This window comes from Pinus tabuliformis, chromosome 2_1, assembly GCF_031772625.1.
Source record: "Pinus tabuliformis cultivar Carrire ecotype Pingquan chromosome 2_1, CPIR1, whole genome shotgun sequence".
In the NCBI taxonomy this organism is placed as follows: Eukaryota; Viridiplantae; Streptophyta; class Pinopsida; order Pinales; family Pinaceae; genus Pinus; species Pinus tabuliformis.
Window position 1 is genome coordinate 297175667 of NC_142299.1, and position 144179 is coordinate 297319845.

Genomic DNA, 144179 nt, shown 5'->3' on the forward strand with positions numbered 1-144179 from the left:
TTGATGTACACATTGTTTTTCAACAAAGGCCTTAAAGGCCAAGAACATGTTAAATACTTCACTCTTGATTTTTAAGAAGTATATCCGAGTGCGTATGGAGAAATCATCAATGAAAGTTAAGAAATACTTGTAGCCAGAGAATGAAGCAACTGGAAGTGGACCACATAAATCACTATGCACGAGCTATAAAGGGGCTGAGGTGTGCCAAGAGGCACGTTTTTCAAAACTGTCCCGATGATGTTTTCCGAGTACACATCCGGAACAAACACCATCTCTGCAAGATACCATTGGAAGACCTGTCACCATATTTTCTTTACATAGATTCTTAAGAGAGCGATAGTTTAAGTGACCAAATTGCTCATGCCAAAGTTTGCTCACTTCATCATTATGAGCAACAAATACTGAGGGAAGATTTGATGACCCAAAGTTGTGAAACTTATACAACCTTGTAGAATCATCAGAAATGCCAGTAGCTAAAATCTGTCTAGGATCTCTTAGGTCCTTAATTACAACATCTTGAGGTGAAAATTCAATGATTTTACCTTCACCTGAATGGGTTATCTGATATACAGATAGAAGGTTGCAGGATAAGGTTGGAACACATAATACATCATTAAAGTGACCATTGTCTATATGAGCAGTTCCAGTCCCTACAACACTAAGAGATCTATCATCACCAACATATATATTTTTGGTGTTGCAATCGTTTAAATAAGAAAACATGGCTTTGTTTTTGGCCATGTGATAAGAAGCTCCATAATCAATGAGCCACTCATGAGAATGAGAAGAAGAAGATACATTTAGTGCATAGCCAGACCAATATGCTTGACAACCACATGCAGAAAGTGCCATTCCTGAAGATGAAGTTGAAGTTGAAGATTGCTCCAAATGGATGTTATGCTTCTTCATTGCTGCTTCCAAGTCTTCCATCTTCTTAAAGCATTTGGATTCTAAGTGGCCATCTCGATTACAAAAGTTTCAATGTCTATCAGTCTTCTTCCATTTGTTTTTATTTGTCTTATCATTTTGTTGAAATGATTTTTCATTTTGAGGCGGAAATTGCTTAGGACCCTTGTTTGGTTTAGGACCATTCCTTTTAGGATACGACTTCTTAGGATTCTTTGAATTTGGTTGCTGCTGGGAAGCTAATGCTTTCTTAGAAGAGTTTCCAAGATGAAGAAGACCAAGGTGTAAGAGTTTTTCTTGTTCTCTTATTAAAGAATCACAAAAGGAATCAAAGGAAGGGGACTTGTAGGCTTGTCCTTGAGAAATGAAGGCTTCTCTTGTAGAATGGAAGGTGGAAACAAACACAGAATAGGCTGGTCCCAACTTAGTAAGAATGGAGTAGATAAGGCTACTATCTTCTTTCTTAACCTTAACACCTTCCAAGAGAAGTCTAAGGGTCTTAAACTTGGACAAAAAATCTTCAATGCAAGAAAAAATATTGGGGTCCAATGTAAGCAATTCATTTTCAAGTTGATGGGCTTTAAGTTCATTTTTAATTCCAAAGAATTTAGTAATTTGTTTCATTGCTTCATCAAGAGTATCAAGTTCTGCAATATGGAATCTAAGATCTGGAGAAATAGACATCCCTATCAACCCATGTGCTTGGTCTTGCCTATTTTCCCATTTAGTTGCCTTTTCTTCATCTTTTGGTTTGGTCTCTTGGCCTGTGGCTATTCTGTAAAGACCTTTACTTCTAAGTAAATCCACAATGTAGGACCACCATTGGAAGTAGTTGGTGCTGTCAAGAATAACTTGGCATGGACTTTCCATTTAAAAAAGAAACTGAGGCTATATATGTCGAAACTAAGTGTTTCAATGGAAAGATCTCGAAAAATTAGGCTATTTATAAAAAAATGGTTCTGAAAATGGCTTCCGGATGAAGAAGTTATGTCTTTTTGAAGAAAATTTGATGACACAAAACCCAACACGAACATACAAAAAAGAAAAACGAACCTTGCAGCTCGAAGTTAGCTTTAGCTGGAAACTAAATATTTTCAAAAAATGAACCTTGCAGCTTGAAGTTAGCTTTAGCTGGAAACTAAATATTTTCCTCAATGTTTTTGATTTTCCAAGATCACACTAAGGCGCAGTGGAAAAGAGCATACGCATGAGAAAAATCCTTCCTTTCTGTTTCTGATTTGCCCAGATCGTACAGAGTCGCAGGGCAAAGAGAATACGCAAAAATGAAAGGTATAGATCCGGTAATAAAAAAAGGTAAATAAACCGAAAATCGAAATAAATAGAGAGAAAATAACTGTAAACTGCAAATAAACACTGTATACCTCCAGATCTTAAAAATGACGCAGCTAGGGCTACCGGAAACCTTTTCGGGTGAAACGAAAGGGGTTCCTCACTAGAACAGATTCTCCCAACACAACAGAGCAATCCTCTCGACCTGAAAGCAGTCAGAAATAGTAGATCTAGGAAACGATAGTCAGATGTAGTTCTACCGGCTTCAGATTTGGATAACCAACGGACACGGCCCTCAAACAGATTTGATACAATGTAGGAATTTACAGGGTAAGTTCCTCAGACAGAAAACCAAAGGACACTGCTCACAAATAGATTGTAGATCAATACACCAGTACTTTTGATGTGGTTAAAACCCTCAAAGAGGGAAACAGTCCACGGCCTGAGCCAACGCGGCCACTTCAGGCAATTTATTAATAAAAGAATGAAAATTTACATAAGCTTCTCTCATGAACGGTTAACCTACAAATGACCCTCCATGCTCTTTAAATAGATATCATGGACTAATCGGGTGTTAAGCCACGGATCAAGTGTCGATAATACCGAGGAGAGAATGAACCGTCGGATCACTACATATCGTGACCATCGGATTGTAAGTTACAAAATGTACATAGTAAAGAAACAAACTTTACATAAGTCTATACCTAACTCTATACTAGACCAAGTTGTACTTAACTATTTCCTATGTGTCAGAATATCCTAACACTTTTCACGAGTTTTTTTAAATATGAAAACTTTTGTTTGGAGTGTACATTAATGTTTCTTGAAGTGTGCATGACACGCTCCTCTAGTTTGTAAAAGGGGATTTATATAAGGGAGATATAAGAAGTAAATATGTGGTTAGGTCCCACTTTTTGGGACATTTGGTTCTTATCCCGGATTGAAGTGGGACACATTGTGCTCTTTTGTGCATTTTTTCTGTATCACTCTCTCTTACTCTTCTCACAGTGACAAGCAATATTGTATTACCTAAACTTGTTGGCACAAATTATTTTTAATGGAGAAAATGTATGCAAACTATACACATCACTAAAGATTTATGGGAACTTGTAACTGATGGATACATTATGCCTTCTCCTGATGAATTCAAAACATTAAGCGATGATGAAAATAAATCTCTTAAGGAACTTATCAATAAAGATAATGAAGCACTTTCACTTCTAGGCAATGCTCTTGAAAAATCTATATTTCCAAGAATCAGTGGTGCAATATCATCTAAAGAAGAATGGGATATCTTAAAGAACACATATGAAGGTGTTTTTGTAGCTAAATTGCAAACATTAAGGAGGAATTTTGAAAATGCCCATATGCAAAGTAATGAATCTATTCATGATTACATCACAAAAATTCAAGATCTTGTTAATCAAATGAGGTCATTAGGTGAAGATGGTATAGAAAGAAGGCTAATTGATAATATTTTAAGAAGTATTCTACCTAAGTTTCAGATTGTCACTACCAATATTATGGCCTACGAAGATTTAAATACCATGAAAATTGATGAATTAAGTGGATTCTTGTTAAATATTGAAGAGAATCAACCATCTGAGCAAGTAGAACATGCCTTTTTTGCAAAGCATAGAGAAAGAGGAAGGAGTAGGGGTTAATATGATAATTAGAATGAAAACAAGAATCAACAAAGTTCACATGGAAAAGCATCACCTTCAAGAGGTAGAGGTAGGAATTGAAGTTAGTTTAGAGGAAGATACATAGATGGATCTCGTGAAAGAGGACAAGGAAGAGATGGAGGCAAAAATGGAGGAAGATGTGGAGGACCTTAATTTTATTAATGCTAAAAATCTGGCCATCTTGAAAGAGATTGTTATGCGAAAATGTGAGATATGGAGAGAAAAGGTGCTAATAAAGTTGTTGAAGAAACTAGGAATGAGAAGTTATTCGTCTCAAGGTTGATGGCACATAGTGAAGAAAGTGAAGCATGGTATATTGATTCATGATGTTCAACTCATATGACATCTCAAGAGGAGTTGTTTACAAAAATTAATGACAATTATTCTGGTAAAGTCATATTTGGCGATGATAGTGTTTCCAAGGTGAGAGGGAAAGGCCCATTTGCAATACTAGCATTACATGGAAGGAAGAAGTTAATTGAGGAAAATTTGTTGGCAATAGCATTGAAGAAGAACCTGTCTTCTGTAGGGAAGATGGTGGATAAAAACTAGAAGTTAATGTTTGATAATAAAGAATGCTTAATCATGGATAAGTTGAATAAAAAAGCATATGTAGCAAGAGGTGAAATGACTAAAGACGGAATTTTCAAGCTCTCCTTTGATTCAATTAATTCACAAAGTTTGAATACAACAAAAGAAGAAAATAGTAAGGTTTGGCATTATAGGATGGGACATCTATATTTTAAGAGTTTGGTGTTGTTAAGAAAGAAGAACATGGTGAATGGCCTTCGTTATGTCAAGTTGGATGACGATTTATGTGAAGGGTGTATTTTTGGGAAACAATAGAGAGAAAGTTTCTTAGATAGAACATGGAAGGCTAGAGAATGTCCAAGTTGGTGGATGCAAATTTGTGTGGTCCAATCGAGATTGTGTCTTTTGAAAAGGCACGCTATTTTCTCACTTTCATTAATGATTATTCTAGGAAGACGTGGGTGTATTTTCTAAAAGAGTAGTATGAAGTTCTTTATCATTTTCTTGAGTTTAAGGCTTTAGTTGAAAAGAAAAGTGGTCTACAAATTCTCACCCCAAGAACAAATAATGAGGGAGAATCCAAGTCAAATGAGCTTTTGAATTATTTTGTTCTCCTGAAAAAAATGGTGTTGTAGGGAGGAAGAATAGAACCATAGTTGAGATGGCTATAAGCATGTTAAAATGTAAGTCACTTGGAAATGAGTTTTGGGCTGAAGAATTACACATAATGATATACCCTCTTAACCAATGTCCTATAAAGGCAATGTTGAATTTGACTCCAGAAGAAGCATGGTCAGGATACAAACCAAGTGTTGCACAAATGAAAGTTTTTGGATGTACTGCATATGCACATGTTACTAAGGAAAATATGAAGAAATTGGATGCTAAGAGTGTGAAGTGTATCTTTATTGGATACAATACTGAAACCAGAATTCACAGTTTGTTTGATCAAGAGGAAAAGAAGTTGATAATAAGAAGAGATGTTGTGTTTGATGAGAAGGGAATCTATCATCCAGAACAGGTACAATTTGAATTGAAGAAAGATGTAGTAAATATTGGTGATGAATCTCATTTCAAGTTAGTAAAATAAGATGAAGTTATGAAGAATCCTAAGTGGCTTGAAAGGAGTCATTCAGAAAGCAGTACGTTGTATAGAAATTTTGAAAGAAGGGTTACCAAATCTCAAATTTCTCTAGTGAATTAGGCACTTATGGGATAGGTAATGAAAATGCATGAACCACAAGATTATGCAGATGCATCAAGAAAGAAAGAATGGAATGAAGCTATCGAAGAAAAAATGAATGCCTTGGTGAAAAATGATACATGGGACTTGGCCAAATTACTGAAGGGAAAATATGTAATTGGAACAAAGTGGGTTTATAAAACCAAGTATAAATTAGATGGCACATTTGATAAGTATAAGACTCATTTAGTTGCAATGGGATATGCACAAAAACAAGGAAATGATTATACTAAGACATTTTCCCCAGTGGAAAAGTTAGACACAATAAATATGATTCTTGCATTAGTTGCACAGTACAAGTGGCCAATTTTTCAAATGGATGTTAAATTAACTTTTATAAATGGTTATGTGGATGAAGAAATTTATGTGGAACAGCCTGAAGGTTTTGAACTTCCAGGAAAATAATATTATGTTTATAAGTTGAAGAAGGCATTGTATGGTCTTAAGCAAGCACCAAGGGCATGGTATTCAAGAATTGATAAGTATTTTGAGGACCATGGCTTAGTTAAAATTTTATTTGAGCCTAAATCTCTATGTATTTCATTCAGGACATGACATTCTGATAGTTGTCTTATATGTTAATGATTTGATCTAAACAGGGAGTTGTACAAAACTATTTCAAAGGTTTTGAGTCACATATGATTGTTGAGTTTGAGATGACGGACCTTGGTGAGTTGCATTATTTCTTGGGTATTGAAGTTTCATGAAAGGAGTATGGTATTTTCATGTCACAAGCCAAGTATACTTGGGATATTTTGAAGAAGTTCAGAATTTTGAGTTTCAAGCTACCGACAACTCCTTTGGAAGTTGGGTTGAAGTTATATGGACATGAAGACTCCAATTCACTTGATGTTACTTTGTATTGTCAATTGGCTAGAAGTTTGATCTACTTAACTACAACTCGACTAGATATTTCTTTTGCAGTCAGTATGGTATAAAGATTTATGGCTGAACCAAAGGAAATACATTAGAAAGAAGCAAAGTGGATTTTAAGATATCTCTGTGGAATAATTGGTTATGGTTTGGTATACACATCTACAAAATGATTTCAGGTTGATTGGTTATGTAGATTTAGATTGGGCTGGATGTATGGATGACAGGAAATCAACTTCAAGGTATTCATTCAGTATGGGTTCAGTGGAAGTTTCTTGGAGTACTAATAAGCAATTGACATTTTCTCTCTCAATAGTAGAAGCAAAGTATAAAGTGCCAGCAACAACAACATGTGAAGCAATTTGGTTAAGAAGAATTCTAGAGGATCTAGCAAAAAGACAAAACCCACTTAATTGATGTGTGATAATCAAAGTGCTACTCATATGACGAAGAATCCAATTTTCCATAAGAAGACCAAGCATATTGATATTTATCATTTTTTTAGGGATCTGGTTTAGCAAGGAGTGATCTAGATCATGTACTGCAGAACAAATGAATAGGTAGCTGATATATTCACGAAACTACTATCTAAGCAAAAGTTCTACAAATTCAGAGATGATCATGGAATATTTCCAAATGATCATTATGGAGGAGAAATGATGGAATAATGGATCATTTTTTCATATTAAATAATTAAATTTGTTGTTTTTAGTGAGAGATTTATGGAGAAATTAATGGAATGATAGGTGAGAGATTTATGGAATATTGTTGAGAGAATTATGAAGTGATTTGTGCAGTTATTGATTGATAAATTTGTGGAGTTGACAAAATCCCAATACCTCTCCTCATGTATAAATATATCTCTATTTTAATGAAATAACTTTAGCTGGTGTGTGAGAGCTGTGCATTATTGTTGAATGTTTTATGCTCTATAATTTATTTTTTATTGTGCTCTTCTATCTTTCACACTTGTGCAAACTAAGGATATAACATATAACATTACATCCATTACAGCTATATTAATTTTATATATATATATATATATATATATATATATATATATATATATATATATATATATATATATATATATATATATATATATATATATATATATATATATATATATATATCCACCTTTCCACCATAATCAAATTCACATTTTTGAGTTACACTTATTCATATAAAAAATTATAATATTTATTAAAATCAAATTGATAAATTTTCTTATGTTTAATCAATTTATTATTTAAATTATAACATTGAAAATTTAAATCATATTAAAAACTAATTTTTAAGTTACTAAATTATAAATATAAGAATATTACAATTTCAATTGCAAGTAGGATAGAATTATTTTTCAAATCTATACACCAAAACGTTAGAAATGTAATGAGAAATTAATCCACACCATTGTTACTTACCTATTCAAATGTAATTAATAATTAAATTTTGTTTTTTGTTTCATCTATCAAATAGTTACAATTTTAAAGTTTACATATAATTTATGATATTTACATAGCTAATTTTAAAATTTTGAGCTTTAATGCTCAATTGAGCCATGAAGCTCAATCAAGCCTTAAAGCTCGATTGAGCTCCTAACCTAGGGCTACGTAGGAGCTCGATCGAGGATTTTTTTAAACGCTCAATCGAGATATTTTTAAGTGCCTCAACAACTCAATTGAGCGCTTAAAATTGATCATTCGGGTGCTTAAATATTGCTCAATAGAGTGATTGAAATTACTCAATCGAGCATCCTTTTTCAATAGTGATATAATAGTTTCAATATCAAGCTTCAAAAATCAAGAAGAAAAATGTGTGAATTTTTAAAATTTTTACAAGTTTTGTTTAAAAAATAAATTTGAAGTAATTCAAAGGGAATAGTAAATCATGGATATCATTATTTGATTCCAGTATGCCTTGAAAAGAAAATGGATACTCCTAGTAGGCAACCAAAAAGATATACTATGACACATGAAAAAGAGGAAGAAATGCAACATGATATATCAAAATTATGAGACTAGGTTTAACAAATTTTTCTCTCACAAAGAATAACCAAAAATGAATTAGAAGCAATGATGAATGTTAAGATGGACGGTTTAGAATAAAAAATAAAAGTTGATATGGAAGGTTTGAAGGATGGTCTAAAAGAAGATATGGAAGGTTTGAAGGAAGCTTTGACAAAATTTCTATAAGAAATGCTTCTTAATGGCGAAAAGGTATTCCATGAAACTCATGATGAGAATGAAAGGAATGTTAGCCATGATTTTAGAGACTTTAACTTTGGATTGAAGACCAACCACATTCCAAAAACTAATACGGGGAAGTTTGATAGCAAGTATCCGGTAATATGGATACCACAAATGGAGTAATATTTTGATGTACATGATGTGAAATACACACAAAAGTTATGCATTGCATCTTTAGAACCCAATCAGTTTCTATGGTATCAATGGATTTTTTCTTGTAAATTGCTTTTCACTTGGTCAAATTTTAGGGAGGAAATGATAGCACATTATGAGGATACAAAGAGAAACACCTTCTTTAACCAATTGATAAATCTCATACAAAAGGATTCAATGGTGAATCACATTGAGGACTTCTAAAAATTGAATATAAAGGTAACTAATATTCTAGGCGCATAGGATTGATGCCTTCATGGGGAATTTACAGGATAAAATTCAACATGAGGTTTTCCTTTGGGAATCTAGTTCATTGCAGAAGGGATTCAGGGTGGCATGAAAAGTTGAAAACAAAATTATGGCAGCAAGGAAATCTACCACTCACAATTATAAAGATGGAAGTGTTGTTGCTCCTAGCCTTCCACAACCTACAAGGTTGACATCACAACAATTGGAGGAAAAAGAGGAAAAGGGATCTTTTACATTTGTGATAGAAAATACACCAAAGGTTATAAGTGTGTTGAGTATAAATTATTTTACATAGATTGTCAAAAGGAGGATCAAAAGGAATAAGAAACTTCAAAAGAAGATGATATAAACTAGGAACCAACCCAAAAGAAAGAATAAATGAATCCGACCATATATTTAATGCATTGGTGGGAATCACCACACCTTAAACTCTCAAAATAGAAGGATATATAAAGTATAAAAGGGTAATACTGCTGATTCATTCAGGTAGTATGCATAATTTTATTCATTTTAAGATAGTGAAGGAATTGAATTGCTTTCTATATACAGCACTAGAGTGTCAAGTGGTGTTTACAAATGGAGGAACTATAAATTTCTCTAGAAAGTGCCAGAATATTAAGCTAACCATGGGGAAATATGTATTGAATAGTCCAATTATTTCCATTCCAATGGTTAGTTCTGATGTTGTACTAGTAGTCCAATGGTTATAATCCTTGGGGATGATAACTTTAATTTTCAAGAACTCTTCTTGAATTTTTTGGGAAGGAAATGAAATTAAATTAAGGGATACTACAGGGGAACTAGGGAAGATAATTAGCTCTAATGAAATGCCAAAGAATTTGAAGAAAGAAAAATAGGGCATAATTGCACAATTATGCTCACTAGAGGTTCAAACATTGAAATTATCTATTTCTATAAATCTCCAAAAAGTCTTGGAAAATCATTCCAAGGTATTTGAGACTCTTGAAGGCCTCCCACATATTCGTTATTATGATATTTCTATTCACTTGATTCCAAGGTTTTTTTTCCAAACATTAGGACTTATAGATATCCCTATGCCCAAAAGAGTGAAATTGAACATATGGTTGCAAAAATTTGAGAGGCTAGTATAATTCAACCTAGTCAATGTTCTTTATCTACTCTAGTAGTATTGGTGCACAAGAAGGATGGATCATGGCACATGTGTCTGGATTATAGGGAGCTCAAAAATCTCATTATTAAAGACAAATTTCCCATTCTTGTAATTTATGAATTATTGGATGTATTACATGTTGAAATTTACTTCACCAAGCTAGATCTTCGTTTAGGATATCATCGAGTTAGAATGAATACTGAAAACATTCCAAAAACAACATTCAAAACTCATGAAGGTCATTATAAATTTTTGGTCATGGCTTTTTTCCTTACTAATGAACCTTCCAAGTTTCAAGGTTTGATGTATTCCATTTTGAAATCCTTCATTAGAAAATTTGTGTTAGTATTTTTTTTACGATATACTAATTTACAACAAGCCTTGGAAGGATCATGTTCAACATGTTGACACAGTGCTCAAACTATTGGAGGAGAAACAATTATATGCAGGGACCTGCAAATGTTTCTTTGGAGTACATGAGGTGGAATATTTGGGTCATATTGTATCTCATGAGGGTGTTAAGGTAGACCCTAACAAAATTAAATCCATTAAGGAATGGAAAATTCTGATAACCATAAAAAATATTCAAGGATTTCTCAAGTTTATAGTGTTTTATCGAAAGTTTATTAATGATTATGGGAGAATAACATAGCTTATAAGAACATTACTAAAGAAATATGCAGTTTCTTAGACTCGAGAAGCAACTGAGGCCTTTGAAATTTTTAAAGAGGTAATGTGCCAAGCACTAGTCTTAGCTACACCAAACTTCACAAAAACCTTTATTGTGGAATGTGATGCCTCAAAAAATTAAATTGGTGTTTTTTTAATGCAAGAAGGAAGACCCATTTCTTTTGAAAGTCATCGAATATTCAAGGGAAAGTATTTACAGAAACCTATTTATGAGAAGGAAATGTTGACAATACTACATGAACTAAAGAAATAGAGACATTACTTAATGAGAAGATGCTTCAAGGTAAAAACAGATCATCATAGTCTTAAATACGTTTTGGAAAAAATATTTTCTTTCTAGAAGAGAAAAAAAATGGGTTACAAATATGTTGGGTTATGACTTTGAAATCATATACAAAAAAAGGAAGCAAAATGTTGTAGCAGATGCACTCTCAAGAAAGGATGAGGATGTGGAATCATTTCTATGTGCCATTTATATTATCCATCGTAATTAGATAACGAAAGTAAGGGATGAACGGAAGAATGACAAAGAGGTGTGGATGCTCATTTAAAAGTTGCAAAAATATCCCAGTACATCTGATACATTTATTTGGAAAAATGATTCATTATGGTACAAAGATTGCTTATATCTATGTAAGAATTCCCAAATAAATAAATATTCTTCTGGAATTGCATACCTCCCCCTTAGGAGGTGCTTAGGAGTGCATTCAAATTTTTTTAAAAACTTACCAAAGGGTCAAGTAGGGATTTTTTTTCGATGGACTTAACTCTGATATTTAGAATTTTTTAGCAGAATGTTTGGTTTGCCAACAAAATAAAGCTGAGACAATTAAAATCTCGGGTCTGTTAAAACCTATAACCTTTCCAATTCAATGTTGGGAAGAAGAATCTATGGATTTTATCACAAGGTTACCCAATTCTGAAGGAAAAAGTGTCATCATGGTGGTAGTTTATAGACTTACCAAGTATGCACATTTTTATGCATTATATCATCCTTTTAAAGACAATACAATTTTTACTACATTTATGGAAACAATACAAAATCCACATGGAAACCTAAAGATTATTGTAAGTGACAGAGACCCAATTTTCCTTGGAAATTGTTAGACGGAATTATTTTCTTGTATTGGTACTCAATTAGCTCGTAGTTCATCTTAGCATCCTGAATCAGACAGGAAAAATGATATAGTGAATAAATTTTTGGAAGGATATCTTCCTTGCTTTGTATCTAATAAGAAAACACAATGGGTCAAGTGGTTTCCTTTGGTTGAATTGTTGTATAACACTTCCTTCCATACTATATCAAAAATGACCCCATTTATGGCACTTTATGGATATCATCCATCATCCATCACATCATATTTAAGAGAAAATTATAAGGTTCAAGCACTGGAATATCACATTGAGCATAAAAAAAAAGTTCTCCAACTCTTAAAGGATAACCTCACTTTGGCACAGAGTCAAATGAAATAATAGGCATAACAACATCATAATGAAAGATGTTTTGATGTAGGCGTATGGAAATTTTTACGGCTACAACCATACAAACAAATGTCCCTCAAGCAAGCTCAGAAGGATAATAAATTATCACCCAAGTACTATGGTCCTTATAAGGTGTTGCAAAAGATTGGTACTATAACAACAAATTGGAGTAATTTGCATCTTTCCGAGTGCACCGAGTTTTCCATGTTTCATGCTTAAAGAAAGTTATCTATGACAAGCTCCTAGTTCAAACAATATTGCTAGAAATTGTTAGAAGAAGGAAAAACCATATTAGCACCTGAAGCAGCTATGGAAACAAGAACCTGACAGCTATGAAATTGGGCAATTTCAGAGTATCTCATTAAATGGAAGAACTTAACGGATGAAGATTCCACATGGGAGGATGAAAATTTTATGCAAAAGAATCCATAACTTCTCAAGTGTTGATGACAACACCTTTTTTGAAGGAGAGGGGCATGTTAGGTCCCTATAATACTACTTTAGCCCCCTTATTATTATTGTTAGTTTATCCCCCTATTGTTAGTGTTGTGCCCATGTAGCCCCCATATTGTTATTGTTGTGCCCCATAGAAGCCCACTATTATTATTGTTCCCTTACATTATTATTGATATGTAGGCCGTAATTATATTGTGACATCTTAGACTCCTATATAAACCAAGGAGGTCTTGTCATTTCTATCATCCAAGAATTGTTCGTTTATGTGATGTAAAGAAGGTTACCACCTCGAAGAGGCTACTTTTCAAGTCGGTGATCTATCTATTCTTATGTTTTGTGATCTAGTTGCATAACACAAGACCTAATGAATAATGCAACTCACCAAGGTCTTTCATTTGAAACTCTTGTGAAAACTATCCTTTAACTTCATCAATTAACATAGAATAATTATGTATTATAATAATATCATTAACATATATGGAAATCATAATAACATATCCCATTCGATCTGACTTGATATACTGATTAGGGTAATTTTTTGTTTTTATAAAACCTTTCTAAAGAAAGAAAATCAATCTTCACATACCAATATATTGGTGTCTATTTTAATCCATATAAGGCTTTCTGTAACTTGCAAACAAGATGCTCCTAACCATTTTTAACAAATCCTTATGTTTGAACAATATTTACTTTTTTTAGTTCCCTGATCTGGATGTGAAACTTGAATATTTCTTAAAAATCTGCAAGTCTAATCATCAAAGTTTTAAACACTTATGTAAATTTCCTTAACATATTATCATGCTTTAAAACTCATATTTGTAGAAACTAAAGAATCCATCGATACCATAACAAGAAACACAAGGCAACAAATGATAAAGGAGTTCACCCCTCTCTTGGGCTACATCTACTCATCCAGCTTCCAATGTTGGGCCTCTTCCATTATGCTCAAAAACATGTGTTTACATCAATTTACTGTACTCCAAATGCTGAAACAATAGCTCCAATGGCTCCAAAACAGTCAAAAACCCCTGTTTTGATTCTTTCTACACCTCATTTTGTCAAAAAAAGAGAAAATTATGCTTCTTTGTCTCTTTTCCCAAGTTTTACAGCTAATCATCCTACAATTCAGCCTCAACCTAGCTCGAGTGCCCCAATTGTGGAACTAGCACAAAAACCTAGCATTATTCCCTCTTGCCAGGCAAAATTATAGGATAGCTAAGGGCTTCCACAGTCTTGAAAATTTCGATCATGTGGCAACCATATGACCACGTAGAGGCTAAGTTTTAGGGTTGTTATTTAGCCCCCTTCGCTAGTGTGCGCTTTTGGGAACGTGGTGGTCAATATGACCTTGGGATGACCCCCTCTAGCTAGCACACTTTTCTCCTGTGCTGGGCACATTATGGGTCGTGTGAACCGAGGCTGGCTCTCATGGGCTGACCCTCCAATATTGGTGCTCGGTTTTGTATATTTCTTGGGTCGTGATCTCAATTGTGGGTAGGGCTAGGCCCTTGCACTCACTCCCCCACCCATGGTCCTATGGTATAGGGGTGGCCAAGGGCTAGGACTTAACCCATCCCTCCCTCGAAAATGTGCCATAACTAAAGCTTTTATATAGTTTTATTTACATTGTATAACGAGTGACAATCGTGGCACACTGGTGCATGCTTTGTTTAGTTTGAATGAGGTCACAAGTTCAATCCCTAGGGGTTGTTTTCGGCTCTCACCCAAATTTTTCCACCTCAAGGAGGCCATATGGAAACCCCTGGTTTGCCCACGTGGCACTCGTACATTGGCCGCTTCACCAAACCACAAGCCAATTAAAAATGCCATGTTATCAACCAATCACACTACTACACCACATGTCAACCAACCATTGGGCAGCAGAGATCCAATCACCTACCCATTCATGGTCCAGTTAGAAATACGAGTTGTTGGTTGGGCATCCCTACAACTCAAATTCCAAATTTATTAGTTGTTTCCCAAAATGATCAAAACATTTTTCTGGGAGAATGTGATATTTTATTTGAGTGAAATGAGTTGCATTGGATTCAAATCACCAAGATCTATTCAACCGTATAGGTTTTGAGCTCTATCACACACTTCCAAGTTTGAGCATTATTTTGGTCCACCGGATCACTCCCCATTGGAAGCTTTTCAACCTCCAAAATCTCTTTATATATGGACAAATATATGAGGGTACAACTCCCTCACCCTTCCACTCTCAATCCATTGAAATTTTCTTGAATTTGACATTTTGAGCCTTTCTTGAAAATACATCATTTTCCCTAATTTTGGAGTCCTTTTCTTGCTTTCATATATGACATCTTGCTACAATTTCCCAGAATATGGAGAACAATAAGTTGATTTTAAAGAAATAAACACATTCCCTCCTCGATCTCCAATCAAATGAAACTTAAACAATCTCAAATTATTCTCAGCTTGAACATTGTCGCCATGATGATGTTTACCATGTCTAGCCTTGTACTTGGCTCGACTCTTGACCAAATGTGATTGCCATCACAATGCACCATTCCTTTTCAAAGACAACACATTCTGAAAACCACAAGAATAAGTTTTCGTACCAATTTCCTTTTTGTCAAATTGTTTTTTCATTTTCTCTTTGATTCTTCCACTCTCTAACATTGGCATCTTGCTTACACCAATGTTCAACAATGATGCATGCTGCTGCAAATTTACTTCATTTTCTTTACCACTTTTAGGAGGCAACATGTTGGACTCGTAAAACATCTTATCAATTGAATTAGCACTATATGTGAAATAAAATTTTACATTTTCTTCATATCGATGAAAGGTTTTACATTCATAAACATCTTCATGTTCAAAAATTAACAATGAAAAATTATCACTAGCATTAACAATTATTTTCATTTTTCTGGCATTTACAAGAGATGCATTCAACTTATTGCTATGTTCTCTAACAAAGTAATCAATCCTATTATTTAAGAAATGATATTTGTTTTCATGGTGATGAAAAATAGCTCTCCTATCATATAGATATGGACTTCCCAAAACAATACCACATATATCAATTGGAATTACATCAAGCTCTACATCATCTAGGAAGTTTGCAATGATTGCAAATTGAAGTATTCATTTCTTGGTCACCTACAATTTTTCATTCTCACATGCCAAACCTAAAGGATAGGGTTTAGGATGAGGAATGGTTTCTAGATTCAACTTATTGACAATGTATTCTGAGATAATATTTGCTTGTGAACCACTATCAGGTAGTGTATCTATCTTAGTATGTTTCGAAACAACTCTAATATGGAAAATCTCTATTCTTGTTTTTTCATCTTGAGTTTCATTGAGAAAATTTGAAGAAATAGTACTTGCAATGTCCTTACATTTCAAACCCATGTTTGTGATCTTTGTTTCATCTCCAATATCTGAACCTAAATCATGTTGTGTATTTTTAGCTCTCTTCTCCTTCTCCTTTTTCTTAAATTTTTTGGGTCTCATTTCTAGATGAAGTTTCCGACAATTATCTTAATCATGTCCATATTTGGAAAAATATTTACATGTGAGTTCTTCTTTCTCCATCTTCATGGCCACATTCTTCTTCCGCTTTCCTTTGTACTCACCTTTTCCTTTTTCTCTAGACTCAAAGGAACTCTCACTAGTTTCTTCAGAAACTTTTTTCCCTCTTACCTCTAAATGAGTTGTTTGAACACAAAATTCATCTGGTTTCGGGGGGTTAAACATGAGATTAGTATGTCTCAAATAACTATGCAATCCTCCAATATATTTGAGCAAATTATATTATGAGGAAAAATCTATACCCAAAATCAAAGCCTTTTTCTAAACTCTTGAGTATAATATTGCAAATGTTTCTCCTTAGCTTGCCTAAAGTTCTGCCAATCAATAATATATTTCTACATGTATGCTAATAGATAAAACTACCTTCTTATTGCAACAACAAAATTATTCCAAGAGGATAAAACTTACCATGTTTCTTCATTTCCTTGAGTGTTGGCTTCCCACCAAGTTAGTGCTGCACCTTCCAATCTAAGAGAAGCAAGTTGAATCGCGGATTCATCATCTTCAATTATTTGTATCCTGCAATACACTTCAATATGACGAATGCAATTGTCTAATGTTTCCACATTTACCTCTCCATTGTACATATGAAATTCAAACTTAATATCAAGCTTAAGAAAAGGATTTTTACCATGACCTCTTGGGGAACTTCGAGGTGTTTTTAAAAGGGTAGTATCAGTAGAAGAAGATGAGGCTAAAGATGGAGATGAGGGTGACGATGAAAGTGAAGGTGGTGGTTTGTCACCATTCCTTTCTTTTCCTTTTGGGGGCTTGTATCGTTTCTCCCATGAGATTTTTAGCTCTCTCCATACAATCTAGAATGGCTCTCCTCATACTTACCTTAACCATGTTGAGAAATGAAAGGGAAATTTAAAATATTTGATTTCTCTTAACTTTGATAACTTCTTGTGATTTTTTTTCCTTAGATTGTATTTATTGTTTACATGAATTATTATCATCAACCAGCTACCAAAATAAGAAGATCAAAATTGCACAAGTACTCAAGAGATTGGCACCATTCCAGGGAAAAACCTCACATAAACTTGAGAGGAAAAACCCTTTGAAATCTTTCTTATAGAATATTTACTGAGAAAATACATGAAACAATATAGCCTTCAACATCAGGATGACAAACACACTGAAATGTACCCAATCACTTAATATCCTTCTGTAACTTCGCACTAAAGAGTACATCTATACCAATGTGATGACAATCAGTAATATGATATTGAGAATAGATCCTTCTAACCTCCTTGATCCTTCACTTTCCAAGTATCCTATTCACACATAATATAACTTATTTATTTGAGCTTGATCCACCATATTAGATGCCAAAACAATGGCTATTCTAGGACAGCGAGATCATGATTGCCTTCTTCAGACTATGGGTACACATGTGAGGATAATTAGGGCTCTTCTAGCCCTTCCACCACTTCAATCTTCTAGAGAATATATCCTCCTTTTAGGTTGCAGCTAGATCTAACTTGAAACCCAATCAATAGAAAATATGTAAAGATGCCCTAGCTCGGACCAGACCTCCACATGTGTGAACATACCTGATGATAATCTCAGATGAGGGAATAGACTTCCTCAACTGCGGCTGTCATTCCTTCGTCTCTTCCTCTTCTTCCTTTATGCGTGAATGAGTGTGTGTGAATTTCCCCCTAAGGGAGTGCCATTGTTGCCTATATATATATACTTGTTTACCCATCTAAAACCTGAATTGATCACCTTCATTAAGCCAGCATCATGGAGTACTACATCAATGCATTCAATAATTTTTCAAAGTCTCTTATTATAAAATTTGTATCCTTTACTTCTATATGAATAACCAAGAAGAATTCCTTCATCTGCTCTGGGTTAAAACATACTAAGTTTTTCATCAGACTTTTTGATGAAACATTTTCTTCTAAAAACTCTAAATTTTTTTATAGTAGGAGGCTTACAATAACAAAGTTCATATGGAGTTTGATCACTATTTACCCAAACATTAGCTTTGTTGAGAATATTCACCACAGTATATGCACCTTCACCCTAGAAGGTGGAAGGAGTTCTAGATTCATCAAGAATAGCTCGAGCCATTTGTTGAACTATTATTTTCATTCTTTCCACAACGACATTTTTTTGAGGAGTTCTCACAACAGAGAACCATCTTTTTATTCCATGTTTTTCACAAAATTCAAAGAATTCAGCTCATATGAATTCTCCTCCTCGATCAAATATGAGAAATTTAATTTTTCGATCTGATTCATTTTCAACTAAAGCTTTGAATGCTTTAAAATTTTCAAATGCTTCATCTTTATGCTTTAGCAAACCAATTGAATGCATTCTAGGAAAATCATCAATGAATAAAATGAAGTATTCTTCTCCACAAGTTGACTTTTTCTTGGTTGGCCTACACAGACCAGTATGAATGAGTTTAAGAAGCCTACTTGCTGATCATTCTTTCTCATTGAAATGAACTCTGGTTTGCTTATCGAATTTACATAGTTTGCATATGGTATTTTCTGGGATGTTGATATCTGGAAGATCATGAACTGCCTTAAGTCTGCATGCTTTTCTTATTTGAGAAAATCTTAGATGCCCCAATCTTCTATGTCATAACCATTTCTCTTCTGTTTTTCTTAGATATCATTGGTCTTGACCTCCTTTTAGTATATATAGATTTCTTGGAGTTCTTGTACCTTTGATTATTATCTTTCCTGTATCAAGTTCATGAACCACACATCTATTTAATCAAAACACAACTTCATTTCCTTGATCACACATTTAACTAACGCTCAACAAGTTATGTTTTAAGCCATCAACATACATAACATTTCTTTCTTTAACCTTTTCTTTCAAATAAATAGAACCTCTACCATTAATGGCAGTTGGCGTGTCATTTCCAAAAGAGACATTCTTTTCCTTTTCTAGAGCATTATATGAAATGAGTTTATTTTTATCACCTGTCATGCGTTTAGAGCATCCACTATCAATGTACCATAGATTTTCTTGTCCTTCTGAAAACAGAGCTATGCCACATCCTTTTGATTGAAATTCCTTCTTTCTCCATACCTTGGAATTTGATGATGTTTGCTCCTTTTGAATTGTTGGCCAAAATTTTCTCCTGCATTCCTATTCTACATAACCAAAGTTATTGCAAAATTAAAATTCAATTTCTTCTTCAAGAGGAGAAAAGTTATTACAGGAAATTTTCTTGATTCCTGTCACGCTCCTTTGTTTTCGTGCTTCTCTAATCATGATAGTTTTGTACGCAACACATTGAGCATCCATATGACCAAAGTTATGGTATGAAAAACATTGTCCATTAAAGAAGTTCTTGTGATCATAAGATCTTTTGGTATTGTTTACCTTTTGGTTGATGCTTCTATTGATGTTCACCCTTGGAGTAAAATGAGCATGATTTACCTGAGGAGTACTTTTAGCCTTTTGTTGAAGATTGACGCACTATTCAATGGTATTTACTGCATCAACATAACTTATGGTGATGGCTGACAACTGTTTTGATTGGGATGCTTCTCCAGTATATCCAAGACTGGTCTTTATAAAAGGGGAACGCTAAACCTTGATGATTTCATTTAAATTTTCTGATCCTTTAGCAAATCTAAGATTAAGAGACTTTATCTTCTCAAGTTCTTTTCTTAGACCCACTACTTCACACTCAAATTTTTCATTGTGCTTTTCTTTTTCACTGAGTTGATGTGTCAAAGTGTCTATGACCATATTCTTTTCTTCCAAATAGATTTTAAGTTGAGTGATTTATTCAATAAAATATTACTCTTCTAAAGCATCCATAAAATCATCATTGTCATAAGCCATGAGTAGTTTAAAATCTTGTTCATCTTCATCTTCATCACTATTAGACATTCCACCACTAACTTCATGAGTATAATAACTTTTTTTATTGACAAACTGTTTTCTATGAACCTTTGCAGACTCCTTTCCCTTTTCATGACTATCTTTATGAGGACATTTTGCAGCATAATGGCCAACTCTACCACAAGGAAAGAATTTAAATGGAACCTTACCTCTGAATCTTCTGGAACGCCGTTGAAGCTTCTTGACATATTTTACCTCATATTATTTTGAAATATATCCTAATTCATTGAGATCTTCCTTTTCTTTTCCCTTTGCTAGAGATTTGAAAGTGGCTTCTCGAATATCTGATGGACCTCCTTCCCTCATTTCAAAGGCAGTTAAAACTCCATGAAGTTGAACAACAGTAATAGATTGAAGATCCTTCTTTTCTTCTATGGAAGTTACTTTTGACTCAAATTTAGAAGACAAAGATCTCAAAATTTTCTCTACTAAAGTAGCCTCCTTTATTTCTTCATCCAGATTCTTCATACAATTTAGAATCTCATCTACTAGTAAAGTGTAACTAGCAACACTTTCATCATTATGTATTTTGAGAGTTTCATACTCAATTATGAGAGTTTTGAGCTTAACACGTTTTATTTGGGAGTCTCCTTCATAGCTCTGAATGATTTTATCCCATATTTCTTTGGTTGTCTTGAGCTGCATGACTTTGACGAATTTTGATTATGATAGACTTGCCAATAACGTATTGACTACTTTGGAATTGGCTTTGTATAACTTCTTACCTCCTGTATCTGTAGGTATTTCTGTTAGAAATTGGTATCCTCCTTCCACAATTTCCCAAACATCAGCTCTAAGTGACTTGAGATAGCCTCTAGTTCTTATCTTCCAATATACTAAGTTGTTTCCATTGAATGTTGGTGTTCTGATAGATCCCATGCCTTCTTGATTGTTCATCTTGAGAGATCTCCCTTCAAGAGATCAAGCTTCTTCTCAAGGACTTTCTATGATACCAATTGTTGGAAATAATACTGAGAGGGGGAGTGGAGTCAATATTTACAATTCAATAAATTTTCATTTCACAATCAAATTTAAATACACTACTTCAGTGAAGTGAACTCCCATGTGCATGCAAATGTCATTAAGGAAACCAACTTACACCCAGAGAACTTATGATTCAATTAATTCATCATGTGTTCATCTTTAATCAATGAATCAGGACTTTATTAAACAATAATTATGTGCAATAATAACATAATAAACCATCACACATAAGCAACACACATGAACACCAAGATTTAAAGTGGAAACCCAATGCGGGAGAAAAACCACTTGTTGTTGTCATCTTTGTCTTCTTTTTAATATAATAAAATATGTTTATAATATTGTATTGGTGCAGACTCATAACAGTATGTAGGCACCCACCTACAAAAGGCTACTACCTTCTCTCATTCTCCAACTTCCACTGGAAGGGAGCTACAACCCCCTAGCTCTTGTACTAGCCAATATGTTTACTAGTACGTAGGTTCCAGCCTACAGAAGGCTATGACCTTCTCTCTTCCTCCAGGGATGACGTTTCATAAATTTTCAGACTGGATACTCCTGGTACATAGGCAAACAATTAATCACCACTACAATAACTACATCTACCAACAATCTTTCAATCTAAACAGTCAATTCACTATCACTGAAACACTATGTTGAACCTAGAAACCTGCATCATCAACTAGAACCAACTATAACTTCACAAATCACAAGCCAGAATATATATGCTACGCTAGTGAATCCAACCTAAGCGCATACACTACTTCCTTTAACTAAACCTGTGTATACCTCCAAAATTACTAAATCATAAAAACCTTTGAATCAAAATTGTATCAACTAGTAACATGCTGAAGATCTATTTTCAAATTACATAGATCTAAATAGACAGTAAAAAATATCACCCTTCTCACTTAATCAATCAATAAACCAAACTACATGTCCTTATGCATTTAGTTCTACTTTCAGATCTAATAATACATCATTGACAGGCAACAGTAAAACAGCAACACTAATCATATAGAGCAATCATCTCTGAAAATCAGGCTTTTCTTTTTCATACAGCAGTTGGAAGAGTCTAACCATTGTGTATACATGCCTTCACTAGGATGAACTAGCATATATATCTGCAAATACTAACTTACAACTTCGCTACTATTCCAGACATTAGACATACCCAGATCATGACATTTAAAGAATAAAATATGCATAAGAAATCAAATCTAGCCCAACCAATAACCTATCATACAATGATAAGTCATTTTAGGTCTCATGATCTTGATCCACCATTGTATCCAAGGTGCACATAATATTTTAGATCATATCATAATCATAGCCCCTACAACATAAAATATACCTCAAATAGAAGTATTCCTAAGCAACCCTTTCACTTACACACTTGGCCCTTTGATCTTCTCCTCCTTATATAGTTTGTGGCCTTTCTCAATACCCCAGACCAAAACAACACTTATAACTTGTGGTATTGTTGGACCAGATCAAATAACCATTACTTCTCTCAATATTGTGGGCTAATACCATGGTATTGACCATTGGTATTCTTTAATCTTAAATTTCCTTGATTTTCCAACCCATACACGCTTTTCCTCTTGTGAAAGTGTGTGCATACGTATACATCGTTTTTTTTCTGTGAACCTGGATGTATATATTTTTTTGACAAGGTGAACCTGCATATACAACTTAAACTAACTTAAAACATCATTTCTCTTCATCTTCTTGATTATGATCAGTAGTCCTTTGTTCCAACTTCCTTTTCTTATGTACCATTGCCCTGTTACCTCTGAATTGACTTATGTGAGTTTCCCTTTATCAAATCTGAACTTACTTGTGAGTGAGTTGCCATCAAGGAAAACACTTATATCATAATGCCAACAGTTTCCATTTATGTTTTGTAGCTAAAGAAATCATCACTATAATTGTATTTAACTTATGTATAGGTGAAAAGGTTTCTTCATAATAAGTTCCTTGTTTTTGTGGGTATCATTTTGCAACTAACCTAGCCTTTTATGTATCTGTACTTCCATCAACTTTAAAATTATATTTGAACAACCATTTGGATCCTATGGGTACTTTATTCTCAGGAAATTATATAATTCCTCGGTATCATTTTTCATTATATACTTATATTCTTCCTTCATTTCATCTATCCACTCTTTATGCTCATTATATTCTTTGAAGTCCAAAGTTTCTATATCTTCAAATCTTATTGGTGGTTGAGTTTCAAAAGATGACCTTCTTGGTACTTCATGTATTTAATATATTCTCCTTATTAGTGGTGAATCATCTCTTCCACTTGGTGTGTTGTGGTTGTTAGAGGTGTTCATGTCGTAGGATTTTTTCTCCTCTTCTGGTTCTTTCTTATCATTTTCTTCCTCTTCGACATCATCATACTAATATGGAATATGACACATATCATACTTGTCCTCTTTATGGTATTCATCTACAAGCTCATGAAATAATACATCTCTAATTGCAAGAAAATTATGTGTGTAGGGATCAAAAAATGTATAAGCTTTATGATCATAATAGTAACCAATGGAGATACACTTGATAGATTGTTCATTAAGTTTCCTCCTATATTCTTTCAGAACATGAGAGGATTATTTTCTACCGAAGTTTATTAGATGGCTAACTGATAATTTATAAACCTGAAGTGCTTGAAAAGGAGTCTTATGATCTAAACTTTTATTTGGACTTCTATTTTTGAAGTAAACAATAGTGTTAACAACTTCAACACAAAAATAATTAGTAATATTTGTAACTTTTAACATGCTATGTGCACATTCTACAAGGGTTTTTTATCTAATTTGGGGTTTAACAACTTGTTATGCTTACAAGAACCTCCCACTCAAAGCATGAAAAATAAATGATCTAGCTAATATATGACATTTGTGGAATTAAAAACTTGAAACATGTGTGTGTTTTCTTTTAACTGTTTAAGTGCTTTAAGTCCATTTGTTTCTGCTGATATTAAACACATATAACAGCCATATAATGCAGCAAATAAACAACCACACATAACAACAAATTTAATCTATGAGTTCACCCGAATATCATGGGCTACGTCTCCTTGAGATTTTGTCATCTTGACTTGGCTTTTTGGGATTATGGCAAAGTTTCTCTTACAAGTTCCATAGTTAACTCCAAATGTTACTGAACTAAACCAATGGCCTTAGAATACCATCTATATCCCTGTCATGGTTTTCATCACTCTGCAAACAGATCTAAGCTCCCTTAGACTTGATTCCTTCAATCAGTGCTCTGAGCTACCCTGAGCTTCTTGATGGCACTAACTCCTTCAGAATACTTTAATTGCCACTGAAACTTCATCCACTATCTCAACACATATTAGACACCAACAATAGATTGATCATTTGCTCATAATGAGCACTACATCCCCAAACTAGGCCTTCCTCCACCATTGGCACTCAGCTTCCTTAAACTTCCTTGTAGCATCTTGGCCTTTAGAAGTCTCCAAATGCTTCTATAAATCCCTGAATTAGATTCAGAAGGTTCATTACAGTCAGGAATGACTATTGGTTCGCTGAGAACGAGTACTGGTAGCTCCTACAGTTGCCTCCAACTCGTGGGGGACCTGAGCTCCAAAATCTCCCTAGATGAAAATCTCTATCAAGATGACTTCCTTAGCTTCTCTAGAATATTCCATTGGCTTCAGGAGGCTCCAATTATCCTAGCTAGCCTCTTGTTTCACTCTCCTATGTCTCTGTATAAAAACTGATCCTAGAGTACATTTAATCAATATCCCCAAGGGATACTCCACCAACTTTGGCAAACTGCACCTAACTTTAGTTAAACTTAGCATAACCCCTAAGTTTTGCCACTTTGCTAGGCTAACCATCGGAGGTAGCCATTAACATAATTGTAACTATTGGGCGCACATATGTGGCGGTATAAACCCCGACGGTTAGGTAGAATCCTCACCAGAAGCATTTCAAATAGCGGAATCTCCACTGTCTATCTATCCCACTTGATCCAACATATATCGCGTTTTCTGCTCACCAAATAACCTAGATGATCTCCACTGTTGATGTGACCCGTCAAATCAAATGGTTGTCGCAAAATCGCGCGTGAAATCGTGTTCGATCAATATCAGATCAAGAGTGCACGCGAAAAGAAGTTTTCCTGTGCTATGTGTCGCCCGCTAAGGGTAATCACATGAAATTTAGGAATACCGCTTATCATTTTTAGGGTGCGCGAGATACCAGTTTCCACTTTCCCAATACTACCCATGTGCTTAATTCACACTTTTAAGAAAGGTGCTTAAGGAAATTTTTAGCGCTTCAACCAAATTAATCGTGGTCAAATGTCCATAAATTGCAATTTACTGGACTTTTTCAAATTGCGATAACTTCTTCATACAGTGTCGGTTTTTCGAACCGTTCATGGAGTCAGAATTAGGAAAATGATATCTATCCCATAATGTAGGTTCGAAAATATTTCAAACACATTGAAAGTTAAGCTATCATTAAGGTCCTAGATCAATATCTGATCACTCCTCCCCATTAGGAATATTTTGGACCCCAAAAGACTAATATACTTATCTGTACAGTAAATGAGAGTACAAAACCCTCTTCTTTCAACCTCCATACACTTGCCTTACATGGTTAGTGCCCTTGAACCAAAACTCAAAAGTAGTCGACACTTTCCTTCCTGGATGCATTTGTCCTCCTGTTAAGAAATGTCTTCCTTGAACTCATTCATAATTTTTGTTGAGAAGTTTGCAGAAGGTAGCTGAGCATCGTTTCCTTGATCGTCGACCCAAGGTGGCTCAAAAAAACGTGAGATTACATCACAAATATATGTATACTTAACTGAAATTTTCATATGTACCAATGAAAGTATGTTTTACTGGGTCAAGAAGTCAAACCATTTCTTACCAAGCCACTTCTATGGCATCTTTTGCTGCTACAAATCTTCTTCTGACATCTTGGCAAAAACAACATAATGTAAAAAGAAAAAACTTTACGACATAAATTCACATCATGTGAAGCATCATCATGTTTCTTATATCTTGTGTATACATTATTGACTAAATCACAAGTTGACAAAAACATACCTTTTTCAAACAACTGACTCTCTAAGTCAAGCATGTACAAAGAACTTAACAATTCTTTTCAATGTAGAAAGAACTCCACCTCTTGTGAAACACTTCATCATTATCTCCGTTTTTCAATATTGGAGAAAAAATCAAGTTTTCCTATTCAATATGACATTGCATGCATGTTTAAACAAAGCAATCGACCATCAAGTCAATTACACACACATGTTCAAATACAAGGAAATCATCAACATTCCTTTGTTCATATATACCATTTTCATGCATGTATTCCATTCTTCAACTTTCTGTCAAGCACAATCATAAGTGCAAGATCCACAGTGAAAAATCCTCAATCATGTAAATGTACTTACAAAGTTGAAATGAATATAATTTTTCTGCAATAAAGCAAGTCTCACACTCAACTTTTCCATTCACCTTTTTGGTAAAACCCTGCAACTTGCATTCCATTCGCAAAGAAATATATCAAATCAAAAGACATGCAATTTTAATTGGATAAGAACTCTAACAATTTCTTGCCAATCCACATCAAAGGCACTTCCTTTAACTATATATTTACATCAACATGTGAATTATCCTGAAACACATAAATTATGGAAACTTCCTTTCCATTCTTGCCATTCTCATTTTCCACCTTTTTCAAATTTCATGGAAGCATTGTTGGATTCAAAATCTGACACTTTTCAGCAATATGTCCTTGCTTATGGCAATAAGTGCAACACATGTTTATCCTCTTTACAACACAATTTTCCTTGTCCAATGGACCTTTGGCTTCTTGCCTCCTTTTCTTCAAAAGTTTCCTATATGGGGCCATTTTCTTCCAACATCTAGAAACACTACGGTTAACCAAACCACAAAAGGAACATGCAATTTTTTTCCAATGCTTATTTGGAAATTTACCATGCTTTACATAATAAAAATAAATGTGATTGAAATCAGATTTATACCTTCGTCCTTCCCTTTTGTTGCCTTCATGAGAAGGTGAATTGAATGAAGAAGTGGCTCCCTTCAGAACACCATCAATCTCTTCAATGCTTTTAGAGCTTTCACAACTCTCTTGTTGAAGTGCATACTTATGAACACCTTCTTCTTGCAAGGTATGTTTCAAACTATTGCATTCCCCATGAACACAATCTTTACAAACATGAGGTAGAGAACCTACAATGAAACTCCTTCTACGAACTGTTTCAATTGCCTTCTTGGTTGTTTTGGAACTTTCTCCATAAGATTGTCCATAGCCAAGACCCAAATTCTTAGGCCTTTCCTCAACCATTATTGGCTCAACTATGACTTGTGCATGCTTTCCCAATCCTTTTCCTTCATAGTCCATTTTTGACATTAACTTGGACCCTATGCCTCCTGTATGTTTTTCAAAAGAACCAACATAAACATTCTTAGAGGAAATTGAAGACAAGCTAGGATTGTTTACCTCTTCTTCAAACTGATGCTTGGATAAGGTTTCTTTGGCAACAAGGAATTGTGTCTCCAACTCATGCATCCTCTCTAGGTTCATATTTACAATATCAAGTTGGCTCTCCATTTCCTGCAACTTGTCAAAAAGCAACTGCTTCTCTTGCTTCATGGAATTCAACTACTCTCGAAGTTTTGTGCTCTTCCTTTCATCTTCATACATTTGTTTCACCATATCCATCATGATAAGCAAGTCTCACTTCATATCTTCATCAAAGAATCTTGTGAAGGAGGATGATTTTGAGAACTCTCTTGTAGAAGCTGTCATTATATAAATGAACAAAAGAACTTCAATAAAATTCACAAAGATTTCAAAGAACTAATGGCTGTAGATTCAAACTCTTATTCAAGCAGCCTTTTGCAAAAAAACACTCTTGTGCTTCAAGGGTCTCCTTGAGGTCCTTTGGTTAAGGAGAATGCCTTCAGCCCTTCTTCCTTCTTGTCCTTTCCTAGACTTAAATATCAGTAGTTTTCCCTTCACCTTCACAAACTCAAGAAATAGTCAATTTACAAACAATCAAACAGTCAAATTCTTTATACTGTTTAAACACCTTTCAAGTAAAACAAGAAACCTATTTCTCTGTCATTCTAGTAACCTGCATTGATACCACCTGATCTGATTGGGGCTTTAACAACTTGTTATGATTACAAGAACCTCCCACTTAAATCTTGACAAATAAATGATCTAGCTTATATATGACATTTGCGAAATTAAATACTTGAAACAGGTGTGTGTTTTCTTTTAACTGTTTAAGTGCTTTAAGTCCTTTTGTTTCTGGTGATATTAAACATATATAACAACCATATAATGCGTCAAATAAACAACCACACACAACAGTGAATTTAATCTATGAGTTCACTCGAATATCGTGGGCTACATCTCCTTGAGCTTTTGTCATCTTGACTTGGCTCTTTGGGATTACGGAAAAGTTTATTTTACAAGTTCCACACTTAACTCCAAAGGTTACTGAACTGAACCAATGGTCTTAGAATACCATCTATATCCTTTTCATGGTTGTCATCACTCTTCAAACAGATCTAAGCTCCCTTAGACTTGATTCCTTCAATTAGTTCTTTGAGCTACCCTGAGCTTGCTCATGGCACTAACTCCTTTAGAATACTTTAACTATCACCAAAACTTCATCCACTATCTCCAACACATATCAGACACCTACAATAGACTGATCATTTGCTCAAAATGAGCACTGCATCCCCAAACTAGGCCTTCCTTCACGGTTGGCACTCGGTTGCCTTAAACTTCCCTGTAGCATATCTGCCTTTAGAAGTCTCCAAATTCTTTTGTAAATCCATACAATGGATTTAGAAGGCTCATTACAGTTAGGAGTGATTGTTGGTTCACTGAGAACAATTACTGGTAGCTCCTACAACTGTCTCCAACTCCTGTGGCCTTGAGCTCCAAAATCTCCCTGGATGAAAATCTCTATGAAGATGACTTCCTGAGATTCTTTAGACTATTCCATTGGCTTTAGAAGGCTCCAATTAGCCTAGCTAGCCTCTTGTTTCACTCTCTCTCTCTCTCTGTATGAAAACTACTCCTGGAGTGCATTTAATCAATATCCCCTGGGGATCCTCCGCCAACTTTGGTGAACTGCACCTAACTTTAGTTAAACTTAGCATAACCCTTAAATTTAGCCACTTTGCCAGGCTGACCATCAAAGGTAGCCATTAACATAATAGTAACTTTTGGGCATGCATATGTGGTGGTATAAACCCCGACAGTTAGGGAGAATACTCACTAGAAGCATTTCAAATAGCGGAATCCGCACCGTCAATCTATCCCGTTTGATCCAACGGATATCGTATCATCCGCTCATCAACTAACCCAGATGATCTCCACCATTTATATGACCTGTCCAATCTAACTTCTATCGTGCCATCTGATGTGAAATTTTTCTTGATCGATATCAGATCGAGAGCGCGTGAGAAAAGAAGTTTTCCCGTGATACGTGTTGCCTGCTAAGGGTAATCACGTGAAATTTAGGAATACCGCTTACCACTTTTAGGGAACATGACATACTAGTTCCCACTTTCTAAATACTACCCATGTGCTTAATTCACACTTTTAAAAAAGGTGCTTAAGGAAAGGTTTAGCGCTTAAACCAAATTAATCTTGGTCAAATGTCCATAAATTGCACTTTGCTGGACTTTTTCAAATTGCGATAACTTCTTCATACAATGTTAGTTTTTTGAATCTTTCACGACACTAGAATTAGGAAGATGAGATCTATCTGGTTGCTTAGTCTCAACACTCTTTCAAACACTTTGAAATTTGAGCTATCATTAAGGTCCTGGATCAATATCTGATTAGTTTTGTTCTTCCTTTCAATTACTTCATTCTGATATGGAGTATATGGTATTGTGTGTTGTATAATTCCATGGAATTTCTAATACTTGATGAATTTATTCAAAATTTGTTATCCCCTATGATATGACTGGAGGATTTTGATGTATTCTCATGTTTGTTTTTTAACTAGATTTTTGAATTCATTAGATTATTCAAATACATCACTCTTCTTTTTCATGAGTTATACCCATGTATATTTCATAGAATCTTCCATAATGATCAAGTATTATTATTCAACTAATGCTTTAGTCTCCATAGGACCACATACATCTGTATGCACAAGTTCTAGAACATCCCTTTTTCTCTTATCTTTATGAGTAGGTAATTATTCCCTATGGGTATTCCCTAATGCATTCCATTCACATGTATAATATTCATTTTTAAGTATTGGAATCCCTTCTACCATTCCTCAATTTTGTGGTAATATATCATGATAATTAATGTGACCATACCTTTGATTCGAAAGAGATTTTTTTGTCATGGTCATCGATGCCAATGCTTGATGGATTTTGGTTGGCACATTGAGATTATATAAACCTTAAATTCTAACTCCTAGTGAAATGATCTTGAAGTGGTCTTGGATATGTTTCAACACACAATGTGAACTTACAAATTCTACTTTAAAGCCATAATTTGTTATAGTAGAGAATGATATTAGATTCTTCTTATTACCGAGCACATACATAACATTGTGAATTAGTTTAACATGAAAATTACGTAATGTCACTGATACATCACCATTACGTTTAACTTTGTGTGAATAATCATCCCGAAGATACATATTCACACCATTTTTAGTTTCATGAAAGTTATCAAACCAGTTCCTATTATAGAACATATGGATGGAAGCTCATGATCAACAAGCCAAGTATTTCACTTTTTCTCCAGTCAACAAAATGAACAATGTGTCTCTTATTCTATGTTTGAAATCATGATATTTCCATTTTGTACAATATATAGAGTAGTGTCCAAACTTGCCACAATAATGACATTTAATATCAACCTTTGGAAATGTCATACCTAGGTATGGTTTCACAAATAGTGGCTTAGCAGATTATGGTTTTCCATGTGGTGTTTTTCCTCGTTTATTAACTTCCCAAGGCTTGCTTTTGAAATGTGGCTTCCCTTTTCCTATCAGTGCCAAATCAAAACTTTGAGGCCTAAGGTTTATTTTCCCTTATTCTTCATGCATGAACATACCCACCAAGTCATCAAAAGTGGGAGCCTCCTCCTTCACTACAAGAACTTTGATGAACATTTGATACTCATTTAACATTCTATTTAAGTTTATAGTTACTAGGACAATGCTAGATACTAATTCACCTATATCTCCAATTTTATCTTTAATATTCTTAATTCTTGAAATAAAATTACTAATGTTTTCATTTTCTTTCATTTTAACAAAAAGAAGATTACTCTTCAAGGACAGGATTCAATTTGTATTCTTTTACCCATACAAATCCTTGAGCGTTGTCTAGATCTCATTCGATGTCCTGAAATATGTTATATGCAATATAATGTTGTCTTTTATAGATACTATCAACAACACTTTCTCCATTGGTATCTTGCTTCTCCCAATATTGAATTGATGCAACTGTAGCTCCTACAACTGGCTCTAGATTCACTTCATCACCAATTTTTATCAACCATACATTATATCCTTCTATCAATGCTTTCATTTTAAACTTCCAATTCACATAATTAGTGCCATCCAATTTGATTTATTGGTTTAGATATGATTCATCTAGAGGATTATCCATTTAGAAACAAAATTTTCTCAAACTTTCAAATTAATCAAAAGTTCACAGTTATTTTCATGTAGAAAATAATAGTTAACTATATTCGACGATGCAAAGATAACTTCAAAAATGTTCAAAATAAATAACATATGTAATTCTCTAGGAGCTAATTTCATAGTAGCTCCTTGCTACTCCAATATCAATCTATAGACTACCAATGAAATATTTAATGTAACAACTCCCTAAAAGTTAAAAAATCATATGCCTTTTCACTAAGTGCCTAACAATTTTAGAAATGGAATTTCCACATAGCCACCTCTTCTCCTTTCACCTTACTACCAAACTCTAGTTTTTGCATTGACTTTATATTTGGACTTGACTCCTATATGAAAATAGTTCAAGCCACCAATGGCTTATATTTTTCTCTATGAATCTCTACATCCTTGGATCCTCTATGGTCTTTCATCTATGCAACTAAAAATTCTGACCAGTTACTCTAGTAGTCTTTTGCTTGTCCCAATCATTAACCCCATTAGAGGGTTGAACTCCAAAAGTCTCACAAATCTCACTCTCTTTTTAATTAGAACCTGTCAGTGACTCAAGATCCTCCTATGTCTTGACCCAATTTAGATATCCCAGTCATCATTTCATGACCACTCATCCCTATAAATAATCGATCACCTTTACTCGTGTGGTCAATTGGTTTGAGAGAATACAACAAAGCCCAAAGTTAGAATATGTAGGTGCATATAGTGATGAGTTCCATATATGCCATTCCAACTACATAGAAAATTCTTGTACCTAACCTTATGGTTGACATGGATTACTTCTCCACAATTTTTCTCTACATGTGATTCATGACTTGAGTATTTGATGGCTTCAATTTTGTTAGGTGTTTCCTCTTGCTATCCCCTTCTTTTTGTTTTCATGCCTCTCTTCTTAGAAGCGATATTTCCTAGCTCAAACTTCCCTAATGCCTTTCCTTGATTATTTCTCTCTTCCATGCTCCATAATAGAAAGAACTACTAGTGAATCCATAGTTCACAGTGCCCTTGGCTCATGTGGCAGGGAAAGTTACATGTTATTTTATAGTAATTCCTCCATACTTCTTGTATCCTAGAGCAGACTCTCCTATACTACATACAAAAATTCATGAATCACAAAATTTGATTTCTCCCCATGCCCAACCTCATGTACGGATCCAAACACAACTTCACAACACACTTTCATGCAAGCTCCTATAGGCCAACAATAAGTATATCACACCATGCTTGACCATCGCCCTAGAATCAACTCCCCAATCAATAACACACATCACTTGTAACACGCCTATGATTCTCACACCAACCTCATGACCCTCACCTCTCACAACCTAAGCTGTGATACCAACTTAGAAAATGAATAATGTTGTAGCTCATTGGAACCTCACTGGTGAGAAAATCACTCACTTAGGAGACTACGTCACATAACACACTTTCCTTCATCAAGAAAACAAACTATTACATACATAGGATTACATTATTGTTGAATAGATTCCTTGAATATAGGAACTTGACAACCAAAAAAGACTAATTAAGGAATCAACCCAAATAGATCTATAACAACACATAAGAAACATTATTATTAAGACAATCTTTTAGATTTCTTCATTATTATTCTAACACTTCATTTCTTGATGCTTCCTTAGAGGATTGACTACTAGATTTTTGTTGCATGTTTATTTTTATTTTTTTTCCAAATATGTTACACAACCTAATTATAAGATTCAAATTCATCATCAAGTAGAGATGACTCTAGCCATCTGTCTAGACATAAACAATATTTGTGTATTCAATTAGCATAATACAAGCTAGAACATCTTGAATTAGTTGAGATAACATTTTTTTCAAACAATGTATGCATGTTCATGTAGATTGGTTAAACAAAAAAGGGCAAGAGCTTCTTCATAGAGACATTATCATTCCAGGGGCACTTGCTAAGTAATATTCCATTCTAAATTTGATATATTTGGTATTTTTGTATTTTCATATTCTTTATAAGATATAAATATCTTTTTGACATGTGTGTATGTGTCCAATATATTAAAATAAGGTAACTTGTGTGTCTACACATTTATATTAATAATTAATATTTCCTTAGAATATGAAATCTCTCTATCTCTCTCTGTCTCTCTCTTTGTCTCTCTCTCTCTCTATCTATCTATCTATATATATATATATATATCTATATCTATATCTATATATATATATATATATATATATATATATATATATATATATATATAGATATATATATATATATATGTATATGTATATATATATATATATATATATATATATATGTATATATATATATATATATATATATATATATATATATATATATATATATATATATATGTATATATCTATATATATATATATATATATATATATATATATATATATATATATATCAATTAATAAATAGTAAATGTTGGAAGTATTTACATGCAGAGTGAAAGAAAACTAGCTTGAGCAGTGGTAGCTTATCTCTAAGAAGAGATGTGATGGCTACTCACCTTCTTGAACTATATTAAAATGGGGCCCAAAGGAATTTTTATCATGAAGAAACAATTAGAAACCTAAACAACCAAAATCCTAACCCTAGGAGATGAAGTGCCAAAGGCTTATGGGCATCAATGTGGTAAGTTGGAATGTCAACTTCTTGAGATTGGAACTTTGACATACGATATTCATTTGGTGCAAACAATATCCAGTTAGAAAGGTATATTTTAGGAGGATAAATTTTGATTGCAAATATAAACAAATGGATCATGTTTTCTCGTTTCCCCAAAAAACATTGTTTAGGGCCTCAAAATGACTTTGGAATTTCAGGACTTGAAAACTACCAAAATAGGAAAAAAACATTGTGAGTCAATGAAAAAAGTGGTTGGAAACCAATATCCACCTGGACTAGTCCTCCCCCCTTAGGAATCAATTGTATCCATTACATCGAGTTATTTTATGAACCTGGTCCCTGGTGAACCACTTGCCTTGGTGTAGGAGTTGGGCTATTTTAACAACTCGATATAGTTGGGTATTTTGTTGGCAGGTGTCCTTAATCTGTGTGTCCATGATCTGGTTAGCTGGGGCTTATTCATTGCAATCTAGTTTGAGCTATTTCAGTGTCAGTTACTTTACAATTTATGATGTGTCCAAAAATGGTGGAAAGTATCGTCGAAGGCAATCCACATTGAGCACTAGGTGAATTTCAAGGAATGGGGAGACAATGAGCTCAAAATAATTATCATCCACAACATTGGTAATGGTCTATGGTCCATAGTAGTGTGGCCAAAGCTTCCAATGGGCTCCTAAAAGGTGTTCCTTCTGTAACTAAACCTTGTCTCCCACTTGAAACTTGTGTGACACCCAATTCTAAACATGATGTTGTTTGTGCTTAGTATTGGTTTTATGTAAGATATCATGATCTTTGATGGGGATTTTTTTAATGTGTTCAACAAAATTGATGGCTTTATGAGCTTTATATTGAACATGTGAAGATTCTACCTGTGTAGTTGCAAGGTACATTCCAACATCAATGGGGGCACAATGGTTGAAGTCTCAGTTCCATCTAAAAGGGGTTGCGTCCAGTTGAGCTATGGAGAGTTGTGTTGTAGATGTTTTGAACATTAGGGATAATCTCATCCCATTTTCATTATCTCTTAGAGTTGTACATGTATAATATGTATACAATCATCCTATTAATGATCTTTGTCTCACCATCAGTTTGGGGGTGGAAGGCATCTCACTTGGTGAGCTTGGTGTCCAAAAATGACTAGAGGCTTGACCAAAATGTGCTTAGGAACCTAATATCCTGATTTCATATGATGGTCTATAGGTTCCCAAAATATAACCACACATGTTCAAACAAAGGCTTAGTAAGGGATTCTACCGTGATACTCTTCTTGTAGGAAGTTAATATGGCCATCTTAGAAAATATATCAATAACCACAAACACACAATTATTACCATTTTTTGTAGAAGGAAGGCTAGAAAATATTCCATGCAAATGGATTCCCAATGCTAGCTAGGAGTGGGAAGAGGGGTGCGAAGGCCTTACTTCTTCGTTTAGAAATGACACAAGAAGTGCAAGATCTATTATATTTGAAAACATCTTGTCAGAGTTTCGGCCAGTAAAAATACTTCTTAAATACCTCCATTGTCTTCTCAACACCATATTTCCCTATTATCCAATTGTAATGTTCCTCCCAAATCATATTGGCATGCTCGCTTGAAGGAACATAAAGGTGTTCTAGGTAGCAAAATAGTGCATCATGGAGGTGAAAGTCTAGAACTTGCTTACCTTCCATCATCATCTAGTTTGTGGTGGCAAATTTTTTATCATTGTTGTATGTTGTGCCAATCCAAAGATCTCATGACCACAAGAGTTGAGAATAATGATCAATGACACAACTAGGGGTTAACTAAGGTAATCTGCAATGTGATTGGTGCTACCCTTCTTGTATATAATGTTCAAATGGAATTTTTGAATATATGTGGACCATTTTACTATGGAGATATTTCTGTAACTTCCCCTTTGTCTTCATAAATTGAAGAGGTTGGTGACCTATGTGGATGATCATCTCCTTCCCTAGAAATTAATGCTTTCACTATGGATAGGTCTGCACAATGGAATACATCTCCTTATCATAGGTAGGTTATCTTTAATTAGTATTAGAGAGTGTCTCACTATGATAGGGCAAAATATGGCTTTGCTAAGTTAAGACTACACCAATAACATAGTTGGAGGCATCTATCTAAATCTCAAATTAATCTTGCAGATTTGGTAAGGTGAGGGCTGGTGCAAAGCAAAGAAAATGTTCCAGTTCAATGATTCCTTCTGTTGTGACTTAGACCAAAAAAACATTTCTTTTGCTCAACCCTTGGTAACTTGACTTAATGAACAAGTGAGATGAGGAAACCCCAAGATGAATCTTGAGTAGAAATTAGCAAGACCCAAGAAGCTACAAAGCTTTGAGATGCATTGGAGCCAACCAATCCAAATAACTTGCATCTTAGCTTGATCCATATGCACATATTTCTAATCAATAATGTAACCTAGATATTGGACCTTTTCCATGCCACAGGAGCATTTTTGCAAGTTATGACATAGCTTATGCTACCACAGAGTATGTAGGATGTGTCGAATATGTTGCAAGTTCTCTTCCCAACTCTTACTAAATATGAGGATATCATCAAGATAGAAAACCATGAATGAGTTGGTGATAGGTCGTAAGATGTCATCCATCAACCTCATGAAATTTGCAAGGGCATTCGTCAAACTAAAGGGAATGATCAGCCACTCAAAAAGACCCTCCTTTGTCTTGAAACAAATATTTCACACATTCGTGGGTACTATTAAAACTTGGTGATAGCCAAAATTCAAATCATTCTTGCTAAATTATTTGACCTCCTTGAGATAATGAAGAAGTTCATTAATTTTTGGAACCAAGTACATGTTCATGACTGCGATTTTTTTAGGGATTGATAACCAATGTAGAGTCTCTAGGTATCATCCTTCTTTTGTATGAGTACAATTGGGCTCCCACAAGGTGAGGAACTTGGTTAGATGTTCCCTTTTTGTAGCATGTCATAGATTTGTCACTTGATTTTCTCATTATCTAGAAGAGAGTGATGGTAAATTGGTCCATTCAGTAAAGGTGTGTTAGGGGTCATATGCTTGACCTAATAGTGAAAAGGTACCCCTATTGGTGAGGAGATGATATCCATGTACTCATACACAACCTTACTTGCATGTATTTATCACATAGAGGAGCCCTGAATGGAGGCCATGGTTGTGTCTACGATCTTCCCCTTACTTTGAGAGCAAATCGAGAGGAAGACAAATTTCCTAGTTTGGCAGATGATATTAATGCGTTTCTTAGCAGAGATAAAAGAAATGGAAGTATGAGGGGCTACCTCTAGTATCCTATATAGTTTTCTGCCCAAGGTAATAATAATAGTATGAGGTCTAGACCCATACACAACATGACACTTCCACAAACATGATTGGTCCAAAAAAAAGTCACAAACTTTACAGGGGGAACATCACACAATACATTATCCATGAAAGGTTTGATATTGTAGGGTAGGTGGCACTCTTGGTTGATGCAGAGATCTCACCCTCGGTGGAGCCACCTAATGGTGTATTGTTGTGGGTGTGGTGTTAATGACGGGCCCAACCTCTTAACAACCTCTATTGGGATGAGGTTCTTTTGATTACTGTTATCAATAACAAAACACAATGGAGCCACCTTCACCCACATTTGTGAGCGAAAGAGATGCTCACCTTATGTTGGATATTTAGGCTTACTTTGTTCGACCTTGGTGGTAGCAACAATGATGGAATGGGGTTCTACATCGATGATCTATTTCCCCTTGTTAGGGTCTTCTTCAGAGTTAGAATTTTCATCTGATTCTAAGTATTTCATCTCAGCCACAAGTGACTACTTTGCATGACGCATTTACGTTATGGGTGGGGTTCTTATGGAACTCACATCACTTTCTCGTGTATTTCTTCATCTTCCCATTACTATTCTTTGCTTACAACTTTGATGGGTTGTCTTGGGCTATCCCACCTTGGATCTGTCCTTTTTTCTACACTTTTAGGCTATCCTTTCCCTAGTTCAGATTCATAGATCCAATGTCTTGCTTCTTTTGTTTAATTTTTTTATCGATTCTAATAGCATATTGGTATGTTGTGTTAAGCAAAGAGATGTCTAGGAACTCCATTTATGTCTAGTTATATTTGTGTAGACTTCCATGAAACTTGAGCACCAAATGTCGATTATAGTCATTGACACCCATATTCGTGCATAAGGTATGAAATATTCATGAACTGTGGGACTACTTTGTCCCTTTCATGCCCAAGTGTAGTCCATTTTATATATTAAAGTCTTAGTGGTCTCCAACAGGGTAATATTTTTCCTTAACATCATCCCTGAACAAGTTCCAAGAGGATGCGACTAAAAATAATGCAAACTCCTTTGTGGTCATTTTACCATAGTACATTTCCCACCAATCCTTGATGTGGGGTTGGCTTTAAGTAGTGCAAAAGTAATATTTTCTCTATTGGAAAAATTATGGACCCGAAAATATCCTTCAAGTAGATTTAACTATTTATCTAGAGCATTTGCATCTATCTAACCTTTAGATTTAGGATTATCAAAATTAACTTGTACCTTAAAGGGGGAAATTCCTCCAAAGTGGTTTTTGGATGAAGATGTGTCACCTATTGGTATCCGCCAAAAGATCTGGGAAATTTTATCCATCATTTCATTCCTCTGTCACTTGAGGGCTTCTTCGAGCAACACTTTAATAATATCTTCTACTCCCTGGTATTTCTTTTCTTCTACCATGGTAAGTCGTCAGTTTTGGCGAGAATGGTCTTGCAAAGGTTCAAACAGTTTGAGTCCCAACTCATAATACCCCCACCTTGTTGGGGACATGCACAGACAAATAAAGAAAGATAATACGACTCTGATACCACTAATTTGAATATACGAAGGAATGACATAAGATATACAATCTAAAAAAAAACACAAAGATATAGTGAAACTGAACTTCAGTTAATAAATAGCAAACACTAGAACTATTTACATGCAGAATGAAAGAAAACTACCTTGACCAGTGGTAGCTTATCTCTAAGAAGAGATGTGACAGCTACTCACCTTTTTGAACTGTGTTTTAATGAGGCTTGAAGGCCTTTTATCATGAAGAAACTATGAGAAACCATAACCCTAGTAGATGAAGTGCCAAAGTCTTATGGGCATCAATGGGGTAAATTGGAATGTTAACTTCCTGGGGCCATATATTTGGAATACTATCTTCATTTAGCACACATGATAGCATTTTAGAAAGCTCTACTCGAAGAGAACGACTTTTGACTACAAACAATCTCACATTTGCTCGTTTCCCCCAAAAACACCTTTTAGGGCCTCAAAATGACACCAAAAGTTCATAATATAATAAATCCTAAAAGTAGAAAACTACCAAAATAGGAAAAAAATTGTTGTGAAATAGTGGAATAGGTGCATGGCCACCAATATCCAGCTATATCACTTTTTCCATACCCTTTTAGCAAACAATGTTGAGGAAAATACAATGACAAGGAAGGAGTAGCAATGGAATATAACACATTAAAAATTCAAAGCATAGAGAAGGCCTTCATCCAACATGAACATATCCCATGATGATTTTTTCCTTAATAATTTTACTAAAGGAGGGAGATTATAACCTATTATATACTAATGTCCCTCCCCTATCACATGTCACCCGAATAAGTTTGTTGAGCGTGGCCCAAATTATTACCTATTCTATCCTAATATCCCTCCCCCCTATCACATGTCATCTTAATAAGCTTGTTGACGAAGGAAGATTATTACCTATTCTATCCTAAAGTCCCTCCCCTTATCACATTTCTTTTTTTTCTTTTTTATTCAATAAACTACGAAAGAAATTTAAAGTCATCTCATCCCACCATCCTAATCACAACCTAATCACAATATTGGTTATACATGCATTATTTTAATACTTCCTTTCATTACAAATATTTCTTCATATGAGAAATTTCGATATCTACCCTATATCAAGAACTAAACTCTCCGATTCATGGTGCAAATGTTCTTTTAATCTAATAAAATCTACCCTCGCCTATTTTTGAATTACATAATGGTATGTGTACCTTTCATAAAAATAATAAAAAATAATTTAAATTACATTAATATTTTTATAAGTGTCCCACTACTCATAATGTTTAGTCATCCTTTAAATTCTCTATCTCTAAAAAAAATTATTCCCCACTCTCAATCCTTACATATTTAGAACCTCTAAGTTTTGTATTAACGTACATCCCCTACATTTTTTCTACTAATAATTCCCCATACTTTCATTATTAAATCCGTGTAAAATAAAATAAACTCTAGTAAACCATCCACCATTGAAAAAATAAAGAAACAATACATACATAATCGCCTCACATACACTAAAATGGCTCATAATAGGCAAGACTCTCTCTCTAAATCGTTACTAAATAATGTGATTAAATGAAATGACTAAGCTTAAATCTATTCAATCCGACATACAACATTTGAAGAGTAACTTATGCGTAGAGAACACTTTGTAGGTTTAATTATAGAGAATTAGAAGCAAGAGGGATTGTACTATAAGGATGGTATACTTATCCTCATTTGTTAAAATATTGGCTGAATTCATGGTTATACAACTCCAACTCCACTAAGTTCTAAGAGCCTATAACACCCACAAGAAGGTACTTCAATCCCTATGGAATTAATAATTAATTCCCAAGATGCGTGGTAACTATATTTTCAAATATAATTTTAATAATTTATTTTATTATTATTTCTAATAAAATATATTAAAAGTATAACATTGTACCTTCTATCCCCATGGAATTAATAGTTAATTTCCATGATGTGCGGTAACCATATTTTCAAATATAATTTTTATAATTTATTTTTTTATTATTTCTAAAAAAAATATATTAAAAGTATAAAATTGTTGTTGTGATGAGAGGTCTCTAATCAAGTAGAGAAGAGATTGTTGTAATGTACTCTTTGTGAATAAACTTAAATAAAAATAAATGATTTAAACTAAAATTATAATATTTTATAATTTATCATTATATTATTGTTAATATAATTTAATATTTATTATAATATATAATTTATACCTATAAATTAGGGTTAAACCATTATAAGTTTGTTTCAAAGTATAAATTTAGGTATAATAATATATTTCTTAATATATTAAGGGTTTTTTAAGACTAGTCTAATTTATATATGAAATAGATTTTTTGACGGGAAAAATAATTTCAGTCAAGAATGTGCATTTTATTATTTAAAATACATTTTCGAATACATAAATGTATTTACTACGTTGAAAATTCCCATAGGATACTCGAATTCTACAAATAAAACAATTTAAAATCAAATTTTTAAAAACATGTGCCGAATTTTGGCTTAAATTAACCAAAATTAAATACGGTGAAAAAACCTAAGCCGTTCTATTATAATTAAGTAGATATGGTAAACCATTTAGGAGTTTTCATTAGTGCGACTTTTTGGAAGTTTTTCTCGTGGGTTTTTCCCATTTAATTTTTCTTTGTTATTTAAAATACATTTTTGAATACATAAATATATTTACTACGTTGAAAATTCCCATAGGATACTCGAATTCTATAAATAAAACAATTTAAAATCAAATTTTTAAAAACATGTGCCAAATTTTGGCTTAAATTAACCAAAATTAAATACGGTGAAAAAACCTAAGCCATTCTATTATAATTAAGTAGATATAGTAAACCATTTAGGAGTTTTCCAAAATTAAATACGGTGAAAAAACCTAAGCCGTTCTATTATAATTAAGTAGATATGGTAAACCATTTAGGAGTTTTCATTAGTGCGACTTTTTGGAACATTTCGTGGTGGGTTTTTCCCATTTAATTTCTCTAAAATCTCACAGGAAATTATTGAAATCACAAGTTTGAGGGGTAACCCTGCACAACCAAAGTACCCTAGGGGTTTTTGAGGGTGCTCAATCCATATATACGCTCAAAAAACCAGTTTAAATAACAAAAATCAAGATTTCACCTTAGATTTATTTAATGATAAATAATAATAATTATAAATAGGTAGACAATGTGAACAATTTAAAGATTCATAGAACTGTGAAAAACGAGGAAACACGAGTCTCAAAGTCTTATTCACTACTTTTTCATGAATGTTTATATATTTTTAAATTGAGTAGTTTAATTGATAGGTAAAATGGTGATAAATGTCTTTGGGATTAATCATATTTTCAGCATTGGATCATAATAACTTTTCCAACCAACTAATGTGGTTCACCCTCCGGATAAGGTGGAAAAAATCATACAATCTTCATGAATAAATAGTAGGGATGCATCCTTATCTAGGGCTAAAACTAGCCGTTGAAAGCTATCCATTGAGGACTAGCCGTTAACAACTAGCTGTTGGAGATTAAGTAATCAGAAATCCTCGAAAGAAATTATTTAATATTTATTAGTTATAAACTTTATTTTATAGATATAGTTATAAAATTGGTTTTAGGAGTATCAATATTCATATTATAGTTAGGAAAATTAACAAGAGGAATAAGAATAAGATTTAAATAAAAATAATTGATAGAATATAATATTAAATCATAATAAATTATAAGAATTAATAATAAAAAAAAAAATGTTTTCTTTTTCCTAATTTTGCCAAAATTTGATATAGATTTTATGAATGGCAAGTTTATTTTATTTAATTTTTAAGTGTTTTTCTTAGTTTAGATTTTTTTCTTTTTCTTTTTTATAAGGAAAAAAAATAGTTTCTTTTGAGAGTGACAGTCAAGATAACAACTATTCTTTCCAACTACTACATATAACCTTAATTATCTTTTAAATATATTTCAAATGAGTAATTTAACTTATAGACAAAATAGTCTTTTGTAATGATCTGATTTTTCCTTGTTTGAAATACACTTTTGAATGCATAAATAGATTATCACCTTGAAAAAAGCTGGAAAACACTTAAATTAATGATCATGAATGACCATCTAACCAATAATACCCTATTCTACGGAAAAAGTCTATTCCTCTTTAATACTTTTTTATTATATATTTAAACAGTAAAATCACCCGAAAAAGTCCATTCCTCTTTAATATTTTTTTATTATATATTTAAACATAGATTTTACTGGTAAAATTAAGAACGTCATAAATGAATTCTTATCTAATATTTAAATAAGGTGTTTATTTAAATGCCCAAGTAAAATAGGAACGTTATCCCATTTAACCATCGTAAATCTTCGCCACTCACTCCGTGCTATAAAACAATCGATATAAATCAAAAGTCCATTCCGCTTTAATATTGTTTATCGTGTATTTAAATATAGATTTTACTTAAGATGTGGAGGTCAAAATAAGAACGTTAAAAATATGAACGTTGTAAATAAATTCTTATCCAATATTTAAATAGGGTTTTTGTTTAGATGCACAAAGTAAAATAGTAACGTTGTGGGATGTAACCGTCGTAAACCTTCGCCACTGCATATGTTATAAATCATTCCATGAACAAATATTTCTTGGGCAAAATCCTTATTTATCCGCGCAGGCTTCAGTTTCCAATTTAGGTTATTCAGGTTCCTGTTATCGTTCTAATGGCGACGAGAATGCAAATGCTGAAGGACTCTCGCGGATACTATTGGAGAGCAGTAGACACTCGTCCTTCCGAGATAAACACGCAGAGTCTTGAGAGTAATCAATCCACTTATGAGGAACCCATTTCACCAGGGACGCGAGACGTGCTCTCAAATCTGGACGAATATGAGTTGGCTCGTGATCGTGGACAATTAGAGAACTATTACCAGGACTACACTACCTGGAGAAACTCTATGCATGCACCAAATGTTGGTGTCTTTACTTCTGGCCGTGGGCAATTATCTGGACACAGGCGAGACAGGGAAGGCAATATTATTAACCCCTCATCAATAGCACCCCAGCATGTTGGTCCCCTGAACCCTAATCAGCCTGTTGGTCTTCTGAACCCTAATATGCCTGTTGGTCTCCTGAACCCTAATCAGCATGTTGGTCCCCTGAACCGTAATTTGAACCCAAATCAGAATGTTGGTGCCCTGAACCCTAATCAGAATGTTGTTCTCCTGAACCCTAATCAGCATGTTCGTCCCCTGTACCTTAATTTGAACCCTAGTCAGCATGTTCGTCCCCACAACCCTAATTTGAACCCTAGTCAGCATGCTCGTCCCCTGATCCATAATCGCTTTTATGGACAGGCTATTCCCACCAGTTTTGTTCCATCTCTGCCCACTGTCTCAACTTCAATTCCCATAGGCACTCATTTTCCTTCATCGTCACCACCTGAAATGCAAACTCTGATGGGGGAAGCACAGAGCTTTGCTAGTGTCAACAACCCTAACCAGACACAGTTAACATCGTTCGATATCATAATGAGACGCGGGACTGAAATATTAAACAAACTGAAAGCTGATGCTGCAGCGGGCGTCCCATATCAGCCATATCGGTTCGATGCCGCCGACGTTCTAAGAGGAAATACGGAGCTCCTGCGCCTTTTGAAAGAGGCGATCGAACCAACTCGCTCTCCAGAAAACCAATTGTCAGAGGCTCCTCGCTCTCCAGAAAACGAATTGTCAGAAGCTCCTCGCTCTCCAGAAAAAGATTTGTCAGAAGCTCCTCGCTCTCCAGAAAAAGATTTGTCAGAAGCTCCTCGCTCTCCAGAAAACGAATTGTCAGAAGCTCCTCGCTCTCCAGAAAAAGAATTGTCAGAAGCTCCTCGCTCTCCAGAAAACGAATTGTCAGAAGCTCCTCGCTCTCCAGAAAAAGATTTGTCAGAAGCTCCTCGCTCTCCAGAAAACGAATTGTCAGAAGCTCCTCGCTCTCCAGAAAACGAATTGTCAGAAGCTCCTCGCTCTCCAGAAAACAAATTTTCAGAAGCACCATAACAGCAATTTCATAGTCGGAAACCGCGAGCATAAGAAGGGCTGCAATGATCCGATATAACAATAGCAGGTTTTTGCCCATGACAATGACTATGATTTTGTTTATTTTGCAAACATGGTTAAATTGCGGATAGTAGTCTGTCTTCATTATATATTATTTTACTTATATTTTGTTTAGAAGATCATTATGGTGAAATTCACTTACATATCTGACTTTGCTCAGTTATGATAATTTTTCAAATTTTTTTTTCTCCCATATCTGTGTTACTATTTTGAATAGTTAAATTAATTATTATTCTTTATTTTTTAGTGTAAAATAGTTGGTTTGTTTGGGTTTTTCTCTTCCAATTTTTTATGTTTTAATTTCATATTGTTGAGAATGACAGTCACTCTAGGGGAATTCAATTATCCTACAAAAACATTTAAGCTTAATAAAACTTCCCACAATCCTAATTTCACATCCCTCTGTAGGTTGATAGTTTTTCTTTCCTCCAATAAATTGACTAGCCACTAGGTCTCCTCAACCATGCACAAACCAAAAAAATTGTTATCTTCAACGTAATTTTAGTTTTGACTTTTCAAACTTTAAATTCCGCATCATATTTGGGATTTATTTTTCCCATAATATTTGACACTGCAAATTCGATTTTTTATTCCAACTCGTGTTGTTGCGATGGTCTTTCAATGTGCAAACTGAAGGTCTTTATTCCAACTCATCTTATTGCGATGGTTTTTCAAAGTGCAAACTGAAGGTCTTTCTAACTCCAAACTCTAGCCACTTCTGTCGTTATGTCATTTTAGTGTGATTTATCTTCTGTCCTTACGGAGAGGACTGCGGTGTCCTTTTGGGGAGGACCGATTCTTCTGCAATAATGATCCAAACATTATCTGCACCACATTTGCCATAATATGGCGCTTCATGGTGAGAGATTTGAGTTTGAGGTATTCAAAATAGCATTAAGTGCAATACGAATTGAAGTAATGCCTACTGAAGTTAATTATGTTTTAAATAATGTTATCATGAGTACGTCGTTAGCATCAGTCCTTCCTAAAACGAAATGAAGTAAACCGCATTAGATTCTCCCAAAGATGGTTAGTGTTTGGTGTTTGAAAATTCGTCATAACGTATCGGCTTTAATAAAAAAATATATGTAGGAAAGAAAGGAGTTGATTCCAAGATTGTTGTGAATAAATGATATCATGATCGTCGATAAAGTAAATGTGATTTCGAAACTTTTATGTATGGTTTTAAGTGAAGGTTTCCTAGCAAAGGTAGATATTGTATGGGCTCTTATTGCGGCCTCAAATGCCGAAACATGGGATAACTACCTGGTCCGATAACCACCCGGTAAGAACTTTAACCACCGCGTAAGAATTTTAAGACAACTCCTTTTCAGTTTAAAGTGGTGGCTACCTGGTCCGATAACCACCCGGTAAGAACTTTAAGACAACTCCTTTTCAATTTAAAGTGGTGGCTTTTACTCGAAATAATGGGATGAGTTTCTGAGTATGGGTTTTAAGATGATAGTGGGTGGTTTATTAGTGTTTTGCAATAGAATAATGATAATCTAAGTGACCTATTCTACAATGCAATTTCTCTAACTAACTTATTCTAATATAAATCCGGGTGTTTGTGTGATATGCGATTTACAACGATATCTATTTAGCATGTGATAATAAAGATTGAACACAACTAAACAAAGATGATAATCTAAAAGATAATTCCTTTGACTAAATAGTTAGTCAAAGGAATTTATAAAATATATCGCATATATGATGAGTTATATATGCAAATCACAACCCTCATCCAAGCATCATACAAAAGTGCAATTAACACTTAACGGACATAATAAATCTCACATATAATCCATGAAAGTAAAGTTTTTCCACTAATTAAATGTAAACAGAATCAATCATACACGATAATAGTACCATATGTGTGAAGTCGTGCTCATTTGACAAATGACATAGACCAACTTCTTTCTTCAAATCAAATTGTCTCTCAAGAATACAAAAGTGCATCAACAAAGGAAAGTAGTCTAATATCTAAAAGAAACGATCATGTTCCATCATGTCACCAAAGTATTCACAAATATTCTTTGCAAATGTTTTTGATAAAAATTTTGACCCTTCTCTAAATGCATGAGAAGGGTATAAATACTACTCTAACTAAATGTGTAAAAATAGATTATACAAAATTTGAGGAGGTTTCAAACAACCTTCCTCCTAACAAGGTAACTAACTCCAAAAATAAATAGAGGGTAAATAATCAAAATTAAGAGGATGACTTCCTCTTTGCCAGCTTGTCCTTTAAATCGAAAATATCGGTCATTAGTTGAATTTGAGGAGGTGGCCCGAAATGAGTTGTGAAGATCGCATTGGTGAGCGGTGGCAACATCCTTTGAGTCATGTGAAGGGAACAATTGAGGGTCATAATATGGCTATGTGGCTTAACCAGATAGTGCCAATACGACTCCCAATTGGTTGTAGTCAGTTTCATGATTGCCTCTCTTTGACTCCCTGCCTTTTCTTGCTAATCTTTTTACAAGCATTTCTTTCATATTGGCTTCCTTGACGAGATTGGTGGCGAACAGGATGTGGTTCACTTCTTTAATGATGTTCTTTGATACTCTCGCTGCCCTTGTGATTGCTAGATTAACCTATTTAATTCTAGCATCCTAATCTATAAAGAGAATGTCTTTATGAGTTTCTTCAATCTCGTGTAGATTGGCCTTCTTTCCATCTTGTATTTCCCACCACTCAATGAACTCATAGATTATGGTGTTTAAATCATTAAGGTTTGTTCTCTAGTTGATTGCCTTTTGTGTCAGCTGGTCGCTAGTAGTCAAATAGGGAGTAATATGTGACATCTTTTGGTAGAAATACTCTTTCTATCTCACCAGAAGGGAATTTAATTCCAAGGCCTCTTTGATGAATTCCTCAGTAGTGTGAACGTCCTTTTATATTTCCATGGATTGCTACATTTCCTGGAGTTGCATGTTTTTAGCTGATATATCGGCCTCGTGGCTTATTCTAAGGACCTCCATGTCTTGCTGCAATTGCTTTAGTTGGTCTACCACCTGCTTGTTTGTGCTTGCTTCCTATGCCTCGAGCTCTTGTTCGAGTTGCACAATTCTCTCCTCTTTATCCCTTAGTAGAGTAGAGACCTCAGTAGCCTTGTCCATAGTGGTTGATGCATGTGCTCCCATGAGTTGTGATAGTCTAGTCAAGTTCTTGGTCAGATTGAAAGGAATGTCCTTCCAAAGAAGGTCTATGGGCTCGTTTCTGGGTGGGAATTCAGGTGCTTCTACCCTTTTCCTTTTCCTCTGCCTTCTAACTACACCCTTGTGGAGAGGGCTATAGAACACATCAAGTGGAGGTATTTCAGTCATTTTGAGCACAATCTTCAATGTGGGTAGAGCAGGGACAATTTTAGTATGTTGGGACATTGTTTCTTGTTCCTCCATAGGTCTAGATTGCTTGTTGGAAGACTTGGGCTCTGTATCTTTTTGAACATGTGGAGGAGTTTTGAATTCCTTTGTTTCTTCGGCATTTGAGGCTTTGGGAGTGCCTTGCAATTTTTTATTAAGTTGATCCCACTCCTCCTCCAAACTACCATCTTTGGTCTCTGAACCAATTTTTGTAGCAAGGTTGCTCATCACTTGCTTGTCAACTAACTTCCTTTGGGACATGTCTTGGGGACATGTCCTTTGTCACTTTCCTAAGATAAACAAGATATATCAGTGCAAACGATATCTAGTAATTAAGATTGAAAGCTTCTTTGAAATTTCTTTAGATACTAAGAAAGGTTTTAATGAGATACTCAATTATAACTATTCATAACCAGGAAAATGATTGTCCGAGCTCGGGCCGCTAAATATTAAATAATCTGTCAACTTGTTACTTTTAGCATTTAAAAAAGGAAAATTTTAACAGATGGGGTGGATCATTGGTTCTTTTGAGAGTTTTGGGCGATAATGATAGAGTTTTTAAGATGTTGATATGCAAAAAGTACTTACTAGGTTAAAGATTCTTTTCTTCACTGATAACAAAACCCTCATATTCTATAAAGATAAGAGTTTATTTTTAAAAGAAATGTTTTAAGCAAGGTCAAGTTTTTCCAAAGAAATCAAGTTTACTTTAGTACTCAAGTGCCTTAATTATTCCTTTTAACTCTTAGTTTCTTATAAAAGCAAAAATAAAGAAATGTTATCAAATATTTTATTCTGGAAAGCCAAAAGTAAATACTAGTTAACCATTATTTTCCTAGAAAGCAATATGTTACAAAATTGGAAGACGTTATCTCCTAGGAGAAGTATTTTTTCCAAATTTTCCCATTGAAGGGCAAAGAATCCTTCTTACCTCACAAGTCTTGTAAAAGGAATGTTGATTGTCCAATTTTTTCAATGGTCTGGAAAGGGCCAAGAAATAGTCTTTGGAATTTGATATGTCTACCCTTTTCCTCATGTGCTTTGTCCCATTTCAGAACCAAGTCATCTACTCCAATACTTTTATGACTGGCATAAGTTGTGTCAAAAGAAGCTTTGACTAATTGTTGATGATGGAAGTGGGTTGATTTAGCCTTTTATTTTTCTTCTTCAAGCTTGAGAATTTGAAATTGTCCAGCCTAGAGAGAAGATGAAGGGTTTTCATCAATAAATTGCACTAGGGTAAGAGATGGGATTGCTACATTTATGGGAAGAACAAATTATTTTCCATAAACTAAAGCAAAAGGAGAAGAACCAATAGAGGATTTCTGAGTAATCATGTCCGCCCATAGAACAAATGTTAATGCTTTGTGCCAATTCCTATGATTTTGATCAATAGTCCTTTTGATAATTCTAATGAGGTTCTTACTTGTTTATTATGCTAATCCATTACCTTGAGGATAATAATTGGCTGAATATTTCAATTTGAAACCTCCCTTAAGATCAAATTCTACCATTATATTTCCATAAAAGTAAGATGCATTGTCAAACATTAAAGCTAAGGCTAAGCCAAACTTGGTAATTATATATTGATCAATGAAGTCTGTACTATTTTCTGTATTAGCTATCTTTAATTGGAAATATTCTACCCACTTATTAAAGTAATCAGTAGCTATAAGGACGTAACTATGTTGTTTGGAAGAGTTAGGAACAATATCACCAATTATGTCTAATCCCCATTACTCGAATGGTTGTTGGATGTTAACTAGTTATAAAGTGAATGTTGGCCTTCTTTCTCTTCCGGCTATGGTTTGACAAGTTTTGCACTTCCTTGCATATTCATGCGCATCTTTAAATGCCATTGGCTAATAATACCTTACATGTAGGATTTTGTGAGCCATGGTATTTCCTCCAAAATGTCCTCCAGCTAGTCCATCATGTAATTCCCGCATGACGTTTTTGGTTTCAAGTTTCTCTAGGCATCTCAGTAATACTGAATCATAATTCTTCTTAAACAATCATCATTGACTGGCTCATACTGATTTGATTTCAATCTTAAAGTTCACCTTTTTTTATAATTAAGATGCATAGGAGCATATCTATTTTTTAGATAAAATTTCAAATTAACATATTGTGATTGGGTATCATTGAGGCTTACCTATGATATTTGTACTTCATTACCTTGATCTTCTTTTGATGATAACTGGGAAGCTCTTGTTAACATCATGCATAAACCTTGGCCCATGACAATTTTAGCTGGCCGGATTTCTACATCATATTCTTGGTGTGCAGTTACCCAATTAGCTCTTTTCTCCCCTACTTCTCTTTGGATCAATAGTTATGTTATGGCAGGGTAGGTTACAATTATCTTTGTATGGGTTTTAAGAAGAAAAGGTCTAAAATGTTTCAAAGTTTTAAAAACAAAAAATTCATGTTTCTCTACAGTTGAATAATTTAATTTAGCGCCTTGTATGTTAGAACCGAAAAAGGAGATAGGTGCCTCAACATTTTCATCATTCAGATGTGTCAAAACCATTGCATATGATGTATAAGATGAGAATGTATATAATACAAAAGGTTTGAGAAAGTCTGGGGTTGTTAGTGAGGGAGCATTAATAATAGCTTTTTTAATCAACTCGAATGAATCTCTTTCATCCTTGTTCCATCTGAAAACTACATTTTTTCTTATCATTGTTTGAAGGGGTAAAACAATTTGTGAAAAATTTGGGACAAATTAAAAAATTTATTTGGCCTAGGAATGATTGCATGGTTTTCTTGTTGTGTGGGAGGGGAATTTTTTCAATCTCTTGGACTCTATCAAGACCAATGTAAATTCCTTTCTTGGATACTATAAACCTAAGGAGTTTTCCTTCTGGTAAAAAAACATACGATTTTTTGGGATTTAAAAAAATGTCATATTTCTTGCATCTTTCGAAAATGTGTTTTAGGTCACTTAAATGATTGTTCCTATCCTTGGAATAGACTGTGATATCATCCAAGTAAATAACCACTGATTTATTGATTAGACCTCTGAAAGAGATGTCCATAGCACATTGAAACGTGGCATCCGCCTTAATGAGTCTAAAAGGCATCTTCTAATAGGAATATGTTCCCCACTTGGTCCTCAATGTTGTCTTTAATCTGTCATCTGGATGGACAAGTATTTGATTATATCCCAAGAATCCATCTAGAAAGGACATTAATTCAAAACCTGCAACTAGTTGTAATATCTATTCCATGGTGGGCAGGGGAAAATTATCTTTTTGGCAACCTTGATTCAGGTTTCTAAAATCGATACAACTTTTGATATCTCCGTTCTTTTTCCTTACGGGTACCATATTTCATACCTAGTTAGAATGTCTAACAAGGAAGATTATTTTGGCCTTCAAAAGCTTGTTCAACTCATATTTGATTTGACTTTCAAGGTTTGGGTGAATTTTGCGAAGCTTCTGTTGAATTTCACTTTCATTTGAAGTCATGGGTATGGTATGTTGAATTGCAGAGGCATCATAAGTTTTGAGATCTACATAATCCCAAGCAAAAATGCCTTTATATGTCTTCAACAACCTGATGAATGATATTCTTTCTTTAGATGATAGGCCTAGACCTAGGTTGGCATTTTGAGGTTTTTTGTTTGAGGAGAATTATTGATGAGATGGAAAATAGGGTGAAGGAAGAGGATTCCAAGGAAGAGATGGAGGAATGGCGAGACCTAATTCGGGACCCTAGAAACACGAGAGGCCGAATGGCTCAATACAAACAAACTCTCCATCTATATTGGCTCATGAAGAGGCTGATGTGCAAGGGAGTGGAGAAAGTTCCAAGGGGGACAGCGCTGATAATCAGAGATATGCCTTATTACGAATGGGACCTACAGACCATTCAATTCCATCTCTGTAACAAGACATGTGCTTAGACCGCATACAGAGACATTTCCCCTGTATCGTGGAAATGGCACCAGAAAATGAAGGCTCAGCGAAGGATCCAACATTCATTGAGCTAGACCAAGATGAACTGAAAGAATAGACTGAACATAGGATCTCAGGTCTCTGTTTTTTTAGAGGCTGGATTTTCTTTTTATGCACGTTTACAAAACTTTTTATGCATGGTTATGGGAACTGTAGATAAAAGCCGGTTTTTTAGTCTCTCTGTTTATATAGCTAGGGTAGAAAGACTTCTAACTTACCAATTTTGGATGGCATATAATATGCATAGGTGGCCAATAGACATGGTTTCCCACTAGGAAAGTTGAGGCCACCTATGGACAATATGTGTACTTAGTTTGATCTTATATAAATAGAAAAAGAACCTACCTAAGCTTACAAAAAAAAGACTTTATCCTCTTCTCTTTTGCATCATAACACACCATTGCAACAATATTAATGCAGAAAAATCAACAAGGTAATGAGCATCCAATATCCTTCTTTAGCAGAGGTTTGAGATATTCTTCTCTTGTGTACAATACTATGGATAAGCAGACTTATGCATTGGTTAACACCTTGAAATATTTTAGACTTTATGTGCTTCATTTGCATGTGATTTCTTATGTACCAAATGCTGTTGTAGAAAACATTATGACCTAGCCTAGTCTTGAATGTTAAAGAGGTAAATGGATAGCAATTATTCTTGAGTATGATGCGGAGATTAAGCCTACCAAGCTGTTAAAGGATCAATGATTGGAAAAATTGATTGTTGATTCAGACTTGAATGTATTGGACATAAATTTTATGTTTGGATTTTCAGATGAAAATAATTCAGAACCTTCTCAATAGGTATTTGAAAAATTTCTTTCCTCTCCATGGTATGTTGATATCGTTTCTATTTTACAACACTTACAGGCTCCTCTAGGAATGACAAAAAAAAGGAAATATTTCTAAAACTAAAGGCTATGAAATTCTGCATTTTGAATCAATTTTTGTATTGGAAATACTGAGGAGGTGTCTTTTTGAATTTTTTTCTAGACGATGAAGCACAAAAGGTTATGGAAGAATTTCACAAAGGGAATTGTGGAGGCCACCATTTTTGCAATGCCATAACTAAAACAAAATTAAGGGCTGGTTTTTACTAGCCAACCTTGTTTGTTGATGTTTATAAAAGTGTTTCGAGCTTCCATGAATGCCAATTTTTTGAAGGAAAGAGGAAGCTTTCATCTCTACCTCTAAAACTAATTGTGGTAGAAGCACCATTCCAAAAGTGGGGTCTATATTTCATTAGGGAAATCCATCCATCATCTTCAACCCAACAGAAATGGATTCTAACAACCACATACTACTTTACAAAATGGTTAGAAGTGATACCAATAAGGAAGGAAATAAAATCAGTCATCATTCAGTTTCTGGAAGGTAATATCCTCTCAATATTTGATTGTCCTCGTAGAATAATCATTGATAAAGATGCTTCTTCCAAGTCTAATAAAATGATTGAATTTTGTCACAAATATCATATTGTGCTCAGTCACTCTAATACATATTACCCACAGGGTAATGGTTTAGTTGAGTCTTCAAATAAGAGTTCGGTGAATATTATAAAGAAGATTTTGTAATAAAATCTGAAAAAATGGCATACGAAGTCGATCTATGCACTATTGGTTGATAGAGTGAACACTTAAAAGTCAATTGGTATGTCACCCTTCAACAGGTTTATGGAACAAATGTTTTTTTTTTCCTTTTTCCTTGAGAATTCTAGTAATGAATTTGTTGCACAAAGTAGATGGATAACCAAATGAATTGCAAAGAATAATAAATCAGATGATTCAATTGTAGAAAACAAGAGAGGAAGTATATAATAATACCCAAGTAGTCTAGGATAAAATTAAGAAAAAGAATTATCGAAGAAAAAAGGCTGAAGATTTTTAGGCTGGTGACCTGGTTCTAAAGTGGGATGCTTTGAATGAAGACAAAAGTAAACATGGAAAATTTGAAAATCTTTGGAAAGGAACATTCAATATTGTAACTGTCTATGGGAGTAATGCATATTTGCTACAGGATTTGACAGGAGAATTTCTTTGTGGAGGGCCTTTGAATTGCAGGTTTCTCAAGAATTATTTTATTTAAAATCAATTGGTTTTGATCACTCCATTGTATATAGCCATCCAAATTTTTAGTGTTACAGGTGTGGGAAGTTATCAACAAAATTTGAAGCCCGAGGAGAAGGCCCTAATATTTTGATGAGATCCTACCAATTTTTCAGAATGTAAGTCAGTCATGAGTCAGCTATGTGTTAGATCAAGAGTCACTAAAATCCATGTGATAGGCACATGGTCTATGGTGTTCTTATCACCTCACAGGGAGGATGCCATCCCTATTGAAGCCAATTTTAGTGTCCTATAATATAATAGTCAAAATAAAGCTCAGTCCTTTCTATTATTTGGTAAATTTGTAAAATATTTCCTATCATGTTATAAGGGTCAATTCTTAGTGTTATTTTGAGTGGAAAATAAAATCAATTTGTGAATAGTTTAAAAGGGGTCTAGGTTCGAATAAGTTTAGTGAAATATATAACCCAAATTCATAAGTAATCCAAAGTCACGGGTCATTACTTTCTCATTATTGAGACACAATAGTGGTTTCACTCGAGTTAGTTTTGTTTTCAAATCAAGATTGTGCTATGACATCACCTTTCAGTCAACAGATATGAGACATGTTGCACATCTTTCTTTTCTTCCCTTTCATCATTCAAGTTTCGAATTGCAATGATGATCCTTGAAGGTGGTTTACACCATGTAGAAAGTTTAACAACTTGTTTTAGCTTCCAAGGGACCGGTGATTAATTCCTTCTTCTACCGAAAGAATTTTGAATAGACAAAGGAAGTCATTGTGTTAAGTCTGCAAGGGAGTTGTTGCGATCAAGGATAATCGTTATATTTCTACAAGTTAAGAGGTTATCACCACTTCCAAGTTTCAAATCCTAATTTTCCTTAATGATTTATCTTATATGTTTTTTATTTTTCCCTTACATGTCGAGGAAAATGCCCAGATAACCTTGCAAATCCCAAATTCCTAGCTCACTAGATTCGTTGCATTTTTTGTCTTGTTTTTGTCAAAACATTAAATATTTTCTTTCCACCTATATTTAGGAGTCTGAAAATTCAATATAAGTGATCTAGAGTATGAGAACCTTGTTGTTGTTTCCCTAGAACATCAAGAAACGTATTCCCCTTATGTGTTGTGTTTCTTTGCTGCGCTTATGTATTTGAAATTTCACTTTAGATAAAAACAATAAAATTCTTTATTTGGATCTCAAATTTGATTTTTTTTGCCTGAATTTGTTAATGTATGTATTTTCATTCAAAAAAATTCATAACCATTCATCTAAAACCCTAATTCCATAACTTCTACACTATTGTTGCACTTTCCTACTTCACAAGTTGTGAAACACTGTAATTTGATTTTAAGACCCTATAATTTACCTTTTTTTAAGCCATGAAAACTCCAGATAGGAAGAAGCATAAAGAGGGATACATATTTAGATTTGAGCCTCAAGGTATTTTGACGATAAACTCAATTCTAACAATTAGGGTTTCTTTTGAAGAAACTAGTTGCATTAGGTTTTCCGAGAAGATACAGGGTTATGGTGTTTAGCTGACAAAAGAGTTTTAATTGAACTTCACTGGGGTAGATTTAAAAGTTGGAGAGTTGAGTTTTCCTGTGTTAGATTTCACCATTTCATCTACTACAAGGATTCCTCTACAAGGAGAATGGTGGTTCAAGGGCATGCCTCTAGACATAGTCAACTACAAGGATTTCTTAAAGCCAAAGTACAAAAATAAGTAATATGGATCCATTGTGCTAAGGGAGTATCTTCTAGAACCCTACAAAAAACTTCTTAAGGTCATCCAGAGATATTTCACTTGTGAAGGCATATTTGGGAGAGTTTATCAGTATCATTTCATGCTGTTGATGCATTTCACAGGAAAAATCCCTTTGAGTCTATCTTTCTACTTGTTCAGAAGCCTTGGTAAGATGCAAAATAAGGTTCAAGGAAAGAAAAGTCAGGTACAACCCAATCTCTTTAATTTATCTCTTACTAAACTATTACTATTGGAAGAATTGAGAAAGAAGAATCAAGAATGGAAAGCATTCTTGGATTCTTCCAAGTTGACAACTAAGTTTCCAAATAGCCCTTGGAGTAAAAAGGATACACCTTCACCTATGGAAAGGGAGGCTCAGCCAACAATGGAGAGCTTAGTAAAAAGGCCATCAACTTTAGTTGACATATCAAACAAGAAAAAGGGTAAGAAGCTTCATTTTTCTCCTGAGGTGGTCGAGGTTCCTAAGAAGCCACTCACAAGAGATGCTATAAAAAAATTTCCCATGGAGAAAACACTTGAATACTCAACTGAATTTCTAAATACCATACCAAAGGATGTTGTTTCAGATGAGAAGGGTAAGAAGATTGTAGAACTGTAGGAACAATTGGAAAAGGTTCACTTAGTGATTTCCCAACTACAACATGACAATAGGGAGTTGAAGAAGATTGTTTTGGAGAAGTGATATGTAATGCAAACTTGAAGGTGATGGGAAAATTTGCAAGATTTTTTTTATCTCTTTGAGGTAATGGATCACTTTGAAAAAGTACATAAAATTAATGGTTTTAAAACTTAGTTAACAACATAAAAGTAGAGACAAATATAACATATCAAAAACACAAGACAATAGAATGATAAAGGAGTTCACCCCTCTCTTGGGCTACATCTCCTAGTCTAGCTTCTAATTTTGGGCCTCTTTCCTTAAGTGCTTAAATTTGTGTTTACATGGATTGACAATACTCATAATGTAAAAATTATGTCTCCAATGGCTCCAAAATAGTAAAAAACCCCCAACTAGGCTCTTGTTGGGATCAATTTGGCTAAAACCTGAAGAAGTTATGCTCTAGAGAAGTTTCTTGCTAACTACTCTACAAACTAGATGGCTTTGCTAACTGTTCTATGAATTCCGTAATTCCAGGGTGCATCGAGTGCCAATTTTGCCCGACGTCAGTGAGATTCCCATCGGTTCACGTGCAATTTGTTGCCTCTTTTAAATGCCCAATAATACTATCAATGAAAAATTGTGGCCACATGGCGCCATGCACCTGGGGGAGGGGGCTAACCGCCCGCCCCCGTCGGCATAGCCCCCAGGCTCTCTACATACAGTTCTATGAATTCCATATAGCTCGAGGTTGTTCCCCATTCTCTGCACCCATCGTCAAAATCCTCGCCAAGCTCTCTGCTGTGACTACCACTTGTCATATGTTGCAAGGCTAGACCATGGTTAGGCTACCGCTAGCCTGCTTGACTATAGTACTCTAGTGTGCTAGTAAAACATTGTGGGTTCCAGAACCATGGGTTAGGCTACTGCTAGCCCCTTTGACTATAGTACTTTGGTCCAGTGGTAAAACATTGTGGGTTTTGGAACCTTGGGCCGAGGCTAAGATCGATCCCTTGGTTGCCATCTTCGTTCAGTCTCGTGCGTGGTAAGGTGACTGGGGGCTAAGGCTTAGCTCGGCCCCGTCCCCCAACATAACTACACATAAACTTTATATATCATTCCGTTCCTATGGTTATGAAGTTCCACCATTGGCATTGAAGTAGAGCATTGTGGTGCTAGTTATAAGGTCTTGTGTTCAAATCTCCCTGGTGGCAGTTTGACCTTAACGAAATTTTTTACAATACGAGGGTACCATGTGGCAGCCTATGATTAGACCACATAGCACCTAACCATTAGGCTACTTAAAATCTCCACCCACCAATGAAAAGTGCCTAAAAATCAACCAATCATATCAGGACATTTGGTAGCCTTCTATTAGACCATGAGGTATAGTCAGCCTACCCAGTCACCTTTCCCAATCATCGCATGGACTTCCCAATCAACACTCCTGCATCCAACCTGCAAATTTTTTAACTATTTGGAAAATGATAAGAACATGATATCGAAAGCATACAATATCAAGTTTGAGTTATTCAAGTTGCATTGGATTCAGTTCGTTGAGATCTACAATTTTCTATAGGTTTCAAGCACCTTTCAACATTTTGAGTTTTGATCACTTTACCGATCCCTTGGATCAATCATCCCCACTGGAAGCTTTTGGACCTCCAAAATACTATTTTCAGAAAACAAACATATGAGGGTACATTTACCTCGCCCTTCCAATTTCAATCCATTTGGATTTTCTTTGATTTGTACCTTTGAGCCCCATATAAAGGTGTTTCCCATTTCTTGTTCTTGAAGTTCTTATCTTTCTGTCAAGGATAAAATCTTGCTGCAATTTTTGAAGATATTCAGGAAAGAAAACTTCTATTGAAAGAATATGAAAATTATCTCCTGTGTCTTCAATCAAAGGAGTCTCATCCAATTTCAAGCTATTTTCACTTTGAAGTTTTTATTTGCTGATGCAAAGCCTTACTTCATCTCCAACCTGAAATATGTGGTCAACACAATGATTACATGTCTAGCCTTGTACTTGGCTTGACTGTTCATCAAATGTGATCGCCATCGCCATGCAGCATCCTTCATAAAAACCAAAACATTAGGAGACCCGCAAGAAGATGCATTAGAACTAATGTTCCCTTTTTCAAGTAGCTCTCGCACCTGCTTCTTAATTCCCGCGTTCTCTAACATTGACATCTTGTTCATACGAATGTTCAAAAGTGATGAATCCTGTTGCAATTGAACTTCATGTTGTTTTCCTCTTTTAGAAGGAAACATGTCAGATTCTTGAAACATCTTATCACATGGGTTAACAACCTCAGCTAAATCAGATTTGAATCTTGCATCACATCCTTGGGAGGCTTCATGTTCCTCAACATATTTATGTATAATCATTAACAATGAAAATTTCTGACTAGCATTTACAAACCTCTTCATTTGTCCACCATTCATAAGAGACAAATTCAATTTCTTGTGATGTGCTCTAACAATATACTCAATCCCATTTTTAAACAAATGATATGCCTTCTCATGGCGACGAAATATGGCTATCCTATCATATAAGTATGGGCTTCCCAAAATAATCCTGCACATGTCTAGTGGTACGACATCAAGTTCTACCTCATCAATAAAATTTTCACTCATGGCAAATTTAAGTATGCATTTTCTTGTCACTTGCAATTTGGCATTGTCACATACCCAAACCAAAGGATAGAGTTTAGGATGACAAATGATTTCCAAATTTAGTTTCTTGACATTATCTTTTGAAATATGGTTTGCTTGTGATCCAAAATCAAACAAATTATCTACTTTGTTATGTTTTGTGATGAATCTAATATGTAAAATATCTATTATTTCTCTTTCATTTTGAGTTTCAATGGGCTTGCTAGAAGAATTATTACTTTCAATATAATCCCTACCTTCCAATCCCAGGGCTATGATTTTTGTTTCATCTCCAGGAATCATATCCTAGATCTTGTGTGTAGATGCAGCAATACTTTCTTTCTCCTTGTTATTAAACCTTTTGGGTCTCATTTCAAGATGAAGTTTCCAGTAATGGTCTTCATCATGGCCTTCTTTTGAACAATGCTTACATGTGAGTTTTTTCCCCTCCTTGACTGAAGCATTCTTCTTCCCTTTTCCTTTGAATTTCCCCTTTCCTTTGTCTCCACCCTTGAATGGACTTTTTCTACCCTCTTGGGGAGAATTCTTCCCTCTTCCTTCTAAATGAGTTGCATGAACACAAAATTCTAGTTTTGTAGGGTTAAACATCAGAATTGTGTGTCTCAAATAACTATGCAAACCTACAATGTATTTGAGTAGAGTTTCTTGAGAGGATAAATCTATACCCAAAATCAAAACTCTTTTCCTAAATTCTTCAGTATAGCTTTGCACATTTTGACCCTTAGCTTTTTGCATCTATGCTAATGGACAAAATTGTCTTATTGCAACAAAAAAATTATTCCAATGGGATAAAACCTTACCACTTTTCTTCATGTGCTCTTGAGTTTTGGCTCCCCACCAAATGAGTGCTTCACTTTCCAACCCAAGATAAGCAAGATGAATTTTTGTATTATCATCATTGGTTCTTTATATCATGCAATACACTTCAATTTGATGAACACAATTATCTAATTTGTCAACATTTACCTCTCCATCAACCATAGGCAATTCAAACTTTATGTCAAGATTTAACAAAAGAGTTTTACCATGTCGTTTTGGAGAATTTTGAGGTTTTTTTGAAAAGGCAGAAGTAGAAGAATATGAATATGAGGACACAGATGAGTATGGAGGTGAAGGTGGTGGCTTGTCATTATCCTGTTGATGAGACTCATAAATGGGTAATTATACGGGCTCATTTCACCTCCTAACCTAGTCGAATCAAGCATTCTCTTAGCTTATTGTATTATTTTCTGATTATATTCATGCTTATAGGGTGAGTTGAGTTAGTTATTATGCCATGTGGCCTAACATGTATTTAATGCAGATTATTGATGGATTTTGAGGTCAAAGTCAAGGATCTAGTGGTTAAACTGCAACAATAACTCGAAGTAGGAAGAGGAGAGGACTTATAGGAGGGAATCCCCCTCATTTATTGCTCCTCACTTTGAATTCCCCTTCATTCAGCTCAAAATACAAGCAGCCGAATCATGCACTAGAAGGCAGCTGAACAAGTGGAAGATGATTGATAGTTATCTCGAGTTTTGGGATCCAAGCCTCCCTGATTTTAGGGAAGCTATTGCTAGCTTCAGATGTATAAGTAGAGAGGCCTAGGGCCTCCCTAGGGTCGACCTTTTTATTCTTGTGTAAACTCTGCTCAAATTTCAAGCTTACTATTTTATGATAGTTTTATGTAATCTTTCTTTTGATAATGAAGATGGAATCCTTTTTGAGCTAGCACTTAGTTACCTCAGAGGGCTGAAGCTCTTGGGTTAGGGCCCAATCCAAGTAGCCAAGCTTCTCTTTACTTGTATTTTTCTGCTTTACTTCAGTTTGTAGATTAGTTTGTTGTTAGATGATTTCTCTTATGGTTAAGAATAGGTTGCTTTTGATGATTTAGTAGTTTGCTTCCATTTCTGCTTTCTGTAGTAGGTTAAACAGTGATCAGAGAAGATTCAAAAGGCTTGCAACAGTGCCTTGGCCTCTCTTCCTCCCTCCAGGACCATGATTTGAGGCAAAGACTCTCTTGCTACCCCAAAAACATAGATTTTCCTCATTCCTAGGACTTCTAGTGTTTGCAGGTCTCTATTAGGTTGATATTCCATTTTTGCTTTGCTTGAGATCTTGTTTATCATGTTCACTTCCTGATTTGCAATATTCCTTTTGCATGCTTTCCTTTCTTACAACATTTCCCAGCATTCCCTTCTATACATCATAGTTTATGCCATTTTAATGCAAAACTCTATTTTTCCTAGGATGCACTCATTTCATTGGTTGCTTGATTTTATTGGTTGACTGTCAGTTTCTATGCAGAAAATCTCTTCCAGTAGTAGGCCATCTTACTAGCAATCACACCCTCCATCTAGTCCATGCCCTATTGGTCTCCCAAACCTCACCTCAATTCTACCCTAGTTTCCTTCATTTTTCATAGAACTTCTTCCTCTCTCCTTGAGCAAACCCAATCATCGTTCTGTCTCTTAGTGATTCATGGTAGACCTTAGGTACCCTAACACCTCATTCCAACCTTCATCCACCTTTTCCACCCACTCTCACATCCTCAAAACAACAAAAATTGCTCTCGGCCTCCTCCTGTAGGCCTCCTGTAGTTTCCCTATTTTCCTCCTGTGGTTTTCCTGTGTCCTCCTGTAGTTTTTCCTGTAGGCTTTCTATTGAAGGACGAGTGTGGGAAAAGCATCCAGAAGGCCACCTAAGGCCTCCTAGGACCCATCCACACCATCCTACATCCTCCCAAGCTCCAAAACCACCCTCTAATGATACCTGTTCACTGCCTCACTCAGACACAATAAATTAGATGCATGTTAAATTCACATAAAATCACATAAAAATCCAAAAATATGTTTTTTGCTTATTTACTTCTAGAAATAGAATGGTTAGATGTTGTTTACTTCCTTGAGTAGGTAATGACATTTATTTCATGATTTTCATAGTGTTTTTGGAAAAATTCTAGAATTAGCTTGTTAGTTAGGGTTTACTAGGTTTTGGTTTACATTGCAGTCTTTCTCCTTTCTACAGTTAGAATAGCATATGTAGAGTAATCTTTCTTTTCTTTCATCACACATGGAGCTTCTTTTGAAATCTATAGAAGTTGGCTTGACATCCTAGTGATCTCGCACCGGTTGACCAAGTGACAACCTGCAGTGAGAACTAGTACTTGTGCATATAGCATCGATGTTTCCAAGTTTGTCATGAACTACCGAGTTGATAAAAGTAAAGTAGGTAGCCCAGGAGTTGCAGTATTCTTGCTACAATACTGGAACCCACCACCTTTTGGCACCGTTTCTGGGAAGCGTCGAAGTATTCTATGATTACTTCTTTCTTCTATTTCGTATTGCAACATTCTGCTAATAGTTTATTTCGGCAAAAGTAGACTAGTCATTTCTTTTCTTTCAGTTCTGCATTTCCTTGCTTTCCTTGACAATTCTGCAAATTTCCATTCAGAAAGTTCATTTCAGCTAGTTGCAATTTGTTTTGTTCAATCACAATTTCAGTTTCTGAAGGTACTTTTAGTGTGGGGAAAAAGAAACAAAAAACCAACCAAAAATATTTCCTTTCATGCCTCGTAGGAGTAGAGATAACTTAGGAAAAATTTTGGCCAACACCCCCACTACTTCACACGGCCAACCTTCTCTCTTCTTCGGTGGGTGCAATCAAGAAGAACCCTTAGGTGAACATACATACATATTTGAAGAATCTATAGGGGAAGAGAAGAAGAAAACATTCCTTTGGAGCCAATAGGTGAAAACAGAAATGCTAAGGGAAATGGAGAGAGAATACCTTCCCTATTCGAGAGACTAATGGGGACACCAAAATTAAGAATATAAGTCCTTCATCCCTACCTCACTTCCATGGTCTGACTATAGAAGATCTTGACACCTTCTTATCTGTTTTTGTTGTCATCCATCGAACTTATGACTATGCAGAAGACGAGCAAAAGTTCAAATTGTTCCCTTCTACTCTCAAGGACGCAGCATTGTGTTGGTTCATGGGATTACCTAGAAATAACATCACAACTTGGGCTCAGATGTAGCATGCCTTTAACAACAAGTATCGAGAATATTTTAGGTCAAAAGATACTAAAGAAGAAATCTTCCAAATGACCATAGGAAGTGATGAGTCCCTGAAAGACTATGAAGAGAGGTTCCAGCTTAGTTACAAAAGGTCCAGGTGTACACTTGACCCTGAGTCTCTAAAGTTTGTCCTGCTCAGGGGAATTTGGGAACACCTTTTAGACACCCTCCATCTACTAGCCTGGGGAGACATCTACCAACTATCCTATGAGGACATAAAGACTGTTTTTAGAAACCATTCTAGAGAAGCGAAAAAGAAAGGTAGGGGGAGTCAACCCATAGCCAGTACCTCTTCTTCAAATTCATCCATTAAAGGTGAAATTGGAAACATGCTAGAATACTTCACGAGTGAGATGTTGTAGACTCTTGCCATGCAAATGGATACCTTACATATCAAAAGAAAACAAGAGGAAGCAGAGAGGGCTTTGGCCATTTTTTTCACTAGATGCACTAGGAGGCATCCTAGGAATGAATGCCCATCAAACTCTATAGAGGTTTGTTTAGTCTGTGAATAAGATCATTCTATAGATAAGTGCCCTTCCTTGCTCGAACTTAAAGTTGTATACCAAGGGGCTGAAGGAGTCACTGAATATATCTATTTCATAAACCAAAGGAGGTCGCATGGACCTAGACCATACCAGCACGGGATGCAAGGGACATCTTAGGCATACTACAACCCCAACCAAGTCACCTCCATACCTTCTTGGGGCCCCCCTACTCATCCTTCCTGGTCCATGCCTCCTCCTTGGTCCTTCACATCTCAATATCATGCCCAACCAGCCACCCATTCATTTCTTAGCCACAACGTCAGTGGAATGGATCTCATCAGAGGTGGAGGCCCCAATACAACTCTCTTGCCACTCTTCTACCTCCACCACTTGCCCAACCACAACCGTTACCTTCTACTCCACCAAGGCAACCCGAAATGCCTACCTAGCCAAATCCAAACGTGAACAACAGACAGTCTCAACAAGTGTATAGTGGGGAACCATCATACCCAACTTATGCTATGGAGATTCAAGAAATTAACTTGCGATCCATGAAAGTTCTCCCATATAGCCAAACTCCACCTAGGGAGGTTTAGGAGGATAAAGAGGAAAGTGAACCTAAAGAAAATTGACTCTTTCCTAAGAGAAAATCCATGACAATCCAGCCTACCCCAGAAGAGACTGAACTCCTGGGAGAAATGAAACATTTATGTTTGAAGATACCACTTCTCCAAGCCATAAAAGATGTGCCTATCTACAATAGGTTGATCAAAGAGAAGTGCTTTAGGCATCCACGAAGTCGCAAGAGAGATGCCCCAACCATCAATGTCATAGGACAACTGTCCGATCTAATGTTGGGGTAGATAATCTATCCAAAATATATGGACCCTGGAAGCCCATTTGTTGATGTCCACATCAATGGCACAATGGTCCCAAATACTGTGATTGATCTGGGAGCTGCCATTAATGTGATGACAAAGGACACAATGCTCAAAATTAGCCTCCAAGGCTCCTTGAGGAAGACCACAATAGTGCTGCAGCTAGCAGACCGTTCCACAGTGACCCCTGAGGGGATTATGGAAGATTTGATGATCTCCATTGATTTTTTGGAGTACCCTACTGATTTCTTAGTTCTACAGCCAAAACAAAGCTCACTGGGTATCCTCTCATTCTGGGAAGACCCTAGTTGGCTACAACTAGTACCTACATCAGATGTCGAGCTGGAAAGATGACCATAAAGAACGGGCACATGTCCAAGCATCTAATCCTATATCCTCCTACCCAACCCTTGCTATAACGTGATCTACCTCTTTGGTTGGAGGAGGAGGATGAGGATGAAGTTTATTCTGCACCACTTTGTACATTAGAAATCGCCATGGGGGGGAAACCGAAAGATGAGGATGATATGATTGAAAATTTGATTCAGAATCCAGTCCCATGTGTATCACCATTAGAAGACATAGTAAGAGAAACCCAAAACAACCCCTAAATTGTTCTCTGTGTGGCTAACCCCACTTCTCTTCATGTTAAAAATATAGAGTTTGGCCTAGAAAGAACATTGAAAATCAATCCATCCCTATCTACTTCCCAGGAGAAGGAGCTATGTAGCATACTGAGAAAACATCTAGATGCCTTTCCCTGGATTTATAAGGAGATGAAGGGAGTGCACCCTTTAGTATGTACTCATCATATATACATCAAGGAAGATTGTGAGCCAGTTAGGTAGCCTCAAAGGAGGATGAACCCAACATTTAAAGATATTGTTAAGGAAGAACTGCAGAAATTTCTTGATGTAGGATTCAACTATCCCATCTCTTATAGTGAATGGGTCTCTCCTTTAGTGCTAGTGCCAAAGAAAAATGGTAAGTGGAGAATCTGTGTTGACTATCAGGAATTGAACAAAGCCACTGAAAGGACCATTTTCCTTTACCTTTCATAGATCAAGTGTTCGACGGTCTGGTAGGGAAAAAGTTTTTCTCCTTCCTAAATGGGTTTAGCGGGTACAACCAGATTTAAATCAGCTTGGAAGACCAAGATAAGACCATTTTCACTTGTCCTTGGGGTACCTTTGCATACCAGGTCCTTCCTTTTGGTTTGTGCAATGCTCCAGCCACTTTCCAAAGAGCGGTAATGAGTATATTTTCTGAATTAGTTCATGATGTAGTAAAAATATACATGGATGATTTTACTCCTTATGGCTCTGACTTTCAGGAAGCTTTATCTAACCTAGGAAAATTTCTAGATAAGTGTATTGATATGAACCTATCCCTCATTCCGGTAAAATGTGAATTTTTTATGACTAAAGCGATCGTGCTAGGTCATGCAATATCTCAACAAGGACTGTAGGTGGACCCCAACAAAATTGCCATCATCCAAAGGGTCCCATCTCCTCAAAAGGTTAGAGATGTCAGAAGCTTCCTAGGCTTAACTGGATATTACAGGAGATTCATTAAAGACTTCAGCAAGTTAGCCTCTCCTTTGTTTTGCCTCCTAGGCAAGATGTTGAGTTCATATGGTCAGAAAACTGTTAAGAAGCCATAGATACCTTGAAGAGTAAGCTAGTGACTGTCCTAATTCTCAGAGGCCCAAACTAGGCCCTACCCTTTCACATTCACACAGATGCCTTGAACAAAGCAATAGGAGCGGCCTTAGGACAAATTGATGAAAAGTTACCTTATGCCATATACTTTATAAGAAAAACCTTGTCAAAGGCACAGTTAAACTATACAGTGACCGAGCAAGAACTCCTACCTATCGTGCATTCCTTAAACAAATTCAGACATTATATCACAGGCTATCAAACCTTTGTGTACACTGATCATGTTGCAATTAGATATTTAATGAACAAACCAGATGTAAATGCTAACATTATTAGATGGTTGCTTTTACTACAGCAGTTTGATCTGACCATTATTGATAACCCTGGTAAAGAGAATGTTATTGTTGACTTTTTGTCTAGAGTAAATTTGCCTGTAGGTGAAGAAGGAATGGTAGATGACCAAATGCCAGATGAAAACTTATTTTCTATATCAGTACTCTCTCCATGGTTTGCTGATATAACAAACTACTTGATTTCAACACAGTTCCCACCACACCTATCCTCAAAAGAGAAGAGAAAGATAATAAGGAAAAGCGCCCCTTTCACTTGGATTGGAGGCAATCTCTTCAAACTTGGCCCAGATTAGATCTTGAGAAGATGTGTCAGGGAGGAGTAAGTCTTTGACATCCTCCTAACCTATCATGACAGGCCATGTGGAGGTCATTTTATAGCAAAAAGAATCGTTTTCAAGATATTGCAAGCAGGCTACTACTGGCCCACTCTTCATCAAGATGTCATGAGATACACGAGCTAGTGTGATTGGTGTCAGAGGATGGGGAAACCCACTCCAAAGGATGAAATTCCCATGCAACCTCAAGTGACCTTTGAGCCATTTGAAAAGTGGGGCATGGACTTTGTGGGGCCTATCAACCCCCCTTCAAAGCAGAAGCAGTACATCTTTGTGTGCACTGACTACCTGAAAAAGTGGGCGGAGACAAAAGCAATCAAAGAAGCGATAGAGGAAAAAGTAGCTGAGTTTTTGAGGGAAAACATATCCTACAAGTTCAGGTATCCGAGAGAGTTGGTCATAGACCAATGCAATCAGTTCACTTCCAACTTGATTGGAGACCTACTCACACATCATAATATCAAGCACGGGACTTCCACCCCTTACCATCCACAAGCCAATGTGCAAGTGGAGGTCACTAATAGAGCATTGGAAGGGATCCTAACTGAGGTAGTGAGCAACAATAGAAAAGATGGGTGGACAGATTAGTTGAGGCCACTTGGGCCTACAACACAACATGGAAGACCACCTATTAAGTTTTAGTATGTTCTATGCTAGAGAAATTTATTTAATTTCTTTTCCATATAAGAAATCACACCAGCATAAAGTAAACTATAGATAGAACATAAATATAAATTACAGAAGACAAGCCAAGAAAAGAGGACACAAGATGTGGTGTAAGCCAAGGACAAACCCCATAATGCATGGGGAAAGCCTTGATCAATTCTTCTTTTATGTTCTTCAAAGTTCAGCAGAGAAAGAGAGAGAGAGAGAGAGATAGTATATTTACAACAAAAGTCAATACTTTGACTTGTCTAGATCTAAGCATAGATCATCTCCTATAACGATGAGATCGGTTGAAGACATTCCGCTTCCACTGATACCTATCATCATGCTGTATCTCGTCCTCTACTTGCACCACTGCATACTTCACCATGCTGCACTAATCATAATTATCATCTTGCTGCCCAAGTCCATGATCTTATCCATCATAATGCTACTCAAACTAATGTGCATCATCATCACGTTGTTGCCCCTTCTAATGTATCATTGTGCTGCCCATGCACATGAACTCATAGTACTTCCCATCATGCTATTACCTTAGCCTTCTCTTTGCTTCATCATGCTACAACAATTTTCTTTTGTTGATGTCAGCCTTAGCTGCTTGCTATGGCTTGCAGCCTAGCAAAGCAGCTAGGCTATAGTTCCACGCAATCCCTTTACACACAGCGTATTGGTATTCTTCAGCTATAGGTTTTCTTTTATTGCTGCGTGTCTCTATGACCTGTGCATAAGAGTCTCCACGAACTGCGTATGAGTGACTGGAGTCTCTATACCCTGATCTATGCTGCCTGATCTACCCCACACGGTAGTCTGATCTACACTACCAGATCCGCATACATCACAATGACTATTCTTGATGACTTCAGTTGTTCCTTTTAGTGACCAGCATAGATGTGTCTTTCATGCCCAATGTATATATATTAAGTGTCTCTAAGACCAACATAGAACGTTGACTGTTTTATGAATGTTGTGCGTATATAGCTTGCTATTGACATATATACATATTGTAATACCATGACAACATATTACTGTGGCTATAACCATGACCTTTTCATTACTACTGCTTGATGACAGTGGCACCCTTGACTTCCTGACCAGCGTATGTATTCATGAACAACGTATTGTATGGATTTTTCCATGTGTGCTCTGTGTATAGAGTCTATATGTGCTCAGCGTATATGTGCTTCTGCATATAGAATCTATATGTGCTCTGCATTGAATAGTAGGGCCTCTCCTTTGGCTACGTATGAGTATGACTGCAGAAAGCATGAAAATTGACTACGTACAGGTATCTCCCATGGCTACATGAATGCGTATAGCTATCTCCCATGGTAGCATGAAACCAATGTGAACATTAAGACTGTGTACAATTATCTTGTGAACATCCACAACGTATTTACTATGAACATCATATATCATTCATTGAGAGCAGCATATATCTGAGACTTTCCAGCATTTATATAAGTGTATGACTATCCAGCGTTGACTGTGTATTGAGCTAAGCGTAGAATATAGGGAATTGTTGTGCGTGTAATTGATTCTAACGTATATACAGGACCATGATTCTAGCGTATATATAAGAGTTTCATCGTTTAAGGTCTTTGTGTCCATCCTCATAAGCCTGTGGCTTATTGCGGCTAGGGTATTACAGTAGTTAGGGCATCATATTTAATCTAGCGTATCTTCTTGTGAGTCTCTCCTTCACCAAAAACCCAAGACGTGGTGAGGAGGAGATCACATGAAGTGTGTGTTATTTCTAATGACTCCAAATCCTCTCTTATTTATACTAAAAGCATGGATGATTGAATAGACATGACGTTTGGGCTTCTAGAGCCTACATAAGAGCTGGTCGGCTTGATGATAATTACATGAACAAAATAAATTCATATCTCTATAAATACTTATCAGAATCGGATGATCTTTGGATCAATCCTACACCTCCCGACGAGAGGGATCTAATAGAAATATCAGCTACCATAAATAAGCTGAACCACATGGAGTTTGTCCCGAGTTTCCAATTTAACACTCCCTCTCAACTAGGGGGAACTCCATTTGGTAATCCATAATTCCGACTGTATTATCTCTGCCATCAGTGCCCTGCACTGCTCTGCCCAACTCGGCTCAGTTCTGTTGGCTCTGCTATTCTCTGCTCAGCTCTACTAACTTTTCTAGCTCTACTATGCTCTGCTTAGCTCTGCTGGCTTTTCTAGCTTTTCTATACTCTACTCAGCTTTGTTGGCTCTTCTTTGCTCAACTTAGCTCTGCTAAACCATGAAGAAGAAGAATTGATTGAGAATGTCCCATAACATTCTCGACTGACCTGAAGTCAGTATCAGAGTATGTACCACTGGTCCCAGACCAGTCTCAACCAACCTAAAGTCAACGTCACAGTGGGTACCACTCCTACCACTAGTCCTAGACTAGTATCACAGGCTTAGAGAAGGTATCATTGGTTCCATACTAGTCTCAACTGACCCAAAGTCAGTGTCATATTATGTACCACTCTCACTATTCCCATACCAGTCCTACATTAACACGAAGTCATTCTCAGAATATGTACCACTAGTCCCAGACCAATCTCAACTGACCCAAAGACAACGTCATAGTATGGTACAACTCCTACCATTGGTCCCAGACTAGTATCGCAGGCTTAGAGAGAGTATCACTGGTCCCAGACTAGTCTCAACGAACCCAAAGTCAGTGTCATAGTATGTACCACCCTCACTGGTCCCAGACCAGTCCTGCACTGACACGAAGTCAGTCTCAGAGTATGTACCACTGGTCCCAAAACAGTCTCAGCCGACCCGAAGTCAGTGTCATAGTATGGTACGACTCCTACCACTAGTCCCAGACCAGTATCATTAGTCCTAGAACAATGGAGATCATTCTAGCATAGGGAGTACAGTAGATACAATGATGCATCCATCGGTACTAATATGGTCCCTAACTTCATTTCCCTGCTCATTGATCAGATGAGAGGTGCTTCACATGAGTCCCAGACTGCATGGGTAGGATGCCATGATAGGAGAACTAATCAATCCTGTCCTCACAGGAGAACACATCAATACTGCAATAATCACCATGGGGAACACATCAATCCAGGCCTCACAGGAGAACACATCAATCCTGCTACAGTCGCCATGGAGAACACATCAATCCAGGCCTCACAGGAGAACTAATCATCCTACTACATAGGAGAGCGAATCATCCTGCTCCACAAGAGAGTGAATCATCTTGTTCACAAGAGAGAGAATCATCTTGTTCCACAAGAGAGTGAATCATCTTGTTCACAGTGCGCACCACCAGGGGAGGGTGAGTCACCCTGTGGTCATATGTTGCTCCAGTAAGAACCGCAAGCCCCCCAGAGCTCCCAGAGTTCAATGTATGCAACATGCAGGACCCTTTTACAAAGGTCTCTCGATGACTCCAGGTCGTTCGAGAAAATCACAAATTTGATCTTTCCCCATGGCTCTAACCAGTACATCATCTCAGTGCGATGGAGCCTCCTTGCTCATTGACTTACCATATCCTAGATAAGGAAATATTTGATGTCTATCTACTGAAGCAATTGTTGAATATGAGATTCATCAATAATCGAATCCCACCTCTAGTTGTTATAGAGAAAAACAACTCACTTAAGAGATTTCGCAACCGTGCAGCTTCATATGAGATCATACTCATAGCCATGTATTCAATCTTGGCAGTGCTTATAGCAACCGAATTCTTGTTCCTACATCAAAGCAGAATCCAAAGAGAACTAGCACTAAAAAATTCTCTAGTGATCCTCCACACTGCGTGCCCATTCAGCATTCGAATAATAATGAAATTTCATCTTTCCGACAGTGTATTTCAATCCATGAGAGATTGTGCCCTGAAGATATCTCTGGAGATTCTTGGAACTAATCCAGTGAAGCTCAACCAAATATGAGCTCACCATGCTAACTGAAAAACATATGTCCAGATGGAGGTTCACCAAGAACATCAATGCGAATGAGTTTATGAAACTTAGAGACATTCCCTAAATCTGGTTCGACATCACTACCATATAACTTATGATCCTTGAGGTAGTCACAGGATTGTAGTTTATAATTCTACATTTGGAATCAAACTCCCTCTTTCTCCTACAAATGAGAGGGTCCACACCTGTTAGACATAGGTTCCGGTATGAGAGGTCTGTCATCCACAACCTTCGAATGGTTTGGATAGATTTCACTCCTAGTGAATCTCAACTTCATCAGATAGTTGTTGATCCTCTCATACTAGGCTCGGGGTGTCTTGATTCAAGCCATAGAGGGCTTTATTCCACCAGCATACATGAGATTCCTAATCATCAATCTCAAACTCCACGAGTTGTTCCAAACCTGTGGACCTGCTACATGAGTGGGAATGGTCCCCTTGTAAGATTTTCCTTCGATACATCTCAGACATGTACCTACATGCTCTTTTTGAATTCAGGCATCTCTGTCACCATCTGACTCATATACCTTCGGTGCTGTGTCAATGGACATGGTCCCCAGTGGACTTCCTGCAACTTGATAAAACCCTGAACTCCAAAACATCTTCGAAAATTCAATTTTCAAACACGTACCTTTCCATTGACGAATGCCACCATAAAACCTTTGACTTCCATTCCCTTTTTAGGATAGGTGGCATTGGCTCCAAGTGTAATCCCACAATTGTTTCCTTGCTTTGTTGAAGAGTCGACCATGTCTTTGATGACCTGCATTTCTGTCATTTGGACACTCCTTCACATAAGGGATGAACTCACAACCAAAACATCTACCTTTCCATCCACCCTTAGATCCGAACTTCTCAATGAAGTGATATTTAGGTATCCATCAAAAGTTCTGTTATGCCATTCTGATAATATGCTCTGCTTCGACTTCACCCTAAGTGACTTGTGAAGAACCCATTGATCCTTTTTTCTTGTCCCAACTGTCTTTGGTGATTGCTGTTTCACTCTTGCTTGGACATTGTCTTCACCTCAGCTCTGATTCCATGTTAAGTTTTGATATGTTCTATCCTAAATCAATTTATTTAATTTCTTTTCCATATAAGCAATAACATTAGCATAAAGTAAACTACAGATAGAACATAAATATAAATCACAGAAGACAAGCCAAGACAAGAGGACACAAGATGTGGCGCAAGCTAGGGACAAACCCCACAAGGCGTGGGGAAACCCTTGATCAATTATTCTTTTATGTTCTTCAAAGTTCAGCAGAGAAAGAGAGAGAGAGAGAGATAGTATATTTACCAAAAAATTCAATACTTTGACTTGCCTAGATCTAAGCATAGATAATCTCCTATAACAATCTCATCAGTTGAAGACATTCTGATTCAACTGATACATATCATCATGCTGCATCTGGTCCTATAGTTGCAGCGCTGCATACTGCACCATGCTACACTAATCATAATTATCATCATGTTGCCCAAGTCCATGATCTTATCCATCATAATGCTACTCAAACTAATGTGCATCATCATCACGCTGTTTCCCCTGCTAATGTATCATTGTGCTGCCCATGCACATGAACTCATAGTATTGCCCATCATGTTGTTGCATCAACCTTCTCTTTGCTTCATCATGCTACAACAATTTTCTTCTGTTGATGTCAGCCTTAGCTACTTGTTATGGCTTGCAGCCTAGCAAAGCAGTTAGGCTATATTTCCACGCAATCCCTTTACACACAGTGTATCGGTATTCTTCAGCTATAGGTTTTCTTTTATGCTGCGTATCTCTATGACCTGTGCATAAGAGTCTCCATGAACTGTGTATGAGTGAGTGGAGTCTCTATACCCTGATCTACGCTGCCTGTTCTACCCCACATGGTAGCCTGATCTACACTACCAGATCCACATACATCACAATGATTATTCTTGATGACTGCAGTTATTCGTTTTAATGACTAGCATAGATGTGTCTTTCATGCCCAGTGTACATATATTAAGTGTCTCTAAGACCAGCATAGAACGTTGATTGTTTTATGAATGTTGTGCGTATATAGCTTGCTATTGACATATATACATATTATAATACCATGACAGCATATTACTGCGGCTATAACCATGACCTTTTCGTTACTGCTACTTGATGACAGTGGTACCCTTGACTTCCTGACCAGTGTATGTATTCATGAACAATGTATTGTATAGAGTTTTCCATGTGTGCTTTGCACATAGTGTCTATATGTGCTCAGCGTATATGTGCTTCTGCGTATAGAATCTATATGTGCTCTGCATTGTATAGTAGGGACTTTCCTTTGGCTATGTATGAGTGTGACTGCAGAAAGCGTGAGCATTGACTACGTACAGGTATCTCCCATGGCTGCATGAATGCGTACAACTATCTCCCATGTAGCATGAAACCAGCATGAACATTAAGACTGTGTACAGTTATCTTGTGAACATCCACAACGTATTTACTATGAACAACATATATAATTCACTAAGAGCAGCGTATATCTGAGACGTGGTGAGGAGAAGATCACATGAAGTGTGTGTTATTGCCAATGACTCCAAATCCTCTCTTATTTATACTAAAAGCATGGATGATTGAACAGACATGACGTTTGGGCTTCTAGGGCCTACATAAGAGCTGGTCGACTTGATGATAATTACATAAACAAAATAAATTAATATCTCCATAAATACTTATCGAAATCGGATGATCTTTGGATCAATCCTACACCTCTCGACGAGAGGGATCTAATAAAAATATCAGCTACCATAAATAAGCTAACCCACATGGAGTTTGGCCCTAGTGTCCTATTTAACACCACCATTGGGTTCACACCCTATGAATTGGTCCATGGGAAGAAGGCTTTGCTGTCAATAGAGTTTGAATTCAATACCCTAAGGATGGCAGGTCAGGTGGACCTAGACCTCAGCCATGCATAGAAGGAGAGATTACTTCAGCTCAATGGATTGGATGAATACAAATTGCAAGCCCTTTTCCATACAGAGGTAGTTCAGCTTCATATAAAGATATGGCATGACAGAAATGTCAGGGAGAAGAAATTCCAAGAGGGATATTGGTCACTACTCTATGATTCAAGATACAAGGATTTCAAAGGCAAGCTGAGGACAAGATTGCTAGGACCCTACACTGTGAAGAAATGCAATGACAATGGTTCAGTTCTGATCAGAACCATTGATGATGAAGCCACCCCCATGCTTGTCAATGGACATTGGTTAAAAGTCTACAAGAAACCCCTCTCCAAGTGAGAGTTTACTGAAGATTTGAATAAAACAGTGATGGTAGTGGAGCATGTCTTAGCTTCCACTTCACCCATTCACTAAAGAAAAGAAGAAAAAATAAGGACTCAAGTGAAAACCTCCATGAGGCACTTGAGTACCATCATTGGGTTGAAAACCTCTTCTGAGATGACCCAGTGATGCCAAAAAAAAGGGGAAAAAGAATAAGATCCCTGGGTGAAAACCTCCCTTGGAGGCACCGAGGGTAGGCAATTAAGGTGAAAACCTCTATGAGGAACCTTAGTTGTTTTCAAAAAAAAATAGAGAAAAAAATGTATTTTTATTTCATTGCAGGTTTGCAGGAGGACTACAGGGAGCAGAAGAAGGTGCCAAGGGGACCCTCACATTCATACCAGCTTTCATCTCATCTTCTCCACACCTTCGTCCATCATTTTTGGCATCTCTTTCACCCCACTGTACCTCTTCTTCCAACACTGTGTTTTCTATAGGAGGCTCTATTTTTTCTACAAGAGGCTCCTATAGGAATTACAAAGAGCTAAAAGTGTCTACAGGAGGCAGTTTGAGGGACAAGAAAAGAATCATGAGGAACCTATAATCCCTCTTACCATCTTCAAACCTCCTTGCCATAATTTCCAAGCCTGCATCACACTCCAAGCATCATTATTTTTTTTCTTTCCCTTTCCAAGAAAAACACGGAAAAACAATTTTTCAGTTTTGAAAAAAAAACAAAAATAAAAGGAGGAAAAGGCACCATTAACTTTACCTGAAGCTTACCTACTATCCCTCCATCATTCATCTCCACCTTTGCCATCATTCTTGAGCTCCAAGCACAGGGAAATATCTGAAGTTTCAATGGGAGAAGCAACTACAGGAGCTCGTATAGGAATTCCTGTAGCAGTTGATCCCATAGAAGTCCAGCACCAGAAACAAGGGACAACACATCTGAAGGTTGAAAAGACACATGCAGCTTAGCTCCAGCAAAAGAAGAACCTGCAAAAACACACAAAAACACATTATCAAGCAGAGACAGCATGCATGAAGGAAAATGAAGGCATGCAACAGAGAAATCCACAACACCTCATAGTCGATGGCAGCAAATACACTTGGATTACAGGTAAATATGTAAGTCACTGCTCTATTTGCATTTGTGTAATTAGCAATCATACAGAGGCAATGAGATGGTTGAAATTGAAAGAAGGAAAGGTGGCCAGTTAACTTGGCCACCTTCATTTAGTTGAATCCACTTAACCGAGATATCACCCACACGTGCGCACAGTCAACTCAAGCAAAAGATGCGAAGGACAGGTAGTGGGAGGAAGAGTTAACTCTGATGTAGTAATGAGGGGATGATTACTAGGGGGGTCATGATGACCAAGCAGGTGGGCACCAAAAGTCCTAATCTGGGCAACGTACACCTTGCAAGCTCAACCCTCATAACCGGAAATAGCCATAAAAGGTAATGAGCACTCTTCCCCACGCATCCTCACCACCTTTTCTTCAGTTTCTCCTCGTAACTCAGTTGTACAACAGTCTTCTTATGCCCCCATAGCCTCGTATCCACCATCCTCCATAGATTTCCTCCATATTGTTCTCTCAACATCTTCTACAGCAGTCCTCCAGGGTTTCTACAGGAGCACCTATAGGAAATCTACAGGAGGGACAACAGGCTTCTACAGGAGGGGCAGTGAGTCATTTTGAAGCAAGGAAACGTGATTTTTGGCATGAAATTTAGTATGAAGAGGTAGGGTTCATGAATTCCCTCTGTTGAATATCGAAATGTGAAAGAGTTGGTCTCAAATTGAAGATAAAATGAGTCTTTAAGAGGGTAGAAATACGTTAAAAAAAATCTATTTTTCTATTTCACTTAAAATTCTTTGTCTCCACCTTGATATCTAGTTTTTCAAAAGAAGTATAGGTAGTATGATGGGGGGTTTATGAGAAAAGAGCCCACTAACTCCACTAGACTCCATTCACATCCTCAAGTGGTGGAAATATTTACAAGGGCAAACTGGATGAATTTCTTTGAGAAGTTTAGAGGGTTTGATGATGAAATTTCCCATGAATTTTCTCTCTCTCTCTTTGGTCCCTCACACAAGAACTCATGCTACTGTATCCTTTACAGGTGTCTCCATTGAAATAACCTCTGAATTCATCAGTAGGGTCACTATCCTTCCTCTTGGGCTACCTTCGAGTAAAGATGAGAAAATAATTGGCCAAGCTACTAAGAGGAAATTTTTCCAAGATAATGAAACCTCTATTGAAGACAAAAATGGAATTAGGAGGGATAGTGTACCATATCCCTAGGATGAGGTTAGCTACCAAGTGATGAAATACATTTCTTGTGGGGGGAGGCATTTCAGAATCCTCCAAGAATTGAAATATGGCATGGATACCCTAGCACATCAAAAGCTCAGTATACCTTACTTTCTCCTTCAGTCCCTCATTGACTCCAGCACCAAGGTACAAGAAGGAAATTCACAGAGGCTAGCTCACCATGGCCTAATCAAGATTCTAGTAGAAGAAGCCCTCCATACCCTTACAATCCCTATAGCACGGGAAGTTTTTAGAAATATGATAGTTGAGGATGACATCAAGGCATTAACCTATGATGTCAGTCCTGCTGTCAGTGAGGAGGGAGAACAGAAAGGAGGAGAAGATGAAGCCAGTGGTGACATTGAAGAGCAAGAGAGGAAGGAGGAAAGAAAATAAATGGAGGGGAGATTTGAAGAGACAGAATAGGAGGTAGAAAAAGAGACAGAGCAGGAGGAGGAAAAATAGACAGAAGAGCGAGAAAAGGAGGCAGAGAGGGCAGAGCAAAGAGAAGAGTCCCCTGGAACTTTAGAAAGAGAAGTAGCAGTTTCCCTCACTACCCTTAGTACACCAGTCAAGTAGAGACAGAAGAGGAAAAGAAAACCCTCCATGTATTTTAGGGAAAGGAAGAGTACCAGAATTAAAATAGGCAAACCTCAGCCCTCATCGAACACTCCCATTAACATTGAAGATTCACCATATGCCAAGGTGAAATAATCTCCTTCCAAGACACCCATAACCTATGAAAGGAGGACTATAAGATCTTCTACATGGAAGGGAAAGGCAATTCTACAGGACCCCAAACTAGACCTACAAGAGGCTAAAACAGTCCTACAAGAGACACTGTCCAAACTACAAAAGACACAAAAACTTGAGGAAAAGATAGGAGGACAACTAGAGGTGAAAGAGGAAGCACAAGAGCTACAACAACCTGACCCCTAGCCTAATCTTGACTTCTATTACAAACTACTTAAGGGACGCAACATAATCCCATAGAAATTTTCAATTCCATTGTTTTTCGAATTGGAAAAAGAGAGAGTGAGAATGCGGTGGATGCAGATAGCCAAGTCCAAAGGACTTAAGGATATTGGCCACATGGAAGATAAACTCAGGGAAATGGGCAGGGAATTAAGTGCTCTCAGAGACAGAGAAACCATTATAAGAAGCCACCTTGAGAATGAGAATGAATTACTAAGGAGGTAGCTACAGGAAAAAGAGACACATTTGGCATACATGGCCAGCTTATCCATAGAAGCATTACAATGCAGAACACCAGCCAAATCTTATGGTCTCTATCTAAAGGATCAATGGCTCCAATTACAAATAAAAACTTTGGCACAAAGAGGCATAATGCCTTTCCAAGACTATAGGCAGTTCATGGATTTGTGTGACCAAAGCACCGCCGAGGACAAAGCAAAGATGGCAGAGTTCTATATGTTGAGATTGCAACAAGATGATGGAGCTTAGTGAAAAGAGTTGCCTTCACTAAGTGGGCCCGCAGGAAAATTATGGCGCAAGTTCTATTTTTGATTACAGTGTGGATGATCACAGTGTGGATGATCAAAGTGTGGGTGACCACAGTGTGGGTGATCAAAGTCTATTTTTAGACTGGCTGTCAAAAATAGAAAAGTCAAATATTATTGTCTCATAATAATATTTGGACTATAAACTTGATCTTATTCTCTTGGAGCACTTCAGTTTGAGCTACAGATGTGGCCCATGCAGCTGTCAGAAGGAAGTATGCTTTTCTTATGAGTCAGTTGAGTTGTTGCATGCATGACTTCAGTTAGAACTCAATCAGTTGAGTTTGGTGGAGTTGATTGTGGAGTTGATGGAGTTGTGTTTAGTTTGACTTGGTTAAACTAGTTGTAGTTAGTCTAACTGCAGATAGACTAATGATGAGTTGTTAAACTAATTATTAACTCATAATACAACTATAGAATACATTAGTTAACTTAGTTGCATGTCAGTGCATGTTCAGTTCAGCAGGGACAGGTGTTAGAGAATCGGATTGCTATCAGTTGTGACTATAGTTGTGCATCAGATCTTTCACAATCAAAGGATTGAGTATGCCAATGAGTTTGCTCATGTATTTGCCCAGTTTGTAGCTTCTGATCACATCTTACACATTGTGAGTGATTCTTTTGAGGTGAAATATGAGTTTGGTAGACCATTCTCATTCATTCTTGAGCAGGTATTGAGCAGTGGAGGCAGGCAAGCAGTGGAATAGATTTGGAGATCAGATCTTAGCTGTATTGTGTGTAACAAGTGGAGCTGGTACTGGATTGCTTGTGATAAGAATTGTACTTTGTAATGTTACATGGTCTCAATCATTAATATACAGATAGTATGGGGTTTTTAGAGAGATGCTTTCCCTGGGTTACATACTGTGTTAATGTGTGAATGCTCTTGATGTTTTATTGTTATTGATGCTGCTATATTGATGATCAATGTAGAGGAGCTTATGTATTGTGTATGTATTCCTCAATAGTACATGATCAGGATAATCTCTGTTGAATATGTGTTAAATTATTCAAAATTTCTACATGGTATCAGAGCTAGATGATTTGTAGAAAACGTTTCTACATGGTATCAGAGCTGCTTGATTTGTTGAAGAGATTTTTACAAGATATCAAGCGAGGATTGATTATCAGATCTATTATTCAGTAAGTATTTACATTCTATTTCTTTAGGCAAAGTCTGTAATCAGGCTAGGTAGCCTCTGGATTCATCCTTCCTTTGGAAGGTGAGATATCTAGTGAATGCCCATACAGTCAATCTCTGTACGAGAAATATTGTGTTCTCACGAATTCTAGATCGGAAGCGGTTGAGTTTGGAGCTGGTGGAAATCAAATTTGCAGTAGTGTTGTTGAAATGTCTTTCAACGGATTGTAAATGTTATTCCAAAGCAAGAGCGACCTGGCGTTCAAGGATAAACTCAGAAAAAATAAAGGTGAGAATGGATCTTCATCAAAGGTATCTGATGAAGAGAATTGTGCTTTGGCTACCAAAGCAAAGAAAGGGAAGAGCAAGAAAGCTTCTCAGTCTGGTACGAAAGGCAAGAAGCAGGATATGTCCAAGGTGAAGTGTTTTCACTATCACCAGCATGGACATTATGCCACTAATTGTCCGCAGAAGAAGAAGAACAAGCAGGCTGCTGGATCTTCAGTAGGAGAGGCTCTAGCCTCACAGTTTGAGCTTGATTTTTCATTGATAGCATGCTTGGTTTCAAGTGTGATGGGATCAGTGTGGTTCTTGGAAAGTGGTGCATCTTTTCACATGACGGGAGATAGAGATTTGTTCTCTGATCTGGAGGACAACGATCTTGGAGTGCACATCAAGATGGGCGATGATGGTAGATACAGTGCGACCGGTATCGGTACCATTTCCTTTAAGAGGGAGTCTGGTAAACCCTTCGTATTGAAGGAAGTCATGCATGTTCCAGGATTGACGAAGAATCTCATCTCAGTGGCGATGTTAGAGGACAAGGGGTATGATGTTGTTTTCAGCAAGGGAAAGGCTTTCCTACGTAGCAAGATAACTGGTGAGACCCGGAATATAGGGGTTCGAGTGATGAACCTTTATCAGTTGCATGTAGATGGATTCACAGCAATGGCGGGCAAGGCAGAAGGATTGGTGAGCCGGGATGATGGCGAGTTGTGGCACAGGAGATTGGGTCACCTTCACCATGGAGCCTTGAAGATATTGCAGCAGATCACTATAGGGCTTCCTAAAGGCACACTTGCACAGTTAGATCAGTGCAAGGGGTGTACTTTGGGGAAGTTTGTGAAAGCCACCTTTCACGAGAAGGATAGTCGCGCCATGACAATCCTTGAGAGAATTCACACAGACATGTGTGGACCTTTCTCAGTTGCTTCGACAGCAAAACAAAGGTATTATGTGATTTTTGTTGATGATTTCTCTCGTAAGTGCTGGATCTTCTTCATGCAAAAGAAGAGCGAGACATATTCAAAGTTCTGTGAATTCAAAGCACTAGTCGAGAAGGAGTCGGGGAAGAAGGTGAAGGCTCTTAGGAGCGATAATGGTTTTTAATACATCTCGGATGAGTTCAAGGATTTCTGCAAGACAGAAGGGATTCGTAGAGAGCTCATAGCTCCCATAACCCACAACAGAACGGGGTAGCTGAGCGGAAGAACAGAACGATTGTGGGTGCTGCACGGGCAATGTTGCATGATCAGGGCCTACCCCTTGACTTGTGGGCGGAAGCATGCAATACAACAGTTTATGTGCAGAACCGTTGTCCTCATAGGATACTTGGCATGAGTACACCTGAGGAGACTTATTCTGGTAAGAAGCCTGATCTTTCTCATTTGAGGATTTTTGGTGCTAATGTTTACATGCATGTGATGAAGGATGCCAGGAAGAAGTTGGAGCCGACCGTAGAGGTTGGGATATTTGTGGGGTACACTGATACGCCCCACAACTATCATGTGTATTTGCCAGACAGTGGTAAAACTGTTGTACGACGGGATATAAAATTTCAGGAGGAGAAAGCCATGAAGTGTTCGCCTTAGAGGGAGCTACACTTGCATGCAGATGAGGAGCTATTAGTTCCTAAGGATGAGCTTCAGGGCGTGGATCAGCCACGGGATGAGGTTCATGGAGTGGAAGAGACCACTCATGCAGCGCCAACCATGAGAGGGCGAAAGCGCTTGACAGAAGTTGAGCGTCTGGCTCAAGATGCAAAGAAAGTTGTAGGACCATCTACAGCCCAACGCAGGCAGAGACAGTCACCTGATCGGTACACTGGATACATGGCTCTGATGAGCAAGTGTGTTGTGACTGAGCCATCCTCTTTCGAGGAAGCTGTGGAGGATCCCGCATGGGTAGACGCCATGGTGGAAGAGTATGATTCTATTGTCAGAAACAGTGCATGTGAGATTGTTCCTAGACCGGAAGGGAAATCAGTGGTGGGTTTGAGATGGATCTACAAGGTCAAGCAGGCAGCTGACGGGAGTGTGGAGAAGTACAAGGCAAGATTTGTTGCCCGAGGCTTTTCACAGATAGAGGGGATCGATTATGAGGAGACCTTCACACCTGTCGCAAGGTATTCTTCCATACGGATGATTCTTGCTATCTCAGCGCAGATGGGATGGCACATTCATCAGATGGATGTGAAGACTGCGTTCATCAATGGAGTCATTGAGGAGGAGGTGTACATTGAGCAGCCCGAAGGCTTTGAGGTCTTCAGTAGCGAGTCGCATGTGTGCAGGCTCAAGAGAGCGTTGTATGGGTTGAAGCTAGCACCACGTGCATGGTACACACGGATAGATAGCTATTTCATAGGACTTGGATTCTCCAAGAGCGAGGCGGATCCTAACCTATACCAGATTGTGGTGGAGGGTAAGTTGCTTATCATTGTACTGTATGTTGATGATTTGATTCTAACGGGTGATGAGCTGTTGATACTGTCATGCAAGAAGGATCTTGCTACAGAGTTTGAGATGAAGGACTTGGGCCTCCTTCACTATTTCCTAGGATTGGAAATATGGCAGCGCAGTGGTGGATTGTTTGTTTCTCAGAGCAAGTATGCTCGGGAGATACTGGAGAAGTTCAACATGCATGGCTGCAAGCCTGTTGATACTCCTCTTCGTGGAGGTTGGAGGAAGGAGGATGCCACTTCAGGAGAAGAAGTGGATGCCACTGTTTATCGAGAGTTGGTGGGGTTACTGATGTATTTGGTCAATACACGACCTGATATATGCTATGCAGTTAACCAGCTTTCACAAGCTATGGTTAAGCCTACCAAGCTCTTCTGGAAGGCGGGCAAGCATGTATTGCGCTACTTGAGAGGCACATCAGGATATGGTTTGTGGTACAAACAGGAGGATGAGGTGAAGCTATGTGGCTTCACAAATGTAGATTGGGCAGGGAGCCCAACGGAAAGAAAGAGCACATCAGGAGGGGTATTCAGTATTGGATCGGCAGCAGTTTCTTGGTACAGCAGGAAGCAGAGATCCATGGCACTCAGTTCAACGGAGGCCGAGTATATGGCAGCAAGTTTGGCTGCATGTGAGGCTATATGGATGAGGAAGACCCTGGTTGGTTTGTTCAGTTCTCATTTGGATCCTACTGTGATTTACTGTGATAACCAGAGTTGCATTAAACTCTCGGCTAATCCTGTATTTAATGATAGATCTAAGCATATTGACATCATGTACCATCATATCAGAGATTGTGTGCAGCAGAGGATCATGTTTCTTTCATACATTCGTAGGGAGGATCAGGATGCTGATATTCTGACGAAGGCTCTCACCAGGAGAAAATTCGAGTACCACCGAGGCAGGATAGGGGTTGCTGATAATCCATATCTTGTCGAGAGGGAGTTTTGAGATTGCAACAAGATGATGGAGCTTAGTGAAAAGAGTCGCCTTCACTAAGCAGGCCCGCAGGCAAATTATGGCGCCAGTTCTATTTTTGATCACGATGTGGATGATCACAGTGTAGGTGACCACAGTGTGAGTGATGACAGTGTGAGTGATCACAATGTGGGTGGCCACAGTGTGGGTGATCAAAGTCTATTTTTAGAATGGCTGTCAAAAATAGAAAAGTCAAATATTATTATCTCATAATAATATTTGGACTATAAACTTGATCTTATTCTCTTGGAGCACTTCAGTTTGAGCTAAAGATGTGGCCCATGCAACTGTCAGAAGGAAGTATGCTTTTCTTATGAGTCAGTTGAGTTGTTGCATGCATGACTTCAGTTAGAACTCAATCAGTTGAGTTTGGTGGAGTTCATTGTGGAGTTGATGGAGTTGTGTTCAGTTTGACTTGGTTAAACTAGTTGCAGTTAGTCTAACTGTAGATAGACTAATGATGAGTTGTTAAACTAATTATTAGCTCATAATACAACTATCGAATACATCAGTTAACTCAGTTGCACGTCAGTGCATGTTCAGTTCAGCAGGGACAGGTGTTAGAGAATCAGATTGCTATCAATTGTGACTATAGTTGTGCATCAGATCTTGCGCAATCAAAGGATTGAGTATGCCAATGAGTTTTCTCATGTATTTGCCCAGTTTGTAGCTTCTGCTCACGTCTTACACATTGTGAGTGATTCTTTGGAGGTGAAATACGAGTTTGGTAGACCATTCTCATTCATTCTTGAGTGGAATAGATTTGGAGATCAGATCTTAGCTGTATTGTGTGTAACAGGTGGAGCTGGTACTGGATTGCTTGTGATAAGCATTGTACTTTGTAATGTTACATGGTCTCAATCATTAATATACAGATAGTGTGGGGTTTTTACCGAGATGCTTTCCCTAGGTTACATACTGTGTTAATCTGTGAATGCTCTTGATGTTTTATTGTTATTGATGCTGCTATATTGATGATCAACATAGAGGAGCTTATGTATTGTGTATGTATTCCGCAATAGTACATGATCAGGATAATCTCTATTGAATATGTGTTAAATTATTCAAAATTTCTACACTATCTACACAACATGGCCCTCATAGACCTGAATGTGTGGGACCCCAATGCCAAGCTAGGGGATCTGCAATTAATGGCCATGGCATCATGGATGAACCATGAATAATTGATGGTAGAATAAATGAAAATATTGTTAATAAAAGAGCGGAATGAACAAATGATGATAAGAGCTAAGCCATCAGATCCTATGGCACTCATCAGCACGCATAACCTGTTTTCCAATGACTGTTAGATTGCCCCTAAATATCTAGCAAATCAAGAACAAGCCATTGCACACTTTGAAGATATGCTTAGGCTACTTGGGGATGATTGTGTGCATGCATGCATGAGAAGATGGAACACCCTACCCCACAGCTTGAAAATCATAGAATACCATTCCCCATGAGGCTGAAGGAGGCATTAAAATGAGTGCCAATGTACAAGCACTCCATGCAAAGGCTGAAGGTCAACTGGATTGGCCTCAAACTAAGTCCTCCACTCATATTAGGCATGCTGAAAGGCAGAAAGGAAGAAGAAGAAAAGTAGCAGTGGAAGGACATAGACAGAAAGGTAGGATTTTATGGATAGCATGAACAAGCCACATCAAAAGCCTGGAATGCTAGGGAGGCCACCAGGGCCATGAAAAACCAAGAGATTGAAAAGGTTGGTCAGAGGATGAGCAACACCTTCAATATGGGGGTGATGATGAACCTCGTAAATGGGTTATTACATGGGCTCATTTTACCTCCTAACCTAGTCAAATCAACCATTCTCTTAGCTTATTGTATGATTTTCTGCTTATATTTATGCTTATAGGATGAGTTGAGTTAGTTATTATGCCATGTGGTATAACATGTATTTAATGCAATAAATTGATGTAGATAGAGGAGAGGACTTATAGGAGGGAATTCCCTTCATTTATTGCTCCTCACTTTGAATTCCCCTTCATTCAGCTTGGAGTACAAGCAGCCGAATCATGCACTAGAAGGCAACCGAGCAAGTGGAAGATGATTGATAGTTATCTCGAGTTTTGGGAGCCAAGCCTCCCTGATTTTAAGGAAGCTTTTCGTAGCTTCATATGTATAAGTAGAGAGGCCTAGGGCCTCACTAGGGTCAACTTTTTTTCTTCTTGCGTAAACTCTGCTCAAATTTCAAGCTTACTATTTTATGACAGTTTTATGTAATCTTGATATTTTTTGATAATGAAGATGGAATCCTTTTTGAGCTAGCACTGAGTTACTTCAAAGGGCTAAAGCTCTTGGGTTAGGACCCAATCCAAGTAGCCAAGCTTCTCTTTACTTGTATTTGTATGCTTTACTTCAGTTTGTAGATTAGTTTGTTGTTAGATGTATTTCTCTTATGGTTAAGAATAGGCTGCTTTTGATGATTTAGTAGCTTGCTTCCATTTGTGCCTTTTGTAGTAGGTTAAGCAGTGATAAGAGCAGATTCAAAAGGCTAGCAATAGTGCCTTGGTCTCTCTTCCTCCCTCTGGGACCATGCTTTGAGGCAAAGACTCTCTTGCCGCCCCAAAAACACATATTTTCCTCATTCCTAGGACTTATAGTGTTTTCAGCTCTCTAGTAGGTTGATAGTCCAGTTTTAATTTGACTTAGATATTCTTATCATGTTCACTTCCTAATTTTCAATAGTCCTTTTGCATACTTTCCTTTCCTATAGAATTTCCCAAGATTTCCTTCTATACATCATACTTTAGGCCATTTTAATGCAAAACTCTGTTTCTCCTAGGATGCACTCATTTCATTGGTTGCTTTATTTTCTTGGTTGACTGTCAGTTTCTATGCAGCAGATATCTTCCAGTAGTAGGCCAACTTACCATCAATCACACCTTTCATCTGATCCATGCCCTATGGGTCTCCCAAACCTCACCTCAATTCTGCCCTAGTTTCCTTCATTTTTCATAGAACTTCTTCCTCTCTCCTTGAGAAAACCCAATCATATTTCTCTCTCCTGGTGATTCATGGTAGACCTTAGGCACCCTAACACCTCATTCCAACCTTCATCCACATTTTCCACCCACTCTCACACTGTCAAAATAGCAAAAATTTCTTTCAGCCTCCTCTTGTAGGCCTTCTGTACTTTCCCTGTTTTCCTCCTGTAGTTTTTCCTTTAGGCTTTCTTTTAAAGGCTGAATGTGAGAAAAGCCTCCAAAAGGCCACTTAAGACCTCCTAGGACCCATCCACACCATCCTACATCCTCCCAAGCTCCAAAACCGCCCTCTAATGCCACCTGTTTTCTACCACACTCACACACAATAAATTAGATGCATGTTAAATTCACATAAAAACACATAAAAATCCAAAAATATGGTTTTTGCTTATTTACATCCAAAAATAGCATGGTTAGATATTTTTTACTTCCTTGAGTAGGTAATGGCATTTCTTTCATGGTTTTCATAGTGTTTTGGGAAAAGTAGAATCAACTTGTTAATTAGGGTTTACTAGGTTTTAATTTACATTCCAATCTTTCTCCTTTCTGTAGTTAGAATAGCATCTGTAGAGTAATATTTCTTTCCTTTCATCACACATAGAGCTTCTTCTAAAATGTATAGAAGTTTTCTTCAGCTCCTAGTGATCTCGCGCCGGCTGACCAAGTGACAACCTGCAGTGAGAACTAGTACTTGTGCATATAGCACTGACACTTCCAAGTTTGTTACGAACTACCAGGTTGATAAAGGTAAAGTTGGTAGCCCAGGAGTTGCAACATTCTTGCAACAATACTAGCGCCCACCACCCATCCATTCCTTTTGGAGGTTTGTCTCCTTTTCCTCCATATCCTTTTGGAGGTTTGTCTTCCTTTCCTCCATATCATTTTGGAGGCTTTCAGCTCTCTCCTTGCAACCTTGAGTTCCTCTTCTCATAAAGAACTTTTGTCATTTCAGAAATTTCAAAGAATTTTTTTCTTAAAGTTCTTTCATCTTCAGACATTCCTTCATGACCTTCTTCATGTGCCATGATTGGTGAAGATTGAGATATGTGTGTTATCCTAGAAACAATTTGAGACCTTGGCTCCACAAGTTATCCTTCTCCTCTTTTGAACTTCAAACTTGTAAGCATCATAAAACACTTGCAAACAAAATCAAACCTTCAAAATAACCTTGATCTCTGATACCAAACTAATATGTAATGAAAACTTGAAGGTCATGGGAAACTTTGCAAGTATTTTTTTTATGTATTTTATGAAATGGATCGCTTTGCAAAAATACATAAAATTAATAGTTTTAAAAAATAGTATACAACATAAAAATGAAGACAAATATACCATATCAAAAACACAATACAACAAAATGATAAAGGAGTCTGCCCCTCTCTTGGGCTACATCTCCTCGTCCAACTTCGAATGTTGTGTCTCTTTCATTAAGTGCTCAAATTTTTGTTTAAATTGATTTACAATGCTTAGAATGTAAACATTATGTCTCCAATGGGTCCAAAACAGTCAAAAACCCCCAACTGGGCTCTTGTTGGGCTCAATTTTTCCATAAAATGAAGAAGTTATGCTCTAGAGAAGTTTTCCTACTAACTACTCTACATATTGGACTACTCTGCTAACTGTTCTATGAATTCTGCAATTCTAGGGCACATAGAGCATCAATTTTTCCTGGCGCCAGTGATATTCCCATCAATTCAGGTGCAATTTTTTGCCTCTTTTAAAAGCTCAATAAGCCTATCGATGCAATATTTGAGCCACATGTAGTCATGCACCTGGTGGCTGGGGTTAACTTCCCACCCCCGTCAGCATAGCCCCTAGGCTCTCTGCCTACATTTTTGTGCCTGCCATATAACCTAGGGTTATTCCCCATTCTCTGAAACTGTCGCCAAACTCCTCACCAAGGTCTCCAATGCGACTACCACTGGTCGTATGCTGCAAGGCTAGACATTGGACTGGGCTACTACTAGCACCCTTGACTGTAGCTCTTCGGTCCAATGGTAAATCATTGTGGGTTCTAGATCCTTCGACCGAGGCTAAGTCAGAGCCCTCAAATCCCATCTTCCTACGATCTCATGGGAAATAAGGTGACCAAGGTCTAGGGCTTAGCCCTGACCCCATCCCCCAACATAACTGTGCATAAAATGTATATACCATTATGCTCTTATGGCTTTTAAGTTCCACCATTCGTGCTGTAGTAGAGCATTTTGATGCTATTTCTGAAGTCTTGTGTTCGAATCTCCTTGGTGGTAGTTTGGCCTTAACCAAAATTTTCAGAATACCAGGGAACCATGTGGTAGCCTGTGATTGGGCCACATGGAACCCAACCATTGGGCCACTTAAAAAATTCAAACACCAATCAAATGCACCCCAAAATTAACCAATTACATGAGGCCACTTGGCAGCCTACCATTGGCCCACAATGTACATTAGGCCTACCCATTCACCTTACCCAATCATCATCCAGTCAGCAATCCTGCATCCAACCTGCAAATTTTTTACCTGTTTGGGAAAACAATCCCAATGCAATATTAGGAGCATATGATATTGATTTTGAGTGATTCAAGTTGTGTTGGATTCATGTTGTCTAATCTATGCTTTGGTAAAATTTCCAAGCACTTTTTAACCCTTTGAATTTTAAGCACTTTACTGATACCTTCGATCAAGAAGACACCTATAATTGATGAAATAGAACGAGTGATGAAGACAAATCCATATTCCACTAAGTCTAAAGGCAAAGAAATGGCAACAACATAGAACATTCAAAAGCTAGAGACCTCATCGTCAAGAATCCCAGTAACTAGGTATTTAGGCACAAGTTTCTGCTACAGAAGGAAGAGTCGGTGCATGGAGAGAAGAAGGCTAATATGGATGAAGGGAATCATAATTTTGATAGGTTGAGGAAGTGCTTGAAGAAATCTCAAAATGAGATCACTAGGCTTAAGAAACGAGGAAAGGGCAAGAAAAAAGATACATTATCATTTGAACATGTGTGAGCCAACATTGTTTGAGGCCAAGTATATGTTGAAGAGAAATTTTCCCTTTCATACACAACCGAATAATGTTTGTAGGAAAATTCTCACCTTTAAGGAGTTGAGCGATACAAAGAAATAGTTGCAGGAGGCATTGCAAGAAAATCAGAAAGAAGAAAGAGGAAATTTGGACTTGTTGGCTGAGGCAGGAAAGGATAGAAATGGAACAGGAAATTAACACAAATTTTTCATTTTTCATTTTTTTTAAAGTACATTAGCCTATGTAATCACATCCTTTGCAGTTTTAGGAATTTGTTTGGAAAAGGGCGTGACATAGTAACGCAACAATGTTGACACGCTACTACCAAAACATTAAAATTTAATGAAAATATTAGGATTTTGTTGCCATTAGGGATGAACGAGGTTGTTAATAATGTCAACAGGATTAAAAAGCCATTTTCTTGATTCAAAGACCACAATACCTATTCAAAACTATGCAGGTGCAAATGCACTTCTTTTAGGCATTTCACTTTTGTTGTAGGTGAATTTTTTTAGGATGGGGAATTTTGAAGCATGAAAATAGGTTATTCAAATGGTTTCTAATGATGTGGGAGTTGATTTTTACTTCTTTTTTTTTCTCATCAAGAAGTACACGGCATGACCGGAAGCATGCAAACCATCAATCATTGCACTTTCTTTGTTGTGTTTCTGTTGAAGAAGGAAGAAGTGCAGCGAAGTTGTTGCACTTCCACACAGACATTATTTTGACTTTACAATTCGAGTCTAAACCTTATAAAATAAAATTTTGTGGTCATGAAAAATGTCTTGAAGTGCTTTGGGAGGTTCAAGCATCATTTTTATGTATATATTTAATGTAATTTGTTTAAGACTTTCTTAGTCAAAACAACTTCCTAGTTTCTAAAGAGTGGTTCTACATTCGTTGCTGAAGGTAGAAACTGAACCTTTTGAGGAAATTTGGTTCCTAAAAGAAGGAACCATGTTGTTTATATCTATATATATATATATATATATATATATATATATATATATATATATTATGCAGGAGCATCCAGACACCTCAATGAAAAAAAATTAGAGAAAGAGGACAGGTGGACAACCACATGGACAGCCAGGCCAATATTGAACCAGATTCGGTTAATGAACTAATTTTAGTTTAAAATCAGTTAAAACTGAATGTATCTGAATGTATGTGTAATAAGAACTGAAAGATTCATGAGAAAATCAGGAAAAAAAGAGAAGAGAAAACCTTGTGCGTATGAGAGAGGGCAAAATGTAGTCGCCGGAGAAATTATGGATTAAGGCTAAGATGCCTTAAATTGTAACCTGAGATTGTAAATAATAAAAATGCGTCTTTGTGAATTGATATAGAAATGAGTCTTGTGAATTTGTGTCTGTTCTGTGTTTTTTATTTTATTTTTGAATGCAGAAGTTTCGTAGAAAAGGAAAAATACCAGCCCAAGGCAGATGAGTTGCTTTAGAATCCATCAGATTGGAAAACTCGAGAGGATTCAAAGGTTTCTACTGCGGAAAATAGGAAAGCCCATTTTACAAGGAAAATACTGAAGCGTTTTCTGGCATTCTGATCGAACAACTGCATAATAATAGTTCTTAGCTTGGAATTCAACAGTCTCCGAAAAATGGCGGATGATAACGTCATGTCCCATTACGTTAAAATAAGGAAGGAAGGACAATCGACCCTTGAGAAAATCCGTCCTGGAGAATTTAATCAACCCGTGGAGATTCCCCAGCTCGCTGTACATACATGTCGGTGAGCATGATTTTGACTTTATTTTTTTTTATGAGGCGGATTATGAATGCCAGCGTGTGTGTCGTGGATGTTCTCGCAAGTGTGTTACTTTTAGCCTGACATTCAAAGTGTGCGAAATCGGTTCCAGAAAGGAACGACTGCTGAGTAAATTCGTGCTGCCGCTTAGGTGGACTTATGCTATTGAACTGGTTGATACGTATGGTAATTGAAAATTGATTTTGGCTTAATTGACAATCAACTTGCTGTACTTGGTGTTGATCCTCCGTTGGACACCTGTCCTCCTCGAACTTGGCAAACCCTACCTCGCTTTTTGGTTACCCGGTTCGCGCCTCTGTGGTCACTCTTGCCTTCGACGTTTGGTTGCAAAGGTCTCTGTGTTGTTTTGGCTCGATGCTTGGTTGCAAAGGTCTCTGTATTGTTTTTGGCTCCGTCTTTGAGTCGTTTCGGTCTGTGATGAAACCCCTTTGGATTTCCGCCGGTTCTGTGGTGCTATGAAGTCGTTCAGCTATGCCTTGTCATTACTGTGTGGGTCTATTTGGCTTCTGGTTTTGTTGGTAAGCTGCTATGGTTTCACCGTGTGTTCATTTCGTTTTCGTGCTCGTAAGAACTATCTCTGGTTCGCTTTTGTGGTTATTGTCTGGTCTAGCCTTCTTGACAAATTTGTGGTTGATGGCTGTGGTGAAATAATGCTTCGTCCGCCCAGTTCGTTAGTCGCACAGGTCAATGGAAGCTCCAGCTTCGTTCTTCTCCGGCGCTCGCTCTCTGGACAAGGTATGTCAAGGTTCCCTGCTATAGTTTCTTCTCCTCTGTTTGCACCGTGGCTAACGATTTGCAGCCCCTCTGTGGACAGGGGTCTCTGTTTCGGGGTTCTGTTGGCCTACTGCTCCGGCACGCTATCAGGTATGCTCATTCTCCCTTATACACACTTAGGGTTTTTACATTTGCAGTCTTTTGGCACCAGTTCCTCGTGCGAGGGTTTTGTGGCAAGGTAACCCTGACCTCCCACCTTCTCGGTTTTGTACAGGTGTGGCCGGCTCCCGTAGCTTCACAGTGGCTTCCGTCGATTTCCTCCGGGTAGTCTTACTCTCGTTTTACTTTCTTGTAGTGGTTCTGGGTCCTGGTCACGATTGCAGTCGTTTGTTGTATGACATGTCTGTCGTTTCATTGGGTCTGGACTTGCTGGGTTTGTCAAACCCTTGGCCGCAACATAGGAGGGTTTGCGAGTTGGTTGTAACCTGTTCGGCTACACCTCGATGCACAGTCTATGTAATTTTTTTTATGCAGAAGAATACAATGTAATATTTAAACGATAGTTAGACTCGTTCACTGAGAATTCTGGTTGCTTACCCGGTTAGTGTGGTTGTCTGGTTCGACCCTTTGCGGGTGCTGGTTCTTTCCGCCTCTTATTCACTTTCTTCTTTGCCAGTTCATAGCTTCTTGGAATACTGTAAACACTGTTGATATATAAAAAATGAAATAGTTACACAGCACTGTATATACAGGTTTTTGTTACTGAGGACATTTGTAAATGAACAGTTTGTTTGCTTGTGCACTGAATAAGATGAAGGAAATAAAATGTGTATTCTATTATTCTCATGTAAATGATCCGTCGCTGAACCCCTCTGGGTTATCTTGCTTGTCTCTTTATACAATGTTTTTAGGCAGTTTGTTAACTGCTGGTAGTTATTCAATTACAGTTTGTTTTGCAGTTACTATAGGCATGATTTTCTTGACTATCAATTAGTTTACTTGGTTTGCCTTTTTTTTACCATAGTGATTCGTTGTCAATCACCTACTGACCCTAACCTACTATTATCATCTCTAACTAGAATCTATTACAATATTTTGAATATAATGAACAGAAATTTAAAATAACAGAAAGTTAATAATGTAGTTGACCATGGAAGAAATAAAACAAAAACATAAAAATTTGACAGACTTGTTGTCCGTTCAGTGAACTGTGTCTCACTCCCAATCTTCTTCAGAAATTTTGTTCGCCCTCTCTCGGTCCTCACCCTGTCGACCAGATGCTCCTGCATCAGGCTGCCGGGGTAAAAGAGAACTCATGGCTTCGTCCCATGAGCTCCTCCACCGAGTAACTAGCCTTTTGAATCTGTGCCTCGTCGAGCCAGGAGCTGTCCTCTATTGGACGGTCCTTCCACTTGGCGAGGTAACGCAGATACTCCTTCCTGCGTGTCTTCTTGGTTACCTGTGTGCTGAGGATTCCTTCAATTTCATGGGTCCGGACTGAAGGCAACTGTTTCTTCCAAAGACTGCTCTCGAACTGGGTGTCCCGTTGTGGCTGTACCATCCTATCATCTTTCACCTGGGCATGATATGGGAACAGGTCTGCCACGTTGAATATAAGTGATATACCTATATCAGGTGGCAACTGAATTTCATATGCATTAGCTGAAAATTTTCGCAGAATTTTGCATGGACCGATTTTCTTGAATTTCAATTTGTTATATGTTCGCTTAGGAAACCGTTCCCGGTGCAGATGCGCAAGGACTTCGTCTCCAATCTCAAAATGTACCTCTCGCCGCTTTACGTCTGCATGCTGTTTGTATTTCTGCGTGCTGTCCTGCAATCTTAATTTGACCTTTTCATGCAGTTCGCTCATTGCTTCAGTAAAATCTTCCCCATCTGCACTTCTCCATTCTAGCTGTCCCAAATCTCGTAGTTCATGTACCCCTCGAGGGTGCATACCATACAAAATCTGAAATGGGCTAAATCCGGTGCTCCGATTGGGCGAATCGTTATAAGCGAATTTTACCTGGGCAAGAGCTCGATCCCATAATCGCGAGTTTTCTCCTGTCAAACTTCGTAACAAATTACCCAAACTCCTGTTCACCACCTCTGTCTGTCCATCAGTCTGCGGGTGATACGCAGAACTGAAATTTAACTGCGTGCCCAACTTTTTCCACAGGGTGCGCCAAAAATGTCCTGTGAATTTCACGTCCCTATCTGATACAATAGTTCTAGGTAAGCCATGTAATCGAACTACTTCTGTAAAGAAGAGGTGTGCCACGTTTGTGGCATCGCTGGTTTTCCGGCAAGGAATGAAATGAGCCATTTTCGAGAACCTATCCACCACCACCATCACTGAATCATATCCCCGCTGCGTTCTAGGCAATCCTAGGACAAAGTCAACACTGACCAAATCCCACGGCCTGCTCGGAACAGGTAGGGGTGTGTACAGTCCAGTGTTCTGGTTGTGCCCTTTAGCCAGTTGGCAGATTTTACACTTGGTCACATACCTCTGCACGTCCCGGCTCATCTTTGGCCAATAATAAAAATGCCCGAGCTGCTCCAACGTTTTATCGATGCCAAAATGTCCCGCTAGTCCGCCACTGTGTTTCTCTCTTACTAAATTTTCCCTCATCGAACAGTCTGGAACATATAGCTGTCCTCCTCGAAACAATAATCCTTCCTGTAGATTGAAATCTAGCCATGGGCTCGTGTTCCTTAATACAAGAGCTGTTGGAGGAATTTCCAGACATTGTGGCTGATGAGTTACCTGATAAATTGCCTCCCAAAAGGAGTATCAGCCATCACATTGATTTTATACCAGGAGCAAGCTTGCCGAACAAGGCAGCGTACAGGATGAGTCCAAAGGACAATGAGGAAGTACGCAAACAAGTCCAGGAGTTGTTGGATAAGGGACTGATCAGAGAAAGTCTGAGCCCCTGTGCAGTGCCAACAGTTCTTGCACCCAAGAAAGGTGGAGAATGGCGAATGTGCACAGATTCGCGAGCTATAAACAAAATTACGATTCGGTACAGGTTTCCCTTGCCTAGAATGGACGACATGATGGACTGTCTTAGTGGGGCAACTTACTTTACAAAAATAGATCTGAAGAGTGGTTACCATCAGATCAGAATTAGAGAGGGAGACGAATGGAAGACAACCTTCAAGACTAACGAAGGACTGTACGAATGGCTGGTCATGCCATTTGGGTTGAGTAACGCTCCGAGTACTTTTATGAGACTGATGAATGAAATGTTAAAGGAATTTATTGGAAAATTTGTGATAGTCTATCTGGACGATATTTTAATTTTCAGCAGGACGAAAAGAGAGCACCTTCAGCATATTCGAAGGGTATTCGAGAAGCTGCAGCAGAACAAATTGCTCATAAATTTGAAGAAATGCACTTTCTTGCAGAAGGAGTTAATCTATCTAGGGTTTGTAGTTGCAGAGAACGAGTTAAAGATGGACCCAGAAAAGATTGTTGCGATCATAAGTTGGCCGTCACCTAAGAATTTGTTTGACGTATGTAGTTTTCACGGTTTAGCAAGTTTTTATCGAAAATTCATTAAGAATTTTAGTGAGATCTGCGCACCAATGCTAGAAACCATCAAAAAGGCCAGCCAACCTTTTTGTTGGACCAAGGCAGCAGAAAACAGTTTCCAACTTCTGAAGCGGAAAATAATGGAGAGACCGATCTTGAGACTACCCGATTTTAACAAACCTTTTCAGGTTCGTTGTGATGCAAACGGGACAGCTATTGGCGCTGTGCTCAGTCAAGAGGACAGACCGGTGGCGTTTTTTAGTGAAAAACTAAATGAGAGTCGGCAGAAGTATTCGTCATATGACAAAGAATTCTATGCAGTGGTTCAAGCTTTAAAACATTGGAGGTACTACTTACTGGGCAATGAGTTCGTCTTGTTCTCTGATAATTCAGCGTTACAATATGTAACGCAACAGCACAAATTGAACCATAAACATGCCAAGTGGGTGGAATACCTGCAGAGTTTTACTTTTGTGTTGAAGCACATAAGTGGGCAAGCCAACAAAGTGGCGGATGCTTTAAGCAGAAGAGCCTTGCTCTTACAAGAAAGTGGCATACAAGTGATGGGGTTTGAATACTTGAAGGATTTGTACCAGATGGACGCGGATTTCAAGGAAGCTTTTGAAGCATGCCGAAATCCCGTATTAAGGAACACGAGCCCATGGCTAGATTTCAATCTACAGGAAGGATTATTGTTTCGAGGAGGACAGCTATGTGTTCCAGACTGTTCGATGAGGGAAAATTTAGTAAGAGAGAAACACAGTGGCGGACTAGTGGGACATTTTGGCATCGATAAAACGTTGGAGCAGCTCGGGCATTTTTATTATTGGCCAAAGATGAGCCGGGACGTGCAGAGGTATGTGACCAGGTGTAAAATCTGCCAACTGGCGAAAGGGCACAGCCAGAACACTGGACTGTACACACCCCTACCTGTTTCGAGCAGGCCGTGGGATTCGGTCAGCATTGACTTTGTCCTAGGATTGCCTAGAATGCAGCGGGGATATGATTCAGTGATGGTGGTGGTGGATAGGTTCTCGAAAATGGCTCATTTCATTCCTTGCCGGAAAACCAGCGACACCACAAACGTGGCACACCTCTTCTTTACAGAAGTAGTTCGATTACATGGCTTACCTAGAACTATTGTATCAGATAGGGATGTGAAATTCACAGGACATTTTTGGCACACCCTGTGGAAAAAGTTGGGCACGCAGTTAAATTTCAGTTCTGTGTATCACCCGCAGACTGATGGACAGACAGAGGTGGTGAACAGGAATTTGGGCAATTTGTTACGAAGTTTGACAGGAGAAAACTCGTGATTATGGGATGGAGCTCTTGCCCAGGCAGAATTCGCTTATAACGATTTGCCCAATCGTAGCACCGGATTTAGCCCATTTCAGATTTTGTATGGTATGCACCCTCGAGGGGTACATGAACTACGAGAATTGGGACAGCTAGAACGGAGAAGTGCAGATGGGGAAGATTTTGCTGAAGCAATGAGCGAACTACATGAAAAGGTCAAATTATGATTGCAGGACAGCACACAGAAATACAAACAGCATGCAGACGTAAAGCGGCGAGAGGTACATTTTGAGATTGGAGACGAAGTCCTTGCACATCTGCGCCAGGAACGGTTTCCTAAGGGAACATATAACAAATTGAAATTCAAGAAAATCGGTCCATACAAAATTCTGCGAAAATTTTCAGCTAATGCATACGAAATTCAGTTGCCACCTGATATAGGTATATCACCTATATTCAATGTGGCAGACCTGTTCCCATATCATGCCCAGGCGGAAGATGATAGGATGGTACAGCCACAACGGGACACCCAGTTCGAGAGCAGTCTTTGGAAGAAACAGTTGCCTTCAGTCCGGACCCATGAAATTGAAGGAATCCTCAGCACACAGGTAGCCAAGAAGACGCGCAGGAAGGAGTATCTGCATTACCTCATCAAGTGGAAGGACCGTCCAATAGAGGACAACTCCTGGCTCGACGAGGCACAGATTCAGAAGGCTGGTTACTCGGTGGAGGAGCTCATGGGACGGAGCCATGAGTTCTCTTTTACGTCGGCAGCCTGATGCAGGAGCATCTGGTCGACAGGGAGAGGACCGAGAGAGGGTGAACAAAATTTCTGAAGAAGATTGGGAGTGAGACACAGTTCACTAAACGGACAACAAGTCTGTCAAATTTTTATGTTTTTGTTTTATTTCTTCCATGGTCAACTACATTATTAACAATCTGTTATTTTAAATTTCTGTTCATCATATTCAAAATATTGTAATAGATTCTAGTTAGAGATGATAATAGTAGGTTAGGGTCAGTAGGTGATTGACAACGAATCCCTATGGTAAAAAAAAAAAAGGCAAACCAAGTAAACTAATTGATAGTCAAGAAAATCATGCCTATAGTAACTGCAAACAAACTGTAATTGAATAACTACCAGCAGTTAACAAACTGCCTAAAAACATTGTATAAAGAGACAAGCAAGATAACCCAGAGGGGTTCAGCGACAGAGCATTTACATGAGAATAATAGAATACACATTTTATTTCCTTCATCTTATTCAGTGCACAAGCAAACAAACTGTTCATGTACAAATGTCCTCAGTAACAAAAACCTGTATATACAGTGTTGTGTAACTATTTCATTTTTTTTTATATATCAACAGTGTTTATAGTATCCAAGAAGCTATGAACTGGCAGAGAAGAAAGTGAACAAAAGGCGGAAAGAACCAGCACCCTCAAAGAGTCGAACCAGACAACCACACTAACCGGGTAAGCAACCAGAATTCCCAGTGAACGAGTCTAACTATCATTTAAATATTACATTGTATTCTTCTGCTTAAAAATTACATAGACTGTGCATCGAGGTGTAGCCAAACAGGGTTACAACCGACTCACAAACCCTCCTACATTGCGGCCAAGGGTTTGACAAACCCAGAAAGTCCAGACCCAACGAAAAGACAGACATGTCATACAACAAACGACTGCAATCGTGACCAGGACCAAGAACCACTACAAGAAAGTAAAACGAGAGTAAGACTACCCAGAGGAAATCGACGGAAGCCACTGTGAAGCTACGGGAGCCGGCCACACCTGTACAAAACCGAGAAGGTGGGAGGTCAGGGTTACCTTGCCACAAAACCCTTGCACGAGGAACTGGTGCCAAAAGACTGCAAATGTAAAAACCCTGAGTGTGTATAAGGGAGAATGAGCATACCTGATAGCGTGCCGGAGCAGTAGGCCAACAGAACCCCGAAACAGAGACCCCTGTCCACAGAGGGGCTGCAGATTGTTAGTCACGGTGCAAACAGAGGAAAAACAACTAAAGCATGGAACTGTGACATACCTTGTCAGAGAGCCGAGTGCCGGAAAAGAACCAAGCTGGAGTTTCCATTGAACTGTGCGACTGTCGAACTGAGCGGACGAAGTATTATTTCACCATAGCCATCAACCACAGATTTGTCAAGAAAGCCAGACCATACAGTAACCACAAAAGCAAACCAGAGACAGTTCTTACGGGCACGAAAACGAAATGAACGCACGGTGAAACCATAGCAGCTTACCAACAAAACCAGAAGCCGAATAGACCCACACAGTAACGACAAGGCATAGCTGAACGACTTCATAGCACCACAGAACCGGTGGAAATCCAAAGGGGTTTCATCACAGACCGAAACGACTTAGAGGCGGAGCCAAAAACAATACAGAGACCTTTGCAACCAAGCGTCGAGCCAAAACAACACACAGACCTTTGCAACCAAACGTCGAAGGCAAGAATGACCACAGAGGCGCGAACCGGGTAACCAAAAAGCGAGGTAGGGTTTGGCAAGTTCCTTAGGTGGACTTATGCTATTGAACTGGTTCGTATATTATGGTAATTGAAAAGTGATTTTGGTTTAATTAACAATCAACTTGCTGTACTTGGTGTTGATCCTCCATTGGACACCTGTCCTCCTCGAACTTGCCAAACCCTACCTCGCTTTTTGGTTACCCGGTTCGCGCCTCTGTGGTCATTCTTGCCTTCGACGTTTGGTTGCAAAGGTCTCTGTGTTGTTTTGGCTCGACGCTTGGTTGCAAAGGTCTCTGTATTGTTTTTGGCTCCGCCTCTGAGTCGTTTCGGTCTGTGATGAAACCCCTTTGGATTTCCGCCGGTTCTGTGGTGCTATGAAGTCATTCAGCTATGCCTTGTCGTTACTGTGTGGGTCTATTCGGCTTCTGGTTTTGTTGGTAAGCTGCTATGGTTTCACCGTGCGTTCATTTCGTTTTCGTGCCCGTAAGAACTGTCTCTGGTTCGCTTTTGTGGTTACTGTCTGGTCTGGCCTTCTTGACAAATCTGTGGTTGATGGCTATGGTGAAATAATGCTTCGTCCACCCAGTTCGTTAGTCGCACAGGTCAATGGAAGCTCCAGCTTCGTTCTTCTCCGGCGCTCGCTCTCTGGACAAGGTATGTCACGGTTCCCTGCTATAGTTTCTTCTCCTCTGTTTGCACCGTGGCTAACGATTTGCAGCCCCTCTGTGGACAGGGGTCTCTGTTTCGGGGTTCTGTTGGCCTACTGCTCCGGCATGCTATCAGGTATGCTCGTTCTTCTTTCTACACACTCAGGGTTTACATTTGCAGTCTTATGGTGCCAATTTCCCGTGCGAGGGTTTTGTGGGAAGGTAACCCTGACCTCCCACCTTCTCTGTTTTGTACAGGTGTGGCCGGCTCCCGTAACTGCACAGTGGCTTCCGTCGATTTCCTCCGGGTAGTCTTACTCTCGTTTTACTTTCTTGTAGTGGTTCTTGGTCCTGGTCACGATTGCAGTCGTTTGTTGTATGACATGTCTGTCTTTTCGTTGGGTCTGGAATTTCTGGGTTTGTCAAACCCTTGGCCGCAATGTAGGAGGGTTTGTGAGTCGGTTGTAACCCTGTTTGGCTACACCTCGATGCACAGTCTATGTAATTTTTAAGCAGAAGAATACAATGTAATATTTAAATGATAGTTAGACTCGTTCACTGGGAATTCTGGTTGCTTACCCGGTTAGTGTGGTTGTCTGGTTCGACCCTTTGAGGGTGCTGGTTCTTTCCGCCTTTTGTTCACTTTCTTCTCTGCCAGTTCATAGCTTCTTGGATACTGTAAACACTGTTGATATATAAAAAATGAAATAGTTACACAGCACTGTATATACAGGTTTTTGTTACTGAGGACATTTGTAAATGAACAGTTTGTTTGCTTGTGCACTGAATAAGATGAAGGAAATAAAATGTGTATTCTATTATTCTCATGTAAATGCTCCATCGCTGAACCCCTCTGGGTTACCTTGTTTGTCTCTTTATACAATGTTTTTAGGCAGTTTGTTAACTGCTGGTAGTTATTCAATTACAGTTTGTTTTACAGTTACCATAGGCATGATTTTCTTGGCTATCAATTAGTTTACTTTGCCTGCCTTTTTACCATAGGGATTCGTTGTCAAACACCTACTGACCCTAACCTACTATTATCATCTCTAACTAGAATCTATTACAATATTTTGAATATAATGAACAGAAATTTAAAATAACAGAAAGTTAATAGTGTAGTTGACCATGGAAGAAATAAAGCAAAAACATAGGAACTTGACAGACTTGCTGTCCGTTCAGTGAACTGTGTCTCACTCCCAATCTTCTTCAGAAATTTTGTTCGCCCTCTCTCGGTCCTCACCCTGTCGACCAGATGCTCCTGCATCAGGCTGCCGGGGTAAAAGAGAACTCATGGCTCCGTCCCATGAGCTCCTCCACCGAGTAACCAGCCTTCTGAATCTGTGCCTCGTCGAGCCAGGAGTTGTCCTCTATTGGACGATCCTTCCACTTGACGAGGTAACATAGATACTCCTTCATGCGCGTCTTCTTGGCTACCTGTGTGCTGAGGATTCCTTCAATTTCATGGGTCCGGACTGAAGGCAACTGTTTCTTCCAAAGACTACTCTCGAACTGGGTGTCCCGTTGTGGCTGTACCATCCTATCATCTTCCGCCTGGGCATGATATGGGAACAGGTCTGCCACGTTGAATATAGGTGATATACCTATATCGGGTGGCAACTGAATTTCATATGCATTAGCTGAAAATTTTCGCAGAATTTTGCACGGACCGATTTTCTTGAATTTCAATTTGTTATATGTTCCCTTAGGAAACCGTTCCCGGCGCAGATGCGCAAGGACTTCATCTCCAATCTCAAAATGTACCTCTCGCCGCTTTACGTCTGCATGCTGTTTGTATTTCTGCGTGCTGTCCTGCAATCTTAATTTGACCTTTTCATGCAGTTCGCTCATTGCTTCAGCAAAATCTTCCCCATCTGCACTTCTCCGTTCTAGCTGTCCCAAATGTCGTAGGTCATGTACCCCTCGAGGGTGCATACCATACAAAATCTGAAATGGGCTAAATATGGTGCTCCGATTGGGCGAATCGTTATAAGCGAATTCTGCTTGGGCAAGAGCTCGATCCCATAATCGCGAGTTTTCTCCTGTCAAACTTCGTAACAAATTGCCCAAACTCCTGTTCACCACCTCCGTCTGTCCATCAGTCTGCGGGTGATACGCAGAACTGAAATTTAACTGTGTGCCCAACTTTTTCCACAGGGTGCGCCAAAAATGTCCTATGAATTTCACGTCCCTATCTGATACAATAGTTCTAGGTAAGCCATGTAATCGAACTGCTTCTGTAAAGAGGAGGTGTGCCACGTTTGTGGCGTCGCTGGTTTTCTGGCAAGGAATGAAATGAGCCATTTTCGAGAACCTATCCACCACCACCATCACTGAATCATATCCCCGTTGCGTTCTAGGCAATCCTAGGACAAAGTCAATGCTGACCGAATCCCACGGCCTGCTCGGAACAGGTAAGGGTGTGTACAGTCCAGTGTTCTGGCTGTGCCCTTTCGCCAGTTGGCAGATTTTACACCTGGTCACATACCTCTGCACGTCCCGGCTCATCTTTGGACAATAATAAAAATGCCCGAGATGCTCCAACGTTTTATCGATGCCAAAATGTCCCGCTAATCCGCCACTGTGTTTCTCTCTTATTAAATTTTCCCTCATTGAACAGTCTGGAACACATAGTTGTCCTCCTCGAAACAATAATCCTTCCTGTAAATTGAAATCTAGCCATGGGCTTGTGTTCCTTAATACGGGATTTTGGCATGCTTCAAAAGCTTCCTTGAAATCCGCGTCCATCTGGTACAAATCCTTCAAGTACTCAAATCCCATCACCTGTATGCCACTTTCTTGTAAGAGCAAGGCTCTTCTACTTAAAGCATCCGCCACTTTGTTGGCTTGCCCACTTATGTGCTTCAACACAAAAGTAAAACTTGGCAAGTATTCCACCCACATGGCATGTTTATGGTTCAATTTGTGCTGTTGCGTTACATATTGTAATGCTGAATTATCAGAGAACAAGACGAACTCATTGCCCAGTAAGTAGTGCCTCCAATGTTTCAAAGCTTGAACCACTGCATAGAATTCTTTGTCATATGACGAATACTTCTGCCGACTCTCATTTAGTTTTTCACTAAAAAACGCCACCGGTCTGTCCTCTTGACTGAGCACAGCGCCAATAGCTGTCCCGCTTGCATCACAACGAACCTGAAAAGGTTTGCTAAAATCGGGCAGTCTCAAGATCGGTCTCTCCGTTATTTTCCGCTTCAGAAGTTGGAAACTGTTTTCTGCCGCCTTGGTCCAACAAAAAGGTTGGCTGGCCTTTTTGATGGTCTCTAACATTGGTGTGTAGATCTCACTAAAATTCTTAATGAATTTTCGATAAAAACTTGCTAAACCGTGAAAGCTACGTACCTCAAACAAATTCTTAGGTGACGGCCAACTTATGATCGCAGCAATATTTTCTGGGTCCATCTTTAACTCGTTCTCTGCAACTACAAATCCCAGATAGATTAACTCCTTCTGCAAGAAAGTGCATTTCTTCAAATTTATGAGCAGTTTGTTCTGCTGCAGCTTCTCGAATACCCTTCGAATATGCTGAAGGTGCTCTCTTTTCGTCCTGCTGAAAATTAAAATATCGTCCAGATAGACTATCACAAATTTTCCAATAAATTCCTTTAACATTTCATTCATCAGTCTCATAAAAGTACTCGAAGCATTACTCAACCCAAATGGCATGACCAGCCATTCGTACAGTCCTTCGTTAGTCTTGAAGGCTGTCTTCCATTCGTCTCCCTCTCTAATTCTGATCTGATGGTAACCACTCTTCAGATCTATTTTTGTAAAGTAAGCTGCCCCACTAAGACAGTCCATCATGTTGTCCATTCTAGGCAAGGGAAACCTGTACCGAATAGTAATTTTGTTTATAGCTCGCGAATCTGTGCACATTCGCCATTCTCCACCTTTCTTGGGTGCAAGAACTGTTGGCACTGCACAGGGGCTCAGACTTTCTCTGATCAGTCCCTTATCCAACAACTCCTGGACTTGTTTGCATACTTCCTCATTGTCCTTTGGACTCATCCTGTACGCTGCTTTGTTCGGCAAGCTTGCTCCTGGTATAAAATCAATGTGATGGCTGATACTCCTTTTGGGAGGCAATTTATCAGGTAACTCATCAGCCACAATGTCTTGAAATTCCTCCAACAGCTCCTGTATTTCCTTGGGCAACTCTGATTTTTCCAAGTTCAACAAGACTGGCTTCATCCTCCTCACAACTGCAAAATTAACTTCATTTTCCTCACTCTGTTTTATAAACTGTTTTCCTCCAATCAACAGCGCCTTTGTTCCGCTTGATTCTGCTGTATCCTCCTCTTTGATGGGCACAAGTGTGTGTTTTACCCCATCCTTGGTAAATTTATAACAGTTGGTCTTTCCACTCATGAAGTGAAACAGTGGGTAGAATACGCATTTGACCAGGGGGTCATAATTTTGTACCTCGGGAGCATATGACCAGGAGGTCATAATTTTTTGTACAGTGGGTAGAATTGTGAATTGCAAAGAAAACGCATTTGACCAGGGGGTCATAATTTTGTACCTCGGGAGCATATGACCAGGGGGTCATAATTTTTTGTACCTCGGGAGTCTGATGGAGGAGCATTCGGACACCTCAATGAAAAAAAATTAGAGAAAGAGGACAGGTGGACAACCACATGGACAGCCAGGCCAATCCTGAACCAGATTCAGTTAATGAACTAATTTTAGTTTAAAATCAGTTAAAACTGAATGTATCTGAATGTATGTGTAATAAGAACTGAAAGATTCATGAGAGAATCAGGAAAAAAAGAGAAGAGAAAACCCTGTGCGTATGAGAGAGGGAAAAATGTAGTCGCCGGAGAAATTATGGATTAAGGCTGAGATGCCTTAAATTGTAACCTGAGATTGTAAATAATAAAAATGCGTCTTTGTGAATTGATATAGAAATGAGTCTTGTGAATTTGTGTCTGTTCTGTGTTTTTTATTTTATTTTTGAATGCAGAAGTTTCATAGAAAAGGAAAAATACCAGCCCAAGGCAGATGAGTTGCTTCAGAATCCATCAGATTGGAAAACTCGAGAGGATTCAAAGGTTTCTACTGCGGAAAATAGGAAAGCCCATTTTACAAGGAAAATACTGAAGCGTTTTCTGGCATTCTGATCGAACAACTGCACAATAATAGTTCTTAGCTTGGAATTCAACAGTCTCCGAAAAATGGCGGATGATAACGTCATGTCCCGTTACGTTAAACTAAGGAAGGAAGGACAATCGACCCTTGAGAAAATCCGTCCTAGAGAACTTAATCAACCCGTGGAGATTCCCCAGCTCGCTGTACATACATGTCGGTGAGCATGATTTTGACTTTATTTTTTTTTATGAGGCGGATTATGAATGCCAGCGTGTGTGTCGTGGATGTTCTCGCAAGTGTGTTACTTTTAGCCTAACATTCAAAGTGTGCGAAATCGGTTCCAGAAAGGAACGACTGCTGAGTAAATTCGTGCAGAAGAACTTCAAGTGAAAAGTCGCGCTGGGAAGGAGAATGAGGGCCGGCCAAGTTCTGGAGAGAGGTCAAGGGAAGGGCCCTACATGCAAGCTTTGATTGAAGCACGAACTACTGTATTTAAGATTCATGTGGTTGAAGTTGTTGACTCGGGTTCTGGTGTTCCTGCAATGTTAAAAAAGGATATTGACCGAGACCTCCACAGTTGGAGCAACCGCGTTTTGTTTCTAGAGAAGGAACGCTGGGCGAAGCCACGGAATTTTTTCAGAAACGTACAGAAGCAAGGTTACAGGTCTTGTTGTAATCCGGAAGTAGCTGCCTGGCGAGAGAGGTCTTTCAATGTGGTTGGATCAATGGAAAGTGTTGCGCCATCATGTTAAGGAGACTGTGAGATGTCTCAGATGGGTTTCTTGGGCCCATAACCCACAGGCCTAAAGAATGATTTTATTGGGGAAATGGGATTTTGGTTTATATATGTATGTATGTATTTTTTATCAAGCAAAGGATTGGTCAGAGTTAGACAATGAATACATTGTGTGTTATATATCTTCATTAAAGTTTCAGTGAATGATGAAGGCTTAAGTTGACTTTTACAGGGATTCATGTGTCAATTTCTTATGGTGATGTTTTCTCCTATGTATGTGAATTTCTCATGTTATGATCATGTTTCATTTGTTATGTCTTCATGTTTAGTTAAGCAAGGATTTATTTAAGCATTCATTGATTAAGTTCCCTATTATAGCTTACTAAACATTTAATGTTTTTCTTCCATTGTGGCATATCATCAAAAGTTGGATGCTTTAGACGTTATTATTTTCACTACTCCTCTACTCACCATCTCTACAAAAAAAAATGACAAAAAAAACCATAACGATTTCCTATCTTTCCCCTGTCTAAAATTTCCTAAATTTATCCATCAGATCATTGAAAAAAATTAGCTTCATATGATTGTATGTCAAATAGACTTTTCCTCTTACCTGCCTTAAATTTTTTAAATCTATTCCCCTCTGATCTCAATACCTAGCCTAAAATCCAAGACAACTAATCATTTAAGTGACTGAAGATTCATATAGAGAGTGTAACACTCCCTCCTCCCAGGTTCACCCAAGCAACCAACCAGGCAGGGTAAACATGTGACAAGAGAGGTCACTATAAGGGATTCAACTTCCTTGGTTACCTTAAGGAAATGGAACCAATGGAACATATCAATCAGACCTATCCACATTGGCAACACCACCCTCAGGAGACATGTCAGCCACTCAGACATCATGTCCTTAAGTCCCACTGATGATTTAAGTGTTTTAACGCAAAATCACTCTCATGTGATAGGAAAGATAATGACGAGAAGCCAAAGTCACTCTCATAGGCCTATGTGTCAGTGTCCCCGCACTCTTTTCAGCAGACCTGTGCCAGTGACCCCAAGAGTTGAGCCATGCTTCTAGCCCAGAATCCCGACCTCTACCCAACACTTGTTACAACCTCCAGAATCAATCGAAGACATGATGACAAGATAAAAAAAATAAAAAATCAACCTCAAGACTAAGCCTGAGCATATGCAACCAAGACTAAAATTTTGTCAAAGACTTGGCATCAATGCAACCTACAGTTAGAGGGTACACGATATAGCATAAATGACTGAAAGAACTTGTTAAACATAACCAGAAGGATCACCACCCTCTCCATTGAACTTTTATAGAATCAGTTACGTATTGCATCCATCCATTTAACAATTACAAGTAAACACATGAAATAATCATGACATGAAGCAGTCACATAAGCATGCTTATAACCAACATTAAACCATGTAAATATCAAAGATATGGCAACCATTAAATTCACATATAAACAAGTGAAAAAGTAAGGGAACTTAGCTTTTATTAATCATAGGAAAATATGACTAGGTTTGGGACTTCCACGTACCACCCAACCATAGACATGGCTGAACCAATTCTCTCTTTTAGCCAGTCACCCACATGCCATATTCCAAGAATGAATGAGGGATGTCATAGAACAACTAATCCAAGAAAAACCAAGGGAATCCAAAGGTTAAACCACCTCCAACATCATCAAAGAGTGATCATACCAAAAATGGTTCTTCGATCACAATCAAATGGAACATGGAATGCCATCCAGAATCCATCACTATCCTTGAGGAATTTTCCATCTCCTTGTGTCTCAGACTTTACCACAGTCCAATCCCAGATCACTAGGCCTTAAACTGAGACGAGTCTATCAAGGTTTACTGTAATCCAAAATTGGATCATTAGGCCCTAAACAAAGACTTCTCTTGAGGCTTTACCGTATATCCCACCAAAATCGATAAAGGGATTCCAAGGCCTTTGGGAATGGAACTTGAGATCACCTCCACCCCATATTTCGAAAGCCATTGAGAAAACAAAAGCTCAAAAATCAAAATAAACATCCCAACACCATGGAAATCAGAAAAAGGCAAGGATAGGCTGAAAACCACTATCATAACCCAACAAACCATGCCATCGACAATAAGAGAACCATACACCAACATGAAAAGCCATGCATGTCCAAAATAGTAAAGAAATCATGCATGCAAAAGGTTACCTGCAAGTATTCCTGTTGAAACTGCTTGTATCTTGCTCTTCTTCTAGGATCCTTATTTTCCTTCCTTTCCCTTTTCTTTCTTTTCCTTCCTTGATCCAAAGCTAGAGGGCTCCAAGAAAACTCTAAGTGACCAAAAGAGAGAGAGAGAGAGAGAATAATGAGAGAGCTCCAAACTTTAACTAACAAAATGTTCGCAAAAATCTTGCTAACCTGTGAGGCCTCTAATTTCTTCATTTTCCATTATTTCCCTTCAATTTCCTCACATGCAACTTGTGACCTTTCACCTTACTTTTCTCCTAATTTCTTTTATTTTCATAAATAAATGTGCCAAAAATGCCTTTTTTCCTTTTAATGTGATTTCCTTAGCCTTTCCCAATTTTCCTTAGCCAAAATAGACATCAAGTGACGCCCACTAGGATATATTTTTTTAACATTCAACTTGGAATAAGTTTCCCTTAACCGTGGTCTTATTTTGCCTTTATTAACTTTTATTACATGGAATTTTCAATAGGGATGTTACAAAACCCTCCCCCTTGGGGAAAACAATCCTCAATGTTAAATTACACCGTGACCTCAACAAAACCAATAAAAATAAAACATAGTAGCCATGGATATTTATAACTTAGCTCATTGCATTATTTACAATGAAAGACCTGCTCAAAAGAAAAGCATCATGACAACATGACAATATAACAACCATACTAGCTATTGGAGCTTTATAACTTAGCTCATGGCGACATTTACATCCATATACATATACATACATATACCAAAAAATGAGAAAAATATATGCCAACATAAACCAACATCAAACCAAACTTCTTTGCCTCAACCGACAAACAATGAAGGATACAGGGCCGGCATCTGATTCACCATCTCCGATGTAGCTTCTTCAGCCCCAAAGTGCTTGCACTGCACTTTACCTTTCTCTATGGATTTGTTCTTGAGCATGATATCCTTTTGCTACAATATGCACTAAGGCTCTGGCTGGAACTCTCCTTCTTTCTATGCCTGCAATACAAACCAATAAATAACATGATCAACATCCTTTATATACTTCCTAAGCAATTGAATATGGAAAAAATCATAGATTTTCACTATTGGAGGCAGTCCAAGTCGATATTCAATTGGTCAAATCCTCTTATGAATCTCAAAAGGCCTGTAATACCATGGTGCCAACTTAGCACATGAACCAATCCCAACATAGCTTTTCTTGGGCTTAATATGCAAATAAATATGCTCCCGAACTTGAAACTCCTTGAGCACCCTATGTTGATATGCATAACTCTTTTGTTTATCTTGTGTTGCCTTTAGATTCTTCTTTACATTTCCTACTCCTTTTCCACCAACATGTCCAGTCCAATAAGTACCTTGCTCACTAGAGCACTCTAGCTAATGGTAGTGTTACAACTCAGTCCATACTGATCCAAGATCTTTTACTTGTAGATGTATTAAAGACTCACATGTAGAAATTACGGCTTAACCATAGAAATTTAATGTGCACATGAGAGAAGAGGAAGAAACACATATAGAATGACAAGAAGACAAAAAGCTTGGTAACAAAATTCATCCGACTTGGACTACATCTCTGGGCGTTGCTCGATCAATGGGGAGGCCTTCGTTCATTAAATGGCATGAGAAAGAAGAATACAATCATCAATTATCAAAGGAGTCTTATACCTTCCTTCTAGAAAATGGCTGAGAAATGGAGAGCTCTGTTGCATAAACTAGCATCACCATTGAATTCCTGTCACTAAGAGGTGAAAAATCAATATAAAACTTGCCCAATTCTAACACTAGACCAAAACTAACCCCCTGGAAAATGTGCTCAGGCAAGGTTCCACCCCTTGTTTCATCTCTACCCAAGGTTCTGCCACCTGTAGTCTCGAAATCCATGCCTGCTCCCCTCTGCCACACACTGAGCAAAAATGTTTTTTTTAATTGTTTTGGGAGGACATTTCCAAGCCCAGCCGTTTGGCACACTAGTCAATTTAGAAAGTGCTTGAGGAGGGGTCAGGCGGTCAAACCTCGCCCCTCCCTTTTTTTACACTGCATTTGTTATAACTAATCGGTAAGTAGATGGACAATTATTAAATGAGCATTTGGGGAGGTGGGTCCACCCGTCCAAGTGGCGCACTCCCCCATTTCCTGTGGCAACCTTTACTATTCCAGTGGGTCGTTGTATTATTGTAACGCAATGGGTGGTGGTGGTGGGGGACGGGGTTGGCAGCCCGTGCCCACCGTTATTACATATAGTTTGTGGGTTCCATTGTGTGGGATGGCAGGGTCATGGCCGTGAACTCCTAATTTTAATTTAATTGTTATGTATGTTGGGTAGGCAGGCAGGGGTGGTGGCCCATCTGCCTATTTTTTTATATTTTTTTGTAACCACCCAGAAATTTCTCAAAAATTTGAATTTGGGCCGAAGGAGAAAAATTAACCGGGCCACAAATTTGCCCAAAATCTGGCCCATGTTGGCTAGAATCTGGTGGCCAGGTTTGGTCAAAATTATGTCTCCTTTAAGCCTGCCACATGGGTAAGTCAACCCTCAACTTTGACTACTTCTATCTTCTCCATACGGACTCGGATTGGAGCACCTTTCGCACCGTTGGAATCAGGGCGACAAGCACTTCGATCTGATGTCAAGTTAATTGTCTTTCTGCCACTTTTAATTTTGAGCCTTTTCCATGCCCCTGGTGTCTTGAGATCCACCTGGATCAATCCTCCCCACTAAAGAGCTTTTGGACCCTAAATGCATTTACACTAAGCATGCTATTTCAATCCACACTTTCAATCACCTGCACGTGAAACGAGTACATTCTTGCAATCATGCACACCACACATGACTCAACAATCGCTCCTTGCCAAGAGTTCATAGCACACACTCATTGGCCAAGGATTACATTAAATGTAATTAATGCCTCAAATTCTGATAAGGAAAGGCCAAAATATCATTGTTGCATCTTGAAGTGATGGGAAACACACCATATTTTTTACATTTACTTGCAACGTATGATTTACAATGGTGGCCATAACAAGCTACTACCCCTAAAAAAACCAACTTAATAAAGCAGACCACCGTGAATGGGGTGGATTCATTTGTTGAACATGTTCACCTTTCAGATCCTCTAGCAATATTTCCTGAACATGGAGCATCGAACACATGTTTTGTTGGTGTCCTTCTTTGTTGCAATGACTACAATGATTCTTTCTCCTCCAAACTTTCGGGGCTGCCTTGGGGCACTTTCCCCTGGTGTTCCTTTGATAAGTTTTCATGGAGCCCTCACTATCGCTGGACTATGAGGAAGGAATTTCGTCGTCTGTCATTGGCTAGTTACTAGCTATATTGGAGCTTTCCCCCATTTCCTTTTTGGTGTATCCAAGTCCTGCATGACGCGGCAACTCCTTGACTTCGATGGGGTTTATGATGCCTTGGCCTTTGATGCCGAGGCCCTTTCCTTGATACCCCATTTTCTTCAATAGCTTGGATCCAATCCCTGTAGTATGTTTTTCAAAAGCAACAAATTCATCATCATGAAAATCATATGAAATCGGAGAATCACTTTTTACCTCTAGATAGCTATGTTGCAGCTTTTCCAAGGCCTCATCCTTGGCTTGCAACTGGCGTAGTAACCTTTGTTTTTCTTCCCTTGCCTCCTATAGAAGCCTCCTTAGCTCAACATTCTCTGCTTGGATTTGGTGGTTGATCTCCTCAAGTTCTTGGACCCCTACTACGGTGAGTGCCCTTTCTGTTATGTCGGTTGAAATCCTTGATTCATTATCAGAATCAGACCCCAAATCTATGGGTCCTCCTGCTGGGATCTTAAGGGATTCGAACTTCATCTCATCGCCAGAATCAGACCCCAAGTCAATGGGCCTACCTCGTGCAAATCCTACAGCTGTGAACTTCTCATCTTCCTCTGACTTGGAATCTTGGCTTTTTTGCAGGGTGGCAACAACCTTTTGCTTCCCCTTTTTGTCATTCCTCTCAGGTCTCAGCTCAGGGTGCAGCTTCCAACAATTCTCTTCATCATGCCCGTCTTTCTCACAATGTGTACAAGAGGGTTTTGCTCCCCTTCTCTTGGCTGCTGTGATTCTCTTTGAGTGGTCATCTTGTCCATGTGTTCCCGTGTTTTCTAGATGAATGGCCTTTACACTAGCCGAGTCAATGGTAGTAGGTTCAAACAATAATAAGGAATGTCTAATGTAACTATGTAATGATCCAATATACTTAGTTACTACTTCAAGTGAGTCAAGTGCAATGCCCAAATTAAGTGCTTGTTTTCTAAACTCCTTGGTAAAGCTTTGAACATCCTGACCTCTGACCTGCCTTAAGTATTGCCACTCCATTAAGGCTTTTTGCTTATAACCCAAGGGATAAAATTGTTCTTTTAATGCAGAAATGAAACTAGGCCATGAGGAAAGAAGATTACCCACACTCTTACTACTTCAAAATTTTCTCTCCCACTAGATGAGAGTGGTGCCACTCAGCCGAAGAGAGGCCAACTAAATCTTTGCCTCATCCTCTGTGATCTGTTGAATCTTGCAATAGATCTCAATCTTCCTAATCCAGTTACTAAGCTTCTCTGCATTACTTTCACCGTTATACATGGGAAGATAAAATTTGACATCTAATTTAAAGAAAGGTTTCTTATGTGGATCCCTTGAATTTCTATGATGATGGTGATGGGAGGAAGAAGAACTTTCACTCATGGAAGGAGAAGGAGGTGGATCACCTCTATCATCTCCGTGCACTGAACCTTGTCCCTCTAGACCTTTTTCTCTACACTTTCAAGTTTATCTTCCATCATCTATAAAGTCTTGCAGAAGTTTACCTCCTCTTCATAACAAGCCTCTTCATCTACCATGTTTCTCCTTCAATGTGCACGCCCCGCTTCTGGATCAAAAGACTTTAGTTTCGCTTCACCTCTTTGGAGCATGTTCCTTGTTAGCATACAAACATGTAATTCACATCTAAAAAGACTTGCTCTGACACCACTTGATCCAAGATCTTTTACTTATAGATGTATTAAAGAATCACATGTAGAAATTACAACTTAACCATAGAAATTTAATGTGCACATGAGAGAAGAGGAAGAAACACATAAAACATCAATAGAATACAAGAATCTTGATAACAGAGTTCATCCGACTTGGACTACGTCTCCAGGCCCTACTCGATTAATGGGGAGGCCTTCGTTCATTAAATGTCATGAGAAAGGAGAATAAAATCATCAGTTACAAAAGGAGTCTTATACCTCCATTATGGAAAATGGCTGAGAAATGGAGAGGTCTATTGCAAAAACTAGCATCACCATTGAATTCCTTCCACCGAGAGGTGCAAAATCAATATAAAACTTTCCCAATTTTGAGACTGGACCAAAATTGAGCCCTTGAAAAATGTGCTCAGGCAAGGTTCCACCCCCTGTTTCAGCTCTGCTCAAGGTTCCGCCACCTATAGTCTCGAAATCCATGCTCGCTTCCCTCTACCGCACACTAAGCAAAAAGGTTTTTTTAATTGTTTTGGGTGGACATTTCCAAGCCTAGCCGATTGGCACACTGGTCAATTTAGAAAGTGGTTGAGGAGGGGTCGGACAGTCAAATCCCGCCCCTCCCTTCTTTTACACTGCATTTGTTAGAACTAATCGGCGAGCGGATTGACAATTATTAAATGAGAATTTTGGTAGGTGGGTCCACCCGTCCCAACGGCTTGCTCCCCCATTTCCCGTGGCAACCTTTATTATTCGCATGGGTCGTTGTATTATTGTAATGCAATGGGTGGCAGTGGTGGGCGATGGGTTGGCAGCCCGCACCCACCATTATTACATATAGTTAGTGGGTTCCGCCATGTGGGGTGGTGGGGTCATGGTCGTGCACCCCCTAATTTCAATTTAATTGTTATGTATGTTCGGTAGGCCAGTGGGGTGGTGCCCCGTTGGCCTATTTTTTTATTTTTTTTATATTTTTTGTAACCACCCGGAATTTTCTCAACAATTCGAATCTGGGCCAAAGGAGACAAATTAACCAAGCCACAAATTCACCTCGAATCGGGCCCATGTTGGCTAGAATCCGGTGGCCAGGTTTGGTCAAAATTCCGTCTTGTTTAAGGCTGCCACATGGGTAAGTCAACCCTCAACTTTGACTACTTCCATCTTCTCCATATGGACTTGGATTGGACCACTGTTCACATAATTGGAATTAGGGCGATGAGCACTTTGATCTAATGTCAAGTTAATTTTCTTTCTGCCACTTTGAATTTTGAGCCTTTTGCATGCCGCTGGTGTCTTGAGATCCACCTGGATCACATACAATGCCTCGAAAGGACTCATCCTCAATGAATCCTGATAAACATTGTTGTATGTGAACTTAACCAATGGAAGATGCTCCTACGATTTCTTTTTCTAGTGCATCACATACATCCTCAACATATCTTCCACGATCCTGTTGACCCTCTCTATCTGTCCATCTTTCTGTGGATGATAAGTTGTATTTAAGGCCAACTCGGTACCCAATACTCCAAATAGCTCCTTCCATAACTTGGAAGTGAACTTTGCATCCCTGTTCGACACAATCTTCTTTTGAACACCATGCAGTCTCATTATCTCTATGATGAACACTTGTGCTACCTCACTTGCTACCTATCTGGCTAAATATGTAGTCTTCGCTAGAATGAAGTGAGCTACCTTGCTCAACCTATCAACCATGACCATAATAAAATCATGTTTCCTCATTGTTCTCAGAAGATTTGTGATGGAATCCATGGAAATGACCTCCCATTTCCATTTTGAAATCGCTAAATTTTGTAGTAAAATTCTTGGATGCTTACATTCCACCTTTACTTGTTGACAATCTAAACATATAGCCAAAAAAATTTCCACTTGTTTCTTCAAATTCGACCAATAGTAGAACATGTTCACCACCATCAATGTATTCTAATATCCTAGATGACCCAAGTATGTCTTGACATGAAACTCCCTCAAGATAAGCTTCTTGAGCTCACTGTCTCGAAATCTCACCAAACCATCTGTCGTGAGAGGATAGTTTGCATCCCATTCACATGTACCTATACCTGCACCTGTACCTATACTTATACTTTTACTCTGTTGTAACCTATGAATAATCTCCATGTATTTTTCATCCAGCTATCCTGCCTGCAAAATCCTATCTTGTAACTTTATCCCATAAGAGCTCATAATTGCTATATGATTTACATGTACCTTCCTAGTAAGAGCATATGCAACCTGGTTCTCCTTTCTTTTGAAGTATCTAATCTCGAAGTCGAAATCACTAAGGGTAGCAAACCATTTAGCTTTCCTGGAATTTAGATTTAGCTGGTCAAATAGATTTAGCTGGTCAAATAGATGCCATAGAACCCATCTACAACTCATAAAACTCCTTAGCTCTGTCATCATGGTACCTCTCGGACAAGTACTTCTTCTTGAAAAGTATTTCAAATTTATGCCAAGTCAAATATTCCTCATGTATACCTTTGACATTCTTCATTTCTTCCCACCAAATATCTACTTTAATTTTGAGACTGAAAGTGGCTATCTTTGCTTTCATGTTTTCTGAATAATCATGCAATCAGAAAAATTTCTTCATACCAAGCAACCATGCCTTTGCATCCTGTGATTTCTTTATTTCTGCATCAAAAGTAGGTGATTTTTATTTATTAAACTCATCTAGAAAGTATCCCCTATCACTCCTCTTGTAAGGATGATGACGTTGATGATCACGATGTCTAGAACCAGAACTAGAATAGTACCTTTGCCGATCACCTCTCCTATCTGGAGTATCCAACAACCTACCATCTCTGATCGTTTCATTATATCTGACTTGTGTCTATTAGGAGACCTATTGCCATATGCCCCATTAGTTTTGTCCTCCTGTCCATGGTTGATCCAAACTGCTCCGTGACGCTGCAAATCTCACAAACTCTAAAGTAGTGTTGCATTCATCTTTGCTTATTTCTCTTGTTCTTGCATGATTTTTTTATTGTCTACTTTGTAGCTCCTTATTTACTCCTTCAGGCTTCTCAATGTGTCTACCAAGTCAAAAGAGTGCCCCACATGGTGCTGCTCAGTTGATGCATAGGGAAATTCTATGTAGTCTACCACCATGCTAGCCATTTGATCTCTTTCCTATAAGGCATACTATGTCAACTAAACCAAATCACCATAAATCAACGTACCTTTGCATAATTCGGGGATGATACTTTTTCTACAAGATTATCAAATCTATGTGATACATCTATAGCATAACCATAATAACATATAAACATATATAAAATAAGTGCATCAATGAATAAACATCATTCTAGCTATGGTCCAGTCATGAATGCAAGGCCATATCAACAATGCATGACATGACTTCCTGCATGACAACAATTGTTACTCCATTGTACACATTTCCACATGTAACTAACAACATGCATAAGCAATGCCTAATCAACTACACATATGCATAAATTCATGTAGTCGAGTATAAGCTATCAATTCTTGCAATCAACCTACAAGACTGATACATGTAATCAAATAACCAAGAATGCAACCCAACATACAAGGATGAAATCAAGTTGCATAGAATCATATAAACAGTCATATACTTCTAACAATGCATTCTATAAAATCGACATCAAGTTCTTCATGATAATCATACTACAACCCTGACCAATATGATGCAATGCAACAAGCACATCTAATGCAAGTGTAAGAGACAGACATGTAACTGAAATGCATGTATGACCAACTGACAGTCACCCATATATGTAGTATCAGATATGACTCAAAGAGAGCGCAACCCTCTCTTATACCACTCTGTAACACCCCCTCCTCCTAGTTTCACCCAAACAGCCAACCAACAGATGTAAACATGTGATGAGAGAGGTCACTATAAGGGATTCAACTTCCTTGGTGACCTTAAGGAAATGTATCTGACAAAACATATCAAAAAATCCCATCCACATCAGCAACAACACCCTCAGGATACATGTCATCCACTCAAACATCTTGTCCCTGAGTCCCACTGATGATTTAAGCCTTTTAAGCCAAAGTAGCTCTCATGTGATAGGAAAGGTAGTGACCAAAAGCCAAAGTCACTCTCATAGGCCTATGTGCCAGCGTCCTTGGACTCTTTTCAGCAAACCTATGCCAATGACCCTGAGAATTGAGCCATGTTTCTAGCCCATAATCCTGGCCTCTACCCATAACTTGTTACAACCTCCAGAATCAATCAAAGACACGATGAAAAGATAAACAAATAAAAAATTAACCTCAATACTAAGCCTCAACATCCCCAAACGGGATGAAATTATGTCAAACACCTGGCATCAATACAACTTATAGTTCTAAGATACAAGACATAGCATAAATGTCCAAAAGAACTTGTTAAAATATAACCAGAAGGATCACCAACTTCTCCATTGAACTAATATATCATCAATTACGTATTGTATTTTTCCATTTAACAATTACATGTAAATACATGAAATAACCATGACATGAACAAGTCACATAATCATTCTTATAACCAACATTAAAGCATGTAAACATCAAAGATATGACAACCATTAAATTCACATATAATCAAGTGCAAAATGAAGAGAAATTATCTTTTCTTAGTCATAGGAAAATCTGACCAGGTTCGGGACTTCCACATACCACCCAACCATAAACATGGCTGAACCAAATCTCTCTTTCAGTCATTCACACTAGTGCCATATTCCAATCATGAATGTGGGATCTAATAGAAAAACCAATCCAAGAACAACCACGGGAATCGAGAGGTTAAACCACCTCCACCCTCATCAAACCATGATCACACCAAAACCGATGCTCAAATCACAACCAAATTGAACTTGGAATTCTATCCAGAATCTATCACAATCCTTAAGGAATTTTTCATATCCTTGTCTCTCACGCTTTATCGCAATCCAATCCCGGATCACCAGGCCGTAAACTGGGACCAATATCTCAGGATTTACTGCAATCCAAACCCAGATCACTGGGCCCCAAACCAATAACCTTGTATCCCGCCAAAACCGGTCAAGGGATTCTTAGGCCTTTGGGAATGGAACTTGAGACCACCTCTGCCCCAGATTCCAAAATCCATCGAACAAACCAAAGCTCAAAAACTGAAATAAACATCCCAACACCTTGGAAACCAAAAAAATGCAAGGCTAGGCTGAAAACCACTGTCATAACCTGTTACCTGACAAACCATGCCACCGATAGCAAGAGAAAATACACGAACATGCAAAGCCATGTATGTCCAGACCAGCTAGGTAATCATGCATGCAAAAGGTTACCTACAAGTATTCCTGCTGAAATGGCTTGAATCCTGCTCTTCCTCCTTGATCATTGCTTTCCTTCCTTTCCCTTTGCTTTCTTTTCCTTCTTTGATCCAAAACTAGAATGCTTCAAGAAATCTCTAAGTGACCAAGAGTGAGAGAGCTCTAAACTTGAACTGACAAAAGGCTTGAAAAAAACTTGCCAACTGATCCTCAAAAGCCTTTTTATGAATGAGGCCTCTAATTTCTTCATTTTCCATTGTTTTCCTTCAATTTCCTCCTCACATGCAGCTTATGACCATTCACGTTACTTTTCTCCTAATTTAATTTACTTTCATAAATAAATGTATCAAAACTGTCTTTTTACCTTTTAATGCCTTTGCCTTAGCCTTTGCCAATTTTCCTTAGCCAAAAGACACATTCAATGATGCCCACTAGGATACCTATGCCCAACATTCAGCTTGGAATAAGTGTCCCTTAACCGTGGCCTTATTTTTCTTTTATTAACTTTTATTAGATGGAATTTTCACAAGGGCTCTTATAGAGAGAGCAATCTCTAAAGCTAGAAGGGCTAGATTCCAGTTTTAAAGCGGTTTGTTGTTTCCTTTGGATTCCTCTTCTCAGCTTAGAAGAATTACAAAGTGCTAACAATAAGTTCAAATATCAATGTTTGCACATTCTTAAATATTCTTTGAAGTTGTAATCTATCTATTTGTTATAATTTTTGGAGTTTTTATTTCGATAGTATATAGTTGAGTGTAATTTGTGTAAAATTTCATAAGAATTAGCTGTTATCACATTGAGTTGTGAACTCTTTACAATCTAAGTATTTCAAATATATTTTAAAGTAATATATATACATGTGGGTGTGTGTGTGTGTGGAAAACCTATCATAACTCAGTCGTTAAACTAGCAGTGGGAACAACCATCACTGGTTGTTACCTGAGAATGAAATAGTCTCATCATTGTTATTGAAGGAATACCGCATGACCTAGAGTGATCCAAAAGAAAGAAAGTTTTCACTTGTGCCAAATACCTGTAGGCCTCGAGCCATTAAAATAAATTCTTAGCCAAACAAAAATAAATTGAATAAAAAACACCTAAAAAATTATAAAGTTTTTAATAAAATACATGTTTAAACATGGTAACACAGGTATAATTACTAAGCATTGGAGACCACATACCACACGCTCCCGTGCTCCTGGGACCTTGGGAGCTGGTAGGAAACGTTTCCAAAATCGCCATGAGCTTCAACGGGTACTTTGGAGCTTTTTAGTAACTTCACTACAGCAAATGTTGACGTTTCAGGTGCCTATTTTGAGCATACTTTTGAATTTCAGGTACCTATTTTGAGCAGAGAAGGTACCATTTGTTTATTTTTGAAGTGACACATGTCAAGTTAGGGAGATGACTGCAAGATCTTTGTAAAGCGACATTTGTTTATTTTTGAAGTGATACATGTCAGGTCAGGAGCATGGATTGCATGAGCTTTGTAAAGCGACAAAGATGTGGAGATGTAAAAAAAATTCAACAAAATATAGATAGTTGCAAGTCATTCCTTGATAGGTTCTATTGCAAATCTTAAAGTTCAATAATTGCAAATAAGCTTACTTTCTTGAAGTCTATCTTGAAGCTTTAACAATAAGATTCAACAAATTACAGTGACGGTTAGAAAAAAAAAGAGTAGTTCAACAATTGCAAATAATTATACTTTCTTGAAGTCTATCTTGAAGCTTTAATAATAACATTCAACAAATTACAGTGATAGTGAGAAAGAGGAGTAGCGTGCTAGTGAGTTTCATTTTATAGATGTCCAAACTTTAATTTCGAAGTTGAATATAATATAGTGTTGCATGAAATAATAGTTTTTTTTAGGTTTGGGAGTTCTGCATGTTTATTTGATTGTAAGGAATTTCATTGGAAAATTGTTGATGGATTAACATTTTGATTTTTTTGGCAGTGTTTCAAAGTTCAATCTTTTACATATGTCATGGCAAGATGGAATTTGATTGGCAAATTTTGGATGAAAATAAATTATTTATTTTATTTTTATTTTTAATATATATTAAATTTTAATATATTATATTAGTGTCGCTCCCAACTTGACGTAGTACCCACCTACAACATATCATTTAAAGGAGTTGTCTTTAGTGAAACTTTTTGGGTTTTCAATGTCGAAATATGGCAGAAAAAATTATGGTGAAATCTTGATTTGTGTTATTTAAACTATTTTTTTTATTGTATATATAAATTCAGTACCGTGAAAAACCCTTAAGGCACTTCTATTGTGTAGAGATTACCCATCAAACTTATAATTTCAATGCATTAGTACGAGATAAATTAGACCAGATTTAAAAAACTTCCATACAATCATACTAAATACAACTCATTTAAAAAATTAGTAAAAACTACCCAACCACCAAAGTTATTTAATAAAAACCCAAAAACTACCAAACTTATTCATAAAACTCCATTTGTGCCCTGTAACATTAGCCACTTGGTGTTAGAAATCCATCGATCAGGGAATCTTAGTCGTCAAAACCCTTATTTAAAGCCACAGTGTTTAGATGCCACAGTGTTTAGTTCCTAATCGAATTGTTTTTAGTGAGTTTTTTTTCTTAAATTTTTTGTATAACTTTGTTGGAATTTATTAAAATCATAAGTTTACAATAAGTGAGAAATCTAAGAGACTTAAAAATATTTTTAGGAGTGTTAATATATATTGTCAACAAAACTAATTTAAATGACAAAAATTAAAATTTCACTTCAATTTTTTTAACTGGATTCCCATATTAAAAATCCAAACAAATAACACTAAAAACCACTCATTTTCCAATTCAGTTATCCAGATAGGTTCTAATGTTCGCATGACCCTTGGCAAAAGATGGTGGCGGATACGTTGGGTGAGCAGCAGAGACCTTTTTTTCAACAGCGGTGAGCAGCATAGGCTTATCCTTCCCAGATAAACACGCAGAATCTTCAGAATAATGAATCCACTTACGACGAGCCGATTTCACCAGTGACGCCAGACATTTTCTCAAATATGAACGAGTATGAGTTAGTTCGTGATCGTGGTGAATTAGAGAACTATTTCCAGGACCGTACGCGCTGCAGAAACTCGATCCAATCGACCCAATCCCCAGACGTTGGGAGCCTTATATCTGGTCGTGGTCAGTGAACAGGGAATGACTATCGCTTTTTTTAACATGCAAACATGTTTAAATAATTGAGGATTATAATTTCACATATGGTTTGTTCGAAGATCATTCTCGTGGAATGATTGATTGTTCTTTTTTTAGACCTCGTTTCTGTGTTTTCTGCATTATTATTTGAAATATTATTTGAGGGTTTGCTTGTTCAAGTAAAGATTATTTTTTAGTGAAATATTTTTATTATAATAGTTTTGAATTTTCAAACTGTAAAGTCCATCTCATATCTGGGTTGATGTAGATTATCTGTATATGCTGTGCCCAATTGGCTTTTGGAAAGGAGGGTTACATTAGCGACAATCCTATCATTACCTTAATTGATTTCATTTCGTTTTTCATTTTTCGTTTTTCCATCATATCACTACTTTAATTGATTTCATTTCGTTTTTCATTTTTCGTTTTTCCATCGTATCACTACTTTAATTGATTTCATTTTGTTTTTCCTTTTTTCATCCATAAGGTTTTAATTGATTTCATTTTGTTTTTCCTTTTTTCATCCATAAGGTTTTGAAAGTTATGGAAATTTTAGTCATATTTTGAAAAAAATTTAAAAAAAATTGTAAATCTAAGTAAAAGCCTCTTAAACTCACTGAGAGTAGCCCCATTACTCCATGGATCTATGGGCTTTTAAAGATTCACAAAGAGGGGCTCCCCTTAGACCCATTGTCAATACTATTGGTGGTCCTACTTATCTTCTTGCTAAATACCTTGCCTTGAAGCTTAGGCCCTTGGTTGGCTTCATAGGGTCTTTCATCCAAGACTTTGCCTCCTTTGTTGCAGAGCTTAAGGGCATAAAGGTTGACCCTAAGGACATCATTGTGAGTTTTGATGTGGTATCCCTTTATACGTGCATTCCTATAAAGGAGGCCATTGAGGTTATTACTAGACTCATGGACCGTGATATCGCTCGGTTGGTTGAGATATGTCTCACTTCCACTTTTTTTAGCTTCGAAGGTTAGTTTTATGAGCATACCTATGGTGTTTCCATGGGCTCCCCCCATCCCCTGTGGTTGCTAATATTTTTATGGAAGATTTTGACTCCAAGGCTTTGGCCTCTGCCCATCTCTTACCCAAGCTCTCGAAGAGATTTGTGGATGACACGAGTGTCATCTTGTCTCATGGCCAAGATGAGTTAGATCTTTTCTTCAACCATCTCAATGATCAATCCCCCACCATTAACTTCACTATCGAACACAAAGTCGATCGATGGCTTCCTTTCCACGATGTCCTTATTTCGAAGAATAATGATGGTACCTTCACCCACCAAGTGTTTCGAAAGAAAAACCACACTGAGCAGTATCTTCATGCCAATTCCCATCATTTCCCTGCTCAAAAGTTGGGCGTTCTCAACATGCTTGCTACCCGTGCACTGAGAATCTCTATGAAAAGAGCCTCAATAAGGAGAAGGCCCATCTCCTTAATGTCTTTGTTAGTAATAGTTATAGCAGGCACCTCAGTCGGAAAGCATTCCTTAAAGCCAGGAAGAATTCATTGGCCAAGAAAAACCCTAAAGATCGAGTCTCAGGAGTTCATCTCCCTTTCATCCAAGAGACCACTAATAAGATTACTAGGATTCTTAGGAAGCATAAAGTTCCCTCTACCTTTAGACCCCTTAAAACCATCCGTAGCTCTCTCAAATCGGTAAAGGACCTAGTCGACCCCAAGGACATGAAAGGTGTCTATGTTATTCCCTGTTCTTGTGGGACCCCTTATGTTGGTGAGACTGATCGTTCTATTAATCATAGGATTAATGAACACTTAGCGGACTTAAAACATAAGAGGACCTGGTCTTCCGGCCTAGCAGAGCATGCTGAGAAGACTAAAAATCATGTGTGTATTGAGAAGGCCCGTGTAATTGCTAAGGTTGCACAATTTCATCACCGAAAATTTAGGGAAGCCATAGAGATTGAAAAAAGGCCAAGCAATCTCAATAGAGATGACGACCGGAAGATCAACAATTGTTGAATCCCTGCCCTCTCTTCCTAGTCGTTTTTTTCTCTCGCCCCACCCCTTCCCACACTTTTGTTGGTGTCCTTCTCTGTGGCATCTTCCTTGTTTTTTCCCTCGGTTTCTGGATCGTTAGTGTTTCCCTTTTTATTGGCCCTTTATTTTTTATGTTTTCTCTCCTTCTAGATTAATAATAAGATCAAATTGTTAATTCAAGAATAAAAGTCCTTTCATTAAAATTTTCTTTGCCTATATATTTAAGATAAGGACTATTTTTAATTAACTAACCTATTCAAAACAAATTAATTTGTTCCTCATCATTTTAGTTATTTTTAGGAAAATTTTCCTCTTTTCATTTCCTTAAATTCATTATTATTTTAATAAGTTATCCTGTTAATGTATTTTTCTTATTATATATGATTCAAATTTTATATTTAATTAGATAGTTTTAAGTTTATGGCTTAGTGAGTTAGGTTTATATTTATGTTATTAGTTTTAATATGATCTATTAAGAGGTTATAAAAATAATTAGTTGTTATGATAGTAACTATAATAAAACTTAACATTTACTATTTACTTTAATATTAGCCATGTGATTAAATACGATTAAAACTAACTTTCAATTATTTATAAAAATTTTTAATTATATAAGTTGAATATAATATTCAATATTAGGGATATACCTGATTGATGGCAGTAGGAATGGTATGAATACATGGATGCACTTACACATGTGCATATTCGCATATCAGAAGGTGCGGATGAAATCATCTGGGCATATGCAAAGCATGCAAAATACTCACCCAAGGATGGATATATCAAACTGATGGAGCCTTATAAACCACAACATTTCAACCCCTCGTGGAAGGCATTTTGGAAACTTAAAGCTACCCCATGAGCCCATTTGCTCATGTGGAATATATTATTCGACTAGATACCTACTAACCTTAATCTGATGAAAAGAACTTTCCATGGGCCATTCTGCTGTCATCTCTGTCGAAGAGATGAGGAGAGCACTGAACACCTATTTCTTAAATGTCCCCTTATCATAGCACAATGGAATATCATTACTGCTCTCTATCCTTCTTTAAAAACTTAGCAATGCAGAAACATCATGGAGGCCTGGAACCTATGGTGTGAAATCCATAATAGTAAAGCTAGGAATACGCCCTTACTTATGTGCTGGTATTTTTGGATTGCTAGAAATCATTCTACTTTTAATTTGAAGGATCCACATTGGCCTACTATTATGAACAGAGTCGTAGCGGATTATGACCTCCTTCCCAAGGAGGACTCCCACCCTCCTCCCAGAATCATTAAACTTGAAAACATCAATAAGACCATCCCATGGGCTTATTTTGATGGATCCACACAGGATGCGAGATGTGGAGGCAGAGCCATACTTTACTTCAATGAATCTCATTGTTACAAAATACAGATGAGATTGGGGAGGGGTACCAATAATTATACTGAATTATGCACTGCAAAACATCTTATACACTTTGCATTAGAAAAACATTGCAGACAATTTTGGGGATTCCAAAATAGTTTGCAATTGGTTAAATAAGGCATCACATTGCAATGAATCTTCTCTGAGGCATATATTGGATAAGGCACACAGATTGATTTCTACATTTCACTCATTTATCTCTCATCACATTTACAGGGAGCGTAACTTTGGGGCAGACTTCCTATCAAAAGAGGCAATGCTTAGGCAAAACGATGACTAGTTAATTCAAGAAGAGATCGATGGGGCATTTTATCAGCATTATCATAAACCCTTCATCGATTTTCATGATCATGGGTAATAGGCCCATCTTATTTTGCATGAACACTTGTATATATTTTATGCTATTTTATCTTTATTGCACTTGAACTACAGTCCGTGACGAACAATGACCAATTTTGATGTTTATTTCTCTCTCTGCAAAGAGACAAAGGGAATTTTGATATATATACACTCTATAAAGAAACAGGCACCAGAAATTAGGTAACTGATACCTAATGCTTCCTGCACAGAGAGCATATCACTGGATCTTTTTTGTTCTTTTGTATCTGACAGGCAACAAGCCTCAACATGCATATGCTTAAGCATCTACAAAATGTAATTTCTTATATATTAATAGAAATTACGACTTTTTTCCAAGGGGAAAAAAGTTATTCAATATTAGCCCCTTTGAGTAAATACTATTATAACTAACTTATAATTATTTAACTATATATTTAATTATATGAATTTATTATAATATTAATTATTTATTATATAACGTTTTTATATTAATATTGTCTCCTTTTAATTCAAATTAATTAAATTCATTACATTTTTATATTAAACTAACTTACAATTAACTAACTATATATTTAATTATATAACTTTAAAGTCTTGTTGGTATTTAATTGATTTCTATTTATTAAACATATACATATAATAATAGATATATAACTGACTTACTAACTATTTAACCCATTTTATTTCCCTGTCCCTATCCCTTGGTCTAGTCTAATTAGTCGTTTCCCAGTGAAATATAGTCGTTAGTAGGTATATGTACCCAGTCCAATATAGCTGTTGCCTCATCAAAAATAGTTGTTGGATGATCTGCTCTATATATTTAACATGCAGTCAGAATCAAGTCTTCAACTTGTCCTGACGATGGACCACACTCGTTGGTTTGAAATGCGTCGACAAATGTATTTGATTGTGATTTACGATGAACCACACTCGTTGGTTCAAAACGCGTCGACAAATGTATTCTAATGTGATTTACGTCAAAAAATCTTCTCAAAACACAAGTAAAAGGTGTCAAAATTAATAATTTTCGGTGTTCTAGACGTGTTTGATGGCACTGAATCCTTTTCCACCATCAAAAACATGATTCAAACCCTGCATCTACAAGATTTTTTGAAACTTTTTTGCCCAAATTCTCACCACTTTTAGCCAAGCAATTCCAATGCCTCCATAAATGACTCCTTTTCAAACTCTAAACTCCTACCATCTTTTGGGGGCACCACTAATAAAAACTATATTTATAATATTAAATGTGTTATAAATTAATATTTAATAATTTTTTTATATTAAAAAATATTTTAAATTAATCTTAAATTCCAATTTGAATAATTATTTATTTATATTAAAAACCATCCTAGGGTCATTTCTATATATTATGTACATAGCCCAATGAGTTAGGGGTTAAGATACATTAAGTTCATAGTAAGATGGATCTAATATGGTATTCTTATATTTATAATAAATTTGTTCACCCTTTTATATAAGTTTATGATAAAAAATACTATAGATAATTATGGTTGATGCAATATATTATAGGTTTGTAAATCATTATTGCTAAACTATCAAATAAATAAATGAAAATTATCTTAATAATTATTATTTTTTAATTTTAATTTTATTTTAAATAAGTTAAACATTACATAATATTTTAAGACATTGTTTCCATATTTAATAGAGTATCTCTCAACTAAATAAAAAATTAAAATAAAAATTAAAATGTAAAATTAATAATAAAATTTAAGAATAAAAAAATCAAACTAAATTAAAAACCAAATAATAAGGAAATCATTAAATTATCCCACAAAATAAGGAATTGTGAGATTTTAAAATAATTATAAATAAGCATATAATAAACCATTTAATGAGAATGGATAATAATTACAGATAAATAGAGATGAAGAACCATTTAAATTGGCATTATTAAGCAGGTAAAAGATGGTTTCATCACACAATAAAAATGGATGTTTTTTTTCAAGAAATCTGACTATAAAAATATTTAAATTTGTTTTTTATATTGAAAATAAATTCAACATTATTGAATCATTAAATACATTAAAGAATAAGAAAATAAATTGGCGGAGGGAATCGATTTTGAGGTAGGGCAGGAGAGGAAAGGTATCATGCTCTGCAACTTGATCTAGGGTTGGCGCTAGGGTTTGGGCTTTGGGCACCATGGCAAGATGCACAGGAGGGAGTTCTGCTCCCTCCTACAGTGAATTAGTTATGGATAGAAGCAAGGACGCGGGAAAGCAGAGTTTCAAGAAAACTCTGGAGAAGGCAACAAAGGCAAGAAACACAGAAAAATTGGGAAGAAACAAACCTCATGAACAGGAAGGGGAGCAGTAGGAAGCTAGTAAGGAGAAGGAAAAGGGGGTAGCAGTCAAAAACCTACTTCCATAATGACAACTGGGGTCTGCAAACCCAAGTCGAACATCATACCTTAGGTCATCTTAAGCAACCTAGTGCTACAAGTGCATAGGGATCATGTGACAGAATCTGCAGTTTTATGCAAATTCATGGGAATATGGCCGATGAAGAGGGCACTGCATGTATGGATAAGGAGCCACTGGAAGCCAAAGGGGGAAATACACCTTCAACTGGGATCTACGGGCTTCTTCACTATAGTATTCACAAGCCTAGATGATAAAGACAGAGTGTTCGTAGGAGGACCATATTTCTATGTTGCAACAGGCCTCTACATGTAGCCATGGATGATGAACTTTATCTCGAAATGCGAGACATTCACATCGGTACCGTTATGGATCAGACTATACTCCTTTCTTATGGATTATTAGCTACCGGAATCTCTTAAAACAACAGGCAACAAACTGGGGCATTTTCTAAAGATCTCAGATGCAACTCTAAAAGGAAAATATGCCTCCTTCGCCCGGATATATGTGGAAATGGACTTATCTGGAGCACTTTTGGATGCGATAATTTTAGAAGTATATGATGAATAATGGGTGGAGGTGGTGGACTATGACCACATCCCATCCAGGTGCCACAAATTCCATGAGCATGGGCATCTATATAGAGACTGCCCAACAAACAACATGGAGAGAAATGTGAAAACCACTGTCAATAAAAATCCCGAGGGTTTTACCAAGGTTGGGGGCAAAGGGAAAGGTGGAAGGCAGCCGCAAAAGAAGATCAATGAGGAAAGACAAGCGGGCCACAATAGCTTTAAGATTGTAGAAGAAGAAGAAGGAAACAAAGAAATAAACCAGGAAATGGAGAACATTATCACTAAGAAGGAAAAGGATGACAGCATGGAAGATATCATAGATAACAGCCAGCAAAAGGAGGATCTGCCAAGTAGTATGGAGATAAATAGGGACCATGAGATGACTCCAAGTGAGGCAGGAATGGAGGACCATGAACTGCAAGAGATTCTAGATAGGGAAAATCTAGATCTAGAGAAATTTCTGGAACAAGGGACAACCAAAGGAGTGAACTCCCTACCAAAAGAGGAATATGATAGGCTTCAACATCTCTTCATATGGAGATCACAATTGAAGGGATCTAGAATCAAAAGAAATCATGAAATCCAAGAGCATTGAGGAGTCAAGATGATGGAGGAAACCCAGGCACAATCTCCAAAGATCCCAGGCAGGAAAAGAGGAAGAAAAAGACAGAATGAGTTGCTAAACGAATGTGGGAAACTATTTATTAACTCAGGTAAGATGAAAGATCTCACTAGTTATTCATTTACAAACCTTTCTTAATGAAGCTCACAACATGGAATATTAGAGGCATAGGAAATAGAAGGAAATAAAGAAATCTCAGTAATAGAATAAAAGAAGAAAAACCATATATGACTTTTATCTAGGAGATAAAATGTTCAATGGATAAGATTAGAGAACTTCATAATAAATGGCTAATCAAGTGTGAGTATCCAGAGGTTAAAGCAAAAAACTTAGTGGGGGGGATTCTCACGCTGTGGGATCCTCAGAAATTTGGAATCATGGATGCTAAGGCATCTAGGAACCATCTTTCTTTGGTATGTCAACCTTTAGGTGATAAGAAGATATACATGATGACAAATGTATATGGACCTAAAAAGCAAGAAGACAACCTCAAGATTCTCACCTCCCTTGAGGAACTAAGAGTAAGACACCCTAATATGCCCTGAATCGTTGCAAGAGATTTCAATATGATAAGATCTCTTACAGAGAAAAAAGGTGATATCAGATAGCTAGGCAGAGACTCCATGGCCTTCCAGAACTTCATAATGAACATGGGGTTAGTGGACACTGAAACAATAAATGGGACCTTCACCTGGAACAGCAAGAGGGTAGGGTCTTCACAAGTTGCCTCTAAACTATATAGGTTTATTATTTCAGAGGACCTCTTTCTCTCAGGCCCTACCATGACAGCTTCTATTCTTCCCTTTGGAGGTTTGGACCATTGGCCTGTACAGCTGGAAGCCACTTTTATGGGTACACCAAGAAACAGGCCTTCTAAGTTTGAAAATGCCTCGCTCTCTCACCCTGAATTCACTAGTAATATTGGCAAATGGTGGAGAGAGGATATGAATATTCAAGGCACTAGAATGTTCCTGCTCCAACAAAAACTTAAACATATCAAATGTAGGCTTAAATATTGGAACAAAAAGGAATTTGGAAATATCTTCAAAGCTGAAAGAGAATGAGCAGAAACTCCAGGAGATCGATCAGATTAGCATCATAGAGAGCTTTATCGAGGAGCGGAAAAAGCTAGTTGTTTATTTGCAGGAGGAATGGGAAGATGGGTGCTTGCAAGAGGATATTTTCTGGAGACAGAAATCAAGGATACAGTGGATTAGAGAGGGAGAAAGAAACATGAAGTTCTTTCATAAATCCACCATGGATCACACGGCACACAAAAGAATCACAAAGCTCAAAGATTTTCAAGGGAGAGAACTCATCTCTCACAAAGACATGGAATATGTCCTTGTACAACATTTCCTCAGTATAGTAGAGTAGCCTCTAGAGGATAGATCCAGGTTCATCAACCATTTCACTCAGTACATCCCTCAGCTGGTTACCAGAGAGGACAACCACAATCTTAATAGGCCAGTGTTGGAAGAGGAGGTCAATGAGGTGATCAATGAAATGGAAAATGGAAAATCTCCAGGCCTCGATGGATTCAATCTAGACTTCTTCAAAGCCTACTGGAAAACAATCAAATAGTATATTGTTGAGGTGGTGGAAGACTCAAGAAGATCCAAAAAGGTGTTAAAGGCTTTTAATGCTTCCTTCATAGGTTTGATCCCAAAACAGGAAAAATCCATGACTCTGGATGGTTTCAGGCCCATATCTTTATGCAATGTGGTGTATAAAATTATTTCCATGGCGATCACCAATAGACGCAAGCCCCTCTTACTAGCTCTCATCTCAAAGGAGCAAACGAGCTATGTGGAAGGAAGACAAATCCTCAATAACATCATCCAAGAGCATCAAGTGGTACACTCTCTCAAAAGCAATAAGCAACCTGGTATGATCATTCAACTGGACCTAGCAAAAGCTTACGACAAGCTAAGTTGGTTTTATATAAGTGTAGTTCTAAGAGCCTATGGCTTCATCCAAAACTGGATAAGATGGGCTATGGCACTAGTTACGACGACTAGTTTTTCCATCTTGCTTAATGGCGCTCCTTCAAGACTCTTCACACCCTCCAGAGGTCTCAAACAAGGGGATCCACTCTCACCCTTCCTCTTTGTTCTCATGATGGAAGGGCTAGGCAGAGTGATTAAAATGGCAAATGCTGAAGGAAGAATCTAGGGTATCAAACTCACCTTGGATGGAGCGGCAAACACTCATCAACAATTTGTGGATGACACAATGCTACAGGGCATACCCACAATCAGGGAAGCCAGAACGATCAAACATATTTTGAATGACTTTTCTATGGCAGCTGGCATAGAGGTAAGCCTCAACAAATCAAAAGTTTTTTTCTTTAACACTGACATTGCTATTCAGAGAAACATAACCAGAATTCTTGGGTTTCAAAGGGACCAGCTACCTTCCAAGTATCTAGGCATACCTCTCACAGATAAACCTCTAAGCAAGGAAGTGTGGGAGCCAATAATAAATAAACTTCAGGACAAGATCAGAGAATGGACATGCACGTCTTTAAATTTGGTGGGGCACCTTGTACTCACATAGGTTGTCCTGCAGGAAATTCCCATGTTCATGCTCTCAGCTCTTCCTACTTCTAAAGGAATTAAGCAACAGATCAGGAGCATAGAAAGGGATTTTCTATGGGGCAAAGGAGAAGAGAAAAAGAAATGGGCTTTAGTAGCCTGGGACAAGATCTGCAAACCCAAGAGCCATGGTGACTTGGGGCTTCATGATCCTGAAACACTCAGCAGAGTTTCAGGAGCTAAACTTTGCTGGAGGTGGATCAAGGAATCGACAAATCCTTGGGCTAAGCTTTGGAAACAAAAATGTGCCAAGAATTGGCAAGAGAAGGATCACATTAGAATGTCAGTGCATATTAAGGGCTCCCACATTTGGAAAATTGCCTGGGAAAATAAAGGCATTTTTCAGCAACATAATTTCTGGGAGATTCGAGTTGGGAACCTAGAATGATTTTGGGATGATAAGTGGCAATAGGAACCCAAGTTGTACAAGGAGGAATTAGCAACTCTAAAAAATGGCACAGACAACAAAGGTCTAATTATAGTAAATGACTTTTGGGACCAAGTAAGGAACAATGGAAAGTGGAGGATTTGGAAGGATCTAGGCCACAGTGAGGAGAGCCCTCTTAAGGCCCCGACAGACTCTCTTGCTTAGGATGTAGAGCATAGGAGGATTCTGGTGTCCTCCTTGCCTGATCAATTAAGATGGGGAAAGAACACCGAAGGAAACTTTAACCTCAAAGAAGCTAAACAGGTAGTAATAGGATTTAACTACCTAAACCTTGATCAAGTTTGGAAAAATCTTTGGAAAAGCCCGCATTTGATGAAAATAAAGTTATTTATTTGGCTAGTTCATCAAAGAAAAATTTTAACTTGGGAGAACCTCCTGAAAAAGGCTTCACTAGACCTTCCAAATGTTACCTTTGTGGCTTACAAGAGGAGACAAGGGATCACCTTCTCAACCTTTGCCCTTTCACCTCTGCCATGTGGGAATGGGTGGCCTCAATTTTTAGGCACACTGATAAGGATAGACTCAGCATCTCCAACACTTTGAAGAATTAGAGAAAAAACTTCTCAGGGAATGAAATCATTAATCAAGCCTAGACTTTGGTTCCAGGCTTTGTCATCTGGGATGTTTGGAAAGAATGCAATAATCAGATCTTCAAGAAAAAATCAAGTAAGCCCCAGCATATAATTGACCCAATTTTAAGGCAGCTCAAAGACACCATCAGTGTTAGGACTCAGAATTGATGATTTTTGACCTTACATTTTGGCCATAATATTATCCTTTTTCAGTTCAATAGTTGTAATCTTTGATTACATGATGACTTATTCACCCCAAGGTATGAAGTAATTCTCTGCATAGCTATATGTTTAATTGTTTAATACATGTTCATGATTATCTTTATAATTATCTTTGGAAAAGCTGACTAAGTGCTAAGTAACCGTGGAACTGTCTAAAGCCTGCAGGAATTACAATTCGCAGTTGCTGTAACACCAGAAACAGCAACTACGCAGTTGCTGCAACACCAGAAGCAGCAACTACGCAGTTGCTACATCCAGCAACGACAACTATCTAAAGCGGGGAATGATATTTTGTAACAAACCGGAACTACCTGAAGGTTACCAGAATTCCGCGCTGATGCAGTATGATCTGCGACTGTCTAAAAAGGGCAAAACACAGTTGCTAAAATATCAGAAATAGCACGGGTTAACTAATCAGCAACCATGGGGAAACGGTGAAGGATAAGCGAGAATCCCAAGGAGACGGTCAAAGTTCAGCCGTGTAGCAGCAAGAAGCTCAAGAAAGAATACATTATTGTAACAGTATCCTGTAACTCTTATTTTTGACAGGAAGATCTAACTGAATGAACTGTGATAATCTATTGTAATAGATGTCTCCTCTATAAAGAGGAGACATCTACATTGAAACAGGGGAGAAATAGTTTTGTAAAAGAGAATTTTTGAAGACAACAGCAAAGTCTGAACTCTCATTGTAATTTAATCTTTTGGCAGATGAATAGAAGACTGTTTTGAGCATCTAACCTGGTATTTGCATTCTGGGGAATCTTGTGAGAGGGACTGGGCCCACCTTCCTCACAAGATTCACCCATTTACTTTCCTGTCAAGTGTGTAAGTGTGTTTGGTAATTTCTTTATGCTGGTACTCTGTGTTGGATTCTGTAGCATTGTCTCTGATAGTTTCCTTGTTGTTGGCACTCTGTTTTGTTTAAACTTATACTTCATCGGTGAATTAAAATTACAGTGTGTATGAGTAAGCTGGTTACAGGGGCAGGTGTTGAACGTCCTTGTTTGGAGGATAGGGTCCTGATCCTCTGATAACAGAGCATCCATCACTTTTCTTTTCAGATTTAATTTAACTACTTTCATTTTATCTTTACAGTGCACTGTTATCACATAACGTGAGAATTATGTATACTACAACTTTTTAATGCTTTTAGAGTTAAAGTACATACAGTATGCAGTAGCCTTTGAAATAAAAGACTTTCCCAGGTTGACAATTTAATGTGGTACTTGATTGTTAATCAATAAACAATTCAACTAGCCAACATTTTGGCACCGTTGCCGGGGCAGGCGACTAAAGATTTCTAAAAGCATTGATGATTTCTTTTTGAGAATAACAGGTGCATGAGAGGACGCAAGAAACCTAATTTCGCAGGCGGCAAAGGCGGAGGAGGAAGAAAAACCTTTATTGAAGAAATAATCTCTAAAGCCGAGACATCACAGAGGACGAGTTCCCGAAGGCCTCAGATCCAGCATTCCTCACAGACAGATCGACAGACAGAGGAAGTACTAGGACCTGAAAGAAAGCTGGAAGTACCAGAAAATACTGAGGAACCGGTTGAAGAACCTGAAGAAACAGAAGATACAGAAGATAAGGCAAGCGATTCAGGAAAACGACCAATGGAGGATAACAGAACAGAAGGAAGAGGGGAAAATTCACTCTCTACCCTGGAATTCCCTATTGGGGAGCTCCTAAGAGGAGCAAACCCCATGAATAACATTCCACTCTCAGCATTACCCAACTTTCATGGGTTATCCTCTGAAGACCCGGATGAATTCCTCTTTGAATTTGATATACTATGTAGAAGTTATGACTATGTGAGCCCTAATCAGAAACTAAAACTGTTTCCAGCAACACTGAAAGGGAATGCGTTAAGGTGGTTTATGAGCTTAGGAGCTCAGGCAATCACTACATGGGATCAAATGAAAGAAATATTTTTGGCCAAATATCAGGATTATTACCGGACAAGAGAAAGGAAAGAAGAATTGTTTAAAATGGTTCAGAAGGAGGATGAGAATCTGGAAGACTTTGTGGAAAGACTGCAGTAAATTTACAGTGGTCTAACCACTCCAACATGAGTAAGGATATTCTGAAAACAATATTGCTGAAAGGGGTCCGAGATGACTGCTTGGACATGTTGAATATGTTAGGAAAAGGAGATATTTCTAAAGAGCCATTTGATGAAATTGTTAATCTCTGCATGAGATGTTCAAGAGGAGTAGTGAGCAGATCAAAAAGCAGGGACAATGTATATTCAAGAGTTCAGAAGTCAGCAAGTGGAGGAGCAACAAGGGCTGAAATAGGTAATTTATTAGAAGAATTTAAAACTGAAATGTTAAGCTCTTTTGCTTCACAAATTGATGCTCTGTAGGTAAAGAAGAAATAGGCTGAAGCAGAAGCTGCCCTAGCTATTTTTTGTTCCAAATGCAGAGAAAAGCATCCACTCAGAGAATGCCCACTAGATAAGGTACCAATCCGCACAATTTGCGAAAAGGACCATGAGACCTAGCAATGCCCTTCCCTACCTGGAATTAAAGCAGCATTGCAGTCAACTGAAGAAGAGGCTGAAGCAGTGTACCTGATGATGCAAAGGAGGCAGTGGCCACAAAGACAAGGTATGAATTCTAACACAACATTTAGTCGTTGGAATAATCACTCTCCTTTTCAAACAAATTACCCACCCATGAACCAAATGCAGTACCCACCCTTTAACACAAAGAATTTTCCACCTATGCAGCAACCAAATCTTCCTTTTCCTGACCCTACCATATGGAATCCTTGGGCTCCCCAACAAACGTATTTTAATCAATGGAACCCAGGCTGGGCAGCCCAACAGATGCCATTTCCTCAACATCAACAATCTCTTTCTGTACCATCCAATACTCCTCCAAATAACCAGGCAATTAGACCGCAGCTGCCTGTGCAACCCAATCCTAACCCAAATAATAATAAAGCCTTGCAAGCAATTGATATTCAAAATCAGTCTGTCTCCCCCATGCAATGTAACGATATCCATCTCCGCTCAGGGAGAATTGTTGAACCAATCATTGATGACATTACTGACTCTGATAAAGAGGAAGTTACAAAAGAAAAAGCAGCCAATGCTGAAGCAGCAGAGGCAGCATCTGACAACAATGATCAAACAACAGATCCACCATTTCCGGAACGGTTAGCTCTCACTAAAACACTGGAGCAACCTGCTTTTAACCTTTTAGGCGAGCTACAGAATTTATACGTTAAAATCCCATTATTGCAAGCATTAAGAGATGTTCCCATTTATGCTAGGACCGTTAGAGATATTTGCATAAAGAAACCTGGAAGAAAAGCCAAGGACCCCCTCACAGTTCATGTGATGGGAGAACTGACTGCATTAATGACAGAAAAAGATCATCCTGTGAAATATGGTGACCCTGGTCACCCTACAGTAACAGTAAAAGTTGGAAAAACTTTTTTCTCTAAAGTTCTAGTACATTTAGGTGCGGCAATAAATATTATGACACTTGAAACAGCACAACTGCTTCAATTAAAAAACTTTATTAGGGAAACTCCAACCATCCTAGAATTCGCTGATCGCTCTACAATTAAACCGGAAGGGGTCATTGAAGATTTAATAATTTCTGTAGAATCCTGGAATTACCCAGCTGACTTTGTGGTGTTACAAACTAAAACAAAGTTGGGGGGTCATCCACTGATTCTAGGAAGACCTTGGCTAGATACGACAGATGCTTTTATCAGCTGTAGATCAGGATCAATGACCATCTCTAATGGGCAGGAAACCAAAAATCTTACCCTCTATCCTCATGCTACACCCATGATTAATAATGACAATTCTGTTTGGGTAGATTATGAGGATGAAGAAACCCAACCTATATTGACTATCGGACAAGCCTTAACCTTCAAAGATTCTAACGAAGATGAGCTAATCAGCAGCTTCATTTCTGAACCTTCTTCGGTCAGCCCAGAAATGTATAATCACTTCACTGCAATCTTAGAATCTGAATCCCAGCAGGACTTGAAAGATAAAATTTTATTTCAGACAACAGTAGGCACCCCCTCCAAAAGTACAGAAATAGAAATTGAGCCTGGAAAAACACTAAATATAAATCCTAACTTAACTGATAATGAAAAATAGCAGTTAATAAAGTTACTCTAGGAAAATAAAGAAGCATTCGCATGGGACTATACAGACATGAAAGGGATCTCCCCTGAGCTATGCACTCACCGTATTTATATTAAAGAAGGATCTTGGCCAGTCTGTCAACCCCAGCGGCGAATGAATCCCAATGTAAGAGAAATTGTAAAGGAGGAACTTCAAAAACTCTTGAATGCAGGATTTATATATCCTATATCTGATAGTGAGTGGGTTTCCCCACTTGTGATTGTACCCAAGAAAAATGGCAAATGGAGAGTATGTGTGGATTATAGAGCACTGAATAAAGCCACCCAGAAAGACCATTTTCCGTTACCATTCATTGATCAGGTATTGGATAATTTGGCAGGTAAGAAATTTTTTTCATTCTTGGACGGGTTTAGTGGATATAATTAGATTAAGATTGCACCCCAAGACCAGGACAAGACCACATTTACAAGCCCATGGGGGACCTTTGCTTACAGGGTACTTCCATTTGGACTATGTAATGCTCCAGCAACATTTCAAAGAGAAGTGATAGGGATTTTTTCTGATATGCTAAATGATTCATTAGAAATATTTATGGATGACTTTACCCCTTATGGAGTGAGTTTTGAGGATGCACTGCAGAATCTTGAAAAAGTACTTAAGCGGTGTATAGAAGCACACATTGCCTTAAGCACTGAAAAGTGTCATATGATGATGAATCAAGGCATTGTATTGGGTCACTTTGTCTCATTCCTAGGAATTCAAGTCGATCCAGCTAAAATACAGGTAATTCAGACCCTCCCTATCCCTAAAACACAAACTGATGTAAGAAGCTTTTTAGGACATGTTGGATACTATAGAAGATTTATTAAGAATTTTTCCAAAATAGCTTCTCCTCTATTTGTGTTATTAACAAAGAATGCTGAATTTAAGTGGACTGATGATTGTAAAAAAGCATTTAATGAACTCAAACATATGTTGTCTACAGCTCCCATTTTGAGAGGACCTGATTGGGCATTACCCTTTCATATATCCTCTGATGCCTCAGACACTGCAATTGGAGCTGTCTTGGGTCAGGAAGAAAATAATCTTCCCTATGCCATCTATTTTATTAGTAAGAATATGACACCAGCTGAGTTAAATTATACAGTTACTGAGAAGGAATTTTTAGCAGTTATTTATGCTATCAATAAATTTCGACATTATATTACTGGCTACACTACTTTTGTGCATACTGATCACTCGACCATTAAATATTTGATGAATAAATCAGTTACAAATACCTGAGTCACCAGATGGTTGTTATTATTACAGGAATTTGACATCACAATTGTAGACAGGTCGAGGAAAGAAAATGCAGTTGCTGATTTCCTTTCCTGATTAAAAACTGATGAAAATGCTCCAGTAGATCATTCTTTTCCTGATGAATATTTATTTGCAGTATCTTCTCACTCACCTTGGTATGTAGACATTGCCAATTATCTAGTTGCAGGAAAATTACCATCACACCTATCACACAGGGAAAGAAGAAAGATCATTCAGCAAAGTGCTAGGTACAGCCGGATAAGCGGGTGTCTTTTCCATACAGGAATCGATCAGGAAATTCGAAGGTGCATTGGTGAAGATGAAATTTATGATGTACTAAAAGCTTGTCATGATGGCCCTTGTGGAGGACATTTTGCAGATAAAAGAACAACACACAAGGTACTCAGAATGGGTTATTATTGGTCATCACTCTTCAAAGATGCTAGAAAATATGTCAAGGCCTGTGATAGCTGTCAAAGAATGGGCCAGCCTAATCACAGGGATGAGATGCCACTCAATCCCCAGGTAATTCTTGAACCTTTTGAGAAATGGGCATTAGACTTCATAGGTCCCATTAATCCTCCATCCAATCAGAGAGTGTACATATTAGTATGCACAGATTATATGACTAAATGGGTAGAAGCTAAGGCACTCATTAGAGCTAATGAAGAAGCAGTACTAACATTCTTATTTGAAGAAATCTTTGTTAGATTTGGACTGCCTAGAGAATTAGTCACAGATGGAGGACCTCCTTTTAACTCTCATGGCTTCAAAAACACACTTCAGAAATATCATATCAAGCACAAAATGACTACACCCTATCACCCCCAAGCAAATGGGCAGGTAGAAAGCACCAATAAAGTCATAGAAGCCATCCTAACAAAAACAATAAAGGAGAATAGAAGGGACTGGTTTCAGAGGTTGCCCGAGGCATTATGGGCCTATAGAACTACTTGGAGAAATACTACAGGCTTTTCACCCTATGAATTAGTTTTTGGAAAGAACGCTATTTTCCCTGTAGAGTTTGAGATCAAAACTTTAAGAACTGCTTTAGCTGTTAACCTTGATTTGACTGATGCACAGACAGCCAGGTTACAGCAACTTCAAGAGTTGGACGAGAAAAGACTGGATGCCATCCACCAAACAACCATAATACAGCAACAAAGAAGCAAGTGGCATGACAGAACCATCAAGCAAAAGCAGTTCCAGAAAGGTAACTGGGCTCTACTTTATGATTCTCGTTTCGAGAATTTTCAAGGTAAGTTAAGAACAAGGTGGTTAGGGCCTTATGAAGTGGATGCTGTTTTTCCAAATGGCACAGTTAGACTTTTAACGATTGATGGAAGCAGAACACCATTACTAGTGAATGGCTATCGACTCCGTTTATATCAGAGGCCTGTTTCTAAAGAAGATTTTAAAGCCACTTGCATGGCAATTAAACAGTATTCTTTTCCAGGGGAACTTGCTGTTCCTCAAAGCACTTAAATTTCTGTTTATTTATGCATTTTTTTTAGATAGATATTCTTTTTAATTACTAATAATCCCTGCCAAGGGTTACCATATTATATTTCAGTATTTTGCAGATTGGAGCTGTGGAAAATAGCTGAGAAGGAAAGCTTTAAAGGAGTCACTTGGCGGACTTGGTATTCCCGTTGCTGCAACACCAACTCCTGTTGCTGCAACACCATTCCCGTTGCTGCAACACCAACTCCCGTTGCTGCAACACCAACTCCCGTCATTGTAATACCTTTTCACGTTACTACAACATCTTTTCTCGATGATGTAACATTATTCCCAGTTGCTGCAACACCAAGCCCTGTTGCTGCAACACCAAGCCCTGTTGCTGCAACACCACTTTCCGATCCCGTAATACCTTTTTGGCAATTCTCTCATTTATAAAAACAACAACCTCTCCACTTCAGCCCCAAGGAACGAATTTTTTTTAATACACCACCTCTTGTGATGATTACGATACTCCACTATCACTTCCCGTCATTACTATCAAAAATCGCCGGTATTCTCATGCTCTTAGATCCGCGGTAATCATTATGATCCAGCAAAAGATAAGACAAGACTTTTTGACGCAGCAACCAAAAAGGTAAAACATAAAGGTACGCATGATTATGTATGGACATTAAATAATAGTTAATGCGGAGAAGCTGATAGGACTACCAAATAATTGTACTTCCAATCATATCACTTATGCATAGAAAGGGGGGGGATTACCAAAGCGCTTTCATAATTACATACTACGCCAACTGCCGTCGCCCCTAACTCTCCCGGTAATATGTAAAAGTCACCTTATCACGGCATGTTGCCATTTGCAACGGTTTACTCTGAATTGAATTCGGAAACTTGGCTTTGAACTGTGAAATTCACTGAACAACAGCTATGGGAGGAAATCTCATTACACATGAACCTGGCACAACAACACTTCTTGAGCTCTATCCCGAAGTTTATCAGATCTTTTTGCAAGCGGGATGGATAGATTATTTCAGGAGACTTCCAGACTTCGATGAGCAGCAAGTCCTCGAATTTGCATGCAACTTAACAGAAGGATTCTCTGTTGTTCAAGGAGTTCAAATCCCAGTCACGGAGGAAGTCATAGCCCAAGTTACCGGGCTAACAGCTAATGGCATACGATGGTTCAGTAGAAAGCATTTGATCCTTAATGTGCAGCAGGATTTTCTTCAACCTGGCGAGCAGGTGGAACCAAAAGGCAGAGGTGTAGCACTTCAGTCATTGCCTCAACCATGGCCGAAAGTTGCTGAATTTGTAAAGCAATACCTGACGTGCGAAGGCGGTACCAGGTAATTTACCAGCACGATTTCGTCTTGTTGAATCATTTGAGAAATCGTCAGTTGATAAACATGCCATATTATTTATTGGGATGTCTTAAAAATATGTCACGTTATACTGTTAATGCAAAGCATCTGATTCTTTCCTTGAAACACCACCGTTTAGCTCAATTGCTGATAAATAGAGGCCTCGCTTTAAATAACCCTCCACCCCACATTAATCCCCATCAAGAGGCAGAGATTCCCCAGCCAGAACATGAAGTCCCTCATCAAGAAGAGGAAATTCTTCACCAAGCTGAGGATATACCTCAGCAAGATGAAGAAATACCTCAGCAAAATGAAGAAATCCCCCAGCAAACAGAAAATATTCCTGAGCAAATCCCTCAGCAAACAGAAAATGTCCCTGAGCAAATACTTCAAGAAATTCCTCAGCAATCAGACGACATGCCAGAACAGATTCCCAAAGAAGTCCTCCAGCAAACACCCCCGCAAGCTGCTGAAAATGAACAATCAGCAGTAGAAATACCCGCGGAAACAACCCCATCCCCTGATAGAACCAATCCATCCATTCCCATACTTGGTATTTCTACCGATGATTCTGAGGATAACATCCCTATTACCTTGCTCAAACGAAAAATGCAGAGGAAAATAGAAACCCCACCAAAAAGAAGAAGAACTAGGGCTTCGGCTAAAGTGGCTGCTACTTCCACCACTGTCCCTATCTTAAAGAAAGCCGGTCTGAAAAGGAAAAAGCCTGAATTCCCTGCTTCTCTACCCAAGCAAAGGACCCGGTCGTCTGCAATAGCCGAATCTCCTAGCCACACCCCTCCCAGTTCACCACCCATCACCTTAAAAACCCGCACTCCCACCAGCCCTCGAAACTCCTCTCCCTCACCCTTGAAGGCTGAGATGCATAGTGTTCACAGTTTCATGACATCATATTTTAAGGCAGCTGACACACAAGAACCAGCTGCCGAAACCCAAGATAATATTGGCCAAGAAGCTGCAACACAAGAAACAGCGACTACCCCAGGTGACACACAAGAACCACCTGTAGAGGGTATAAGGGATCAAATTGATGTTGAAACACAACCTCTGCCTCCACGGGAACTCGCTGCTCCACAGGCTCAGCCCACCATATCAGCTCTACAGGAAGAAATTGAATTTTTAAGAGCGCAAATTCAGGACTACCAGGAGGAAATTATAAGGGTCAAGGAAGCCTATCAAAATGAATTTAGCTTGCATATTTTAGCACGAGTAGCATCTGCAGTAGAGAGGAGTAAGGATAATGAATATGTGTGTACCAATTGTGGTGACATATATACTCAAGCAGGATACAAGATAGTGGAAGAACCAATGAATGAAGACCCTACTGTTGGGGTCGAAACAAAATAACCTGTTGCTACACAGATGGAAACACCACAACCCTCCGCTCAAAGAGAAGAACCTGTTGTCACACAAGAACCAACAGGTTCTCTAGAAATAGTGCAGGAACAAAAAGAAGAACCTGTTGTCACACAAGAACCAACAGGCCCTCCAGAAACGGTGCAGGAGAAAACAAAAGAATTTACTGACACACAAGAACCAATAAGCTCACCAGAAACTACACTAGAGAAAACAGAGGAACTTACTGACGCACAAGAACCAGTAAGCTCTCCACAAACTGCACCAGAGGAAACAGAAGAACTTACTGACACACAAGAACCAGTAAGCTCTCCAGAAACTGCACCGGAGCAAACAAAAGAACTTACTGATACACAAGAACCAGTAAGTTCTCCAGAAACTATGCAGGAGGTAACAAACAATAAAGAAGAGGAAAAGTCACCACGGCCTACCCAAATTGCCATGGAACAAAAGGAAGAAATGGTTACAGAAGAAAATGAAGAAGAAAACATGGACTCAACCAGTCCTATCCAAACGGCCATGGAACGAGAGGAAGAAATGGAAAAAGAGGAAAAAGAAGAAGAAAATATGGACTCACCCCGGCCTACCCAAAAGGAAGAAATGGTTACAGAAGGAAATGAAGAAGAAAATATGAACTCACCCCGACTTACCCAAATCGCCACAGAACAAGAAGAGGAAACAGATACACAGGAATCAGTACAGAATATCAAACATGAAGAAGAAACAGTAGCTGGAAATGGAAAGAAAGACAGTGAATCATCCCGAGCTACTTCAATTATCACAGAGTAGATTACCTTTGTTGATGCCTTTACACAAACAGAACTTCCCTCTGTGAATGATGCATGCACAGAAACAGACAGTTTTCAAGAACTAAAAGGAAAATGGTGGAGAGAATATGAGCTGTCAC